At 41.1% G+C, this 144179-nt stretch overlaps 1 protein-coding gene and 1 long non-coding RNA gene across 5 annotated transcripts; both read right to left on the reverse strand.

Annotated features, from left to right (window-relative positions):
• Window positions 1–12386: 12386 nt before the first annotated feature.
• On the reverse strand, window positions 12387–94739 carry LOC132827140 (uncharacterized). 4 transcript variants are annotated; one of them, XR_009645977.1, is made up of 3 exons: window positions 94505–94739; window positions 93881–93978; window positions 12387–12446 (listed from the first exon to the last, which is right to left on the reverse strand). It is a non-coding gene; the product is annotated as an uncharacterized LOC132827140 (long non-coding RNA). The 4 variants fall into 4 exon arrangements; XR_009645978.1 differs by lacking the exon at window positions 12387–12446 and adding an exon at window positions 28760–28902; XR_009645975.1 differs by lacking the exon at window positions 12387–12446 and adding an exon at window positions 59128–59381.
• Window positions 24472–27069, reverse strand: LOC132827139 (frizzled-10-like). Its single transcript, XM_060843663.1, has one exon. The coding sequence runs from the start codon at window positions 26936–26938 to the stop codon at window positions 25301–25303; it is 1638 nt and encodes a 545-aa protein (XP_060699646.1). The 5' UTR covers window positions 26939–27069; the 3' UTR covers window positions 24472–25300.
• Window positions 94740–144179: the final 49440 nt, after the last annotated feature.

Raw genomic sequence — 144179 nt, forward strand, 5'->3', positions numbered from 1 at the left:
AATACCTGAAAACCTGGTGTTTACACTCCACGTGGTTAACCAATACATGCATCAATCTTAGACCTAGCAGCCAACCTGAGAGAGTGTAAAAAGAAAATTATGTCACAGAGATGTCAATATCTTTACAAAAGAAGTGTTTATTCTAGTCTGTCTTTCCTGCCTTTAATTACTTCTTGCACACAACAGCTCAGAAGACCCCGTGCTCAAAGACCTAATCTCTCTTCATGGTATAGATGTATGTGATTACTTTACTGTCCATACCATTTGTTAAATTAAAAGCAAAAAGATACATCAGATACTTGGGAGGCCCCATGATTTTAAGATTAAAATATAATAAACCAGGTTGCTCATTTTGCTTTCAATCTGTTAAATTTTTTTAACTTAATAGAAGTTAATTGTTTTGACTACATTCGGCATTGGAATTTAAAAAACATAATTCATGGGTTGTGGATGTATTTGGCTAGGCCAGCATTTACTACTAATCCATAATTGCCCACAGGGCATTTAAGAGTTGACCCCACTGTTATCAGTCTGGAGCCACGTGTAGGCGGCAGATTTCCTTTCCTTAATGACAATATCAGTGGTTACATCATCATTGTTAGGCTAGCTTTTCATTCCAGAATTTGAACAATTCAGTTCAAACTTCACCTTCTGCCCTGGTGAGATTTGAATCTATGTCTTTGGAATGATGGTCCTGGCAGAAGGTTCTAGATTACGAGTCTTGTGATGTTAACAACATGCCACCATCTTGCTGTAGACAGTCCAGCAATATTTTTTCAAAGATTGACTCACATGCAAGATCATGAATTAGTCTGAACGGAGAGGACTCAACTCTGAGGTGTTTTTCACCATATGACCTGCTAACAGTTAGTGTCAATGCTGGTAAATGAAGTAATGGTGACAGTGAAAGAATGGCCATAGAATCAGACAGCATTTACAACATAGGAATACACAGGAATACACACATAGACAAAGAAGAAACCATGGTATCATTCGACGTGATGGCACTGTTCACATCAATTGACAAAACCCTAGCCAGAGAAACAATAGCCAACCTACTGGACATACATAACAGAACACAGGAGGCCGAACCTATCAACAAGGACGGCATACTTAAACTACTAGACCTGTGCCTCACCACACACTTTACATTCAACAATCAGATATACGAACAAATCAACGGAACACCCATGGGATCACCAATCTCAGGACTCATAGCAGAGGCAGTTATGCAAAGGTTAGAACATACAGCCCTACCACAAATCCAACCCAAACTCTGGATCAGATACGTCGATGACACCTTTGTAATCATCAAAAACACAGAAATAGAAAAAACACACCGAATCATCAACGCCACACTCACAGGAATACGATTCACGAGAGAAGAGGAAAAGGATAGCCAACTCCCATTCCTAGACGTGTTAGTAGAGAGAATACCCAACGAAGAATTCACCACAAGGGTACACAGGAAACCAACACACACAGACCAAGTCCTAAACTATGAAAGCAACCACCCCAACACACACAAACGAAGCTGCATCAGGACACTATTCAAAAGAGCCACAACACACTGCAGTACACCAGAACTGCGAAAAGAGGAAGAGGAACACCTATACAAGGTATTCGCCAAAAACAGATACCCACGCAACTTTATCACCAGATGCCTAAGAGATAGACCACGGAACGAGGACATGCCACAACCAAAAGGACTAGCCACACTACCATACGTCAGGAGCATCTCAGAACTAACAGCCAGACTACTGCGACCCTTAGGACTCTTAACAGCACACAAGCCAACTTCCACACTCAGACAACAACTCACTAGAACAAAGGACCCAATAGCCAGCACGAGCCAAACTAACGTAGTTTACAAAATACCATGCAAGGACTGCACAAAACACTATATAGGACAAACAGGAAGACAGCTAACAATCCGCATCCGTGAACATCAGCTAGCCACAAAACGACACGACCAGCTATCCCTAGTAGCCATACACTCAGACAACCAGGAACATGAATTTGACTGGGAAAACACTACCATCATAGGACAAGCCAGACAGAGAACAGCCAGGGAATTCCTAGAGGCATGGCATTCATCCACAAACTCCATTAACAGACACATAGACCTGGACCCCATATACAAACCACTACAGCTGAAACTGACACCCGGAAACGGCAAGAACATCCATCAACAGACACATCGACCTGGACCCCACATACAAACTACTACAGCTGAATCTGACACCCGGAAGCGGCAAGACCAAACCACTATAAAAACCGGAAGAAACATCAAAGCAGCGCTTCACAGGAGGCTCCAATAGCACTGATGATGTTCCCTAGCCAGGGAACGAAACGTTTGCAGCAAAAACTTCCAGCTTGGCGAACAGAACCACAACAACGGACACCCGAGCTACAAATCTTCAACCAGACTTTAAACATAGAAACAGGCCATTGGCCCTAATAAGCTGATGTTGTGGTTTATGCTCTGCATGAGCCTCCTTGCACCCTACTTCATCTCAGTTTGTAAATGGAATCTTCTTTTCCTTTCTCACAAACGTATTTATCCAACGTGGCGTTAAATGCACCAAGCATCCCATTGGCAATCATACCCTGCCAATGTGTTCCTGTCTTTTGGAGTGAAGGGGAGAAAACCAATGAGGAGAATAGATAAAATGTTTTTCTAGAATTTTCAAAGAACATATGCATTTTTTTTTAAATGGGTGATTGCATGGCTTCAGATAATCAGGCATTTTCCTGATCCTGCTGTCATGGATTAGGAAAAGATTTGCCACAAGCTGGGGATGTCTTTTTGCACAAGGGTCATAATCTATTATACTATTGGCGGAATCCCCATCTGCAAACAAACAGCCCTCAATAACCTCCAGAAAAATTGAAATTCTGCATCAGGACATTTACTGACTAGTAGACATGGTGTCTAACGCTACTTTCCAGCTTTGGATCCATAATCTCATTGGTTATAGCCCTTCAAGTGTTCTTTAAAATATTTTTTGCCTCTACCATCTTTATCAGTCAATAGATTCTGGACTCACTCCAGCTCCTGGGTGAGAAAGATTCTCCTCAAACTCCCTCCAACATCTTCTCTTACCTGGAGATGAAGCCCTCAGCCCAGGGAAATACGACCTTCCTCTCCACTCCATCTTAGTCTATTCTTCAATCAGAATATTTCTCTGTCTCCTCTAGTCCAAAGCATACAACCCCAGCCTGTTCAATCCTTCCTCAACGCCAAAATTGTTCAGTGCAGGCAATATCCCTGTAAGTGGCCTCTGAGTATAATCACATCTTTCCTAGCATGAGGCAGAAACTACACAAAGTATTTTGGCGGTGGCCTAACTCATGTTTTATACAATTGTGGAATAACTTCCCAGCTGCTGCCATTCTATACATTGACCATCAAAGGCAGGTACGCGATATGTCTTCATAATCACCTTATGTATCTATCCAGTCACTTTCCTGGAGCAGGGAAAGCCAGCCCTACTGTGTCAGTGCTTGTAACTAACTTAAAAGGAAAGAAATGAGTCTTGTTAGGGTCCAGGATGGAGAAGGGGATATAATGTACCATCATTGTCAGACACAATGCTACCAACGCTGAAAGCATACAGTACCTTATATACTTGAAATCTTTGCAATTTTATGGTTCGATTATTCATTTCAACTTTTTTACAAATCAGTTTGTGAGAGATTATGTTTGGAAATAAATTAAGAAACAATTCTGTATAAATTAATATATATCTAAATATTTCAGCAATTGTAAAATAAAACTTAAAAATCCATACAATTTTCATTCACAAATAGCAGTAGGCAACAAATAGTGAAAGATAATCCAGAGAAAATGAGAGAAAACATGCATCCTGATGAGTGCTGTGTAAAGTGTGTATACTTCCCGCTTTAGGCCTGGGGCCAGATTTACAGTGAAGTAGCTAAACTGCACTAACATTTATAGTGACCTCCAATTAGTGACCTTCTGTCTTGGCTTAGTGATGTACTTTCAACAGCTCTACCCAAAGCTGCTTATAACCATCACTAAATCATTAATAATTAAGTTGGCTTGCTTAAAAAGAGCAAGGTAAATAGAACAATCTTCTCAGCACTTTCCCAATTGTTCTTGCTAACTTACTTCATGCTGATTATTTGGAAGGGTACAGTGACCATTTTGAACAGGAAGCTATTCCCATCTGCTCCCCATTTTCTCTCCTCCTCAGTGGGAGGCAGTGCTTCAGGTTCTGACATAGTTCTGCTCCCAGTGATAGCTGACACATGCAATCCACTTTTGAGAATAAAATGATAAAGTCTGTGCTAACAGTCTTATTCATCTGTGGAGTGCACCACAGAGAAGCATGATCCCGTTTTAATGTCTCTTTTTTACTAAGAGATGACTGGAGTGGAGATTTTGGCAGATTGTTTCCTTACTCTGACCCCAAAGATGCGTGGCTGCTAATTGTTGCATACACGATGTTAGCTCAACTGTGACTTTGGACTAAACCTGGGGTATTCTTGGGCTGAAAATTTCAATACTAAAGATTTCCTGCTCGTGTGGATACTGATGGCTGATAATGATGTACTTGAGCAAGATAGAAGGCCGAGTAATCTAGGCTATATTCTTTACAGTGTATATTTCTGAGATATGATCTCCTTGACGAAAGGACAAAGTTCTGAAAAGGCGTGAGAGAGTAGATGCTGAGAACCTGTTTCTGCCAGTTAGGGAATCTAAAACACAGGGGTATGGTCCTAGGAAAAGGGACTAATCATTTATGACTGAGGTCAGAAGAAATTACTTCACTCAAATTTCACTCTATGGAATTCGCCAGCTCAGAGGGTTGAGGATGCTCCATCATTGGGTATATTTAAGGCGAGGATAAACAACATTTTTGGTCTTTTAAGGAATGTGGGGAGATGGGGGAGCATTAGGAAGGTGGAGTTGAAGTTTAAGGTCAACCATGATTGTATTAAGTGATAGAGAAAGGTCAATGGGTCTCATATAATTTACTCATGCGCCAATTTCTTCTGTTACATTCTTATGATCGAGCACAGAAGCTGGAAGATGCTTTTACATTACTGAACATACCCATGAGCATGCTAGCTTTCCTGTAATGGTGTTTCGCTCTGTTTATTCCATCCATCAATTTGGCAGCAGGCAGACAGCCTGCATATCAGCATCACAAAGTGTGGTTTTGCAGACCTGGTCAGAGATCAGGACAGGTCCCTTTAACATCCAGGATAACTTCTTCCATGGTTAAATCCAAAACACACTTAAATAGTACTGACAAGAACTGTTTACAATTGGCATCATTAACCTTTTTGGCTGGAAGAAAGGAGTGAAACTTTCCTCTGTAAAAAGTTTCTTTTTTCTCAAAAAAAACTAAGTCATTTAATCTGAGGCTGTCCAAGTGAAGCATGTAAGCATGAAAGCTCACAATAAAGGAACCAACAGAAGCTGGATAAACAAAAAATTAAGTGAAGTCACCAATATTTTACATAATTTATGACAGATTAAAATACTTATTAGCTTAGATCTACTTATTAGAAATTCACCGATGATCCTCAGACAGCACCTTCCGAAAGCATGACCACTCCCATCTAGAAGGAGAAGGGCAGTAGATGTATGGGAACACCACACCTACAACTTCCTCTCCAAGTCACCTACCATACTGACTTGGAAATATACTGCTGTTCCTTCACTGTTGCTGGATCCAAATCCAGGAATTCCCTCCCTAATGACATTGTGGGTCAACTGACAGTACATGGACTTTAAGAAAACAGCTCACCACCACCTTCTCAAGGGCAACTAGGGACAGGCATAAACAGGCCAGCCAGTGACACCCACATCCCATAAAAAAATGAATACAGCTTTAATGTTTGGGATAACTCTAATGTTGTATTCAATGTGTTTCTTTAAATCAGTTTCATTTGAAAATATTTATCTGAATGAAAACTACATATTATCTGGATCACGCTGATGGATCATAGAGTCACAGAGTCATAGAGATGCACAGCACAGAAACAGACCCTTCGGTCCAACCCGTCCATGCCGACCAGATATCCCAACCCAATCTGGTCCCACCTGCCAGCACCTGGCCCATATCCCTCCAAACCTTTCCTATTCATATACCCATCCAAATGCCTCTTAAATCTGCAATTGTACCAGCCTCCACCACTTCCTCTGACAGCTCATTCCATACACGTACCACCCTCTGTGTGGTAAAGTTGCTCCTTACAGCTCTTTTATATCTTTCCCCTCTCACCCTAAACCTATGCCTCTCTAGTTCTGGACTCCACCACCCCAGGGAAAAGACTTTCTCTATTTACCCTATCCATGCCTTTCATAATTTTGTAAACCTCTATAAGGTCACCCCTCAGCCTCTGACGCTCCAGGGAAAACAGCCCCAGCCTGTTCAGCCTCTCTCTATAGCTAAAATCCTCCAACCCTGGCAACATCTTTGTAAATCTTTTCTGAACTCTGTCAATTTGTGGGCAGCACAGTGGCACAGTGGTTAGCACTGCTGCCTCACAGTGCCAGAGACCCGGGTTCAATTCCCAACTCAGGCAACTCACTGCGTGGAGTTTGCACATTCTCCCCGTGTCTGTGTGGGTTTGCTCCGGTTTCCTCCCACAGTCCAAAGATGTGCAGGTCAGGTGAATTGGCCATGCTAAATTGTAAAGAGAACTTCTAACAACAACCCCATGAAAGGGTGAAAAGTAAAGTCAAAACAACTTTAGTAATGACAAAGATAAAGAAGCATGATGTGCCCTGCTCCACAACAAGCCAACCCCTGGGGATTATGTCCCAAACTGCAGATACATCTTGTGCTTTTCTCTTTGAAGAATACACAATGAAAATAGTTTTAAAAAGCCATATTAAACTCTACTGCAATGTGCCAGTAGGATTAAAGTTCCCATGTGTGCTAATGGATTAAGGTGTGTACTAGCCCGAATTTGAGTGTTGGTGTGGTGTGAAGGTCACAGTCAAAGCACTCTCCTCTTGCAGTGCAGGTAACGGGATTCTGTCACTCTGAGTTCTAGAAGTCAGCTAACCTGCAAACTAGACAATAGAAGACAGGACAATAAAAGGACCATTTCTAATCATGAATGTTGAAATTCAGTCATGATCGGAAGGAATTAAAAACAGAACTTCAATCTGCAAAACCAAGGATCTTAAATTGATGATTTAATTACCAGTGTCAATGCTGCTATGCACCTACACTGCCATGATGTTTAACTATCCGCTGTTCACAAACAGCTCAGAGACTGGACTGTACATTCTTTTTAACATTTATCTTTATTGGATTCCATTCTCATTTCTGATCTGCGAGTATGTGTGCTGCATTCCTAATTCTTACGTTTAATAATTAATATACGTATGCTTTGCAACTCACTAAAGTTTGTTTAAATTAGTTCCATTTAAAACACAAGTTAATTTGGGTCTGGGAGAAAGATATCTACAAGTGATCTGCTTTTAAATTAACCTCATTGTGACCAATGAGGGGCCAGTTAAATAAAGAATAAATTTATCTCTTCTCACCTAGGAGTTTAATTATTTGGGGTATGCCATCCGGCTATAACAATGTGGGAAATCTTGCCCAGGGTCTGGGTTTAAAACTAACTTGGGAAGAAGATATGAAAAAGTAAAGAGGATGATGCAAGAGAGCAAAGTACAATAAGAAAAATGATTATCAAAGGTTTGCAGTGAGAAACAGAGCATGTAAACATATAAGTGTACTAGCAGAAAAGGCTAGGGATCACAAAACTGTAAAAAGACAAAACTAAAGGCTCTGTATCTGAATGTGCATAATATTCATAACAAAACAAATGAATTAACAGTGCAAATAGAAATAATTATGTGTGATCCGGCAGTGACTACTGAGACATGGCTACAAGATGACCAAGGGTACATGGCATTTAGGAAGGAAAGAAGTTAGCAAATCTTTTGAGGGGTAGCCTTGTTAATTAAGGATGACATTGGAAAAATAGAGAGCAGCCACCATAGCTCTGGACATGAAGATGTAGAATCAGTTTTGGGTAAAGATGAGAAATAATTAAGGCAAGAAGTGGTATAAAGCAATCATACGGCAGGGGATATACAAGTAGAAATAGCAGGTGCTTGTGAGAGAAGTGCAACGATAATTATGAGTGATTTTCCTGTACACACAAACTGCTCTAGGGCAGGTTAAAATAAACTCAATCATGTACAATAAGATGCACTTAATTCATAACCTCATCTTTAAAGATGTTCTTCAGTAACAGTGATCTTAATGTGAATATCATATTCAGTTTGAGAAAGCGAAAAGTGAAAATAAGGCTGGTTTTCGAAAAAATGAGGACAATTATTAAGGTATGAAGGCAGAACTAGTTCAGCTGAACTGAGAAGTTGGGTTAGGTGAATAATTAAGGGAGATGCAGTGGCAGACCCTTCAGGAGATGTTTAAGAATACTCAGAAAAGGTACATTCCAGTGAGAAGGAACATGTCTAACATAAGGTTGTACCATCCATCCCTAACTAAGGAAATTAAAAATAGCATCAAATTGACAGAAAAAAGCATATAATTCCACAAAGTTGAACTACATATCAGAAGATTGAAAAGAAAGGAAAGAGCAGCAAAGAATTACTAAAATGTTAATAAGGAGGGAGAAATTAAGCAGGATGTAGTGGGGTACTCTCCAGGAAATGAGACAGAGTCAACGTAGTTTAGTGAAATTGAATAATATACTAGAATTCTTTTAGGAAGTAATGAGTGATGTGGATAAAGGGAAAGCAAGGGATGTGCTTTGTAGGGGAGCTGGATTTGAACTAAAAACAGAAAATCTTGTTCAGCATGCCAGGCAGCATCTGTAGAGGAAAGACACAGGGTTATCAGGATGACTTTAACAAAATCCCTCGTTCAGAGACACTTAGTCCTGACCATAGAAGACTGTTCCAGAAAGAGGGAGCACACAGAAAGTCAGCTCCCTGACCTTCCTCAAACTACCCTTTCGCTCACTGTCCACTCGCTTCCAGGATCCCCATCCAACTCACATTGACCATTTTCTGCAGATTGAACAATGACCCTTGGCATGTGCTCAAATCCATTACTGGCAGCAACCACTGACAAACACAAGACAACTAGCTCTGTCCTGGTACTTGGCATGATAACACTGAGGATGTCCTAAAATACCTTATGGACAACGACTTATTTTTTAACATTGTTGCTATGAAAAGCCACTACAAAGATCCCATAAACAGGTGTAATATGAATAAAGATCCTATAAACAGGCATCATATGATATTCAATCATATTAAGATCACAGTTACTGAACAGCACCTTTAGGATGAGGTTATGAATTAATTGTATCTCATTGCACATGATTGTGTTTATTATAACTAAGAAAATCACTCATGATTATCACCTGGTCGAGCGATAGATGTTAGTTAAGAGTACAACTCTTCTTCAAGTATTTCTACAGTTTATGTTCACTAGGTAGGGCAGATGATCTCAGTTTAATATAAAAGATAACATCTCCAGCAGTGTAACACCTCCTCAGCACTGTGTTGAAATGTGAAGCTAAATTGTTAACAATCAATTGATCTTCTAACTCAGAAGTGAGGTATGTTTGAGTCAGGATTGGAATCAAAGAGCTGTGAGAGTTGTACAGCTTTTGAGGGTGTGAAGGAACATTAAGGAGGTGAACAAAGGTTTCTTGGTTGATTAATGAGCAACTATGGAATGTAGGAAAGAAACAAATGATCTGATTGCGGTGAAGATGAAGCCGTGCAGTGTAGTGGGGAAGAATGAGAGTGGGGAAGAGTTAGATCATGGCAGTCCTTTTTGCCAGGTCTTCCAGTTGATGCAGCATAAAGCTATAGGTTGTACCACTTTTCACCAAGTTCTGTCCTCAGCCCATTTTGATGCTTTCTGATCATCTGAAGCCAAATGGAATCTTCTCCTTCTCATGAACTCAGTCCACATACACATTCACAGCAATATCAAAGACTCTTGTGGCCCCTCTTGATCCCAAACTTCTTCCTCCACATCCCTGTTGTCTTGTTCCTATTTGAATCTCAACAAAAAAATCTCCCTTCAACTTTATGGAGCATTCAGCAGCAGTTGATTTCTGAACTCCTCAGCAGTGAGCTATCTCAAGGAAAGTTGGTTTGCACTAACAGGTTGTCAACTACACGCTAATGGGAGAGAAACTTGGAGATTGAGGGTGTGACTGTCTCTCCAATCTCCGTCCCTGGCCCTTTCTGTCACTTGGCCAGTGCCATGCTGGAAGACCAAAGATAGCCCACTTTGAGTTTTAAATGGACTGAAATATAGCATGATGTGCAATTCTGGTCTCCTTCCTATTGGAAGGATGTTGTGAAACTTAAAAGGGTTCAGGAAAGATTTACAAGGATGTTGCCAGGGTTGGAAGATTTGAGCTATTTGGAGAGGTTGAATAGGCTGGGGCTGTTTTCCCTGGAGCATCAGAGGCTGAGGTGTGACCTTACAGAGATTTATAAAATCATGAGGGGCATGGATACGACAAATAGACAAAGTCTCTTCCTTGGGGTGGGCGAGTCCAGAACTAGAAGGGCATAGGTTTAGGGTGAGAGGGGAAAGATATAAAAGAGATCTAAGGGCAATCTTTTTACGCAGAGCGTGGTAAGTGTATGAAGTGAGCTGTCAGAGGAAGTGGTGGAGGTTCATACAATTGCAACATTTAAGAGGTATTTAGATGGGTATATGAATAGGAAGGGTTTGGAGGGATATGGGCCGAGTGCTGGCAGGTGGGACGAGATTGGGTTGGGATATCTGGTCTGCATGGATTAGTTAGACCGAAGGGTCTGTTTCCATGCTGTACATCTCTGTGGCTCTATGTGAGGACTATATCAAGTGCTATTGCATTGGCCTTCGAGTAGTGAAATGAATAGGGGCCTAACTATCTAATATGTCAATTGTTTTCCACTCCTCAGTATATTGCTGCAATCTCCAAGCAATACATTAGTGAGCAGAGCAGGAGTGCCGAAGAATTTAAATCTGGTCCTTGAGACTAGCCTGATTTCAGTCAGGTGACTTTTAATGCCACATTGACACTGATGATCAGAGGTCAGGGTGAGCTTCTCTGTCCCTGTATTGATTTCCTTCTGCCTCCTTCATTCACCCACCATCTGTTGTGCCTAACGCATGCAACATAGGGGGAGGGGAATCACCCAGACACATGCACAGAGAGCATCTTCTGCTGCACTCTTACACAGACAACATCTGACGCACACTGTGGCCTCTATATTCAACTGAAAATCTTGCAGCCGTCATGCTGAGAAACATCTGTGTGAGCTAGGCAACTCCTCCCAAGTCAACGTTGCTCCATGGCCATGCAGAAACTGAGTCCAACAAAGGCAGTATCCAAAACTTGCGTCAGGAAGAGGAAGTTTATATTCTGATCAAACATAACGATAAATCATAACAGTTTTTGTTATTTACATTGTTTGATGCACTTGAAACAAACCTTTTTTTTCCCCATTGAAGGTGATGCATTTATAATGATTCTGGTTGGGGCTGAGTTTGATAGCATTTATACCATGGCCTGCCAATATTTTAAATCCAATTGCATAGCTATGGAGGCAGGATTTCAGTACAGTAATATTGAGTCAGCACACTGCAGCACAAAGCATTTTTAGAGGCTTTCTCTAGAATCAGGCCAGCCCCTTATTTACATTGTTCATGATATGGGTTACGGCTGTGTTTGTGCATTTGACAGGAAGGGTGCTGGATTTTGTTTTTTAGGACAGTCATAAATAGCCAATCAGAAAATATGTTGGCAGCTTGGAATTTTATTGGGTGCAAGCTGAAAATGAGTATTTAATGAACTTCAGTATTGTCTTCTGCTTCAACCGTAGACTTTAACTTAAAACTATAACATGTAACCTGCCAGAAGCCAGATTTGTACCTTGTTAGGGAACAATTAATAGAAGATGTTGATCTCTTTATGGAGACAAATAGGGAAAATAGGATTCACTGCTTCTTCTGACTCTATCTCTTGCACTGGGCTTACACTATTATGCAGCAAATATTCTTGAACCTGACTTGCCTCTTAAAGACTTACAAACAGAAGTTGCTGGAAAAGCTCAACAGGTCTGGCAGCATCTGTGGAGAGAAATCAGAGTTAATATTTCAGGTCCAGTGGCCCTTCCTCAGAACACATTTGTTTTTGTTTCTGATTTATAGCTCCACAGTACATTTAGTTGTCTCCACAGACTGTTGGAAACTTATTTGTCATGAAAGTCAAAACTTCATAAAACTGCATTTGCATATTTGGAGTTAAGTTTTCTTTCAGATAAGTAATGTGGTTTTTTGAGGGGTGGGGAGGGTGTCAATCAAAGTACCTGATGAGAACCATTTGATCCTGGTGTCTGTCTGTTCCAGGAGAGCAATTTAGATCAAACATCGACTTCTTTCTTCATTTGCTTCATTCTAGAGTACAATTACACCCCAAATTTACAAACCAATGACAACAGTCACAAAGATTGAGGTAACAGGAGGCATTTTCAATGCTGCAGGTACAATGAGATCCAACACACAGCAGTAACATTACACAGTGAAGCCCAAGTATCACCACTAACTGAAGGAAGTGATAAAGGTTTAGAGTGAAGTGTGCATGTCACCTTTCACAGCAGGCACAGTGAGGAGCAGAACATGTAACCGCATCTTTTCTGTACAAGATTCTGAATTGTTTTGCCCCGCAAAAGATGAACTTTGACAGACCTGGATTAGATGGAATTTGAAAGTCAGCAAGAATTGGATGGGTATGCTGGAAAAAAAAACGTAATGCTCATTTTGAACAATCAATGATGTATCAGGCTTGCAAAGATCATGAGGGGGAGAGGGGGTTTTGATTAATTTGTCATCTTTGGGCCAAAGTCTTCATTTAAAGACATTTAGAGATCAGGGTTTGTTGATTTAAGAAAGGGAACTGATATAAAATTATGGAATGCACAGCACATCCAACATCAAATCAACTCAATTGGTACAAGCTGTTCTTAACATTGGCATGATCACTTTATTTCTCCTTAAGATGCCTGTCAACTTAAATAACAATTTTCAGGATGAGAATTCAGTCAACTGTACATAAATTTGCCAAGTCTATAGCCCACCATCAATGCTGGAAAAGCTAGTATTTGACCCTTTGAGGAATGCAGCAACAACTTTGCCATGGGCTACGAATAGAAATCGAATTTAGTTTTATTGTCATGTGGACTCAAGAACAGGGATACAGGAGTACAGTGAAAAGTTTACAATGTCACCATTCACAGTGCCATCTTAGCTATAAACTATCTAGATACAAAACCTTAGGCAAAAATTAGCAAAATAGAGAGATAAGAAACACTGCATTGCAATACTAATTCCCCATTTTCCTCTCAGTACTCTATTTATAGATTCTGTCGCAGGGATTTTATGCCTGAATTTCAATGGTCAACTTTTACATATTGCTGCCATCTGCATAAAATCTACCTTCTCAATTCATTAATCTTCAAAACTGTCAAGTGGAAGACATGTAACCAAAAGACCCTGACAACTAAACTGTGGCACACGATTCATGATAACTGCTTAATATTTTTAAAATATTAATCATGATAAAGAAACACATTATTTAGCAGACTGATGCGTCTTTGTTATATAATCAACATTACATAATGGAATCATAGTAAATGACTTCTGGAGTGTTCAGTAAGCTAATAGGAAGTCTGAGTGTCAAATGCTGGAGAGAACTTTTTGGAACACTTTTACTAATTGAAGAATTCCTCTATTTCTTAAATGAAATCCAATCTTCACTTAATATTTGCTAAATATAACTATAAACAATTGACTGAAAGTAACTGCAGGTCATTAAGTAGTTTAGTTTTAGTGTAGTCTCTGGCAGCAAAGATTGTCAATGATGTTGTCCCATGAGGAAATAAAGAATCAATGAGAATAATAAACCATCCATGGTTAAATAAGGAAGTTAGAGACAGTACCACATTGACAGAAGAGGATTATAATGCTGCAAAAAGATGGGAACAATTGAGAAACCAGCAACGTTATGACTGAAAAAAGAAAAACAGAACCAATTTGGAATCTGAGAATAAACCAGCAAGAAATTTTTAAAAAGACAATAAAAGCTTTTAATATTTTACATAAAGGAACAGACTAGCTAAAGTAAATATCTGTCCCTTTAGAGGATGCGTTTTGTGAACTGAACTAGCCATATAAAAACTCTGGCCATAAAGAGCAGGTCGGAGACTAGGAAGCCTGCAGTAGGAAGTTCACCTCATGACTCCTCAAAGCCTGTTCACCATCTAGTCTTGCCTGGATGCTGTCGCTCCAACATTCAAAATATTTGATATACATCCAGAACAAAGCAGCCCTCTTGCTTGGCACAACATCCACAGGCAGTCACATCCTCCATCACCAAGGCACAGTAGCTGTAATGTGTACCACATCAACAAATTGCACCACAACAATTCTCCAATACTTCTTAGATGTACCTTCCAAACCCATGACCACTACCACCTAGAACAACCAGGTGGAGCAGTGAAGATTAACAAATGACTTTATTGAAGGGTTAAAAATTATGAACAAATTTGACAGGTTAAAGAAGGATATTCTATTTCCACTAGTTGGTATGTTAGTAACTAAGGGTCACAATTTCAAGATTGTCAGCCAGAGAGCTACAAGTGAGATGAGGAGAAAAGTCTTTACTCAGCCAGTTGTTAGGATTTGGGATACGCTTCCTGGGAGAGGGGTGGAAGTGGATTTCATGAGGATTTCACAAGAGAGTTGGATATATCTTTGAAAATGATTGAGTTAGAGGGCTTTAGCAATAGGGCTGATCAGTGGGATTAGCTAGGTATCTCTTTCGGGAGCAAATACAGGCATAAAAGGTCGAATGGTCTCCTTCTGTACTGTAATATTGTGTGATACTATGAAGGGCAGCAAATACATGGGAGCAACTTCCTTTCTGAGTACTCACCATCCTAACTTGAAAATATATCACTATTCCTTCAGTGTCACTTGGTTAAAATCCTAGAACTTCCTCCCAAACAGCCTTGTGGGTCTTTCTACACCATACAGACTGCAGCAGTTAAAGAAGGCAGCTCACTTTGTCAAGGGTTATTAAGGATGGGTAATAAATACTGGCCCAGCCAGTGGCATCGGCATCCTAAGAATGAATAAATACAATAACAAAAATAATGATGGAAAACAAGGAATTAGCATATTTTGAAGAGACATTTTATTTCTGTTTTCAAGATAGAAGACCCTAAAAGCATCTCAAGAATAATAGAAAATAAGGAGAAAATGTTAGGGAGGAACTTGAAACAATTACTACCACAAGAGAGAAAAGTACCAGGAAAACTGGAACTAAGGACTGACAAATTCCAGGACACGATGATGTACACCCCAAGGTCTTAAATGTAGTGCTTGTGGAGATAATAGATACATTGCTTCTGGTCTCCCAAAATTCATTGGATTCTGTGTTAGACAGATATTTGACAAGCAAGTCTAGAGTTATAGGAATAAGCAGGAGATTGGAATTGAAGCCATAATCAGATCAGCCACGGTCTGTGTGAGTAAGCGGAGCAGCTCCGAAAGGCTGAAATTCCTGTTCCTATTAGAGTTTTTACGATTTGTAAGAGGGTACTCAGGCTTGGGGTCATCTGAAGTCAAGCAAACAAATACACTTTAAAACAGTCGAGTAAGCAAAGGACAGAAATTTTGAATAGAGAGTGCTAAAAATGATGAAAGCATGATGGGCTGAATGGAATCCATCTGTGGTATAATTCCAATGATTCTACATTTTATGTCAGTGTTTATCCTCTCTTGTAGGTATTGTGACCAGGTTATCTGTACTCATTACAAAAGCAGCATAAGCTTACCAAAACCTGATTTCCAGGACAACAGCAGTGTAATGGATAATTGCAGCCTCATTACATGCTAAATCAGTAAATCAGTAAATCATTGCCAATGACAATGCTTCATGCTTCCCTAAAATTACTGATAACCCAGTAAGTTTACAGTTTTATTAGCTGAGACATGTCAATTGGTGTGAGTTAATGTAAAACTGTTAGTTACAGACATTATAGTTAAATGCTTGCTAGAATTTAAGCCTTGCTAAAAGGAGACTATACATTGAAACTTTTCTTCTTGCACTCATCAGAACTAGGATGTAAGAAGCAAGATTTGAGCAAAAGAGACACCATTTTATACAACGTGAGAAGAGGGTGCTGAGTGATTAGATTAGACTTACAGTGTGGAAACAGGCCCTTCGGCCCAACAAGTCCACACCGACCCGCCGAAGCGAAACCCACCCTTACATTTACCCCTTACCTAACACTAGGGGCAATTTAGCATGGCCAATTCACCTGACCCGCACATCTTTGGACTGTGGGAGGAAACCAGAGCACCCGGAGGAAACCCACGCAGACACGGGGAGAACGTGCAAACTCCACACAGTCAGTCGCCTGAGTCGGGAATTGAACCCGGGTCTCAGGCGCTGTGAGGCAGCAGTGCTAACCACTGTGCCACCGTGCCGCCCACTGCACGAAGAAAAGCCTCAACTTCGAGTCTCCTCTGAGCAACATTACTGTTACTGTCAGTGACCAGAGCTGAGGTGTCTCAGTGACATAGTGATTGGCACTTCCAACTCACAGTACCAGGACCTGGGTTCAATTCCAGCCTCAAGTTACTGTCTCTGTGGAGTTTGTACATTCTCATTTCTGTGTGCATTTCCTCTGATTTTCTCCCACAGTTCAAAGATGTGCAGGTTAGGTGGCTTGGCCATGCTAAGTTGCCCATAGTGTCCAGAGATGTGCAGGTTAGGTGAATTAGACATGGGAAATGCGGGGAGGGGTAGGTCTGGTTGAGATCTTCTTCAGAGAGTTGGTGTGGACTTGTTGAGCTGAATGGCCTGCTCCCATATTGGAGGAATTCTAGGATTTCTAGGGAAAATTAGTTGGAATTCCCTGCTGACTGTTTTTCAGCAATCCTAACTGGAAGTGTGACTGTGTGTGCATGTGGACATGGGATGAAGATAGAATTTGACTTGACTCACAATTTCCCATGAGTGAATTAACCTAACAATGTTCACGATCAGCACTCAGAGGGAAATACTGAAGGATGTAATTGATTCTCAGCAAGAAATCACTATTTTCAGAAACGTGAAAAATTTTTACTTAAATAATATTCTCACCCAAGACTGAGGGGATTTAATGTGAAGTTAACTAGAATGCATATTTACAGAAAACAAAATGATGACTTTTTATAGGCACAGCTATCCAAACATTTCTGTGTTAACAGCAGTTGTTAAGGTCAAGTTTGTGAAGCTCTTATGCCTATCAATGCCAAACAATATACTAAAAAGATGGCAAAGTAGAAAATTGCAATGCTTGTGCTGGAGGCTATTGTGCCTACAGAACATACTTTAATGTTCATAATCATGTAAACAACATTTCGCTATCATAGCACCATAAAGGCATTTTTGTGAAACATTCCTGAAGGAGTGCTGAGGTAAAATAAATAAAGACCAATGTGCGGGCTCACAATAAACTAATATCTGCTGAAAAATCATTCCCTCAGTGAGTGAACCAAGCCTTAAAAACAGCTTTAGAAACAGCTCAGAACTGCACTTGTAATACAGATAAAGTTCATCATACTTCATGCAATCAAGGCTGACTCTGCATTTTGGAATGGAGTGCTTTCCCTCTAAGTACAGGTTCTGATTTAAGGAATGTCATTGAGAACATCTAACTCCACTGTGGGCCAATATATTTTATACACAAGACATGATTTTTAAGAGTAGTTATAGAGTAAGATTTGTCTCTATCAATATCCTTGCACCAGCCTTGAAAACACATTGATGATTCAGATTCATGCAAGTATAATGAGGCCATCTGCATATACAAAGACATGTATCTATTATACACTACTTTAACTGCATGTAAAAATGCTGTCAAATAATCTCCACTAACAGTTAAAACAATTAGTCCTCTCTGTGCCAGTTTAAATAGTGATACAGTCTTGACAGTTGTAACAAGGGACAATGTCTCTTTTAAATATTTACTTTTGTAAAGCAGAAAATTAAATACTTTATGACTAGTCAGGACATTTAAGATAATTGAAAACTGATGGTAACTGAAACTTAATTGATTTGAATTATATTATACTGTTTCAAAGTAAACTCAGTAGGTCAACCGAAATCAGAGAGTGAATTATTCTGACCTTTAGCTCGCTGGTGAATGCTACTCTTAACTTGTTTTTCAATATTCTTTTTCTTTAGTGAATGAACAATAAATCTATAAACATCTAATTTATAAACAGGAGATGGCCATTCCACCCTTTGACACCATTGTACTATTCAATAAGATCATAACTGATCTGACTGTGGCTTCAACTCCACATGACTGCTCCTAAAATCATTGAAGCGGAAGACATATATTGTATGATTATAATCTTCACAATCCCACATTTCGCCATGCTGTACGTAATCATTTTTGGATACAAATTTGAGTATTGCTGAAAAAAAGACACATTTTGTTGAAGTATTTCATCTTACACTTCTTAGGACAATTTGCAAAAACAGCAGAAGAAGAAAACAACATTTATACAGCTAGTGGTTGACTCTGATTAGTAGTTTTGCAAGTGGATTCTGATTATTGACTGGTACATTCTCCAAGGCAAACAATGACTGATAGTTAATTGCCATGATTTTCCATGACAACTCAACCAATCAGATTTGACATGCTAATCAAAAAGCAGATCCTCTGATACAGTATAAATGCTATTTATCGTTTGCTTTGGTATTTATTGTGAATTGTCCTGATGAGTGCAAGATAGAAAGCTTTGACAAAATGTATCTTTAGCAATAGTCAAGTTCTTTTAAATCTGGGCTCTTAAGCATCTTCATGGACACAACTGGTGACCGTACTGTCAGTTGCCTTAGACCTAAGCTTGTAAATTCTGCCCTAAACCCTCCTTTTCTCTTTCCTCTTTCAAAACACTTTTTAAAAAACATATCCCTTTGACTGAAACCTTGATCATTAAACCCAACATTCTCTTTTGTGACTCAGTGCCATATGGAATATTTTTTAACATGCTAAATTTATTATTATAAAATATAATAACCAGCGATATATTTTAATACTTCTGCACTATTGTCAATTCAATTTCCACTCCAGAGTCTTAAATATTTGACCACTCCAATGCAGCACAATTGGCAAGCGCTGCATAAATTCACCAGATTACATGCCAATATTCTGAAAGGGAAAAGGACAGTTGTTCCTGTCACCTTATCTCCATCTTTATCTCTCAACCAACAGCATTAAAACATCATGGAAACCCATTTTATAAAATGCAGACTTAGGGGAAAAAAAACACTGCCAAGACTGTATTTCAGCTTTCCAACAGGGTAACTTATTCCTGTTTTGGTGGTCAACCATTGACCCACTGATCCAAAACTAAAATACCACCAAAACCACACTGGCAATGACTCCGGAAAAGTGGAAATAAGATCAAAATATGAATGAACCTCAAATGTAAACTGGTGGGTATCAGCTATGGGAGCAGAGCCTCTTCACTTTACTTGCCCTGGTCTATCCAACATAGAATACTACTGCTCAACCTCACTGAGGAATTGCTACACACAAATAGTCAATATCCAGCTCCAGGAAGTCGTGAAGATTATTTGTGGGGAAACAGGCCCAACACAGTTTGAGTGGCTTCCTGCAGTAGTCCATCTGAACCTTTGATGTTTGTTGGGCAAATATCTCTCTCAAAGAACATCACTGGCTGACAGCAAACAAAACACTCTCACTGACCTCAAGAAGGAAATCAATGCACCTGTCTAGAACATCACAGCGCAGTACAGACCCTTTGGCCCTTGATGTTGCACCAACCTGTGAAAACAATCTGAAGCCCATCCAACCTACACTATTCCATTCTCGTTCATATGTCTACCAATGACCATTTAAATGCCGTTAAAATTGGCGAGTCTACTACTGTTGCAGGCAGTGCGTTCCACACCCCTACTAGTTTCTGAGTAAAAGAACTGCGTCAGTCATATGTCCTCTGAAACACCGTCACCTCCTTTTGGAACACATTTCGCCCTCTACAAACATCACAATGACACACTTCTTGGACAGCTGCAAACATCACCAGCTGTTAGCTGGTAACTAGCCTGAGTGACAAACTCACCTTCTGCAGAATGTCTGGATAGCCCTCACAATTCAAGGATGTGCCTGGGAAGATGTGGTGAGAGGAACTGCTAAAACTGTGAATATGACTATCCAAATCAGACCTGAAAGATCCATTCCTTATGGCATCACTGCCATTTAACTGTGCCAGCTGAGGCCTTTAAATGGATTGCTAACGTCAACATCAAATTATAACTATTTCTCCTGTCATGTGAACAACAACAACTAAAACAGATTATCTAGTCATTATCTAGTAGTTATGGAACCCTACTATGTGCAAATTTCTGTTGCTTTCCTTACATTTCAACAGTGAGTATTTTTTAAAACAACTTCTCACCTGTAAAACACTTAGGAGCTTTCCAAAGCCATGAGAATTGCTATATACAGTAAATGCTTGTTCTCTCCAGTTTTGTTTCTCCCCATGTTTTCAAGCAGTTTAATGCAAGATGCGTTTTTCCACTGAATAGCGATCATTAGAGTGATGTGATCAGTATTCTTAGCAAATCTTCTGTTTGCTACTTGGTTTGGTCTTGCTGGCTAACACTGACCTGACACTAGCTTCTGCATTAAATACATTTGTTAACCTACCATTCACAGGTTATAAACAGCAATTGCAAACACATTTCATTGCTCAATTCCAGTAACACTAACTATAACCTGATGTAGGTAAAAACACAGCAAAAACTATTTAGTATTACAACAAACTTAAAGAAAGTTGGAAAAGTCTTACATTAACTTTACTGTGTAGCAATCCTGAATCCATTGTATTAAGAATATCATTGCCTATGTTTCAATGTTGGAAAATACATTTGTTTTACATTTCAAAATAAAGCTTCTGGAAAAATATTGAAAGGGCACAAGATTTGTAAGCACCAGTTTGATCAGGACAAATGACTAACCAGAGAAGAGGCAAAAGATTTGTTGTTGCACAATACAAAAGTAAAATAGCATCAATATTTTAAATCTTTGAAAATACTGTAGTGATAAGGTGAGAAATCTATAACCTCATATGGCTTACATTCTACATTATCCCTGTTGGACATGTGGACCTAAAGGAATATTGGGCTTCACTAATAACAAGGACCATCAAAACCAAATTATCTGCTGATACCCACTACTTAGTCTTCACATGATCAATGTCTAATTAGCTGACATAATGTCTACTCAGGGTATCGTACTATTGCATTAGTCACATTCACATGTAGAGTTGGGAGCATTCAAAAACACTACATAAAAGAACACATAGAAACTAAAAACACAATCAAGAATGTTTTTATAGCCTGCAATACTGTTCTGGGCATCCTGGCTATAGTACTGGAGTAACAACTAGAGGTTATAGTGCAATCTGTAAAACTGAATTTGCTCAGTAGAATTATTTCTGTCTATGCAGTAGAAAAGCCTGACAACTAGAGTTCAACTGATTTACAAATGTCCTTCAGGGAAGGAAATCTTTTCTTCTATTTTATACAGCCTGGGTGACTTAGTCTCATTTAATGCAGTTAAATGAGTCTTTTTGAAAGGGCCTAAACAACTGCTATGTACTTAGGACATTCAGGGATGGGCAATAAACATTCACTGTCTACACCTCAGCTCAAACGAAAAAGTTTAATTTGATCTGCTCTGAAGAAACATCAAAACTCTACTTTGCATCCTTGAACAAATTGAAAATTGGATTTTCTTTTCATACTTACTCTATTTTAATGACATTTAATCTTCTATGAAAAAATTTTCAATTTCTCCCCAGAAGTCTCTTGAAGCAGTCACAAATAATATTCTATTTATAAAATTACACTTAACAGTATGACTAGGTTGAAGTGTACATACTGACGCGAACTTGGTTTGTTCAGAGACTCCATTTTTAAAACTTAATTTCATAATCACAGCTGTAACATTTTTTTTAACTTTAAAGGTATCAATAAAATTGAAAGAACAGAAAAAACCCAAGTTCAAGTGGATATACATCCAATTTTTGATCCAAGCTTTGGAACTGCAATTTGCAACTTGCTTTTACAAAAAACATAAAAACCAATTATTTAATAATCAGCCGTGCAAAGATCATCAGAAGTTGTCACAAAACAATGTACCTCACAAGATTAGCAAAAGAAACCTGCAGTTGTCTGCTATTCTTGAAAGGTTATGGTCTCCATCTGAGGGGGAACTGTAGCAACAAACTTTGAAGGGGAAGGGCAAAGATTGTTAATATTTCAATTGCATTAAAGTCATATGCAATGATCTTCTTTATTTGAATTTCTTTCAAATGCTGATCATTTATATACAAGCAAAAGAAATAGCTATTTATTTTGCGTATATAGCTGTCCTTTAAGGTTGAACTTATTTGGAATACGCTTGCAAAAGCTGTAACTTTCTGATGGATTAATTTAATTCTGTTAAAATTGACTCTTGCTTTTCAGTCGCAAGATGTTTAAAGTTAATTTGAATTGAGCAAACAATTCTGGTTTCAAAATTGGGCTCTTGCTGTAAGGTAAAATGGGATGGTAAAATCACCAAACCTCAAACAAGAAACACACTGCTCGTCGAGGTAATGAGGACCTGCTGAAAGTTGTACCAAGAAGATTTTTTCTTCCAGACAGGATCTGGCAGTGCCGGGAGGGAGGCAGCTGGCTTCTGGCTGATCTGGATTTCCAAACAGGTGTTGCTGTGAGCCTTCAGGCCACAAGGCTGTGGAGATCTACTGAACCTGTCAGGTCTGATCAAAGGAAGCAGAAATACTGTCTAATCACAATCACTGGCCTCCAAAAGGGCTGGCTGTTTACAGCACGCAACGTGGAACAGATTTTCGCCTCATTAAAACTCTGTACATAATTTGTTATCATTGAATGATAATTAATAGACTGCACATTCCACTGGGGTTGGAGAAATACAAACACTCCCAGCAATGATGGAAATAATCCACACTCAATACTGCCGCTGAAAAGTGACACTTTCTTTGTGGCCTGGTTGGGATATTGGCCCAATCCTTTTGTTTACGGGTTCTAGTTACCTTGTCAATTCCAAACTTCTTTCTGCAAAACAATCCCTTCCCTAAACTAGAGGGCAAAAAAAGACCCAAAACAAACTCAGACAACAGTCTCTTTCATTCACTCCAACTACCTTGACAAGTTCAATGTATATATTTACATAGGCTGGGAATATAAAGGCAGTCCTTTCAGGAAGTTGGTAGGAATTTGGTGAGAGATAAGGCTGTCATTCGCCCTCACCCTCAGCCTGTTATCTATAACCTCATATAGTCTCCTGTTTCATGGAAAATCTGGCAATGTCACAGTTTCCTCACATTCCATTCCACCTGGGTTTCCATTTTTTGACTATCCTCCATCAAGTGACAAGTCTGAGACTAAAGGAGCAAAGAGTTGCCACTGATTCTTCCTAACATTCTGTAACTCTGGTGTTTTAAACCGTTTTTGAATTATATGACATGTCAGCTCTTTAATTACAAGGACTTCACAGAGGTTTGTGTTTCCTGCAGATTAAATCAAGATGTTTCTTGCTGACCATTCACCGTTCCCTTGTTGCAAATCCAATTAAAATAATGCATGTGAGTTTTGTTACTGTGTCATTGTGTGAGGCACTCAACCAACCAAACACTGCAGTTAAACACAGTAAACCCTCCCAGTGGATATGACAATCTTCAGTCCTCTCAAACTGATTGCATTTTAAAGCGAAAGTTTATTTCTTCACAAAATGTCATTGTTAGGGAATTTCTTTTTAAAAAGGTGATTGTATCTGGTGTTCTATATTTCTAACAATATATAAAGGGTACTTTGTTGAGGCTGTTCTTCACTGTGATAAATGTTTGTTTTTGAAGTGGCAGAATCTCAGTTGCTGCATTACTGTATTTTGCTCTAAGCAACCCGTTAGGAGTGGTCATACAAATCAGCATAGATTAATTAACTTTACAGCTGGGCTGACTATGGCATTTAGGAAAACACTATCCCTTTTTAAATATTTTAAAGTATGCCATTATGTTATAGTCAATATAAAATGGAACATCACAGCAGCTCCAATTACTTACAACTTTAATTAACTAACGTCACGCAAATTCTGTTCACAACAGGTCTGACCTGCCCTTTTCTTTAATATTCTGCCTTCACGTAGCAGCAATAAATCAAGTTTAGCAGGCAGTAGCTTTGCATTTTAACCCCAGGCACTGCCTTTCTAGACAGTCTGCCATGAAACGGATTGCTTTTTAAGAATTGTCACATATTCAGCAGATTTCTTGCCAAACTAAAGAAACATTTTATTTTATAAAATAGGCAAACTTGACAACAATTATATTTTACAAATATATACAAATGTCCCAATGTGCTTCACAAAGCAAGTGAAGAGCTACAAGATCACAGGGGCTCCCTGTCCACACAAACTCTTTGTTTTATCTAGTGCTTGTTGATCTATTCATGGCTAGAATTAGCTTTACAATAAGACGAGTCGATAAGCTTCGTGGGTCTCTTTGAATCGCCCATTTACAAATCAGTTCAACTTGTCTGACACTGGCCTGATTTCCATCAGAAAGCAAAATGTGTCATTAAAGAACTTCTGTCGCCCATACCTCTAAGTTCTTTTGTCAGAAGAAGATTCTTTGTGAGCCTTTTATCTGCAGCTGATTGTTGAAAAGAGAGAGAAAAAGAAACTATTGCACATTGTTAAAACTGCCCATCTTCAGCAGAATATTGCTTATCCACAAGATACTGAATCTTTTGAAGAGACCCTACTTATCCCTGAAGGCTTCATTTTAAAAGGTAAATAGTTGCTGAGCTGGACAAAATATGATGATTGAACTGTTAAGTCAATCCAGAATTACAGCAGAACACATGCTGTGGGAGCACACACATCTCTGATGATTATGAGCTCCAAACGTTTTAGATGTCACAGGTTCCTCCAATAGTTTAACCTTTATTTGAACCTCTGCATCCAGCCCAAGTTAGCAGTGCTGCCAGCAATGGAATCTATTTCTCCTTAACATTGTCACTGTAGGCAAGTTGTGTTCAGATTCCCTGTTTTGGGTCATTCGCCTCCTGGACCAACCCTACACACAAACTAAGAAAGGGAAAGGAGAGGGAAAAACTCATGTTCGGGGCAATACTCATTTCAAACACAAGTTGGTGGGAGTGCGGGTTCATATTTCCCATGTGCTTTCAAAGGAGGTTGAGCTTTTCCATAGGAAACCCCACTACTGCTGGTAATAACGCTGGCAGGTTTCCTGCGGACCCTTCTTCGGAATCTCCTGCTGCAAATGTTCTGCCAAGACTGCAGGGTCTTGGAACTCCAAATCCACATGCCGCTGGTGATCCCCACCACCAAAAGCATGAATATCTTGACCATAAAAATCTCCACCGCCGGGATGGAGCTGCTCATGGTGCAGTCCAGAGGTTTCGAATTGTTGCCCCCTTTGCATTTCTCCCGCGTTGCTAACAGCTTCCAATAGTCCATGTTGAGGCGCTCATAGAAATAACAGGCGATGACACAGGTGGCGGGGACAGTGTACAACACCGAGAAAACACCTATCCTCACCATCAGTTTTTCCAGTTTATCCGTGTTCTCACCACCTGTCTTCATGACCCTCCTGATGTGGAACAGCGCCACGAAGCCAGACAAAATGAACGAGGTGCCAATGATCAGGTAACAAGCCAGCGGGATGAGCACAAAGCCAGTCAATGCGTTGACGTCCATGCTGCCCACATAACAGATGCCGGTCAGCTCATCTCCGGCCACACGCCTCATCACCAGGATGATGATGGTTTTGATGGCGGGGATAGCCCAGGCGGCCAGGTGGAAATAGCTGCTGTTGGCTTCGATGGCCTCATGGCCCCATTTCTTGCCGGCAGCCAGGAACCATGTCAGTGTGAGGATAACCCACCAGAGGGAACTGGCCATGCCAAAATAGTAGAGGACCAGGAAGACGATGGTACAGCCGGTGCTCTCCAAGCCCTCCTGGATGACATAGAGGTGGCCACTGTCCCTGTCACAGGCAATGCTGTCCCCTCCAGCGAACAGGCGGATGATGTAGCCCACAGAGTAGACACAGTAACACATGGACAGGAAGATGATGGGCCTCTCCGGGTACTTGAAGCGCTGGGGGTCGATCAGGAAGGTGAGGACGGTGAAGGCGCTGGAGAAGAAGCAGACCAGCGACCAGACGGCGATCCAGACGAAGGCGAACCTCTTGTCCTGAGCGGCCCAGTAAACGTCCACAGAGGGAGAACAGAGAGGGGCGCACGACGCGCTCTTCTCCACCCGGTGGAACTTGTCGTAGTTCTCGCAGGCCGCCTTGGAGGGACTCTCGTGGGAGAAGGGGAAGAGCTCCTGGGGGCTGCTGCCTCCTCCCCGGAGGTGGGGCCGGTAGACGGGCGGCAGGACGCTGGAGCCGCGGGGGGCGTCCTCGGAGCCGTTCCTGGGCGCCTCCATGCACAGGTAGTTGGGGTCGTTCTTGTTGGGCAGCTGGTTGCAGTTCAGGGAGTCAGGCCAGCGGAAGCTGAACTGCTCCATGATGGGCGAGCACTTGAGGCGGGCTTGCTCGCACATGACCCGGCAGGCGGGGATGGGCATGGAGACCTCCTCGGTGCACATTGGCGCGTACAGGGAGCACAGGAAGAACTTGAGGTGAGTGTGGCAGCCGTACTCGACCAGGGGCGCGAACTCGTGCAGTTTGATGGCCGCTTCGCGCTGGTCCTCATGTCCCATCAGGTTGGGCATGCGGGTCATGTTGTAGCCGATGTCCCGGCACATGGGGATGTCAATAGCCTGGCATCTGCCCTCTCTCTCAGAGCGCTCCGATTCGATCGAACTGATCGCCAGGTTGCCCAGGATCGACCCCCACCAGGTCAGGGTGTACAGGCAACTCACTCTGACCAGCCGTCCCATCTCCAACCTCTTCCCCCCCACCCCTTCACCCCCCACCCACCCCCCTTCCAAAGCAATTAGTACAACCAGCCGCTCCAATCGTCTCTCTGCTTAAACTTTTTCTCCCATTCAAACTTGTCCCAGTGCTTGACTTCAGTGATGAAAACCCTGGACAGTAAGGCGAGGTCTCCGAACAGAAGGTTCCAACGACACAAAACTGGAAAATCCGGTGGGGGGGGGGGGTTCAGGAGGGATGGCTGTTTCGGCGTCCCCCTCCCCAGCAAAAGGCAAAACAGTCCCAACGATCCGCAAGTGTGTCCTCTCGCTTTCACTTCAAAAGGGCTGCTTCCCGTGCGCTGGTGGGACACAGGTAGAAAGGAAGTAAACACACACACTCTCTCTCTCTCTCTCACTTACAGAGGCAGCTCTCTGACTGGCAACTGTGAAGTGAGCTAAGAGGGGGCGGACCGTCTCTGAGACTCGGGCGAAAAAAAAGAGCAGCAAAGAGAGAGAGAGAAAGGACGGGGTGGGGGCGGTGTTGATCATCAAAAGATTGGCCAAACAACAACTCGGGCGCCTGCCATTCATCTGATACTGACTGGATTTCCGCCACTTTGGTTGAGGGAAATGCAGAAGCAGATATTCTTTCACCCACCCCATGACCACTCAGTGATTTTATAGCTTCCTTGCGTGAAAGTGCGTTCCTCTCACCCGGAGATGGGTCGTTCAAACAGACAGCGTGAACTTACAGGCGGTTACAGCGTTCGAGACCAGAGCCTTTGCAAAACGCACAAACTCCTGATGACCTGATATTTAACTTTCAGAAAGTTTGAAATGCCGCAAGCAGCGACCTCGCTCCCCCACCGCAGCTCCATAAATACAAAGGAATAAAACGTCAAGATCCGTTTGCAAACTTAGCAGCTTGGATCTAAATTGATATTTCGCTATTAAAAGTATTCACCAAGGACCCCAGTCCTGGTCAATATCCTAGAATTTCGCTGTTAGGAAAAAAGTTGCTGACTGTAGCCTTTTATTATTGTGTTTCTTTAAAAAGAAGTATGTTTATTCAGGCATTGTTACATTTGCAAAGCTGCATATTTCCCCAGAGTATTTATCTTTCTCTTAACAGCTTCCTATCTAAGCCAGTCAATTCAACTGGAAAACCATCGGCTGCCTACAGCACAGCAGCATCTCAGAGAGAGAGAGAGAGGTGGAAATCAGCCACTGACTAAGATAATTCTGTTGCTAATAAATGAAAAGGCTCTTTGATGCCTGAAGCTGAAAAGATATTTTTTTTGGGTCGGGATTTGAAACCTCTGCCTTTATGCAAATAGTAGGATCCCCGCTGGATCGCTCCGACAGAGACGGACCCCCGGCGACTGGTGTTACGGAGAATTGCAGGAATTTTATGGCTGTCGGTCGCTGGTCTTTTCTTCTTTTGTGTTCTTTGAAGAATGACTTTAGACATTTTATTTACATATTTAACCGTGGATAGAGAAAAAAAGTTGTTTCTTTTTCTAAGGGGGGGATTTTGAATGAACGGGAATCTTATTAAAATCTATGGTGTTTATCATTTTTGTGAAAAAAAATCTTGAATCATAATGAGAAAACGGATGGACTTGCTTCAGCTTTATTTAACATTTTTTTTTGTTTCCGCGCGCGGATAGGTTCCAGGATCGGCCGAGGTGTGTTTGTGAAATGCTCTTTTTTCGAACCTCGATATTTTCCAATGTCACCCCTCTCACCTCGTTAACAAAAGGTTCGGTTGGCGTGGCGGGGGGAAAACAGCCGCCTCCCTGCTCCTCTCAAGCCACAAGTTACAATTGGATTGGATACATGCTGCAGCCAGCCTGTGGAAATGTTACAAAGTTGCAACACATCACACAGAAAGGAGTTGTTGCCGTTTTAGACAAAGGGAATGTAACCAACTAAGAAAAAAAGGAGGAAAGTAGCAGGGTTCTGACACAATGGAAGGACTCTCCCACCCCAACAAAAAAAAATCTGTTTTGAAATATTACGGACGGTTCAACAGGGTGCATCTCTGTGAATTGCAAATAAGAACATTTCTTAATCCCCTTTTCATTCACTGGCTTCGGATCAGTGGCATCTAAGCGGCTCCCCACTGCTCCTGGCCCAGGAGGCTGCATTCAATGCTCCTGCTTCTCACTTCTATTCCCACACTCCTGGGGGGGAGGGGGGGGGGGAGCAGAAAAGAAACCTAGGCACAGCCACACTCTTTTAGGTTAAATTCATTCCACAATTCCTAGAGAAAGTGAGAAACCCAGCACTTTCCTTGTCGCCTGCCAGTCTGTCACAATAAGAAATGAGCAAGTTCTAAAAGCTCCACAACTTTCTTACTGCTTCTGACAATTGCCAGGTAACTTTGCCCCCACAACTTCCCCCGCATCCCCCCCCCCCCCCCCCCACATCTCTAAGCCTTTCAATATCCCCTGCATTCAAATGTCAACTTCTTTGTCTGAAAGCACTGAAGGGTCAACATCTAAGTATTGTAAGTGTGTGTATCAATCTCGCAGTAAATTGCAGGATTACAAAAAGATATACGGAAACAATAACTCAAGAGTATAGGTTGATAAATTCCCAAGGCCTGCAATTTCCTTCATATTTGCAAATACAGGGTGCAAACTAAATTCTCATCCTTGTAAAAATAAATGGGCACAAATGAATTGCAAATGTTTACAGTATGCGCATATTTAGCCCACCTTCGTTAGCCCGCTATTCACCCCCCTGCCCTATCCCACCCTCATATTACATACTCGAGGATCCTCCAAGTGCACTTGTTTGGGGCATTCTTTGATCAGACGTACAGGTGCCGCAGCGCAAAATAAATCGTAATTTCCTGCTGCATTCCAGTGCATTTCTTTAGCATTTAATATAAGTATCCTCTCCTGCATTTTCTGGTTGGATTAATGCAATTTCAACGCACGAGTATCATTAAAACACTTAGCGCCCCCACCCCCCCCCCCCCCCCCGATATTAGGTTATTAAACGTACTGGGACTGCACTGATGGCTGATGAGTTCAAAGCCTCATTTCTCTTAGCATTTTCCTGGGACACCGCTGTTGACAGCGATTTGCACCGATTTTACATCCGGCCTTGGTCTGATGAGGTTCACAGGAAATTTGAGCGCAATTTAGAATCAAGGTGCACTTTTCTCTGCACTTCCTACTGACGCCCAGAAAGGAAATTCCGGTACAACAACAACTTGCACGTCTGTAGGACCACACCATCCCAAGCCGCCATTGGGGGAATGGCCTAGGAAAATGCACGTGAATGTTTTAAAATGACAATGTCGAGCAGACCTATCCGAAAGCTACAAAACTTGAAAGGGTTCAGAAAAGATTTACAAGGATGTTGCCAGGGTTGGGGGATTTGAGCTATTGGGAGAGGCTGAACAGGCTGGGGCTGTTTTCCCTGGAGCGTCGGAGGCTGAGGAGTGACTTTATAGAGGTTTACAAAATTATGAGGGGCATGGATAGGATAAATAGACAAAGTCTTTTCCCTGGGGTTGGGGAGTCTAGAACTAGAGGACATAGGTTTAGGGTGAGAGGGGAAAGATATAAAAGAGACCTAAGGGGCAACTTTTTCAACAGAGGGTGGTACGTGTATGGAATGAGCTGCCAGAGGATGTGGTGGAGGCTAGTACAATTGCAACATTTAAGAGGCATTTGGATGGGTATATGAATAGGAAGGGTTTGGAGGGATATGGGCCGGGTGCTGGCAGGTGGGACTAGATTGAGTTGGGATATCTGGTCGGCATGGACGGGTTGGACCGAAGGGTCTGTTTCCATGCTGTATATCTCTATGACTCTGTGATTCTAAAGCACCTCAGTTCTGAAGAAGGGTCACTGGACTCCCAACGTTAATTCTGCCTTCTCTCCCCAGATGCTGTCAGACCTGCTGAGTTTCTCCAGTTAAAAATCGCACAACTCCAGGTTTTTAAATTTTGTCCACCCCAGTCAGAGTTTCTCCAGCATTTTCTGTTTTTGTTTCCAATTTCCAGCATCCCCAGTTCTTCGTTTTATTAAAAAATAAAAGATACCACTGAATATTGGAGCATGTGCAGTAAACAAATCAAGCTGTAATGTCAACAAACTTATGCAAGTGTGTTCCTTGACAATCTTGAGATAAAGTTTAAAAATGTGTAAAACTAAAAAGGTATGTAGAAGAGAATGCACAATTCACATTTGTGCTATTACCATTTGTTCATCACCAAACCTGTTGAGGGTTAAAATATAATTATGCAGTGACAGGACAGCAATGTATAATTCTGTAAGTACATCATCACATTTCAATAACATGGTGCACAGTAGCTGCTGGGATCTGCACAAAGTTGCTGGCCGGAAGAAAATGGACCCCAAATTAGATAAAATCAGCATACTAAATTCATAAGAGAAGTTCATATTAGTCGTTATTGTTGTCTTATTACAACCCATGGAAATTGTAGCTTCTAGGGATGGTAAGTCTGTTTTCTCATTCAATGAGTTATGGGGGTAGTTTTCCCGTTCAGATGTGATCTAAGTCCCAATTAATTGGAATCATGTTTGTAATCAGTTTCAGATATTTGTTATTATTCTGTTTTAATATGAGCGCTTAGTATAGTATTAACAAACCAATGTGCATGACACTTAATTGGTTACATGTAATGCTTGGAGCCAAGTACTGCACACTGAATTTATATTTACACTATATAAATCCCTCCACAGAAATCAAAGGAATGCAGCTTCAAATCTAATTATTTGGCTGAGGGAGTTTACTAGCCCTTTGCCACTATAATGAGGTCATGCATCTCGCTGTAGGCTGCAATAAATGGGTAACAAATCACAACATTATACTGTTGAAGAGAAACTGTTCAGTAGGATGTGAAGATTTCCATGGCTTTGGAACCCACCCCATTCCTAACTATACGATTGTTTGTCAAACTTTGTGCTGATGTCATTTAAGTCAGTGCAGATTGGAGTTTGAAGATGCCCCTTTCTTGCCTCCTCCACTGATTGAATAAACTTAGTGCTTTTGAGGGAGTGTGCAAAAGTCTATCTTTATGAAATTTTCAGAATAGCTTGTATCTTTTTTTATCTAGGAGGTCTTAGCTCTTACTGGAACACAAACCCACAAAGAATCACTGCTTTTCTGGAATTGAACACTTGTGCAGATTCTTTATATATGAGACTGGATCATGAAGTAATTATTCCCTAAGCTATTCTGATATATAATACATTTGAACCATGCCTCATCCTGTTCTACTCTAATGTCCACACATACAAAATTCTAGCAGGTGGATAGACTAGATAACACCAGTAATGTAAATCCTAAATAACTTGTTCACTTCCGCAGCCCAGGGTCACTGAAACCAATTGCAGCAACTGCAACTGTTGTCCTTCCTAAAATGAACTCATTTACTGTGGGCTGAAGAGTCAAACTGGAGATCTTTTACTCTTTATGGGGATGTCTTTATGCATAGACCATGAGCAGAACTATTTAGAATTATTTATTAATGTTGCCCTCCAAGAGTGAAAGGGTTACAACTAACTGTACATAAACTAAAGGTGACTGTCAGCATTGCTAAGGGATATCATTTTTTCTTAGTATTGTCCTCATTGAATAAGAGTTGTTAATCACAGCTCAGTAGTGTCATGCTATAACATTGAGGCAAGCAGAAGAAACAAGCCCCATAATCACCTCAGCCAGAACAGGAAACAATTCCACAATGTTGGCTTCATTTAACATCATTCATTTAGCAAGCAGAGCTGACAGGAGTATTGGGTGGATTTGGAAAGAGAGATGAAAATATACTTTAAGTGAACTCTTGAGACTGCATGTGATAACATCGGGGTTGAAGCAGTTACTGTGATGAATGGGTTGAGTTGATTTGAAGTCCTTGGAGAAGAATTTAGATGGGTTTGGTGAGTTATGATGAAGATCAAAATCACAGACGAAAAGGAGACAACTGGTGAGAGTGTGAGGACAATAAAAACAGCAAATTGATTTAGCAACAAATTTTCCAGGTGGTTAGGAATTACATAGTGTAAGAAGTGAAAACATTTCATCAAGGTCTTGGGAAACTAGAATGGAAACAGATAATGCTAGGATGTTCATTTTAAAGATTTTGATTCTCTCTTCAATAACAGAACAAAGTGATTTATGCTAAGATTGGGAGCAAATAAAGGTATAGTTTACTGTTTAGACACTGTCAATAGATTCTACAATTAAAAAGAAAACTTAGTTCTTCATAGTCAACTGTGGATCCAGTCAATGATTTGTAGGTTTCACAATTCATACGTGAACAAATGTATTTAAACAGATTTTAGTTAGATCTGTAACTTGTGTCATGAACTCAATTGAACGAAAGTCTCTTCTCACTGCATACTTCTGTGGTAATTAAAGAAATGGTACCTGGTGTAGAGCGGTGGAGAGAGAGAGAGAGAGTTTTGAGTTTGAGGTTGGGGAACAATACTGAGGAATACAGAGTCTATACAATATTTTAATTAAAAAGTATAATGTGTTTTTCCATTTGAGTTATCCTTGGTGGCAAGAGGCTGAGAAGCATCTATTTCAAGAACTTGGGTGTCATAAAGATAAAGCATAGCTAGATGCAGAAAACATTCTGTTGTTCTGTCCTAACCTACTTTAGAAGATAGCCTCTCCTTTATCAGTGTGACATTTTCTCTCATTTTCCACACACATAATTCTTAAGTAAAATTGTGGTTTAGGGATAATTTCTGTTATAAATATATAGGAATTCAATACTCACATTTGTTCAAACTCATTGCATTTGATCAAACTCACTTTTATAATTAAATGAGAGTTTCATTTAAAGCCAGAAAAGAAAGTCTTTTAGCTGATCAAACCGTCCCATTGTGCTAAATCTGACCCAAGTCTGTGTTATAGTTTTGGGTTTCCAAGAATCCTACATTCCACAGCAATAACAACTTTTTATTAATATAAAGTTCACAATAATTCATTGACTCCAAAAGGAAAGAAAATGCAAAAAACTAGTAATGATACAGGAATTAGGAAATCATTTTGCGGCTGTACAGGACATTGGTTAGGCCACTTTTGGAATATTACGTGCAATTCTGGTCTCCTTCCTATCGGAAGGATGTTGTGAAACTCAAAAAGGTTCAGAAAAGATTTACAAGGATGTTGCCAGGGTTGGAGGATTTGAGCTACACAGGGAGGCTGAATAGGCTGGGGCTGTTTTCGCTAGAGTGTCGGAAGTTGAGGGTGACTTTATAAAAATGAGGGGCATGTATAGGATAAACAGACAGTCTTTTCCCTGGGGTGGGGAAGTCCAGAACTAGAGGGCATAGGTTTAGGTTGAGAGGGGAAAGATATAAAAGGGATCTAAGGGACAACTTTTTCACGCAGAGGGTGGTATGTGCATGGAGTAAGCTGCCAGAGGAAGTGGTGGAGACTAGTACAATTGCAACATTTAAAAGGCATCTGGATCGGTAAAGAATAGGAAGGGCTTGGAGGAATATGGGCCAGGTGCTGGCAGGTGGGACTAGATTGGTTTGGGAATATCTGGTCAGTTGGACCGAAGGGTCTGTTTCCATGCTGTACATCTCTATGACTCTATGGTGCATCAGATATGAATACTGCCATTGATTTCTCCCTGTCCACTATATCAGAGCTGGCTGAACTTAATTTGGGCTGCATCTTTCGTTCACTGAAGCAGATAAGATTTATTTTGGTCTGGCTTCCATCACTGCTGTATCTTAACGTATCTAAATTGGACTGTTGGCTTTCTGTCCACAGAATAATGACTTCAGTGAAAATGAAAGTAACATTTCCCCTTCTTTATATTCATATCTAACTTTTCACTGAAGTTAAAGAACAGAAAAAATTTTACAGTTGAATCTTATGTAAGCATAAACTTGTATAATGTCAATTGGACCCTGTTGCTCGGATTAATATAGGCACATTTAATCTTGATCACAGTTTTTTTACTTTCTTTAAATACAGTAGATGTAATTGATTGTATTTTGTATAGGTTATAATGCTTGACAAGGTCTTTTCTTAGTGTTGCTTTTGCTTTGTTCTGTCTTTCAATGTTTTAACTTGCTTTCTTTCATCAATCATGGTATTTTGTAACAAAATACATGTGACAACAAATAAAATTAAATAATAATCCTTATGGTGTAGTTCCTATATTTTAATTGGGGGGAGCATTTTCCCATTAATTATAATACTGTAATTTGTATCTTCTACAAACTCCCACCTTCATTTATAAAATAAATACTCAACCATGTCGGCTGGTAAGAGATGAAGAACTGAATGATTGGTCATTATGATTTAATTAAAAAAATTAAGTCAAAGAAAGTCCATAACTAGAGGGCATAGGTTTAGGTTGAGAGGGGAAAGATATAAAAAGGATCAAAGGGGCAACTTTTTCACGCAGAGGGTGGTACGTGTATGGAATGGGCTGCCAGAGGAAGTGGTGGAGACTAGTACAACTGCAACATTTAAAAGGCATTTGGATGGGTAAAGAGTACAAAGGGCTTGGAGGAATATGGGCCAGGTGCTGGCAGGTGGGACTGGATTGGATTGGGAATATCTGGTCAGTATGGACAAGTTGGACCAAAGGGTCTGTTTCCGTGCTGTACATCTCTATGACTCTATGGTTCAAATATCTAAACAATAAATTGCCAAATTGAATGAATTAGTTTTATTCTACTCTCCCCTAATCTGACCCTTTGAGCAAGTATGATTTTCATGCTGCTGAAATAAATTCAAAGCCATCTAGCACCTGGACTCTCAGTTTTATTAGTCTTACATTGTAAGTAAGGTAAAGCCCACATGGAAGGAGATTACATGAGTGTTTGGGCTCAGTCACAGATGGTCTGCAGGTTTGGAGGGATATGGGCTGGGTGCTGGCAGGTGGGACTAGATTGGGTTGGGATTTCTGGTCAGCATGGACGGGTTGGACCGAAGGTTCTGTTTCCATGCTGTACATCTCTATGACTCTATAATTGTATAAACTCCATATACTTCAGAACATCTCAAATATTTGTTGGCTGATTGACTTGGAGCGAGTTACTTTCTTTATGTGTGTGAAATGAGGAAAAAGAGAATATCTCTTGCAAAATGTTAAAAAAAATTGAAGCAGGAAAAGGAAAGTCCAGTTCTATTGTGAAGGGAGAAGGAAGAGTTTGATCACATTCTATGGAGTTTGGTGATAATCAAGATTAGGATTACTACCGAATATAGTGTATTTATGGTTCTTAGATATGTCATACGTACTGTTGTTTCTTCAGGTTGTCAAGACATCTAAAGATCTTGAGTTGAATCATGTTTCTTGTAAGTACTGAAGGACGCTGTAGATGAGATCATTTTGAATGACATCATTTTGCCTTCCAATACTGAGTATTTTAGGGCACATTTTTAATGAATGCTTTAAGGATTACATAGAAAGTGCAACAGGTAATCGGGTCACTCAGCCAGTCTGTTTTGGTGGTTATCCCTGACATAAGCAGAAGTGGACTGTGGTCAGGGACTGCAGTGGCTCAAGGTGCAAGCCAACCACCAACCTCTCAAGGGCAATTAGCAATGGACAATAAATGCTGGTTCACCCTGTGGCTGTCATATCCCCTGAAAGAATAAATAAATTATGTTTGATCTGTTTCCCTATTCCTTTGTTTCCTAGTTCATTTCAAACATTTCAGCGTAAATTAGATAGATGGCCATAGCCACTGTGTCAATCACTAAATCTGGTATTTGCATTTCACAGCCTCATGATACTCTCCTGCTAAATTGCTTATTACCAAATCTTGTAACAACATCTTCTCAAATCAACATCTGTGTCTTTCTATTTTACACGCGCCTTCTTTATTTTACAAGTAGGACAGCTGATATAGACAATTACTGGTGAGCGAATTTATCTGAAGATGTCATTGCTACAAAGAAAGTGGACTATTCTCAATATATATTCCAGTTCTTTATGTTTTACAGGTTTAATTTTCAAAACTAATAATTATAGCCATGAAGGAGCAAAAAGAAAAACGATCTTAATCTTGCAATAAAATGAATTGCTTTTTTCTTGGCAAAGCAAGTGTTTTTTTAAAATCCTCAGTGATTTGTTTCCCTCAGCTTTGTACTCCCAAAGTTGACTAAGTGGTATGGTAGAAACAGTAATTAAGAAAAACATTTCTCACTTTCCTATCTTCATAACCAATGCATCCTATCGCTCACTGATCCATAATTTAAACATCAACTTTTTTGGCTTTACTGCAACTAAATCTGCTGTGCACTTGCCTCTCTCAACCATTGCTGTCACAAATGATATGAATGGAACTGAGCAAGTAGCAATTACCTTCCCACTTAGCTGAAATCAAATTGTCTCTGAGTGTGCACTATGAAATTGAGGGCACGTCACTGCAAAAACGCAAGTCGAGAAATGAAATTATTGCTATTTATAGCATTTTGAAGTGACTAAATGTTGTAGACCATGACAAACTGTTGTTTCTTGGTTTGTTTGGGAAGAACCAAAGGAGAATGGGTGGCACAGTAACTCAGTGGTTGACACTGCTGCCTCACAGTGCTCAGGACCTCTGTTTGATTCCAGCCTCAGGCGACTGTTTGTGTGGAGACTGCAGGCTGCTCTGTTGGCTTCTTTTGGATGCTCCAATTTTCTCCCATAGTCCAAAGATGTGTAGGTCAGCTTTATTAGCCATGGGAAATGCAGGGTTGTGGGGTAGGAGGTAGGTCTGGGTGGGATGCTGCTTGGACTGTGAGTGTGGACTTGATGGGCAAATGGCTTGCTTCCACACTGTAGGGTTTCTAGATGGTTTGAGATTGAAGAGAAATATTTTCAAAATAATTTATGGAAAAATTAGGCAACATTTTCCCACAGTCTCCTAATGTTGGGATTAAATAGAGGTCTTGAACTAGGGAGTCAGGCTGAGGGAATGACCTTCCAAGAGACCTTATCTGGATTTGCCTCCTCTGAGTTAGCACCCAATTAAGGACGGTATGTGGGTTCCCAATAGAGAGCTGCAAACTCTGGAGCCTTGAGAGAGTAGGTGCAGCTCAAGCAGGTATGAGACTGCAAGAGCATCACAAATGGTTTCATAGGGGTGAAAATTATGACAGTTTTTTCAGGGAGTCAAGTGAAAACATGATGTAGTGCACATGACATACTACACACGAGACCTGTGCTGAGTTATACTGACCACAGGCTGGTTTGAGTTAGCATTACCTTCAGAGTCAAACAGTTACTCAAAAGGAAAGGCCCTCATACAGGGAAACTATGAGTCTGTAGATTCTTGCAATAGAAGTAAAGGCAGTTTTTTTCGGTGGAAGCTTGAACACAGACTCCACATGGACCAGACTCTGGGCAGTGATATTAATCAGCAGATCAGTGGTAACTCTTGCAATCCATCCTAAAATAAACAGCCACAGAAATGGTTTTCTCAACAAGAACCTCAAGTTCTATAATCTGCATGATAATGGAGGAAATGCAGGAAAGTGGGATTCAGCTGGGTGACTTGTTTTTGGCTGATCCCCATGGATCAAATAACTACCTACGATACTCATAAAATGAGATTGCTTTGATGAAACCCCTCTGCCAGGTGGATGGTTTGCATGCCTGATGAACGTGAAGTCTGCAGCACTCTGAAAATTAACCTTCAGGTCATCCAAAGCAATTCTTGCTGAAAGGATGAATGCAGAAATGAAAGATGAAAGCTTCTTCTACAAAACCTTGAATAAGAAGTGTTTGGAGGGATATGACCCAAGCAGAGGCAGGTGGGACGAGGTTCGTTTGGGATCATGACCGGGATTGAATGATTGGACCAAAGTGTCTGTTTCTGTGACTCTATGACTCTACCTTATGTGGGCATCCTTTTCAGGTGAAATTAACTTTATTTTGGAGCAGAGATATGCTTTCTAAGACATTAATGGCCAGTGCACTTTGATAGTTCAGTTGGTGACACTGGTGGATGGCTCAGGAGATGGCATCACAAAGATCTTCAAGAGAAGTTAAGTGAACCATCACCTGTGAATTGATCAAGATCACAACAGTACAGTTAAAATCACACTTTGGAACAGATGGAAGTCCAGTCGCGGTGTATTATTTGGGAAGACATGTCACTATTGATAGACTTACTGATCTATTTACACATACAACATGCTGGGAGAAAAGGTCCCAAACATCTAACAACCAATTCTGGATTCTCTCAATCTAATGATACAAGTTATTTTAATAAACAAATTTGTTTCAATGGTGTGGTTTATTCTATAAATGTCTATTCAGTTTATACTAAATTAAATCCAGCAACAAGATGCACCTGGCTATAATTTAACTCATGGCATAATATCCAGGGTGTCTTCAATATCATGGAACAAATAAAGCTTAAACCATAAGGAATACAAATCTAAAATATCTTTTCTGGGCAATACTTGTTGAACTGTCTTCCTAATAATAGTTACCCAAGACTGAAAGTTATCCCTTTAGTGTGGCATGTTTGCTACAATTCACTGGTGACATAATGTGGGGAATCCAATTCACATTAAAAAAAATGGGTTCAGAATCAGCTTTGGCTCAGTGGAAGACGTCATGCCTCTGAACCAGAAATATACGGAGACAAGCCTCACTAAAAAGCCATGAGCAGATGATCTTGTTCAGCGTTGTCTAGCACTGAGGGAGTGCTGCACTGTTGGAGATGCTGTCTATCTGATTGAGTGTTAAAAGAAGGCTTTATTTGTCCTCTCAAGTAGTCATAATAGATCTGTAATTGATAAAGAGCAGGGGAGGTCTCCCGGTCAAAACCAGAAAGTGATTGTTTACTTCCTTGCTGTGCACAAATGAGCTAATCTTTTACCATCCAACCATGACAATATTTCAAGGATCCTGTGTGTAAGAAAAGAATTATATGCATGCAGGCCCTTTGTTTTACCTATGACAAGTCAGGAGCAATAGGATCTATCTCTTACACTTTCATGATTGCAGTGGTTTCTCCAAAGATTTGCTTGGAGGTAACATGGATTATATTATTCTTCACAGTTACATTATTACTGCAGCCATGAAGGCTGTTGACCTCAATAGCACGGATAGAGCCTCCTTTCGGAAAAAAGCTGCATTTTAATCATCATTTACAAATTATGTAACATCACTTTTGGTAGCCAAAAGATAATGAGATTTTCTTCCACGTTGTGGGTCTGAAAATATAACATAATTATCTTTCATACAAGTGGCAGCAAAAATACCTGGGACTTACTGGTAAGATTTTCAGCACTTTCATCACAGCATGTTCCAAGAGATTGGCAGGATCGGCTCTGCTCCAGTAATCCACTCACAGTGACACAGAGGAGCTAAGGAGCTGCTCACAGAATGTTCTCCTCTTTATTTAAAAAATTGCAAAATAATTTAGCAAATGTTAATCGATTGTTTTTAAAATTTATTTCTCGCATTTTGCAGGATCAGCGTTACATTGTACAAGCAAAGACTAACAACAATTTGCAATGTCGCTGTAATTGAGCTGGACTAGGTATGGACACTTTTTACAAAAATTGAACAAATATATGGACAGAATATTTTTGGAAACTGCAGTTCAACCACTCAATAGGTCTGCATTGCATCCACCCCAGCAACACACTTGCCACTGCACAGTCTGTCAATCATCATTATTCATGTGCTTGCTTTTGCTTTTGAGTTGGCAAACTCCTGAGTTTTCTAACTTCTGAAGTTGAAGTAAACCAGAACATTCATATGCTTTGAAACATTCAAAGGAACTGTTTACCTTAGAGGCATGAAGCAAGTTCCAAACTGTCTTGAGTGTAATTTGGCTTAGATAATGAAGAGAAACTAGTTTTGTGAAATTAAATTAGTAACAGCAGTAATGTCACTATTACATGTAAAAGAGAGAAAATAAAACAGATTTTCTTCGTTTTTCCTTGAGAGACGCCACTGAACTGACAAATAGAATCTCATAAAGGGAAACATTCAGAAATAGAACTACAAGATTTTATTTTCAAAAGTTTTATGTCTGAACTGTGTGTTGCTATTTCTGCCCAGTATCAGGAAGACATGGTATAAACAAAATCTGGATTATGAAATTTTACTTGGCACAAAATGCAGCATGAAGAAGCACAAGTCTTTGATGTTTCAAAAGCTCAGTCACACAATTCTCTGATTATTTCTTTCAGTGGTCCTACACAATTTCCAGGAAGTGAGACATTAGTGCCAGCAGGCACACAAGAAGATAAAGTTTGCTAGTAATAGAAAACAATGACATAAGTGCAAGCCTCCTTTGATTAATACTTTTTCTTAATGCCTATTTTGAGTTGAGGTTGTTAGGAGTATATGGTTAATGCATTTCTCAGTTCAGAAGCTCACATTTCTTATATCATACGACATTCTGTAAAGGAAACCTGCAGACTGATCCAACTGTAGTCTGTGGATTTGCTCCTGCCTCTGACCAAATTTCACCCATTGAAGCAGCCCTTCATTGTCAAAAGAAAGCTCATCCTTTTCACTGTGAGCATCTGAGTCAGAAGGCTGCTGATGGAAGTGCAGCCCCAGAGCCTTAGCCTCATTTAAAGACAACAGCACTGCAGATCTGTACTGAGGGAGTGCTGATTTCTTTAAATGAGGCCCTCTCAGGTGGATGTTAAAGATACCACAGTTCAATTTGGAAAACAAGTCAACATTTATCCTCAACAAACAATACTACATACATTTATGCGACCATTCTTACCTGTGAGACTTTACTGTGGGCAAGTTGGCTGGCAGGTTTCCTTTTTACATGCCTGCAAGTGTGGCTGATGGATTCCAATGCAGTTAAAGATAACACCATCCATTTTTGACTAAATACATGATATATGGCCCAGGTACAGCAAGTTTCTAACCATTCTATGTGAGTGTTTATGTTTCACTTGAGTCTCCTCCCATCTTTTCTCATCCAAGCTTTCCATCATAATCTTCTATTCTCTTCTACTTTTTTTAGATTAGATTAGTTTCCCTACAGTGTGGAAACAGGCCCTTCAGCCCAACAAGTCCACACCGACCCTCCGAAGAGTAACCTACCCAGACCCATTTCCCTCTGACTAATGCACCTAACCTATGGGCAATTTAGCATGGCCAATTCACCTGCACATCTTTGGACTGTGGGAGGAAACCGGAGCACCCGGAGGAAACCCACACAGACACGGGGAGAATGTGCAAACTCCACACAGACATTAGCCCGAGGCTAGAATCGAACCTGGGACCCTGGTGCTGTGAGGTAGCAGTGCTAACCACTGAACCCTCGATGCATCTATACTAATCACTTCAACCATTCTCTGTGGTATTGAGTTCCCTAATTGCACCACTCTTTGAGTCAAGAAGCTTCTTCTTTGAAAAATAAAATGCAAAAACTGCACATTTGTGCCAGTGTACCATATGCCTCTCTTATTAAAACAATCCAAATTTCTAAAATGACGTTAAAAAAATTTACACACCTTCCATCAAAGCAGGAGGTCAATCATTCATTCTGACTGTGGTTGATGGCTCCATGTTCAAGAGCTGACCACAGATGGATTGATAGTGGCAGGAAGTCTTCCTTCCTCAGCCTGACCCTGACAGCAGCTTGAGTAGATTAAGTTACCAAGGGTGGTAAGGAAAGGAAAAGTATATAACACTTTAACTCGAATAAAGATAGCAGGTTTTTATGGAAGGGGAATGGAAGAACAAAAAACATGAATAAGATATTTTCATCTTAAGTAAACACTGAAAAGTAATCAAGAAATCAAGTGATCAAGTGGGCGGCACGGTGGCACAGTGGTTAGCACTGCTGCCTCACAGCGCCAGAGACCCGGGTTCAATTCCCAACACAGGCGACTGACTGTGTGAAGTTTGCACGTTCTCCCCGTGTCTGCGTGGGTTTCCTCTGGGTGCTCCGATTTCCTCCCACAGTCCAAAGATGTGCGGGTCAGGTGAATTGGCCATGCTAAATTGCCCGTAGTGTTAGGTAAGGGATAAATGTAGGGGTATGGATGGGTTGCGCTTCGGCGGGTCGGTGTGGACTTGTTGGGCCGAAGGGCCAATTTCCACACTGTAAGTAATCTAATCTTAAAACAGAATTTTATAACGTACAATCCAAAAGCTTGACAGTTTTGGATGAAAAGAACAAAATTACGTACCCCTTCAGCAAGTTTTCTGAAGTGGTCATTACACTGGAATTAGGAACTAATGTTTTGACAAAACTGTGGACTGTGTTTGTTGGAGATCTGAAATGACAACAGAAAGTGCTGATGAAATTCAGCAGCTCTGGCAGTATCTGTGTGAAGAAAGAAAGTTAACATTTTGAGTCTTATGATCCTTCACAGAACTATTTTTTGAGATCTTCAGCATTTTTATTCTAGCATAGAATGCGAGTATTGTTGACAACATCTGCATTTATTGCCCATCCTAGTTGCCCTTGAGAATGTAGTGGTAAGCTGCCTTCTTGAGGGGAAAATTCCATATAGTGTAGACATCCTCACAAAAGAGGGTCCAGAAGTTTGATTCAGTGACAATGAAGAAGGAGTGATATATTTCCAAGTCAGAATGGTATTTGACATGTCACATCATTGTCTAAATATTGAAGTTAGTTGTAACAAAACTTAAATTTGCTGCTTTTTCTTCTTTTAAAATCAGATTCAGATCTGTAATGTTTTATGATTCATCTCTTAATGTAGTCAAGCTCTCACTATGAGTTCTTTTTGAGACAAACAAATTTTGGCATTAAAAAGGATTCTGTATTACAGTATTATGCCATTGCAATTTACTACTTTATTGGAAAACTGTATTACAACTGATCTATTCCCAACATTGTAACATTGCTTCATCACAGTTCAAATCCTAGCATGGATTAAAAGCCCATGCATGTACAGTGAGTAACGTCAATGTTAACCTGGGCCCTTTAATCTGCAGCAGTTTAACCAACATCCGAGGAGCAGGAAAATCGACGTTTTGGGCAAAAGCCCTTCTATTCCTGATGAAGGGCTTTTGCCTGAAACGTCGATTTTCCTGCTCCTCGGATGCTGCCTGAACTGCTGTGCTTTTCCAGCACCACTCTAATCTAGAATCTGGTTTCCAGCATCTGCAGTCTTTGTTTTTACATAGCAGTTTAACCAATCCTGAAGCTTTTAAAAAATTAGAGGTGAAGTCATATAGGGTTCTGAGTGATATGGCTATGGTGAGATGTGTGGCAGAATCAAGTGACAAATGTGGAAGGCTCAATCTCATATCAGCAGCAAGTGCATCATGTTTTACGCTATTTAAAAAAAGGACTTGAGAGGTAACTTTTTCACGCAGAGGTGGAACAAGCTGCTAGAGGAAGTGGTAGAAGCTGGTACAATTACAACATTTAAAAGACATTAGGATAGGTATATAAATACGAAGGGTTTAGAGGGATATTGGCCAAGTGCTGGCAAATGGGGCTCGAGCAGATTGAGATATCTGGTCAGCATGGACGAATTGGACCGAAGGATCTGTTTCTGTGCTATATGACTCCATGACTCTGACTTTACAAACAGCATGGCGAGATTTTTGCTTGGCAGCATAAGATGCCAATCGACTGGAATTAACACTTATTAACCATCTTGTTAACTGCACAACTCACCTCATTAATATTCAGCTTCCAGTTTTAGTAAACTTGCCAAACAAGCTCGACATCAGGAAAACTCAAGAAGGAAACCAGGCCAAGTACCTGATGGATTCGGTTTGTATCTTGCTCCAAACAACCTCCGCGTTGGCAACTGGGCGCCAACGTCTCAGACAAGCTGCGTAGGCACACAGCTGCACCTACCCTGAGTCTACAGACATTGGCATCCTCTGAGAACACTCTTGGCACGTCTCCAATCCACTTACAGGGTGCTTCTGCATTTCAGTGGTACACTTTGGGCTGCACCAGTAACAATCATTGTGATACTGGACCAGGATGTATCTTTGTGCTCTTTGTTTGCTCACTCCCTTTGACTCCATTTGGATGCATCCAGACCTTCCACTTCCTTATTGTGTCCTTTTTCACGCTGCCCCTCAGCCAGAGATACCAAGCTCATATTACCACTATCTAGCCATGCCAATTATTGCAAATCAAAAGCTAGGTATTATAGCTGTCAGAAGGCCTCAGTCAATTCAAAGGGAATAGCCTTCACTCGGGGGATTCGGGCACAGAAAGTCAAAGGTAGCCTACTATACCAGTCCAGGCTCTGATTTGGGCAGTCAGAGTCAGGGTCCCCTCATCATAAGAGGATAGGAGCCAAATGACAGGCAACATAGTATTGCAGGCTCCCTACTGGGACCTGTTTCACTCATGGAATGGATTATGGAAAACAAAAGTAGGATGCACGTATATTACTGTTGCAACAGGCGGGGATACATGCTAAACGACTGAGTAGGTAACACAGATGGCATGCAAGCAAGGGTTGGTGTGAGCAAGACTGAGTGAGAGTAGATGTTGCAGGTAATAGTGAGACTGGTAGAGTGTATGCCTTGGTAGGATGTGGGTGGACTGAGTGTTAGATATCAGGGAGAAGATGGTGGCACTTTCACTGGTGGAGTGGCAAAGAACTTTGGGCTTCTTCCTTAACCATAAAAAGCACAGGATAGAACTCTGAAGAAGGATTACTGGACCTGAAACAGGAGCTCTACTTTCTCTTCATAGATGCTGCCAGACCTGCTGAATGTTTCCAGCAATTTCTGTACTTGTGCTGACTTTCTTCCTACTGCACTCGGTATTCCTCCAGACAGAGGAACTGCTTCAACCTGGGTGGCAACCTCAGACCAGACTGGCATGGTCTGGTGTCTTGTCAAACATTGCTGGTGCTGGAGGAAGATGAAGATGGCACCATTCTGACCAACAGGACTTCCAGATCCCTGCCTGCCAAGCGGGGTCCCAATTTTCACCTGTTTGCCATATGCCAGGAAAATGTAAGGAACTATGAAGGGCAACTGCAGGCTGACAGTTCTTGGGTGTGTGTATAAACAAGCTTTTGAAGATGATAAGGAGGTGTCCGAGAGATGCTTGTAAATTCCAGGATACTCCTTGAGGGGAAAGTTGTTCCAGGCACAATGTATTATGATGGGGTAGGAAATCAAACACGAGAGATGCCATAGGAATTTGATAAGCTCTGGCGAAAACCTCTTCAAACACTCAATGCAACTTGGACTTAGCCGAAGAAACCATAAGGATTCAGCCCTAGGATCTTTAGTTATATAATGAGCATCTCATCTCAATGCTGATTTGCCTATATGGCTCTGTCTTAATAGGATAGTCTGATCTTAAATTATTTATATTAGGAATTCAATGCAGAAAAAAAAACGAAGCAAAACCCAGATTGTAAAAATGTAGGAGATATTTTGTTTTACATATTTTTCAGTTTGCTTATTCCAGTGCAGCCGTAGCTCCAGATTCTAATAACATAGCAGCCAATAGAATAAAAGTAAAAATCCTGACAGTTTTGAAAAATGATTTTAATAGTCACATTGTATCCTAGTATTAAATTCAAAATATAATTTGCTGATCACCTGGTTTTAAAAGTAAGTCCATTAATCATTTCATTTATAGCACTCTGTCCTATGAAAATACATAATTTCTTCTTTGTCTAGTTCTCTTTATATTTTCAGTTACACTGAAGTATTGTTAGTGACTGAATCTTTAAGAAAATCCCTGAACACAAGTAATGAAAGACTAGTTCACAAGAATGTATACTCTCTGAAAACAGGCAGAAAGAAAAATATGTCATAGCACATAATGAAAGCAACAGCAGCAACTAACATCCAATTCAAGTTAAAGGACAAGGAAAATGTTATAATAACACCAGGGTGAGTATTGCAATTCTGACCCACTAAGGCTAACTGAGCCATTTGGCATAAAAGCACTATTTTCCCACAAGGATCAGGTGGCAAGGTGGCTCAGTGGTTAGCAGTGCTAGGGACCCGGGTTCAATTCCTGCCTCGGGCAACTATCTGTATGGAGTTTGCACATTCTCCCTGTGTCTGCGTGGGTTTCCTTTGGGTGCACCGGTTTCCTCCCACAGTCCAAAGGTGTGTAGGTCAGGTGGATTGGCCATGCTAAACTGCCCATAATGTTAGGTGGATTAGTCAAGGGTAAATATAAGGGGGTGGGTTTCTCTTCAGAGGGTTGGTGTGGACTTGTTGGGTCGAAGGGCCTGTTTCCACACTGTAGGGAATTTAATCTAATCTGTGAACCTGCAGATGTCTCATCCAAAAGCAGTTAAGTCAGATTAAATGAAAGTTTCAATATTGAGGTTAAATGATCTTGTTGGGCACTGGTTACATTAAGAGTTACAGAAGCAAGGTTGGTGGCTGGAGTAGAGATACAGACCATCCAGTATTTTATTGAATTGTGGACAAGGTCTGAGAGGTTGAGTGAACTACTCATGTTCCCATGTTCTGTTAAAGCATCATCATTCATATGGTTTTTGAGGACTGCTGTTTTTTTCTTCATGTTTTGATTCCCGAATATAACAAACAATATGTCTCTACTTTGTACAAAATTGTTTCAATTATTGTTTAAGTAGTTCTTCAAAGTCTGTACAGCTCACTGCAACAACAATGCAACTTCTTCACAAAGGAACAGGGCAAAACAAGCTCATAGTTTGTGTTCCCCAAGGTTGTATAATAATTCTTTGCTTTTTGTCATGGGTTCCTTAAGCTCATAGAAATTTGTCCGTTCAAGCTCGCAAAGTCAAAGACAAATTACAAGAGCACAGGCTGAGTAGCCAAAACTGCAGGCAGAAACTGTGATGGCACAGTCACAAATCATTGAAAATGAAATGAAGGGCTAGCTGACAATCATCTCAATGTGGTTGGATTTTGAAAGAGAAGAAGCAGTGTGTTAGTTGCCCAAAGCCTTGACAGGTTATAAAAGCTGGAGGGGTGAGTTAATTAAGAACTTAAAATGAGTAATGTTTTTAATAGGGGAAATGTAATAAAACTGTTATCGTTGGAAGTGGAATCCAAAGTGAGAATACATCATCAGCCTTAGAGCTAGGCCATTTCAGGGTGAAATCAAGAACTTTTCCATACAAACCCAGGACTCGATCCCTCAAAAGACAATGCAGGCCAGATCCATAGAAATGCCTAAGGATGGTTTTTGTTGGGTAAAGACATCAACGGAAATGGGTAATGATGAGTCAATGGAACAGCCCAGTATGCTTTAACAGAATGATGCACCAGGTTTAAATGGTTTTTCATGTTCTTATGTTCCTACTTAAGACTAAACACCAGGTGAATACATTTTTGTTGTCGAGGCAAAGATACTAGAGAATTACCTAAAACTTAGAGCATGTGACTTAAAGGTAAGAAACGTTATTACATGATCTGACTCTATATAACCAGGCCATCTAGCTATTGATTAACTCAGCACCGAGAAGCATGAGTATCTGAAGTTATAGTTGTTTAATTGTTTGCTTCCTCTTCAGGTCAAGGACAAATATGGATGTGTTCAAAAAGGAAGTATGAAATGACCTTCTTGGGAAATTTGTTTGTCCACAACATAACAAGTGCTCTCAACCCAGTTGTTAGAAAGATCAGACACAAAATCGCACTTTTTAATCCTGGGTCTAAAAATGACCAAACAAAGGAGGTTCTTACTGCACCACTACCACATTTTTATTCCGTTTTTCTCCTCACATCCAAATTTGAAGGTAATTTTGCTGTGATTAGCCTATATCCACTGGGAAACCAAACTCACATGGCTTTATTTACAGGTTTTAAAGAAAATCTGAGGAAAACACACCCAATGATGGAATGTCATAGGCAGAAAAATAAACCATTTCGTACACTGAATCTGTGTCTCCATATGCAAATACAGTGAACAGGCTAAGCAAGTTTAACATTCTAAAATTAATTTACTAAATTAACTCATTTCCCAGCTGGGTTACAGTGTTAGGAGAGAAAGTCCAACATGTACGCCCAAGCAAGTATGTTCACATGGAAATGGTCTGTCATCCACCTGCAATGCATTTTCTTGATGATAGCAATTTTTTGTTATCAGAAAAAATCAGGATTGAACTAAGGTAAGGAGAACCTACAGACAGATGAGAAAAGAAGAAATTAATGATCATTTGACAAAGTCAAATGCAAATTACTTTCTGTTCCGTGTTGCTTGGAAGATGAAGTTGTGATAAAATGCCGCAAATGCGCCGTGAGCAGTTCAATATTAACATAACTTATCAATAGATCTTCTGTTTCAAATAATTCGTATAATTCACTGGACAAACTGGAGATAATTTTTCCAGCAAGCACACAACAATTATTAAGAAAGTAACACACATCTGCTGCCTGTTTTCATCTGCCCTAGGACACACATCCCATACCTGATCAATAACCTCTTCTGTACTGTACAAACCATGTTTAATCCTCAAACTGTGAATCCAGCCAGAGTGACAATGTGAGTGGCACCCTTCAATGTCTATGACAAAGTAGTGGGTAAAGGAAACCTAACTAACCACCTAACAAACGCTTAACATTCACCATCTTGACTCATATATGACCAATAATGACACTGCTGAAGTAATCGAGGACCAACAAACAGTGTCTGTGGAGCCATTGAAAATACATTACAGTGGTATTTCATCTAATTGTGAAAATTAATAAGCAGAACTGCCAGTTAGAAAACAAGATTTAGTTCCAATATTGAATCCTTATTATCAACGACTACTGCTAAATCAAGCTAATGAATGAGGAACAAAGCAGATTCTAACAGGAGAGATTTGGTCATTAATTCCTAGGACCGGACTTGTAGATGCTTGTATTCTAGGATAAAGCTGACTTAAAAGCTTAATTTTTTTTCTGACTTGTTCTCTTGGTGCACGTAGAAAACTGATTTGGAAAATGAGTGCAGGCTCTAATTAATCTTTACGATGTTCCTCAACTATTAATAAAGCTCAGGTAATTGGCCTTTTCCTTCTTTCAGAAGTAGCGTTGAAAACTGATTTTAAAAATTACGAATAAGCAACTAGCCACTGATTGTGGTGCCACATAGTTTCCGCAACATGTCTGATACATCCATCCCTAGCCTCAGGGCAACGAGTTCTGTCTGTGGTATCTATACATGCACCAAGGATGAGATTATCTCACCGTGTGCCAATCAGGATTTAACATGAGACACTGAAGGAGTTTGGTATGTTTTCATTATATAACTATAAGTCCAAAATATTGAATAAAAAGTGTACAATTTAAATACAATTATTCACAACTTATGATTGAGATTGCATTGATTTGGGTGGGGTGAGCTTTGATTCCACCAAACTTAACCATTTTTGACTTGGCTCACTTTTTGCTGGGGAGTTGGTGGGTTGGGGATGGTAATGGGGAGAGGTAACAAAGCAGAGAATACCATGTCTGCTGCTGTAGGCACTTGCTTGCAGCTTTGGAAAGAGCTGCAGAAATGGAAGGGACTGCAGCAGTATAAAGAGGTGCAGCAGGTTATTCGGAGACAATTCGTTCCTTTATAGCCACATCCATGTCATGAACACATATTTACATATTTATTGAGAACACAAATGCCTGTTCACAGTCATATTTTGCATATGGGTGTCAGTCTTAATTCAAGGGTAGCATGTTACTCTCAAAATCGCAAGTGTTGTGATTCAAATGTCACTACAAAGATTTGTGCCTGTTTGATATGGAAAAAACTGAAGTCCCATCTTTTATGCAGGATGTAAAAGATCATATAGCAGTGTTTGAAGAAGAGAATGGAAGTTGTACTGATTAATATTTATCCATCCGCCAACTTCATGGTGGGTCAGTAGTCAGCACTGCTGCCTCACAGGACCAGGGACCCATGTTCGATTCCCACCTCGGGTGACTGTCCATGTGGCGTTTGTACATTCTTTCCGTGTCTGCATGAGTTTCCTAATGGTGCTCCAGTTTCCTTCTACAATCCAAAACTGTGCACATTAGGTAAATTGCCTCCAAACAAAGTAATTGGTAATTACTTTGTTTTGTAATTGGTCATTGGTAATGGCTTTCCACTTGGATCACCGTCGATAATTCTTTATTAAATTACAGATTCTCCGTGACTCAGTCTTCTGCCTCAGTTTGATTTTCACATCCATTCAATATTCAAATATATGTAATTGTTTTCTAATGAATTCATTCAAACTTCATTCACTTTCTATGTATTACATTTTCAATGTTTGAAAAATGAATAATGCAAATAATGTACAGCATAATGTCAAAGCCATGACAATTTGAGCTCTTTTAATACTTCCTTGTTGGACTCCAGCAACCTTGACTATTTTAATTCTTCACAGCTACATTGTCTTCATGCTCCTCAGAAGTCTATCCAACAGATGGCAGTTTTACTTGTGATGGTTACACTCTACTGATCTCCTTGGATGCCAGGTGAATTGTGTTGAAAACATATCAGCCAAGGTCGAGTGGAGGAGCAGACTCAGTAGGATGAATGATCTAATTCTGCTCCAATACCTTATGGTGCCTTTGCATTATCTTCTCCAGTTTTAAACAGAATTGCTGTATTTTCTGCATTACTAAAGCTCCCTCCCTTAGGGTAGATTGAATACTGAACACAGTGTCTGCTCTCTCAAGCCCCTAGCTCTCTATAATACCCACCAGCATTCTAAAAGGATACTGAAACTAGAACTGGAGAGGCCCAGTGGACAGTGTTGTTTAATCAGGACTGATTTCAAGAAAACATTTATTAATACATCTCTAATATTCATTCCCTTTCTCTTTGTCCTAAGTTTCCTATTTTTCTTATTAATACTGCTCTGGTAGTTGTTTTAATGTTTAATATTTTTATGTTTCTATGTTTTCTTTCGAAAGATGCCATTCTTCTACTTTTTCTTCTTGCATGTCATGGTTTGGAGATCAAATCATCTTTCACAAATTTCCACTGACAACAAAATGATGGGACCTAATCTTCCTCATTTCTTCCTTCTTTCCTCCAATCTTCAATCTTTTAATGTACACATTTGACATCACTTAATCTCTGTCACTGGATCCACCACATCCTTACAAAATAGATTCCCCCTTTCCATTTCAAATTTCCAGAACAACAACTCATCTGTCATTGATACAGTGTTTAATTCTGTGAATGAGAGATATCCTTGGTTTCACTTACATGACTGCCCATTTCCCACCCGTTTTGCTCTTCTACTTGACATTTGTGAAAAACTTTACTTTGTCTATCCTGCTGAGTAATTTGACTCAAGAAGACTCCTTCTGAGACATTGCTTTACAAAGTTGAAAAGACTCACCTTATCCTCATTGCTGTTCCTTCACAATGAGGACTAATGTCATGGCTTTCCTTGACGTCACATGTAGGGCTTTGACGAAAGGTATGATCACTATATTATAGTGATCAGAGTCCTACAATCCACCAGGTACTGTGAACCTTTGACATTTTGTGGCTTTGGCAGTGAATTCCATTGGTCTTTTACATTCACCCTGTTTTTATAAAATGAAGAATAATATTACTGCAATTACAAACTTATTGAAAGAATTGAAAATGTTTACTGTAGCGAATTTTGTCCTTTTTACTACCCGTTTGTTGTTTTTCAATATCCTCGCCTGCTCCAATCTCTCACTGAAACTTCAATAAAAATTCAGCTGAAACCTCAGAGAAATCACATAAATGGATTAAAAAGAACCATGTTGATATTCAGCAGTGATCAACAACAGGTTTGTGACTTGATGGCCAAACTGTCAAAATAATTACATACAAAACGAATTTGACCGCACTTAAAAACTTGCTTGAATTTTATTATTGTGAAGGTGACATCATAAGGTTACAGATGGTTCAAATGAGTTGGCAAAAATCTGGCAGACAGAGTATAATGTAGGGAAATGTGAATTGTCCACTTCAGCAGGAAGAATGAAAATTAGATTATTACTTAAGTGAAGAACAATAGCAGAATTCTGAGGTTCAAATAGTCTCACGTGTCTAATACATGAGTCACTAAAGGTCAGTATACAGGCACAGTATGTAATCAGGAAGGCTAATGGGATCCCTGCCTCTATTACAAGAGGAAATGACCGTAAAATTTCAGGATAAAGTCAAATAAATAACTGCGGATTCTGGAGATCTAAAACAATAACATAAATAGCTGATGAAGCTCAGCAGACCTGGCAGTATCTGTGGGAAGAAAGCAAAGGTAACGTTTCAGGTCCGATGACTGTTTGGATGAAGAATCATTGGCCTTGAAACATTAATTTGGCATTCTTGCCACAGATGCTGCCAGACCTGCTGAGTTCCTCCAGCAATTTTCTGTTATGGTTTTTAAAAGTTAGGATGTTATGCTTCAGTCATACAGGACATGGGTGAAATCGTATATAGAATCCCTACAGTGTGGAAGCAGGTCATTGGGCCCACACCAATCCCCTGGAAAGTATCTCACTCAGACCCAGCCCATCCCTGCAACCCTGAATTCCTCATGGCTAATCCACCTAGCCTGCACATCTCTGGACACTATGGGCAATTTAGCATGGCCAACCCACTTAACCTGCACATCTTTGGACTGTGGGAGGAAACCCCAGAGCACCCAAAGGAAACCCATGCAGAATCAGGGATGGAATCAAACCAGCTCCCTGGTGCAGTGAGCTAGCAGTGCTAATCACGGAGCTACCGTACTGCCCTTGCATCTTGAATACTGTGTACAGTTTTACTCTCCTAATTTAAGGAAAGATGTAAGCGGAGTTGGTTCAGAGGATGTTTACTCAATTGATACCTGGAATAAATGGGTCGTCTTTTGAGTGAAGATTGGAAAGACTGAGCTTGATCTAATGACAGTTCAGAAGACGATTTAATGAAGTCTTTAATGGTTTTGTCAAGATGGGGGTAGAAGGATGTTTACTCTTGTGGTTAAATTCAGAGCTGTGGGACCCTGTTTTAAAATTAAGGATTTCACCTTTAGAACAGAGATCTTTTCTCTCAGGGGATTATGCAACTTTGGAACTCTGAATTGGAAGGAGATGAAAGCAGAATCACTGAATATTTTTAAAGTGGAGGTAAATAGATTATTATTAGGTAAAGGAATCAAAGTTATTGGGATAGCTGGCAATGCAGAATTTGTACAACAAACAGATTAACCTTGATCTTATTGAATGGTGAAGCAACTGGAAGAGTGGAATGTCTCCTTCTCTCCTAACTCATGTATGTTATGATACAATGCTCATGAACCTTAAACCAGTGACAAATTTGACTTAAAAGACTGTCCCAGGGCTACAGAAATCAAATTTAACAGGCTTGATGCTGGGAACTGGATTCTGAATGCTGAGTCTCAGGCATTTGAATGATAGAAATGAAGATTAATAAAAACACGATAAATAATACTTGACATTAAACCTACTCCTTGAGCTGTTATATAGAAGCATCTTCAATTTACGGCTGTCACTTTGAAAGCCAGGTGTAAATTCTCTGCCTGAAAGCAAACAGACAATAACCCTGAGTGTCCTTCACCAGCACCTAACATAACAAACACTGTTGTTAAACTTAATCCCAAACAAATGCTTTTAACTGGAGGCAGTGTGAAACAATACAAGAATGCATGTCACTGGCCAGGGTGATGGTGTCCTTTTAAGTGCAAAACAGAGAATTCAGGGTGAAATCTAACACCAGTCTTACTTACACAGAGGTGAAATATTTTTGTCACCAGTCACTGTGTGCGACAGTGGAGTCAGCTCCCTGCTGTAAACTGATACTTTAGCATTTGCAAAGCAAGCCAACCTTTCCTTGGGGCATGTTCACTGTGAAGTAAAAACAACAAATGTTGTAGCTGAGCCGGTTAACCAGTCTTTTGTAATTAAATCACATAAAGTAAATATGGTCCCAGTCCACTGGACACAATCCAAGGAAACACTTGTGGTCTGCAGAATTATTGCGATACACGTGGAAATATCCAACTGCAAGCTGGTCCGAGTGAAAGGACGTGGGAGTGACTTGGTTATAGAGACCAAATCAGAATCAATTGAAAGTCACTTTTCTGGTGGTGGTCTAACTGTGGGTGACATTCCTCTTTTTCATGGAACAGGCAGAGAAAGCCCATTTCTTTCCGTAACTAATGAATTACTAACATAATCGTAGACTTAGAAACTGCACATCATTAATTACTGAGCCAAATAGGCACTCTCCTGGTCTTTGTTACAAAAAGATTTCATCGCCTTGAGATAAATGGGTGGGAGAATTGGTGTGTGGTATGAAACTGAGGAATTTTAGAAGCTAACTGTGGTAGTGGATGCATTAGGAGAGTGAAAATCAAACAGGAATATGCTTAAAGAGGCTGCCTTTGAGAAAGAAGACAGTGATTATGAACCTGTTTATTTTACATTCAAACGGGCAAGAATAAGGAAATAAAATTCAAGTGTTAGGAATGGAGGTGACCTGATTCAGTTCACTCTAAGTTACTAATTCAGTTTCAGCAGTATGCCTCAAAAACTACAATGATACATTCAGCTGGTGGCAAAAATACAAGTTGTAAAATTTTTAATTCATTGGGTAAAAGTGAGAATATCACAATTAAAAAATAAAGAGCAGAAAGTTCAGAATGTGCAATCACATACCCTGTTTACTTTGCTAAACTCATGCCAGAAAGAACCCATAAACCATGGCAACCAAGCACAAAAGCTTGGGAGTTACATTGTGCCCTTGAATTCTTTGCTGGAATGAAAAACTGTTCCTTTAAGGATTGATTTCACAAGTTTGGAGATACTGTGGTACAAAGCCCACAGGAATGCAAAGCTAGTTTTACTGTTCCAGAAACCCACGTGCATTGGCAAACAGAGGTGTGATTTAAACACATCACCTTTCTCATATCCACTAAGGAGAGCATTGCAAAACAGGTGGAGAAACATACTGTAGGACACATGCAGTCTGCATTAAAACATAATTCATTCCACCATGCTGCAGTAAAACCAGGGACAAACTATCACCATATAATTTTGGGAGTATGATTTATGCCTCACTACCATCGTATATAACGTTGGCATCTACACAACAGTGTGGAAAAACAGTGTGCATTGCCCTGACTTTTCCAATGTGGTTAATTACCACAGTATCTACTGATTCCAAAACCTCAGTAAAGGAATGGAAGGAATTGATAACAGTGCTGTCAAAGGCAATTACTCACAACAACCTGCTCCCTTCTGCACACTGTCTGTCCTTGGAGAGATTCTGCAGGCTCCATCTGGCTCCCATTTATCCTATGGCTCCCACTCCACTGCAACCTGTTTCCATCATTTGCATCCTCTTTCTATGTAAGATGATAATTATGCAGCAAATGCTTTGGATATGACAGAGCTGCACTATTGCTGACGGCCGAAGAGAGTCAAGCCTTGTGAGGCAGATTCTGCCACAAATGTCACACAAGACGTGGGAATCATGTTGTTCTGGATAGTTTGGTCCAAATATCAAAGTGCAGTTGAACTCCAGAGGAGAAGTGCAAATGCCTATACACTACATTAAGGCAGCTCATGACCAAGTGTGACATCAAAGAGCCCTCGGAGAAATGATATCAATGGGAACCATGGTTGGGGGGGGGTGGGGGGGGGGGGTGGTCACATGACCTAACACAAATGCATCTGGCTTTTGGAGGCTAATTACATGGCTGTAGAAGCTCCCCAGGGCAATCTCCTGTCCTCAGTGATCTTAGCTGCTTCTGTGACCTTTTCGCCATCGTAAAATGATTTGTTGATCATTGCACATTGCATTCCTCAAGGTAATGGACCAAACTTTAACCCCATATAAATGGATGGCTTTTGAATGAGTTAAAACTTTGCCTAATGAAGCAGTTCATGCCCATTGAGCAAGACGTGAATAACATGCAGCCTTGTCTTGCTGAATGGCAAGTAACATTTGTGCCACAAAAGTGCCAGGCAATGACCATCTCCACCAAGAGAGTCATCTCCCATTTAATAGAACTGCCATTGTCATGTTCTCCACTATCAACTTCTTGGAAGTCACAATTAGACAGGAATTAAGCTGACCCACCAGGAAGACAAATACTGCACTGTGCCTATAACACTTAAGTCAGAGGCTGGGTACTTTGTCACAAGTAACTCACTTCCTGACTCCTCAGGACCTTTCCACCATTCAAGAGGGCAATGGTATACTTTCCAGTTTCTTGGATGGTACAACTACAGCAATGGTCAAGGAGCTCAATGCCATCCAGACCTAAGTTGTTCACTTTAACATACAGCACCTATTAGCCTGGCCATCTGATCCATCTAGCACTGTCCTACTGTGACTGCATGTGCATTATTTATAAAAAGCAGCATGCAATAGACAGAGCTAAGCAATCCCACAACCAATGGATCAGATCTAGGCTCTGCAGTTCTGCTAAATTTAGTTGTGAATGGTGGGAACAATTAGATAACATATTGGAGGAGGATGCTTCACAATAATCCTTATCCTTGATGATGGGGAGCCCAGCAATAACTAGCCTACTCTGGGGATTCCTGCCATCACCGATGTCAATTTTTGATTTGGTCCATATGATATTAAACATTAACTGCTTATAACTGGCAACGTAGAAAATTGTCCAGATAGATCCTGTCCACAGCAGGACAAATCCAACCCCACTAGTTATCCCCTCATCAGTCTCCCCTTAATCATCAAAAGATTGATGGAAAATGACATTGACAGTGCTATCAAGGGGCACTTACTCAACTTGTTCACTGACTCTCAGTTTGGGTTCCATGTGCCCCACTGAGTTCCTAACCTTATTACAGCTTTAGTTCAAACAAAAGAACCTAGGTCAAGAGGGAAAGTGAGGATAACTGCCCTTTCATTGAAGCACATTTTAGCTGAATATGGCATCAAGAAGCTCTAGCAGTCAATTGGAATCAGCAGGTGAATTCTCCAGTGGTTGGAGTCATACTTAACGGATGGAAAAGAGACTGTGATTATTATAGGGCAATCATCAAATCATCTGTGCAAGATTTCCTCACAGCAGTGTCCTAGGGCCAACCATGTTCAGTTGCTTCATCAATGACCTTCCCTCCATCCCTGAATCTTCCACCATCATGACCATTGACCAGACACTGATCTGGACCAGCGTATAGATACTGTGGTTACAAATGCAGGTCAGAAGCTGGAGATTCTGTGGCAAATAGCTCACCTCCTGACTCCTCAAAGCCTGCCTACCATCTACAAGACACAAATCAAGCGTGTGATGGAGCACTCTCCACTTGTCTGAATGAATGCAGTTTCAACAACACTCAAAAACCTTGATACTATCCAGGACAAAGTAACCCATTTGATAGGCACAACATTTAAAACCTTTAAAATTAAATCCTTCCAACATTGATACAGCAGCAACAGTGTAAATTATTTACAAGAGTTGCTGCAAAAACTCATCAAGTCTTCTTAGATCAATTCCAAATCTGTGACCTCTACCACCCAGAAGGAGAAGGGCATGAGATGCAGCTTCACCTCATAATCCTTACTTTTCTCTGCCACAGGTATGCATGACAATAGTCAGCAAATATGTAAAGAAAGCAGATTACCTTCTTCAAATGTACTGGATCCGAAACATTAACTCTGCATTCTCTCCACAGAGTCAAACAGGGGGTGCTGGAAAAGTACAGCAGGTCAGGCGGCATCCAAGGAGCAGGAGAGTAGACGTTTCTGGCACAAACTTTTCATTCCTGATGAAATGTTAATTCTCCTGCTCCTCGGATGCTGCCTGACCTGCTGTATATTTCCAGCACCACCCTTCCCGACTCTGACTTTCTGGCATCTGCAGTCTTCACCCTCTCCATCGATGCTGCCAGACCTGTGAGTTTCTCCAGCAATTTTGGTTTTTGCTTCAGATTTCCAGCATCCATCAGATTTCCTTTGTTTTATTCAAAGGATGGACCCTTGCAAGCAATGTGACATACATATGGTGGCAGTGTGCATTACTATGGATGCCAGCATACACAATAGCCAGCCTGCCTTCTCATGGTGACCTTGGCACAAAGGCACTGCCAACAATCACTCTACCAGCCCCCCCCCCCCATTACCCCCAGTTTTGCCACCCTTTCCTTGTGTGAATGTGGGACCCAGTCAGGATGCCAGAATGTACAGTGCTTGTGAAGGCTGCTTTGTGCCAGTGGGGTACCTTCCACAATGCAGTTGTCTCCTTTGCAGTGTTGCCATCTCGTGATCTCTCAGGTATGCACAATCACGCAAAGATGTTCTTTGACTCTCCGAGTTCAAGAGATTGCTTTGGATTGTGATGACTCATACTGTTGAAGTGTTGATAATGTAATGATAGAGACCAGCCAGAGCTGGTCCATCGACTGGGACTTCAGTTGGCCAAACAATGGAAGATGTTAGTCCACTTCTCACTCCTCCCACGTTAGGTGAGTCATTTTTACCTGGAATGAAGAATGGTGAAATTCAGCCAGAATCTCACTTTGCCCCGTCTTTGCCATGTACCAGTTTTGGCATTGCCCAGCGAGACAGTGAGCTTTGCTGTACTTGGACACATTGATGGCACTTGGTGAAATAACAATGCAGGTGAGCGTAAACATTATTTAAAACTGTATCTTTCTCAGGATAAGGTAGCAAACGTTTACCCTTGGAGGTTCTGAGAAAGTGCAAACCACGTGATCCACACCTGATGATGGCTGCCAGGGCTCTGAAGCATTGAGTTTGTTGATTGGGTAGAACTGAAGTAAGAAGACAAAGTTAATGCCGGTGAATTAAGTATTCAATAAAATGCAAATGTTGCAAATAGGCTACTTGCCACTAGTTAGGGCAGAATTAAATCACTGAAGATTTTCTTGATGGTGAGAATCTGATGGTTTGGCTTCTTGCCTGCTTCAGTTCACCACTTGTTATTCACCTCAGTGTGGCTGGGATTGAAAACTCCTGCCCATTGTTAGAAGTATTTTGGGAGGTGCTGAGGATGCGAGTGATGCCATGGGAATGCAAGCTTCCTTTTCCTTTACTTTCCCACTATCCTGGTCCCCATAAGAAATGCAACATAGGTCTGTTGTGTAATATTCATTATTGATTTATTTCATAAAAGCATTAAGAGATATTCTTATTCAAAATGCTTTTGGCTGGCTTTGTATACTGAACAAGTGAGAAAATAAATTCATTGGTAAACCTTTTAAATAATTCTTCTTATAATTAGTCTTTTTCTCTCATTTTCAGTCCCAGCTTTTTTGTGCTCCTTTCTGGTGATCAGAACTTTTTGTCCACACATTATTCACTCCAAAGATTGGAAAATCATCAACCTTCTCTTCCCTTTCATCAGCAGTTTAGACAAAAGAATACAATTTCACAATATCTCCTCTCAAAGTTCTCTAAGGCACATGTTTAGGAGAACAAAACAGCCTTGAAGAATTATAGGATTTGGAAATCACTAACTATCCAGTCTGTCACACATGGAGTAAAATGCTTTCAGGCTCTGACACAGAGGATCTAGAATCCTGTGTGGGAAATAATAAAAGATGGGGCTTCTGCTTGATAGGAAGATAAGGGCTGGCTGACAGAGATAAAGGCATCAGAACAAAGCTCAGCAAATCAAAAACTGATTGTAGGAAGTAACTGAAGGAAACTCAGTCCCTGCCTTAGAGAAGAAGCTGGGGAAAAAAAAAGGCAACTTTGCAATCAGATGCAACAAGGGTGACATAGATAATTGCTATTGACGATGATGGTGGGGTGGGTGAGGATTTAAAGATGCTTTCTTGTAATATTTTGGTTGTTTTACATATAGAGCAGAAAGTTTTTTGAAAAAGGTTATGAGGGTATAATGAAAATAATGAGAAAGCTTTCTGGTTTCTGAACTTGCTATTACCTTCCAATGGATTCTCACCCAATATAAAACTCATTGTTTAAAATTCATCCAGCTTGACTTCTGTCAGTCCCATAGCATTGAGACAGCCCAAGCTGAAGTGGTGCATGACATCCTCTGTGATTGCAGCCAATTAGTTCTCCCTCTTTGACCTTCAAGGGCGGCATGGAGACTCAGTAGTTAGCACTGCTGCCTTACACCAGGGTCCCATGATTCGATTCTAGCCTCGGGCGACTGTCTGTGTGGAGTTTGCACATTATCTGCGTGAGTTTCCTCTGGGTGCTCCGGTTTCCTCCCATAGTCCAAAGATGTGCAGGTCAGGTGAATTGGCCATGCTAAATTGCCCATAGTGTTAAGTGTATCAGTCAGAGGGAAATGGGCAGGTTACTCTTTGGAGGGTTGGTGTGGGCTTGTTGGGCTGAAGGACGTGTTTCCACACTGTAAGGAATTCAATCTAATTTACATTTTATTGTGGCCTTATGTAGTTCTATTCACACCAAAACTACACATCTTTTGCAAGATCCTCTTCCTTAGCCTCTTACCTTTTTATTACATCAATTGGTCATATAACTAAAGCTCATTGATCATTTGATTGATCCAGACATGGACTGAAGAGCTGAACTCCAGAGGTGAGGGAAGAGTGACTGTCCTTGACATCAAGGCTGCATCTGACTGAATACCCCTGTACCCATCATCTATTGCATCCGCTGCACCCGATGTGGCCTCCTCTATATTGAGGAGACGGGCCGCTTACTTGCAGAACGCTTCAGAGAACACCTCTGGGACGCACGGACCAACCAACCCAACCACCCCGTGGCTCAACACTTTAACTCTCCCTCCCACTCCACCGAGGACATGCAGGTCCTTGGACTCCTCCACCGGCAGAACATAACAACACGACGGCTGGAGGAGGAGCGCCTCATCTTCCGCCTGGGAACCCTCCAACCACAAGGAATGAACTCAGATTTCTCCAGTTTCCTCATTTCCCCTCCCCCCACCTTGTCTCAGTCGGTTCCCTCAACTCAGCACCGCCCTCCTAACCTGCAATCTTCTTCCTGACCTCTCCGTCCCCACCCCACTCCGGCCTATCACCCTCACCTTGACCTCCTTCCACCTATCACATCTCCATCGCCCCTCCCCCAAGTCCCTCCTCCCTACCTTTTATCTTAGCCTGCCTGGCACACTCTCCTCATTCCTGATGAAGGGCTTATGCCCGAAACGTCGAATTTCCTGTTCCTCGGATGCTGCCTAACCTGCTGTGCTTTAACCAGCAACACATTTTCAGCTGTGATCTCCAGCATCTGCAGACGTCATTTTTTACCCGAAGATTTTTACTCAAAGAATCTGAGCAAAGCTCGAGTCAATGAGAATTAAGGGGAAAACTCTTTGCTGTATGGTGACATACCGAGAAAAAAGGAAGATATTTGTGGCTGTTGGAGGTCAATATCTCAGCTCCAGGATTTCACTTTAGGGTACACGACAGGGTAGTCTGTCCATCTATCATAAGGGTGAAAGTGGTGATGTACTCTGGTGATTGCACAACGTTCAGTATCATCCATGAGTACTCAGGCACTGAAACAGTCCAAATCCGTATGCATCAAAACATGGACTACATCCAGGCCTGAGCTGATAAGTGGTAAGTAACACTCACGCAACACATAAATCAGACAATGACTATCTCCAACTGAGAGAATCTAACCATCTCCCCTTGACTTTCAATGGCATTCAACAGCAGCAGCTTGTCTACAAGATACCCTGCAGCCACACACCAAGACCTCTATCACCAAGAAGGACAAGGGCAGCAGATGCATGGAAACAGCACCAGCTGCATCTCCTCCAAACCTCATTGCCTTTCCTTCAGTGTTGTTGGGCCAAAATCCCAGCATTCCCTTTCTAACTACACTGTGGGTGTACTTAGACTCTGTTGACATTGTTCAAGAAAACAGCTCACTAATATCTTCCCAATGATAATTAAAGTGGTGTAATAACTGCTGTCATGGCCAGCAATTCCCCATCCTGTTGCAAATAAGTAAGTAATACTGTTTTCCACCATCCCTATTTCAGTATCGTTGCTGAAACCCTTGTACATGCCTTTACCAGCTTCAGACTGAATTCCCAAAAGTTTGTCTTAATGGCTTTCCAACTCTCTGCACCCCATAAACTACATACATGTGTGGAAGTATGTGACCACATATATATTATACATGCACATGGATATGTTTGAAAGGTATTGTACATTTACACTTTAAGGGCACCAGATAAAATCAAATGTTTTTTGGGGTGTGAGAACATTTGGTTATAGAGTCACAGAGATGTGCATCACAGAAACAGACTCTTCAATCCAACTTGTTCATGTCGACCAGTTTTCCCAATCCAATCTTGTCCCATTTGCCAGCACTTGGCATATATCCCTCTGCACCCTTCCTATTCATACATCCATCCAGGTGCCTTTTAAATGTTGCTGTTGTACCAGCCTCTACCACTTCCTCCTGCAGCACATTCCATACATGTACCATCCGCTGCATGAAAAAGTTATCCCTTAGGTCTCTTTTATACCTTTCCCTTCTCACCCTAAACCTATGCCCTCTAGTTCTGGATTCTCTCACCCCAGGGAAAAGACTCTGTCTATTTATCCTATCCATGCCCCTCATGATTTTATAAGTCTCTATAAGGTCATCCCTCAACCTCCGATGCTCCGGGAAAACAGCCCCAGCCTGTTCAGCCTCTCCCTATTGCTCAAATCCTCCAACTCTGGCAACATCCTTGTAAATCTTTTCTGAACCCTTTGAAGTTTCACAACATTCTTCTGATAGGAAGGAGACTAGAATTGCATGCAAAATTCCAAAAATGGCCTAACCAATGTTCTGTATAGTCGCAACATGACCTCCCAACTCCTGTATTCAATACTCTGACCACCTTTTTCAGCAGCACTCCCTAGGACCTTCTCGTTGAGTATATAAGTCCTGCTAAGATTTGCTTTAACAGGTTCTGAAGAACAGCATCAACAGAACAGAGTTAGGTCATAAGGAACCTGAACCAGAACATCTAACTATCCTCCTGCTACTTAAATGCTGACAATCTTGCTCTGTTAAGACCAGAAGTCATGCATTATGCCCATAGTTGTTTAGACATGGACCCTTTATGTCCATTTACTGCTGTATGGCTCTCACAGAATCAACAACTTCCACATTTATCGTTTTTTGAGCCTGCAGGAGAATTTACCTGGTCAGTTCTTTATTTGACATGCTCCAGAAGGTATGTGGCATTTCATCAGTTAAGAAACTTGTCGTTCAGTTGAAAATGACCCCAATAACAATGGGACAGAGTCTGCATTAATACCCTGGCCTGGATATTCTGACTGTGATTGCTACTCCACTCACTTTTTTTTTAATGTTAGCACTGAGCTCCACATTTCTAGCTAGAAATTTTAATTCCAGCCCCATCAGAAATGCGGAGTGTAGCTGAAATGAACACAATTTTCTCTAGTTCAGGGATATTGGGGGAAGTCATACCACACCCTATTTTGCAGGACTGTGCTGAGCCTGTGATTTAACCAGCCAGCAGTACTGCCAGACTCTGACAGCTGCTGTCAAAGGGGAAATATGCACGGTAAGTATGGGGTTAGGTTTGTTCAGGAGTTAAGAGTACCATAAAAGTGTTGGGTTGATACAGGAGAGTAGAGTTTAGTGATGCTGGGGCTGTTGGGCAGTGGCTGTGTATTTTGGGGCTAGTGGGAGGGTTTCAAAAAATGTTAGGACACGCAGAGAGGAGTGTTGGGCATGTATCAAGGGCAACACGTGGTCAAAGTGCCTACTCTAATCGTATTGGGTTGGGGTCTTCATTATCCAACATTTCCTGGCAACCATTAACTTTATAGAATGTTCCAACTTTAGTGGATTCTTTAGGAAGGGTTTCAGATAATGGGTCTCCTATCAGAGTCTTCAGTTCCCCAGGTAATTTGCAGAGAGTCTGTTATCACCAGGTTTCCGCAGGAGCCTGACTTGCAACTCCAGCCTGTGCTGCTCCAACAAATTCCTGGCTTCTGGAATTGTTCCTTTCTGACCGGGGTAATGCAGAAAAGTGTTTATACTTTTCAGAGTAAAGCACAATCGGCTGGAATCTGCTGCAACATGATACTGTCCCATGAGGTAGATATTTGACCCTTTTGAATGATAGGATCTATCCCAATTGAAGAAATCCTGTCCTAAACACATGCAGGTCAGAAGCACAAAACAAACACCTGGCATAACAAGTTCCCAAAAATCTCTTGGAAGTACTAAATGGCTGCCCTTATTACCAAACCATTCCTCTGAAGTCTATTTGCCCAGTATGCAATAAAACTAAATTATTGTAAGGGACTGACTATAATCGGAGGCATTAGCATTATTCCAATGCCTGGAGTTTCTCTTTTAAAATGAGTGAATACTCCAGATATACATCCATCTGATAGGTGTCCATTACTGGAGCCTTGTTATTTATTGGTAAATGATCTATTCAGAAATTCCTCCCTAGATTCTTGCCATTGTCAACGTATGAGTTTGAATCCTAAGATAGATCAAGTAGCAATCTGGAGGTCTGCGTCTTGCCCGCTCTGCTTTTATGTTTATAGGCTTTGTTTGTTCATGTGAACCATGTAATGGCCATGCAATGTTAAATTAATTTATAGGAGGAACAGCTTTTTCAATATTTGATAGTTTGATAGCTTGCATTCCCGCATTTTGTGCAGCCAGTATGTAAGGACTGAAACAAGTAGCATCCTTAAAAAAGGAAAACCCCTGCATTGCTTACACTAAAAGATTTACAAGGATGTTGCCAGAGTTGGAGGTTTTGAATTATAGGGAGAGACTGACTAATTTGGGGCTGTTTTCCCTGGAGTGTCAGAGGCTGAGGGGTAACCATATAGAAGTTTATTAAATCATGAGGGGCATGGATAGGATGAATAAACAAGGTCTTTTCCCTGGGGTGGGAGAGCCCAGAACTAGAAAGCATACTAGAGGCTGGTACAATTACAACATTTAAAAGTCATCTGGATGTGTACATGAATAGGAAGGGTTTAGAGGGATATAGGCCAAGTGCTGGCAAATGAGACTAGATTAATTTAGGATATCTGGTCAGCATGGACGAGTGGACCAAAGAGTCTGTTTCCGCGCTGTACATCTCTAAGACATTATGACTACTGATAGCTCAGTCAGGAAAACTATGAATAGAGAGCATAGGAATTCCCATGTTGAACTTCTGGTTTGTGCTGAGCTAGCTGATCTCAAATAAATTGACAGTAGAGATGTTACAATTAGCAATAGTGATCTCTTTCTATTCCCTGGGTAGTTTTAAGAACAAGAAGGAATGCAACTGAGAGCATCAGATGAGATAAGAATTGCAAAAATTGCCTGATGGCACCTACACTGTAGACTCACTGTTAAAATATGTTTGTGTTGCTACAGTGTGAAAGGATGTCGGGAGTTGTGCCCACTACAGAGCTATAAGAGGAGAGGAGCTGTGACAAATAACTAAAAAGACAGATCAATAATGTATATTAAGCTCCACATTTCAGTGCTTTTAAATTCTTTTGGTTTGACAATAAATGCTGATGTGCCATCGGATGTTCACTACATTCAGGCACTATATCTGTACAACATATTATTGCTGTTGACTTGAAAGCTTAGATAGTATAGAACTGCAATTTCATCATTAGGAGCTACTCATTAAACCTGAATGGGTTCAAAATCACTTCATCAAAGGCCTTCTCTCTACCTGTTTTTCTCCCCCTCCCCCATTTCATTTGCTCAAAATCAATTCTATTTTTAACTTTTTGCTGTTCAGATGAAAGGTCACGGACCTGAAACGTGAACTCTTCTCTCTTCACATTTGATGATTATTTCCAACATTTTCTGTTTTTATTTCAGAGTATCTTCATTGGTGTGAATTACTTCAGTTTCCTCAAACTATCACAGCATTGAATTCTCTCCCAAGCCATTCCCTGATGGAACTCCACACACATTACAAAATGTACAAATTTTCTTTTTAAAGAAAATGCCAGAAATGAAGGACCGATGTTTGAAAATGTGTTTGTTATATTTTGTGATGGCTTGACATTGGTGGGAGAAATGGAGGTATAGTGGTAATGGAGTTGTTGGTGATTCGTCGCCGATGATTAGCCACTGCCAGTTCGCCACCAGTGTTTCTCCACTGGGGTCGTTTGACCTCCGGAGACTATTCACCACCGGAAATATATATATGTACCGATTGTTTTCCCTCCCACCTGTTCTTTCATACTTCTCAGCCCCCTTTATTTATACAACTACACACTACATATTGATAAAAAAAAGGTAAAATAAATATCATTTTATTGGTTTATATATAAAAATAAGTTACAAACTTTAACCAGAAAAAGGAAACATATTTTAAAAATCTTTATAATGGGAGTAAAATCTCACATTAATATTAAACAATGAAACATTAGTTCATTTGATAGTTATGCGCTATTCCTCGGAGATATTCCAAACAATCTCTTTCACCGTATTCAAGAACAATTTTTTAAATTCTATCATTTGCATCTCGATTTTTTTTTAGTTTTATTTTTATCACGGTGGCCTCACAGTGCCAGGGGCCTTGGTTTGATCTTAGACAACTGTCTGCATGGAGTTTGCGTGATTTGCCTGTGTCTGCGTGGGTTTCCTCCGGGTGCTCCAGTATCCTCCACAGAAACATTTCTGGTTTCAGTCAGCTTTCTCACCTATCGACCAGGTAGAAAATTAGGGTTTTTGTTCATCAAATCGAATAAAATGTGATTGATTGGCTCATGACTCAGTATGCTAAGGTTTTAAATTCAAAGCTATAAAATGAGGCTACGTATCAATCTTTCCCAACTTTGTTAATCAGACTATCCAACGTTTAAAAGTAAATATCCAACGATGAGATTGATCGTTATGGAGTTTACTGGTCATCTAAAATGGTGGCAACTATTTTTCTAGTACACTTGATGAATAGTATCATTAACACATCAGGTACACCTCTAAATGGGTGAGTTCCAGTTAAAGAATAATCTCTTTGATGCTCTGCATTCTGTGAATATTAAACCTGAATATGTTTCACCTTCATTTTGCATGCACAACTTAATGCTTAGTGCCTGGGTTTGTTAAAGCATGGTCTTTCCTACACTATATGATGTGAATTGCAAGAAGCTGTAGTGAGGTTTAATCAGCTTTGTGGCCATTGGTACCACAGCACACTTTTAGCAGGAACAATAAATACGTTGACTTACCTTAAAAATGGCTAACTAATACATCAGAGAATTTTACTGTTGAGTAATGTGGTCAGAACTACTGATTAAAGGCACAGGCTTACCATTTACACTTCAACTCTTTGAAATGTCATTTAGACATCACTGGTGTCTTAGGGCCAATCATCATTGGCTGCTTCATCAATCATCTATCTTCCATCATATAGTCAGAAATGAGACGTTCCCTAATGATTGAGCAGTGTTTAGCCATATAGAGTCATAGAGATGTACAGCAGACAATTCAGTCCAACCTGTCCACGCTGACCAGATATCCCAGCCCAATCTAGTCCCACCTGCCATCGCCCGGCCCATATCCCTCCAAACCCTTCCCATTCATATACCCATCCAAATGCCTCTTAAATGTTGCAATTGTTCCACCTCCACCACTTCTTTTGGCAGCTCATTCCAGACACGTACCACTCTCTGCATGAAAAAGGTTGCCCCTTAGGTCTCTTTTATATCTTCCCCTCTCACCCTAACCCCATGCCCTCTTGTTCTGGACTCTCCAACCCCAGGGAAAAGACTTTGTCTATTTATCCTATCCATGCCCCTCATAATTTTGTAATCCTCAGCCTCCGACGCTCCAGGCAAAACAGCCCCAGCCTGTTCAGCCTCTCCCAATAGCTCAAATCCTCCAACCTTGGCAAACATCCTTGTAAATCTTTTCTGAACTCTTTCCGGTTTCACAACATCTTTCTGATAGGAAGGAGACCAGAATTACACGCAATAATCCAACAGTGGCCTAACTAATGTCCTGTACAGCCGCAACATGACCTCCCAACTCCTGTAGTCAATGCTCTGACCAATAAAGGAAAGCATACCAAGTGCCTTCTTCACTATCCTATCTACCTGCGACTCCACTTTCAAGGAGCTATGAACCTGCACTCCAAGGTCTCTTTGTTCAGCAACACTCCCTCGGACCTTACCATTAAGTGTATAAGTCCTGCAAAGATTTGCTTTCCCAAAATGCAGGACCTCGCATTTATCTAAATTAAACTCCATCTGCCACTTCTCAGACCATTGGCCCGTCTAGTCCAGATCCTGTTGTAGTCTGAGGTAACCCTCTTTGCTGTCCATTACACCTCCAATATTGGTGTCATCTGCAAACTTACTAAGTGTACCTCTTATGCTTGCATCCAAATCATTCATGTAAATTACAAAAAGTAGAGGACCCAGCACCGATCCTTGTGGCACTCCACTGGTCACAGGCCTCCAGTCTGAAAAACAACACTCCACCACCACCCTCTGTCTTCTACCTTTGAGCCAGTTCTGTATCCAAATGGCTAGTTCTTCCTGTATTCCATGAGATCTAACTTTGCTAATCAGTCTCCCATGGGGAACCTTGTCGATCGCCTTACTAAAGTCCATATAGATCACATCTACTGCTCTGCCCTCATCAATCTTCTTTGTTACTTCTTCAAAAAACTCAATCAAGTTTGTGAGATGTGATTTCCCATGCACAAAGCCATGTTCACTATCCCTAATCAGTCCTTGCCTTTCCAAATACATGTACGTCCTGTCCCTCAGCATTCCCTCCAACAACTTGCCCACCACTGAGGTCAGGCGCACCGGCCTATAGTTCTCTGGCTTGTCTTTACCACCCTTCTTAAACAGTGGCACCATGTTTACCAACCTCCAGTCTTCCGGCACCCTCACCTGTGACTATCGTTGATGCAAATATCTCAGCAAAAGGCCCAGCAATCACTTCTCTAGCTTCCCACAGAGTTCTGGGGTACACCTGATCAGGTCCTTGGGATTTATCCACCTTTAACTGTTTCAAGACATCCAGCACTTCCTCCTCTGTAATCTGGTCATTTTGCAAGATGTCACCATCTATTTCCCCACAGTCTATATCTGCCATATCCTTTTCCACAGTAAATATTGATGCAAAATGTTCATTTAGTATCTCCCCCATTTTCTGTGGCTCCACACAAAGGCAGCTTTGCTGATCTTTGAGGGGCCCTATTCTCTCTCTAGTTACCGTTTTGTTCTTAATATATTTGCAAAAACTCTTTGGATTCTCCTTAATTCCATTTGCCAACACTATCTCATGTCCCCTTTTTGCTCTTCTGATTTCCCTCTTAAGTATACTCTTACTTCCTTTATACTCTTCTAAGGATTCACTCGATCTATCCTGTCTATACCTGACGTATGCTTCCTTATTTTTCTTAACCAAACCCTCAATTTCTTTAGTCATCCAGCATTCCTTATACTTACCAGACTTCCCTTTCACCCTGACAGGAATATACTTTCTCTGGATTCTTGTTACCTCATTTCTGAAGGCTTCCCATTTTCCAGCTGTCCCTTTACCTGCAAACATCTGCCTTTTGAAAGTTCTTGCTAATACCGTCAAAATTGGCCTTTCTCCAATTTAGAACTTCAACTTTTAGATTTGGTATATCCTTTTCCATCACGATTCTAAAACGAATAGAATTATCGTCGCTGGCCCCAAAGTGCTCCCCACTGACACCTCGGTCACCTGCCCTGCCTTATTTCCCAAGAGGAGGTCTAGTTTTGCATCTTCTCTAGTAGGTACATCCATATACTGAATCAGAAAATTGTCTTGTACACACTTAAGAAATTCCTCTCCATCTAAACCTTTAACACTATGGCAGTCCCAGTCGATGTTTGGAAAGTTAAAATCCCCTACCATAACCACCCTATTATTCTTTCAGATAGCTGAGATCTCCTTACAAGTTTGTTTCTCAATTTCCCTCTGACTATTGGGGGTTCTATAATACAATCGCAATAAGGTGATCATCCCTTTCCTATTTCTCAGTTCCAGCCAAATAACTTCCCTGGATGTATTTCCTGGAACATCCTCCCTCATTACAACTGTAATGCTATCCCTTATCAAAAATGCCACTCCCCCTCCTCTCTTGCCTCCCTTTCTATCCTTCCTGTAGCATTTGTATCCTGGAACATTAAGCTGCCAGTCCTGCCCATCCCTGAGCCATATTTCTGTAATTGCTATGATATCCCAGTCCCATGTTGCTAACCATGCCCTGAGTTCATCTGCCTTCCCTGTTAGGCCCCTTGCATTGAAATAAATGCAGTTCAATTTATTAGTCCTACTTTGTCCCTGCCTGCCCTGGCTGTTTCATTCACTTCTGTTCTCAACTGTACCAGTCTCAGATTGATGTCTTTCCTCACTATCTCCCTGGTCCCACCCCCACCCCTCCCTCCCACCTTACTAGTTTAAATCCTCCCAAGCAGTTCTAGCAAATCTCCCTGCCAGTATATTAGTCCCCTTCCAATTTAGGTGCAATCCGTCCTTCTTGTGCAGGTCACTTCTACCTCAAAAGAAATTCCAATGATCCAAAAATGTGAATGCTTCTCCCATACACCAGCTCCTCAGCCATGCATTCATCTGCTCTATCCTCCTATTCATGCCCTCACTAGCTCATAGCACTGGGAGTAATCCAGATATTACTACCCTTGAGGACCTCCTTTTTAAATTTCTGTCTAACTCTCTGTAATCTCTCTTCAGAATCTCAAGCTTTTCCCTTCTTATATCGTTGGTTTCAATGTGGACAATGACCTCCTGCTGTCCCCTCTTCCCTATGAGAACATTCTGCACCCTCTCTGAGACATCTTTGATCCTAGCTTTTTCTGCTTTTTCTCTGCCGGCCACAGAAACATCTGTCTGTACCTCTGACTACAGAATCCCCCAACATAATTGATCTCTTGGAAGCCGACGTACCCCTCGTTGCATTAGAGTCAGTCTCAATACCAGAAACATGGCTGTTCGTGCTACGTTCCCCTGAGAATCCATCACCCCCTACATTTTCCAAAACTGCATACCTGTTTGAAATGGGTATATCCACAAAAGATTCCTGCCCTAGATGCCGACCTCTCTTACCCTTCCTGGAGTTAGCTCATCTATGTGACTGTATCTGAGAACTTGCCCCCTTCCTAAAACTGCCATCCATCACATGCTGTTGCAAATTCCTCATTGCTTCTATCTGTGTGTTCAATAATTCTTCAGATGCTGTAGCAGTCCATGTCCATATGCAGCAAAATCTGGACAATATCCAGTCTTGGGCGTATTATTGGCAAGTAACAAATGTGCCACACAAATGCTAGCTGATGACCATCTCCAAAAGAGAGAATCTAACCAATGCCCTTTGACATTCAATGGCATTTTCACTGTTAATATCTTAACTATCAATAGCCTGCAGGCTACTATAGACCAGAACCTGAAATGAACCTGCCGCATAGACACTTCAAGGAGAAAGTGAAGTCTGCAGATGCTGGAGATCAGAGCTGAAAATGTGTTGCTCTGAAAAGGTGAGGGTGATACTCCGGTCTATCACCCTCACCTTGACCTCCTTCCACCTATCACATCTCCATTGCCCCTCCCCCAAGTCCCTCCTCCCTACCTCTTGTCTTAACCTGCTTGGCACACTCTCCTCATTCCTGAAGACGGACTTATGCCCAAAACATCGAATCTCCTGCTCCTTGGATGCCGCCTGACCTGCTGCGCTTTTCCAGCAACACATTTTCAGCATAGACACTTCAGTCAGAAACAAGGCATTCTGTGGTGAATAACTCACCTCTGGACTCCCCTAGGTCTGTTCACCCTCTACAAGGCACAGGTCAGGAATGTGATGGATTTTCACCATTTACCAGGAGGAGTGCATCTCAAAAACATTGACACCATTCAGGACAAATCAGCCAGTGTTATCAACCACAGTAAGCTTTCACTCCATCTGCCACTGATGTACAGTTGCTGCCTTGAGTACCATCTACACTGCACTGCAACACCACATTCAGGCTCCTGAGATAGCATCTTCCATACTTGTGTCATCTACTAGAGGACAAAGACAGCAGATAAATGGGAACACCATGACCTGCAAGTTCCAACAAGCCACTCACCATCCTGCCTTGGAAATGTATCGCCATTCCTTCAGCATCATTGGATCAAAATCTTGGAAATCCCTTCCTAACAGCACTGAGGGTGTCCCACCAGGACAATTTAGGGATAGGCAATAAGTGCTGGCCTAGCCAGCAATGCTGACATCTGAGAATGAATTAAAAGATGCATCTTTGGTGCATGATATCTGTAGAAGTCACATCAATGTATTTTCATAGGTTAGACTATTTTCTGTTAAAACAAGATCATCTAAACTCTATTATAAGTCATCTTGATTTGCAAGAAGACACTTCTGTAAGCTATTTGAGCACAGGATGTGATTTCATGGGTGTTGAAGTGAAGAATTTCAGACTCAGCTTGCTGGTTCACCTTCTGTTTTTAAATTACTATAGAAGAGGCTGAATGAAAGGCACAATGTACAAGGTATTTCCTGCTGACTGACGTGCTCAGCAGTTTGTGTTGTCAACTGCCTGTCTGTACATTTATTGGCTGAGATCTAATTTCCCGGAATACCTGAGGAGATTGTTGTTACTCTTGTTCTTCTACCAAGGATCCAAATAGTTCAGTATTCCAAATACTCAAAAACTGGAAATACTGGAGAAAGCGAGGACTGCAGATGCTGGAGATCAGTGTTGAGAGTGTGTTGCTGGAAAAGCACAGCAGGCCAGGCAGCATCCGAGGAACAGGAGATTCCTGATGAAGGGCTGATGCCCAAAACATCAATTCTCCTGCTGCTCAGATGCTGCCTGACTGGTTATGCTTTTCCAGCACCACACTCTGGACTGGAACTGCTGGAGAAACTCAGCACATCTGGCAACACCTTCAGATCTCAGCAACCACAGTTCTTTGTTTGACTTCAGTATTTCATTCTCAGAAATTGCTTTCAATTAAAGAATGTAAAAGTACTTACTCCATATGATTGCGCAAATGCAGATCTTCCTTTCTCATTTACATAATATATACAGATGTATACATTCTATGATTATGTTCAAATTGTTTCGTGCAAAAATCAAAGAGTTATTTATTGCTTTATTTCTGGTTTACATCTTCCACCTTGCACCCCAATACCTGAAGCTATTCTGCGTGCAATTCTGGTCTCCTTCCTATTGGAAGGGGGTTGTGAAACTTGAAAGGGTTCAGAAAAGATTTACAAGGATGTTGCCAGGTTGGAGGATTTGAGCTATAGGAAGAGGCTGAACAGGCTGGGGCTGTTTTCCCTGGAGCATGGAAAGCTGAGGAGTGACCTTATTGAGATTTATAAAATCATGAGGGGCATGGATAGAATAAACAGACAAAGTCTTTTCCCTGGGGTGGGGGAGTCCAGAACTAGAGGGCATAGGTTTAGGGTAAGAGGGGAAAGATATAAAAGGGACCTAAGGGGCAACCTTTTCACACAGAGGGTGGTACGTGTATGGAATGTGCTGCCACAGGAAGTGTTGGAGGCTAATACAACTGCAACATTTAAAAGACATCTTGGTGAGTATATAAATAGGAAGGGGTGAGAGGGATAATGGCCAAGTGCTGGCAAAAGGGACTGGATTAGGTTGGGATATCTGGTTGGCATGGACGAGTTGGACTGAAGGGTCTGTTTTTGAGCTGAACATCTCTAAGACAGTATGACTCTATTGTGGGAATCAAATCATAAATTCCTGTTTTTCATTAGAAAAATCACCGCTTACCAGCAACCACATTTGCAAAGAAATGTTTATTTTGTGATGGGTTCAGGGATCGTGACAAGAATGGAACAATGTTTGAATGAAATCATTGAAATTGTAAATAAGAAAGTAGTTTGTTCTTGTGAATCCACCAGAATCATGACTTAATGTCAGCGTGTTAAGCACTGACAGAACCAGAATGGTGTTCAGGCACACTCAATGGAAGAGACCTTGGGTAACCTAATTGGAAAAAGAGCTCACCACTGCTGGAAATTATGGCATTTTCTTATCAGCAACGTCAACAAAAATAACGCTTATTTCTCAAGTTTATTCTTGTACAAAGAGTTGTAAGATATTTGAAACAGTATATTTTTGTTGCTATTTTCTTCCGCTGTCATAGCTGAGTTTGAAATTCAATCCCGTTAAAATGGACACAGACTGTACGTATCCTTAGTTCCAGTCAATCTTCCCAAGTGTGCTTGAGAAACTTGAGTCTGCTGTGCTGAAGTGCGAGGTACATGGGCCTCGTTACCCGAGCTTCTCCGTTTTGCTCACAGCTGGGGGAGGTGATGACAGCCGACTGTGTGAAGTGGTTGTGGGTGTGTGGCAGTGAAGGTTCATACAGCTGGCCCGGGTGTGACAGATGTGAGGGAGGCCTGCTTTCAGTGAGCATGCTGCAGGCCACTTTGATCCAGACTGGAAGGGAAGCAGGAGGATATCTAAGGAGGAGATTATTGTTACTCTTGTCCTTATGCCAGGGATCTCGATAGTTCAGCCTTCTAAATACTCAAAAACTAGAATTGCTAGAGAAACTCAGCATTCCTGGCAACACCTTCAGAACACAGCATCTACAGTTCTTTGTTTGATTTCAGTATTTCATTCTCAGAAATTGCTTTCAATTAAAGAATGTAAAAGTACTTAGTTCATATGATTAAGTAAATGAAGATCTTCCTTACTCATTTATATAATATATTCAAAATTGTTTATTGTTAAAATCAAGGAGTTGCTTATTGCTTTATTTCTGGTTTATATCTTCCAGCTCGCATCTTGATTTTCAATCCAAATTATCCAGGCTACTTGACTCCACTGTCAGCTTCTGAACAAAGTCTCAGAAGCTATTAAGAGATTAATTTTAGGTACAACAGAACTATAATAAATAGTTTTGAAATGTCAACATCTGGAAATAAAAGTGTTCGATCAAATATGACAAGATGAAGAAGAAATGTTGTATCTACCCAGGTCTCACTTAATTGGTGTCTGTAACTTTAGAATCAATCAGAATTGTTTTGTCTCCACAGTAATAAGCCCATACATGTTATTAATATCTAAACCTCCTTCCTTGGGCCTACAGCCTTGGAAAGGTGGCTTGGAGTCTATCTGACATTATAATCTTCAGTTTGTATCAGTCTTCCCTTGCAGTATGTCAAATGCTTTCTAACAGAAAAGTGTACATTTTTTTAAACAGGGATTTGATCGTTTTGCATTGGGTGACCAGGAGGATAATGTAAACGCTCCCTGTATCACACCAGCTAGTGGCTTTTAGTTTTCTGTCTGGAAAGGAATTGGAGGGATAGAAATACATTTCTGAAACAGTTAATTTTAAATGATTTGCAATTCCTTAAGAGTGAAAAAAATTGCCGAAACCATTTTTTAAAACATTCGATAAGAAGCAATCTTCTGAATTATTGCAAGATTCTCTATGTTAACATTCTTAAATTAATTCCAATGACTGCTTCTCAAACCAAAATGCTTTCTGCAGTGCTGGTTTCAGTTGCCACAAATGTCTGGATATAAAAGCCATGACAGTGGCCAGCAGCAGGGATACTGATGCATGATTCTCTTCATATGTGCCTGACAATTGAAATGACTACAGTGTGCAGCTATGTACTGCACTATTGAGTGGCTACATCCTAAGAAGGGGAGGTCAAAACTGTGAGAAGCTAGCACAAGTTATTAGACTGAGCTGCTTAAAGGCCCTCTGTTCCTTTTTGAATGGAATGCCGTTGTGACTGGAGCAATTCCTGGTGTCAGAAAGGGAGTCTGATGAGGAGACATCTGGGAAGGCATGTTGCATCTTCCTGATGTTGCACTCGAGACTGTGGCACAGGACAAGGAGAAGAGGTAAGTTGCCACTTATCAACAGGAAACAAGAAGGCCCTCTAGCTACCGCTTGTTAAGGCAGTGGGATCAGATGGCTATGGTCGTTCATGCCAGGAGTCTATCCCCAAAGGCCTGAATGTGGTATCTCAAAGGGCTCAAATACCCTCCACAAATGGTCAGCATCAGTGAAGACATCTTCAAATGCCATATCCTTCCAAGCACATCACATTTTAATGCACCACACTTTGATCACTCGCCAACCAACAATCTCCATTAATCATAACTTCATCTCTCTCTTAGAGATATAGCACCTCTGTAAACCATACACTCACCTCCGACAGCCAGACATACTGCTAACTATTCAACCATGACAGCCACATCATCCAAACACATTGCATGACAATCATTGACATACTCCCCTCTTTGATTCAGGAAAAGGTGCTTCATAACAGTAAGCAGTAATATCTGACCAGCAGTGGGCATGTATAGCTGTATAGACTTACTTTGATTGCAGTTGCCAATATTGCTGGGCCCATAGCTGAGTCTGTACCCAATGATTTAGCTGAAATGGGACCTTGATCATGTGGGTCAATGGACGGAAGAATAGCAAATGGAGTTTAATTTAGGTAAGTGTGAGGTGCTGCATTTTGGAAAGGCAAATCAGGGCAGGACTTAAACAATTAATGTCCTGGGAACGTTGCTGAACAAAGAGACCTTGGAGTGCAGGTTCATAGTTCCTTGAAAGTGGAGTCTCAGGTAGACAGAATAGTGAAGAAAACATTTGGTACCTTTGCCTTTATTAGTCAGTATATTGAATATAGGAGTTGAAAGGTCATGTTGAGGCTATACAGGACATTGGTCCAACTACTTTAGGAATACTGTGTTCTGTTCTGGTTTTTCTGCTATTTGAAGGATGTTGTGAAACATGAAAGGGTTCAGAAGAGATTTACAAGGATTTTGCCAGGATTGGAGGGTTTAAGCCAAAGAGAGAGGCTGAATAAGATATTTTCCCTGGAGCATTGGAGACTGAGGGGTGACCTTATAGAAGTTTATAAAATCATGAGGGGCACAGATAGGGTGAATAACTAAGGTCTTTTCACCAGGGTAGGGGAGTCCAAAACTCGAGGGCATAGATTTAAGTTGAGAGGAAAAAGATACAAAAGAGACCTAAGGGGCAATGTTTCCATGCAGAGGGTGGTGCATACAAGGAATGAGCTGTCAAAGGAAGTGATGGAGGCTGGTACAATGAAAATATTTAAAAGGTATGGAGCAAGTGCTGGCAAATGAGACTAGATTAATTTAGGATATCTGGTCAGCATGGACAAGTTAGACTGAAGGATCTGTTTCCATTCTGTACATCTCTATGAGGAGAAAGCGAGGACTGCAGATGCTGGCACCAGAGCTGAAAAATGTGGTGCTGGAAAAACACAGCAGGCCAGGCAGCATCCGAGGAGCAGGAAAATCGACGTTTTGGGCATAAGCTCTTCTTCGGGAAGATATCTAAGATATCTCATGTCTAATCCTCCTTCTCACACTTTGATCCCCCTCCTCGTATAATGTCTTCTGAACTGAAGAAGCAAATTGTGCATCTTACATCTACCTCTTACTTTCTCCATCCAGTCTCTAACCACAACTCGACCCTTGGGACCTTTTCTTTCAGAAGAAGGAAGCATAAGTCAAGTATAGACAGGATAGCTAGAGTGAATGCTTAGAAGAGGATAAAGGCAGTAGGAGTATACTTAAGAGAAAAATCAGGAGGGCAAAAAGGGGACATGAGATAGCTTTGGCAAACAGAATTAAGAAGAATCCAAAGAGTTTTTGCAAGTACGTTAAGGACAAAAGGGTAACTTGGGAGAGAATAGGGCCCCTCAAAGATCAGCAAGGAGGTCTTTGTGTTGAGCCACAGGAAATGGGGGCAGATACTAAACGAGTATTTTGCATCAGTATTTACTGTGGAAAAGGACATGGAAGAGATAGAATGTAGGGAAATAGATGGTGACATCTTGAAAAATGTACATATTACAGAGGAGGAAGTGCTGGATGTCTTGAAACACATAAAGGTGGATAACTCCCCAGGACATGATCAGGTGTACCCTTGTACTCTGTGGAAAGCTAAAGAAGTGATTGCTGGGCTTCTTACTGAGATATTTGCATCATCGATAGTCACAGATGAGGTGCCAGAAGACAGGAGATTGGCAAACGTGGTGCCACTGTTTAAGAAGGGTGGTAAAGACAAGCCAGGGAACTATAAATCAGTGAGCCTGACGTCGATGGTGGGCAAGTTGTTGGAGGGAATCCTGAGGGACAGGATGTATATGTATTTGGAAAGGCAAGGACTGATTAAGGATAGCTAACATGGCTTTATGCGTGGGAAATCATGTCTCACAAACTTGATTGAGTTTTTTGAAGAAGTAACAAAGAAGATTGATGAGGGCAGAGCAGTAGACATGATCTGCATGGACTTCAGTAAGGCGTTTGACAAGGTTCCCCATGGGAGACTGATTAGCAAGGTTAGTTCTCATGGAACACAGGGAGAAGAAGGTGGTGGGGGAGGGTTGTTTTTCAGATTGGAAGCCTGTGACCAGTGGAGTACCACAAGGATCGGTGCTGGGTCCTCTACTTTTCATCATTTATATGAATGATATTGATTTGAGCATAAGAGGTATAATTAGTAAGTTTGCTGATGACACCAAAATTGGAGGTGTAGTGGACAGTGAAGAAGGTTACCTCTGGTTACAATAGGATCTTGATCATATGGGCCAATGAGCTAAGAAGTGGCATAATTTAGATAAATGTGAGGTGCTGCATTTTGGGAAAGCAAATCTTAGCAGGACTTATACACTTAAAGGTAAGATCATAGAGAGTGTTGCTGAACAAAGAGACCTTGGAGTGCAGATTCATAGATCCTTAGAAATGGAGTCGCAAGTAGATAGGATAGTGAAGAAGGCACTTGGTATACTTTCCTTTATTGGTCAGACCATTGAATACAGGAGTTGGGAGGTCATGTTGCGGGTCTACAGGACATTGGTTAGGCCACTGATGGAATATTGTGTGCAATTCTGGTCTCCTTCCTATCAGAAAGATGTTGTGAAACTTGAAAGGGTTCAGAAAAGATTTACAAGGATTTTTCCAGGGTTGGAGGATTTGAGTTATAGGGAGAGGTTGAATAGGCTGGGACTGTTTTCTCTGGAGTGTCGGAGGCTGAGGGGTGACCTCATGCAGGTTTATAAAATCATGAGGGGCATGGATAGGATAAATAGACAAAGTCTTTTCCCTGGGGTGGGGGAGTCCAGAACTAGATGGGATAGGTTTAGGATGAGAGGGGAAAGATATAAAAGAGACCTAAGGGACAACATTTTCACACAGAGGGTGGTACGTGTATGGAATGAGCTGCCAGAGGATGTGGTGGAGGCTGATACAATTGCAACAGTTAAGACGCATTTGGATGGATATATGAATAGGAAGGGTTTGGAGGGATATGGGCCAGGTACTGGCAGGTGGGACTCGATTGGATTGGAATATCTGGTTGGCATGGACGGGTTGGATCGAAGGGTCATTTTCTGTGCTGTACATCTTTATGACTCTGTGAGATACCCAAAACCTGCAATACCAGGCATTTATGGAAAGCAAGAGATGAAGAGTAGGAATACAGTGATGAAAAAGAAACAATGTAACTCACTCTCAGACTGGCAGCATGAAGTTCAGATACTGACATTGTGCATAATTTAACAGATTTCTTTAAGCCAAGATCCGTACATTGTGGTCAGATTGGGGCAGGCAAGAGACAACAGGAGCACAAATGCAGCTCATCGAATGTCACGATGAATCATGCAGCAGAGGACTCAGATAAGCATTTTAATGGTGCAGTCTGCAGAAGAAGACTAATGGTTGCGTGGAGTGAAATGCTCAGTGCATTGACAAGTCAGCCAGAAAGCCTATAAATAATGACATAGTGTATGGGAGAGTCCACCAGCAACTTGACATATGGCAGAGCATATCCTATCCTTCTGGTATGGAAGTGGAGGCCAATTGCATTAATCCTCTTGTGGACTTAACTCTGATGCTGATGAGTTAGCTTCCATTGTCATGCAAACAGGGTCACCTCATGTCTGGACCTTGCTGTAATGACCACGTTGATGATAATGTAGTGTGAGCATTTAATGGTGTTCCTTTACTTAACACATATTAAACTTTCAGTGTAGACTCTATTTAATAATGTTTCAGTGAAGCAGCAGTTTGAACCAGATTACCCCAGCAAGGACTGAACATGGAGCTTTTTAAGCAGAAACTAGCTAAAATAATATTTTTATTCATACTTGGAATTCAAAGGACTCTCCAAGAAGCATAGAGTAAGTATATTGCTACAGGGGATTTCTGAAAATTGCCCCTATATTACCAATCATGTTATTTGATATCATGAGCTGTAAAGGCATACAATTTGCAGTCAGTTTGACATCATTCAACGTGAGTCTGCAGCACTCATGCAGCACAGACAATGGCTGGGAACACAGATAAAAATACCATCCACATAGATTCAGCAAATTGATCTTATGAGCAAAATATTAGAATAAAAATGATTACTGTGTGACCCATTTGCAATGCTCCCTGGCAAACATCTTGGCCAAACAATGCCTCAATTTTAAGTTTTCCAATTTGGCTTTAAAATCCTTGCAGGGCTGTGCCCTCACTTTCTCAGGAGCTCCTTGTTGCCCTTTAACCCTCCCAGGAATCTGTGTTCCTCCAACACTTGTGCCCAGTTTTAATTATTAAACACTAAAGGCTAAATGTTGGTCAGATACACAACAGAAAATCCAACACACAAATTACCTGTTCCTCAGCCTCATAATTGCCATATTCCCACAATTATCCTTTGATTAGCACATAATAATCATTTGTTCCCTAGTTCCATTTGTCTCAACCATCTTTGCCTATCTTCAGTTGTCCTGAGCCCCATACCCAAGTCTCTCCATAAACCTTCTTGCTTCTTATCATTTAAGATGTTCACTAAAGCCTTTCTCTTTGACCAAGCTTTTGGGTATTTGTCCTAATACTTATCCTGATGTCATATTTTATTGGATAATGCTCCTTGGGATATTTGACTACTTTAAATGTGATATATAAATATGGTTTGCTTTGTAAACTAATCCTGTTTTGTTTAGTTTACGATATAACCCACTCATTACATGTCTTGGTAAACTGTTTGCTGAATTCAATGCATGTTAGAATTATTTCAATTAAATTCATCTTTTTAATGCACTGATCCATTTGCACTTCAACTGATGATAAGGTCACTCACTGCAACCATTTGAAATATTACCAAATTGATCAGTGCATCCAGAATGTCAGCTGCACTCACATGGCCATCAATGGAATTTTTGCTTCACATCATTTAAGATTGTTAAGAAGTCATTATTGATGGTACCAGACATCTTCACCCCCTCAATATTGAGAACACTAATTTTGTAACTTGACGTAATATCATATTAAGGATATTACACTGTTTTGAAAAATTCTTTTCATATGATGAGCATTTAAAATTTATAGAGAATGAAAGAATTCTCCAACTCAATAATAATCTAGAATTTGCACTGTTTACTTCATTAAAAAATGAAAACAAGTTGGGCGAGACACATAGCAGCTGACAACTAGTAAGCCAACTCTTGGCATTACTTGCATAGGAAGCTGAACAATCTGAAATACTCATCATATTGGATTGATCCCGATTTGCGTTGTGTTCTCCTGATATCAGGAAAGGTGGGTCTTAAAGCCAGACCTTCTGGCTCGGCATTAAGCACGATATCACTGATCACAACCCAAATTAGTGCACACCATGTTTCTCTCTGCTGCCTGGAGATCGAGCACCTGCTTAAGTGAATCATATACAGACAAGCAGCTCTGAGGTCTAAGCCAATGCTCTTATTTAAAAAAAAGAGTACCAAGTGGTGTTTCTTGGCAACCCTCTGCAAAACAAGGTTTGATTATCAGGGACTCTGTGAGATGCCGTACCATCCATAGATGCAGAGTTGGAGTATCTCCAACATTCTGAGCAATATCAAATTCAGCTTTGAAGAATGTTTGCTGCCATCTTTTCTTCCTTTCTTCTTTTGCAAAGTGCACTAACCAAATGTTAAGGTGTGATTCCATAGAGCACTTGTCATTTGAGTCACTGTGGGGCAGCATGGTGATTCAATGGTTAGCACTGCTGCCTCACAGTGCCAGGAACCCAGGTTTGATCACACTCATGGGCAATGGTCTGTGTGGAGGTTGCATATTCACCCCGTGTCTGTGTGGGCTTCCTCCCACAGTCCAAAGATGTGCAGGTTGGGTGGATTGACCGTGGGAAATGGAGAGATAGAGGGATGCAGGGTATGGTGGTGGGATGGTCTTTCGAGGAGTGGTGTAGACTCAATGGGCCAAATGGCCTGCTTCCACACTGTAGGGTTTCTATGAGTCTAACTTCCCCTTTCCCCAAGACTTTATTATTTACATATAAATCAAGTCATGCTCTTAGCAACCACTGTCTTCACTTAGCATTTATAACAGTGAATATCCAACAGGAGACATTAGAAGGTGCTAGCAGAGAGATCATGGCAGATGCTCTCCTTTGTAACTCAAGGACAGATAATTATGATAGCTCTTCACTGATTTGGCTGAGATTAGTAATCCAGCATAGACCAGTACTCAAAGCTGAGGCTCCCCTGGCCTGTGACTGGGGTAGTTGCTTCTAATCCTACAAAGTGATTGGGAGACCCCAGTAAATTCAATTCTATTTTCATTCACATCATTTACCTCTCTTACAAAAGCTCCAGTATTTCAAAGGGGATTCAAAGGGTGTTGCTATTAGTTCCAAACTGGTCCATTACTTTTATTCCTGCCCTGCCTTGCCCTGCTGCTCCAATCAGGAGATCACTATGCATCATCCTCATCTCTCCGCTCTAGCTTGTCTGCAACCACTCTGTGAAGTCCATCATCCAACTCGGCCCTCTTTTGGTCCACTTTGCTTTATTTATTCACTATTACTGTATTATTGATTTTGTAAATAAAAAGGTTTGCCCATAATATTTGTTCCAGTTAGAAGCCAGACTTGATCCATTTTAGTGCACCAATGACTATGCATTCTGCTGCTGCGCTACTTATTAATATGGTTACCATACAATCAATGGTGCTTCCCAGCTTCGTTGACAGTTTGGACATTGGTGCAGCTAATCTGTTTTCTTATTTACTGCTGCTTTTCTGTGCAACACAGTGCTACACGAGACCTTCTGTGGCCAATTACTAACCTTAAGACTCCTGTTGAACAACAACTCAGGCTGGAGCCCTGCTAACAGGTCCATCAATTATTCATTGCAACACAAAAATTTGCATGCTGCTTAATTAGGAGCTGTAAAAAGTATTTCATAAACAGATTTATTCCATGAATCCCTGGAGTCAAAGAGTTGGTAATGTGCTGTAAACTATAGATAAAAATCTGATCCTCACTACCTTGGACATTTTAACGATGGCTTATCTGACAGTGCGTCCCAATTTATTCCTGCTATAAAGCTCCCCTGCAAGGTACAGTGTGATGTCCACATTGAGAAGAGAATGTTCTGTCGAGTAGATAAATCTTGTAATGATCACATATCACTGAACCAACAATGAAAGCTGTCATGGGTGGATGAGGCAAGACATGTAAATTCCTACTTAATTAGTGCATTGGCCAAAACTAAATTCCAACCCTTAACAACCTGAAAGAATCTTTAATGTACTCAAATAACAGCAACAACAAACTCTTGATTCAGTGATTTCTACCCTTAACTCACAGTGTTCATAAGAGTCCGCTTCCTCTTCCCTTTTTTAAAAAATAAGACGCATTTTCCGATCATATTTTATCTAATTTTAAGCTAATTGTTTAGTTTATCACAGCATGCTTTGGGCCATGAGATTCTTTTTCGAAAGATCTCAGTAAGATCAACGCATAGAGCTATCCTCCAGCGAAATGTCCAAATAGAGAATCAGTCCGAACGGAGACCTGCCCACTTGCTGGTTCCATTTTCTGGGGGAGGCACTGTCACAGGACTGGCAATCCAGCACCTCAGGCTAATGTTCTAGGGACATGGGAAACTCAACCATGGTAGCTGCTGAAATTTGAATTTAATAAAAACTGGAATTAAAAGGAAGTCTAATAGTGACCCTGTAATCATTGTCATTTGTGATAAAAGTAAAACACTGAATGTGCTGGAAATCTGAAATAGAAACAGAAAGTACTGGAGCAACTTTTGAATGGACTTGTTAAATGTCAACGTTGATCTGTCTCTGCACCTTCTCAGCCACTGTAACACTGTATTCTGCACACTGTTCTGTTAGCCTGATGCACTTGTATAATTTGCCTGTGAAGTACACAGGACAACACTATTCACTGTACTTTGGCATATGTAACAGTAATAAATTAAATTAAATCAAATCAACTCAAACCTCTGCAAGTCTAGCAGCATCAATGGAGAGAGGAGCTGGATTAACGTTTCAAGTCCAGTATAACTGGACATTTTATAAGATGATTAGGGGTTTAGATAGGGTAGATACTAAGAACCTTTTACCGCTAATGGAGTCAGGTGTTACTAGGGGACATAGCTTTAAATTAAGGGGTGGTAGGTATAGGACAGATGTTAGGGGTAGATTCTTCACACAGCGGGTTGTGAGTTCATGGAATGCCCTGCCCGTATCAGTGGTGAACTCTCCTTCTTTATGTTCATTTAAGCGGGCATTGGATAGGCATTTGGAAGTTATTGGGCTAGTATAGGTTAGGTAGGACTCGGTCGGCGCAACATCGAGGGCCGAAGGGCCTGTACTGCGCTGTATCCTTCTATGTTCTATGTTCTATAACTCTTCATCTGAAGAACACCGTTGAGTTTCTCCAGCACATTTTGTTTTTACATCATAAACCCATCAGATTCAGTCATGTTTTAAGATGTTTGAGCATGGTTCTAATGCTCTAGGGAGGATATCTGCCATGTCAGCTCTACATGTGATTTACTCAGTTGGTTACTCAGCAGCAGTCAGTGAAATGCTCGGAAAAGCCTGAAATAAATCCATGCAATGCCCATGTTGGGACCTCCTACTGGTTTCAAGATACATCAGCAACTTAAGTTGGGTCATTCACTACTTACTAGAAAATTTAGGCCAAAATGCCTTATGTTGTCAAATGGCATCAAAAATGCCTTAAGAGGTACTAAGACACTAAATAAATACAAGTTTTTGTTGCTGAATTCTCTGATTTTTCTAACCACAGTAGGTATGCAGAGTTGCAAATTCTCCATAATTATCATTGCATACACTGCTCTGAAAATATAAGTATTTTGAGAATGAGTATGTTTAACACACACCATAAACCTAATGAAGTTTAATGCACTGTGACTTTGTGAGCAGCAGCCTTTACACTTGACAGTATTCACTGCTCTCGGGCAGACACAAATCTAGACACCACAGCTCTGTAAGCTGTTTAAACATACTAAATTCTGTGAGGAGGTCAGCTGTGTCCAAGTTTAAACTGAGGAACTTTGTGAACATACAGTCTAGTATGGGAATCATTCTGGTCAGAAAGTAATAGGTCTAATTCCAGAGCAGTAGTGGGTTTCACCTTGGGAGCAGTTGTGTTGCTACAACCTACAGCAGTGAACAACGAAAAGAATTCAAAAATAATGATCAGCTTGAGGTTACATCTTCTGTTTGCTAAAAATTGGTGAACCATTGCATGCTGAAAGATATGTATTTGTAAATGTTCTATCGTGGCTTCCCATGTCTGTAGGTACATTTTTTTTTACAATTCGCAAGCTAATATATTAGCACTTGCCCTTGTCTCAACCTTAACCAATAATAAATAATCACTAGTTTTCCAATGACAGATAAATTGGATTTTTGCAAACAATTTAGACAGTTCAATGAGCCTGATCTTTTCCATGATTAACAGTGTGAAGCAGGATTTCACCACTTTTTGTTTCATCACACACTTTGGTAGATTCTGATTTCTTGATCACTTCCTGTAAATGCTCTGTCAGAGGAGTGTTCATGGAATTTGATGGTACTCCTTGTATATGGTCAGGTTGAACCCATTCACGGCTCTTCATAACTGCATGTGCCTTTGTTCCAGTGCACTTTGCCTCTATCAATGGCCTTTTCTAATACATACCTTGCAAGAATTGCATCATACTTACATCATTCAGAAGCTCCTTGTTGCATTAAGTCTTTGGTTTGTGCAGCTAATCTTTCTAGAAAGCTTCCAGGAGTAGATGAGAATACTGAGTCAAAAATTCTGTTCGCTAGCTCCCTGTCTGAATAAATCCTTTAATGAGTTTTTTCTCTGCATCTTCTTGTAAAGTAATCTATGGATTCTGTTCGCTTCTCTCTGAATGACAAGAATTCTGGTTAATGATTATGGAAGTTTAGTCTAACTCTGAACTCGTGTTCCAACATGGGCTATAATGTTTGAGGAACTTTTAGCTCTTTGGCTGTTAGCTCTGAGGTGTTAACTTGGTGTAAATCTCCATTTCCAATTGCTAAGCAAATCTGATTTACTTAATTTCCTTCATCAGACAAACCCAAATCTGGAAACTGTAGCTTTGGAAGCTGTTTAAACATATTAAATTCTGTTAGGAGGCTTGTTGTGTCCCAATTTAAACTCTGGAACTTTGTGAGCATTTGACAATATACCTTCAATCATCACTCAGTTTCTATTAATCTAGCACAAATCCTGATCTCTTGCCTTTCTTAATAGAGTTTTTCCTGCTTTCTAGCTAGCTGTGTTTTCAACACTCTCTGACATTGTAATGAACAAAGCCATTGATTCATGCACTTCAGCACAACTTAAGATTGTTGACCACGTGCTTCACCTGTAGTTTAATTCACTTGATGATGGTTCAAGCACAATAGACCTCGTCAGCCCAATATTTTCCATTGCTGCTCAAATGATCATTCACTCACTTGGGATTGATTAATTCTGTGGGTTAGTTTATTTAGAACAATAAAACATATAGGAATACAAGCTAGGAAGCAGATTTGACAGCAAAACATTTTCTGGCCGTATCATAACATTGCATGCACACAACACATGGAGTCATACAGTCATAAAACATGGATACAGACCCTTTGGTCCAACTAATCCATGCTGACTAGACATCTCAATCTGACCTAGGCCCATCTATCAGCATTTGGCCCATATCCCTCTAAATCCTTCCTATTCATATACCCTTCCCCCTAAATGTAGCAGTCGTACCAGCCTCCACCACTTCCTCTGGCAGCTCATTCTATACACGCACCATCCTCTATGTGAAAATGTTACCCTTTTTGTATCTTTCTCCGCTCACCTTAAACCTATGCCCTCTAGTTTTGGAGTTCCCCACCCTGGGAAAAAGGGCTTGGCTATTCATCCTATCTGTACCTGTCATGATTTTATAAACCTCTATAAGGTCAGCCCTCAGCCTCCGACGCTCCAAGGAAAAATGCTCTAGCCTATTCAGCCTCTCCTCTAACTCAAACCTTGCAGTCCCAGCAACATTCTCGTAAATCTTTTCTGCACAAGTTTAACAACATCTTTTCTATAGAAGGGTGTACAGCTGCAACATGACCTTCCAACTCCTATACGCAATGTGCTGACCAATGGAGGTAAGAGTGCCAAATGCTTCTTTCACCACCAAATGCTTTTTTCTACCTGTGACTCCATTTTCAAGGAACTATGTACCTTTACCTTTAGGTCTCCTTATTTGGCGAAGCACCCCAGGGCCCTATCATTAATCGTGTAAGTCCTGCCCAGTTTACCTTACCAAAATACAAAACCTTATGTCTATTTAAATTAAATTCCATCTGCCACTCCATGACCCATTGGCCCATCTGATCAAGGATTTTATTGTACTCTCACATAATCTTCTTCACTATCCACTACACAACCTATTTTGGTGTCATCTGCAAATTTACTAACTATACCTCCTATGTTCACATCCAAATCATTTATATAAATGATAAAAAGCAGTGGATCCAGCACCTATCCTTGTAATACACCACTATTCACACACCTCCAGTCTGAAAAGCAAAGCTCCACCACCACACTCTGTCTCTAAATTCAAGCCAACATTGTATTCAGTCGGCTAGCTCCCCTTGGATCCTATGTGAACTATCCTTACTAATTAGTCTACCATGGGAGCTTTGTCAAATGCTTTGCTGAAGTCCAAATAGATAACATCTAACATTCTACCCTCATAAATCCTCTTTATCACCCTTTCAAAAAACTCAATCAACTTATTGAGATACATTTCCTACACACACAGGCCTGTTGACTATCCCTAATGAGTCCTTGCCTTTCCATATGCATGTTAATCCTGTCCCTCAGAATTGCTTTCAACAACTTATCCACCACTAAGTCTCATCAGTCTATAGTTCCCTAGCTTTTCCTTAAAGCCTTTCTTAAATAATGGCACCACATTAGCGAACCTCCAGTTTTCCGATACCTCATCTGTGGCTGTTGATAATACAAATATTCAAGCAAGGGGCCCAGCAATCTCTTCCCTAGCTTCCCACAAACTTTTCAGAAACACTTTGGAAAATGTAGGGGGTGATGGATTCTCAGGGGAACGTAGCACGAACAGCCAAGTTTCTGGTGTTGAGACTGGCTCTAATGCAACAAGGAATACATTGGCTTCCAAGAGATCAATTGTGTTAGGGGTTCTCTAGTCCAAGGTACAGACAGACGTTTCTGTGGCCAGCAGAGAAAAAGAAGAATGGTGTGTTGATTCCCTGGTGCTAGGATCAAGGATGTCTCAGAGAGGGTGCAGAATGTTCTCACGGGGAAGAGGGGCCAGCAGGAGGTCATTGTCCACATTGGAACCAATGATATAGGAAGGGAAAATGTTGAGACTCTGAAGGGAGATTACAGAGAGATAGGCAGAAATTTAAAAAGGAGGTCCTCAAGCGTAGTAATATCTGGAATACTCCCAGTACTATGAGCTAGTGAGGGCAGGAATAGGAGGATAGAGCAGATGAATGCATGGTTGAGGAGCTGGTGTATGGGAGAAGGATTCACATTTTTGGATCGTTGGAATCTCTTTTAAAGTAGAAGTGACCTGTACAAGAAGGACGGATTGCACCTAAATTGCAAGTGGACTAATATACTGGCAGGGAGATTTGCTAGAACTGCTTGGGAGGATTTAAACTATTAAGTGGTGGGGGTGGGGGGTTGGTGGTGGGACCCAGGGAGATAGTGAGAAAAGATATCGATCTGAGACTGGTACGGCTGAGAACAGAAGTGAGTCAAACAGTCAGGGCAGGCAGGGACAAGGTAGGACTAATACATTGAACTGCATTTATTTCAATGCAAGGGGCCCAACAGGGAAGGCAGATGAACTCAGGGCATGGTTAGCAACGTGGGACTGGGCTATCATAGCAATTACAGAAACATGGCTCAGGGATGGGCAGGACTGGCAGCTTAATGTTCCAGGATACAAATGCTACAGGAAGGATAGAAAGGCAGGCAAGAGAGGAGGGGGAGTGGCATTTTTGATAAGGGATAGCATTACAGCTGTGCTGAGGGAGGATATTCCTGGAAATACATCCAGAGAAGTTATTTGGGTGGAACTGAGAAATAAGAAAGAGATGATCACCTTATTGGGATTGTATTATAGACCCCCCAATAGTCGGAGGCAAATTGAGAATCAAACTTGTAAGGAGATCTCAGCTATCTGTAAGAATAATAGGATAGTTATGGTCGGGGATTTTAACTTTCCAAACATTGACTGGGACTGCCATAGTGTTAAAGGTTTAGATGGAGAGGAATTTCTTAAGTGTGTACAAGACAATTTTCTGATTCAGTGTATGGATGTACCTACTACAGAAGGTGCAAAACTTGACCTACTCTTGGGAAATAAGGCAGGGCAGGTGATGGAGGTGTCAATGGGGGAGCACTTTCGGGACAGCGACGAAAATTCTATTCGTTTTAAAATAGTGGTGGAAGAGAATAGACCAGATCTAAAAGTTGAAGTTCTAAATTGGAGAAAGGCCAATTTTGATGGTATTAGGCAAGAACTTTCGAAAGCTGACTGGGGGCAGAAGTTCGCAGGTAAAGGGACGGCTGAAAATGGGAAGCCTTCAGAAATTAGATAACAAGAATCCAGAGAAAGTATATTCCTGTCAGGGTGAAAGAGAACCTGGAGAAAGTGAGGACTGCAGATGCTGGAGATCAGAGTTGAAAAATGTGTTGCTGGAAAAGTGTAGCATGGCAGGCAACATCCAAGGGGCAGGAGAATCGACGTTTCGGGCATAAGCCCTTCTTCTTATGCCCGAAACGACGATTCTCCTCAGGGTGAAAGGGAAGGCTGGTAGGTATAGGGAATGTTGGATGACTAAAGAAATTGTGGGTTTGGTTAAGAAAAAGAAGGAAGCATATTTCAGGTATAGACAGGATAGATCAAGTGAATCCTTAGAAAAGTGTAAAGGAAGTAGGAGTATACTTAAGAGGGAAATCAGGAGGGCAAAAAGGGGACATGAGATGGCATTGGCAAATACAATTAAGGAGAATCCAAAAGGTTTTTACAAATATATTAAGGACAAAAGGGTAACTAGGGAGAGAATAGGGCCCCTCAAAGATCAACAAGGAGGTCTTTGTGTGGAGCCACAGAAAATGGGGGAGATACTAAATGAATATTTTGCATCAGTATTTACTGTGGAAAAGGATATGGAAGATATAGACTGTAGGGAAATAAATGGTGACATCTTGCAAAATGTCCAGATTATAGAGGAGAAAGTGCTGGATTCCTTGAAATGGTTAAAGGTGGATAAATCCCCAGGACCTGATCAGGTGTACCCGAGAACTCTGTGGGAAGCTAGAGAAGTGCTTGCTTGGCCTCTTGCTGAGATATTTATATCATCAATAGTCACAGGTGAGGTGCCGGAAGACTGGAGGTTGGCAAACATGGTGCCACTGTTTAAGAAGGACGGTAAAGACAAGCCAGAGAACTATAGACCGGTGAGCCTCAACTCGGTGGTGGGCAAGTTGTTGGAAGGAATCCTTAGGGGCAGGATGTACATGCATTTGGAAAGGCAAGGACTGATTCGGGATAGTCAACATGTCTTTGTGCGTGGGAAATCATGTCTCACAAACTTGATTGAGTTTTTTGAAGAAGTAACAAAGAATATTGATGAGGGCAGAGCGGTAGATGTGATCTATATGGACTTCAGTAAGGCGTTTGACAAGGTTCCCACGGGAGACTGATTAGCAAGTTTAGATCTCATGGAGTAAAGGGAGAACTTGCCATTTGGATACAGAACTGGCTCAAAGGTAGAAGACAGAGGGTGGTGGTGGAGGGTTGTTTTTCAGACTGGAGGCCTGTGACCAGTGGAGTGCCACAAGGATCGGTGCTGGGCCCTCTACTTTTTGTCATTTACATAAATGGTTTGAATGCGAGCATAAGAGGTACAGTTAGTAAGTTTGCAGATGACACCAAAATTGGAGGTGTAGTGGACAGCGAAGAGTGTTACCTCAGGTTACAACAGGATTTGGACCAGATGGGCCAATGGGCTGAGAGTGGCAGATGGAGTTTAATTCAGATAAATGCGAGGTGCTGCTTTTTGGGAAAGCAAATCTTAGCATGACTTTACACTTAATGGTAATGTCCTAGGGAGCGTTGCTGAACAAAGGGACCTTGGAGTGCAGATTCATAGTTTCTTGAAATTGGAGTCGCAGGTAGATAGGATAGTGAAGAAGGCATTTGGTATGCATTCCTTTATTGGTCAGAGTATTGTGTACAGGAGTTGGGAGGTCATGTTGCGGCTGTACAGGACATTGGTTAGGCCACTGTTGGAATATTGCGTGCAATTCTGGTCTCCTTCCTATCAGAAAGATGTTGTGAAACTTGAAAGAATTCAGAAAAAATTTACAAGGATGGAGGATACAGGGAGAGGCTGAACAGACTGGGGCTGTTTTCCCTGGAGCGTCAGAGGCTGAGGGGTGACCTTATAGAGGTTTAGAAAATTATGAGGGGCATGGATAGGATAAATAGACAAAGTCTTTTCCCTGGTGTCGGTGAGTCCAGAACTAGAGGGCATAGGTTTAGGGTGAGAGGGGAAAGATATAAAAGATATAAAAGGGGCAACTTTTTCAAGCAAGAGGGTGGTACGTGTATGGAATGAGCTGCCAGAGGAAGTGGTGGAAGCTGGAACAATTGCAACATTTAAGACGCATTTGGATGGGTATATGAATAGGAAGGGTTTGGAGGGATATGGGCTAGATGCTGGCAGGTGGGACTAGTTTGGGTTGGGATATCTGGTCGGCATGGACAGGTTGGACTGTTGTACATCTCTATGACTCTATGACCTGATCTGGTCCCAGGGATTATCTACCTTTGTGCACATTAAACCCTCCAGCACCTCCTCGTTTGTAATATAAACTCTTTTGAAGACATCACTATTTATTTCCCCACATTCCCTAGCTTCCACAACCTTCTCCACAGTAAATACTGATGCAAAGTATTTGTTTGGTATCTCTTACCCATCTCCTGGATTCCATACATAGATGGCCACTTTGAATTTTAAGGTGCCCTGTTCCCCCCCTAGTTATTCTTTCTCTGTTAATGTCTTTGGGTTCTCCTTAACTCTATTTGTCAAAGATATCATATATACCCTTTTTGCCCTGATAATTTCCCTCTTAATTATATGTCTATTGCTGTTACATTCCTACAGGGACTCACTTGATCCCTGCTGTCTTTACCTGACTTATGCCTCCTTCTTCTTGACTGGAGCCTCAATGATTTTAGTCATCCAGCCTTGTCCTTCATACTAACAGAAACACACTGTCTCTGAACTCTCATTATCTCACTTTCAAAGGCCTCCCACTTACCAACTATCCCTTTACTTGTGAATAACCTCTCCCAATCAACTTTTGAAAATTCCTGTCTAATAACGTCAAAGTTGGCCTTATTCCAATTTAGAACTTTAACTTTTTGATGAGTTCATGCCTTATTACCCAACAGAAGGTCAAATACTGCTTCTTCTCCAATAGGTACATGCACATAGTGAATAAGAAAGTTTTCTTGTAAACACTTAACAAATTCCTTCCCATCCAAGCCCTTAACACGGTGATAGTCCCAGATTATGTTTGAAGTTTATCCTTAAAGTTTACTACTGTAAAGACAAGGTAGACTTACAAGAGTTGGCATTCACTGTGCAGGCTCATGCTCAAAGAATAATAAATTGGGACGAGGTGCTGCAGTGTTGGAACACTCTTGATCAAAATCAGGACCGCCTGCAGAGTAGAACATTGACAAAAATACCCGTAATATTGATTTTATTTAAATTTAAAAGAGTGTCGTAAATCTTCCAATGGAGCAAATTCTTTGCAGTGAAAATTCGCAACCAATCTTACTTAGTACAGGTGAATCACTTTTTTCCATAAGCTTCTTAATTCGCAAAATACTATCAGTGAATACCATAAACAATGGAAGACTTTGAAGAAATGTTTTAGTTACTATTTAAAACGCTGGGAGCCAAAAAAGGTTATTGAATATCTGCCCACCTTTTCTAAGGAAGCACAATGACTATGTTATAGAAAATATAGAAGCCATAATTAATGAGAATAATACAGCTTATCACACCGCAAACATCAGCTGCAGGGTCAGAAAGACAGAAAGCAGAAAGGACAAATGTTAAGACAGCAGCCAGCTTTGTGCTGAGTGCAATAGCAGAAGGCAAAGCTAAGGGTGGGTGTTTATCTGCTGAAGATTGTCAAGAAAAATGTTGTACTGTTAATATAATAGGTGTGGCAGCCTTACCTGTAGGCAGTTCTACTCAGCTCTCTGTCACAGTTTTAGTACATAGGACTAAAGATCCTTTGGATAACATTCTTCGGAAAGTGTCTTCTGATACGTTTTAAACTCATTAAACTGCTGTATTAGCTTTAGTCTAATTTCACAGTTCGCTTTGCATCCAGTTACAACAGAAAGTCAGCATTTGAGGTCACTTGTTGTTATTAGCTGCTAGATGTTTAAGCTGAAAACATTAGTGTTCTTAGAATTGGCAGATCCAAAATAAAAGCCCATATGGTGAAAAACCAGAAATTCGTAAATTAAAAACAGAATGTATTGCAAATGCAGAGATCATTCGGCATTTGCAAAAAAAAACTGAACTCATCAGTATTCTGGGTGTGTCCGTTCATCAGAGCTAAGGGCCTGTGTTATTTCGCTAATAGTATCATGGTTACATCTGATCAACAGCTCCAACACAAAATAAGGGCAGGCAGTTACCAAAATGTACCAGTTTGATCCAGTCCACCACATCTTTTTGAGACCATATCTGTTGACAATGCTTCAGCAGCAGTGCCAATCAAGAATGCAATAAATCGGGGCAATTTGCAGCAACCTCTCAGGTGGCCCTTGGTTAAGCATCATTAATCCCACTCCCACTCCCCCTCCTTACTACTAGGCAGAGTTAGATGACAAACGTTCCAAAATCTTGAAGTACTAATGTAAATAGGTTTGAATTAAATTTGCCCATTTCACAGTTGCATGATTTCTTCTAATAAAAGTACACTGTAAATCATCCTTCAGATATTTGTTAGGCTATTCCATAACTTTTATTTGCCAGGCTTGCAGCATATGAATCTTAAACGAAACAAGGCTACCATACATCTGAAAAAATAATTTTAAAGCAAAAATTTAAAAATTACATTGAATTCGTACTTCACACATCTTCAGGTGGTACTATAGTACTTTTGAAATATAGCTACTGTTGAAATGTCATGGGTTGAGGAATAGTTAACAAAGATAACAACAGAATCGATGGGGTAGAATGGGGGAAACATTTGTGGTCTTATTGAATGCTGGGAGTTTTGGTTGACTCCTGTTCCTAATATGGTCCCTTATGAAACAAATCAGTCAGTTTGCACCACGGCAAACATGGATGGGATAAGTGAGCAGATTATCTATGTTTGTGATGTTGGTTAAGGGATAAATGTAATCTGAAAACCATCTTATTATCATAGAGTCATACAGCTGTTCAGCTCTGGTCCAACTTACCTGTGTTGTCCAGATAACCTGAATTAAATTAATCCCATGTGCCAGAGTTTGGTCAATGTCCCTCTAAACCCTTCCTATTCATATACCCATCCAGATGCTTTATAAATGCTGTAATTGTACCACCACCTCCTCTGGCAGCTCTTTTGAGACACACACTACCCTCTGCATGACAAAGTTGCACCTTAGGTGCCTTTTATATCTTTTCCTCTCAACTTGAACCTATGCCCTTAGTGTTAAACTCCCCTACACTGGGAAACTATTCACACTATCCATGTCCTTCATAGAAACATAAAAAATAGACGCAGGAGTAAACCATTAGGCCCTTTGATCCTGTACCACCATTCATATGATCATGGCTGGTCATGCAATCTCAGTATCCCATTCCCGTCCTCTCCCCATAGCCCTTGATCCTTGTAGCCACAAGGATTATGTCCAGCTCCCTCTTGAATACATCCAATGAACTGGCCCCAATTACTTCCTGTGGGAGAGAATTCCACAGATCCACAACTCTCTGAGTGAAGACATTCTTCCTCATCTCAGTCCTGGATGGCTTATCCCTATTTGTTAGATGGTGACTCCTAGTTCGGGACTTCCCAGCATTGGGAACATTCTTCCTGCAACTAGCCTGTCCGGTCCAATCATACATTTCCTTGAGATCCCCCTGATTTTTATAAATTCCAGTGAATACAAGCCCAGTCGATCCAGTCTTTCCTCATATGTCAGTCCTGCCATCTCCAGAATCAGTCTAGTGAACCTTTGTTGGTCTCCCTCAATAACAAGAATGTTCTCCCTCAGACTAGGAGACCAAAACTGAACACAATGCTCAAGGTGCGGCCTCACTAAGGCCCTGTATAACAGCAGCAAGACATCCTTACTCCAGTACTCAAATCCTCTCACTATGAAGGCCAGCATGGCATTGGCTTTCCTCACTGCCTGCTGCACATGTGTGCAAACCTTCAGCAACTATTCCACCATGACACTCAGGTCTCATTGTCCCTCACCTTTTCCCAAACTGCCACCATTCAGATAATAATCTGCCTTCCTGTTTTTTGTGACCAAAGTGGATAACCTCACATTTATCCACACTATATTACATTTGTCAAGCATTTTCCCACTCAGCCAGTCTGTCCAAGTTACCTTGCAGCCTCTTTGCATCCTCCTCACAGCACACACTACCACCCAGCTTAGTGTCATTCGCAAATTCGGAGATAATGCCTTCAATTCCTTCATCCAAATCATTAATGTATATTGTGAACAGCTGAGGTCTGTTCACTGATCCTTGTGACACCCCACTCATCACCAGAGGAAGTAGTGGAGGCTGGTATAATTGCAACATTTAAAAGGCATCTGGATGGGTATATGAATAGGAAGGATTTGGAGGGATATAGGCCAAGTGCTGGTAGGTGGGACTAGATTGGGTTGGGATATCTGGTCGACATGGACAAGTAGGATTGAAGGGTCTGTTTCCATGCTGTACGTCTCTATGACTCTATGACCCGATTATTCCAACTCTCTGCTTTTTGTCTGCTAACCAGTTCTCTGTCTACAGCAATACATTACCTATGATACCATAAGCTTTAATTTTCCTTACTAACCTCTTGTGTGGAACCTTGTCAAAAGCCTTTGAAAAATAGATACACAGCATCTACTGATTCACCATTGTCTACTCTACTGGTCACAGCCTCAAAAAGTTCCGGAAGATTTGTCAAGCATGATTTCCCTTTAGTGAATCCATGCTGACTGGGGCTTTTTCTGTCCCTGCTTTTCAAATGCTCAATTATTACATCATCCCTAATGATTGTGTTCAGCATTTTCCCCATTCCTGATGTCATGCTAACTGGCCTATAATTCCCCATTTTCTCTCTCTCTCTCCTTTTTTAAAGACTGGAGTTACATTAGCTACCCTCCAGTCCATTGGAACTCTTCCAGAGTCTACAGAATGCCGGAAAATGATCACCAATGCACTGTTACATTCAGGACCACTTCCTTAAGTACTCTGGATTGCAGAGCATCAAGCCCTGGGGATGTATGGGGTTTTAATCCCATCAATCTCCCGAATACCATTTCCTGGCTAATAAGGATTTCCTTCCGTTACTCCTTCATGCTTAACCCTCTGACCCCTCACATTTCCTTAAGGTTGTTTGTATTGTCCTTTGTGAAGATAGATCCAAAGTATTTGTTCAACTGGTTTGCCATCTCTTTGTTGTCCATTATGAATCCACTTGATTCTACGAGGAAGAAACCTACATTTGTCTTCACCAGGCTTTTTCCCTTCACCTTTCTGTAGAAGCTTTTGCAGTCAGTTTTTATGTTTTCCTCAAGCTTACTTTCATATTCTGTTTTCCCTTTCCAAATTCAATCCTTATTCTTCATCTGCTGAATTTTAAATTTCTCCCAGTCCTTGGATTTACTGCTCCTTTTGGCCAATTTACATGCTCCTCTGTGGCTTTAGCACTGGTCCTGATTTCCCTTGTTAGCCGTGGTTGAGCCACCTTCCCTGTTCTACACCAGACAGCAACGCGCAATTGTTGAAGATCACTCATGTGGTCTTTAAATGTCTACCATTGTCAATCCACCATCAACCTCTTAAGTATCTTTGGCCAGCTTATCCTTGTCAATGCATGCCTCATACCATCAAGGTTAGCTTTCCTTAAGTTCAGGACCCTAGTTTCAGATTTAATTGCGTCACTCTCCATTTTAATGAAGAATTCTACCATAATATGATCACTCTTCCCCAAAGGATCTCACACCACAATGTTGCTGATTCATTCTGTCTGATTGCACAATACCCAGTCTAGGTTGGCTTGCTCTCTAGTTGTTTCCTCACCATATTGGTTGAGGAAACCATCCCTTGTACATTCCAGGAAATCCTCCTCCATCGCATTGCTACCACTTGGTTAGTCCAATCAATACATAGATTGAAGTCACCATAATAACTGCTGATGATTTTATAACTTCATGATTTTATAAACATCCTATAATATCACCACTCAGCCTCTGGTGCTCCGAGGAAAACAGCCCCAGCCTATTCACCCTCTCCATATAACTCAAACCCTCTACCCTGGCAAAATCTTTTAATAACACCATTACAATTTTCATTTTTGAGGGCAGACAAGCATTAGTTTAATATCTAAGGATTGACGTCTCTGATAGTGCAGCATTACTCTCTCTTTGAAGTGTCACCCTAATTGTATCCTCAAGTCTTCACATTGTTTCATAATCCCAAATTACTTATGGACATGTGAACTTTTAAGTTAGATTGACGTTTTGGTCAAAATCTAAATTGAAAGGACATTCAAGTCAAAGATGGTTGGGAATGTAAATTTTGTGAGTGTAACTCAGTGACTGTCTGGAAAATACTTAGTCCCAAAATAACCAGGAAATGATACACCTGGAGTGTGCCAAGGAATTTCAAACAGAGATACTTCATAGGAAGTTGATGCAATGCAAAAACTGAATTGTAATCTTCTGCGGTTGCAGAAATAATGGGGGATGATGACCACCTCAGCAGAAACCATCTCTTATGAGTTACACCTGAGATTCGAGCACAATGAGAGGTAAAAGAAAGTTCTGGGTTGACAATATGTTTGTGTTTTCCCTTTTCAGGACTACAAAACAGAACCAGTAAATGAACCAAACTGCAATCTGGATCTCTGTGCAAGCCTGGTGTTCTAATTATACGGGCAGGTATGTGCTCCATACAGATCACAACAGAGGAACACCCACTAGGCAACCCTTTGTATGCAGGTAAAACATTGCTTGCTCTTGTTGATTGCTAGGAGCATGTTGCAAAGTCTGGAAACCACTATTGACATGGAAGCAGGATAGCTCCCTTTGACTTCCTCAAAAAACTAAGAATCGCCAGAAAAATTGCTTTACTGGTGAAATCAATACCACTGGATTCATTCAAGTTACCAGTTATAACATTTCATCCTTTATTCCCCTTGAACAAACCAAAGTCTGATTTATATGTCTGTAGTTTTTAATAATTAAGTGTTTTGTCACTTCGCATTTCTGATGTGTGCCTATGTGTTGTGTTTTATTATTATTACTCACATTTTAGTAACTGACAAGCTCACTCTTTTCTTAACCCAAGAGACTCTGGTTAAGTTAGCTCCAAATAACATGCAAAGACATTGGAAATGGAAAATGTATCCATGAGGGAAGGAATCCTTTGTAGTAATTTAACCTTGTTGTAACTAACTGAGGTGAGAGGAGGGGATTAAGTAAAGAAAGGGATCTAGTTCCTTCTTCCTCATCCAGGAGCATAATGGTTTGGGGGTGTCCCTCTGGAATCATATAAATTGGGTACACTCTCCCAGGGACTATTGGTGTCAAATGGGATTTGAACCATGATCCACTGACTCAGAAGTGAAAGAGATAACCCTGAGCAACCTTAATTTAAGTTAGTACTGCTACAGTGCAGGTAGCCCCATTGGAAGCATCACTTTGTTAAAAAAAAGTGAAGCAGGTGACAAAATGAACTTGTGCATTGGTGTTTGAATAAGGATTGCCACAGATGTTATCAATAAATTTAAACCTCTGATCACTCTCTTATATGAGAAGACTTACTTCAGCTCACCATTAGTGGCACATCAAGGTAAAAAAAAAGGTGTTCTCAATAGCTGAGAGAAACTCACTTTGGGTTTGCAGAGAATTTCTGGAGAATAGTACAGGATAAGGAATAGATTGTTAGACTGAACTGTTTGTCTCCATTACTACAAATGTTTAAAACCTCAATCACTGTGAAAATGAGTTACAGATCAGGGTATCTGCTGTTTACCTGCAGTAAAGTTTGATTGAATTTGCAATATCTAACTGCAAGTTCTAGTATTAATTTATTGCCTTGTAGTTTTTCAATGATTTGTGACCCCATCTTCTCTGTAGGTCTAGCACTATATTCTGTATTCTATTATCCTGACGTATTTATGTAAAGTTTGATTTGTCAAGATTGCACACGAAACAATACTTATCACTGTATGTTGATGCATGTGACAATAATAAATCAAATCAAATCAACTGTTCCATGAGCAAGTGGTTATGACTGATCAGGAGATTCTTAGCAACCTCCAGTCAGAGAGATCTGATACAAGGATTAATGGCTTTGCCTATCAAAAATAAAATGCAAACAAAATTCTTTGAAGAAAGAAGAGCACCAAATAAAATTTGGTTCTGCGTAACAGATAAGTTCTTTTAACTGATGTAAAACAACCATTTAGAACTGAAGCATCTGCTCAGCTAGAAATGAATATTTCATGCTACATTTCCAGATATGGACACTGGAAAGCAATCTCCCATTAGACACCCAGTTTGGTGTAACATGATTGTGTTAAGCAGAGAACCATCATGGCTACCTACTTCTCTTCGAATCTCGATTCAAATAGCAATCTCAAATGATGAATTGTTACCAGAGAAGTGTGACTGTTTATATGCAGAAAAGAAAGACATGCATTTATATTGCTTCTTTCACAATCTCATGACATCTCAAAGTACTTCACAGCCAATGGAGTATTTTATTTCATTAATGTGTACTCACTGGTGAATTGTAGGAATTGTAGCAGTCAATTAGTGCATTTCAAGATGCCACAGCAAACTTCAAAAACATTGAACTGAATGAAGTGTGAGGAAGCTTAAAGATGAGCTTCATACTGAGTTATCTTAAACGTCAGAGCAAAAATCTTCAGACACCAACTTTACAAATGGGGAACTGATGGACAGTTTATTTTGTTGAGAATCTACTCCTTATTGTCATTAAATTGTTGAAGGAATCCCAATTTTGTGAGATGCTGGTAAATTTTCACTAATATCCTCTGTTGTTTCTGTCACTAAGGTTAGTGATCCACCAATTTCCGTACATTTCTCATCATTTGTAATAACTGGATAATGTCGACATTATGGTTGTATTTAGAACAAAAGAGTTCCATTTAGGTAGAACTGTATTCCTATCGCTTGACAGAACATGTTTACAAAAGAGTTATGAACAGACCAGGACACTAGGCCTCTGATCCCAAAGTTAATATTTTAATGTAGAGCATAGAACATAGAACATAGAACAATACAACGCAGAATAGGCCCTTCGGCCCTAGATGTTGCGCTGACCTGTGAACTATTCTCAGCTCGTCCCCCTACACTATCCCAAAATCATCCATGTGCTTATCTATGGATTGTTTAAATCTCCCTAATGTGATTGAGTTGACTACATTAGCAGGTAGGGCATTCCACACCCTTACCACTCTCTGTGTAAAGAACCTGCCTCTGATATCTGCCTTAAATCTATCACCCCTCAATTTGTACTTATGCTATCTCGTACACACTGACGTCATCATCTTAGGAAAAAGACTTTCACTGTCTAGGTATGTTGGGAAGATTTTTGCTCTCTGAGAATTTCACATCTGAGCATGACATAAGGCATTGTATTTTATGCTGCATATAAAACAGATGGAAACTACCCACCTTGAGAAATCTCCCTCAGTTCCTGTCAGGAGGCAAGCCAGGCAATGAGTGCAAACCTGGGAGCTTAAACATTGTTGTGAGTGATTTGGATCAAAGTAATCTGACTGAGCCCTGAGACCAGGACTAGATGATGGAGTGATTCAAACGGCATTAGTGCCTTACATTTGCTGGAATATAAGGAACATGAGTCAGTACCGAGAGAAGTGATTTGATGTAAAAAGGCGTTAGTGAGAGTCATGAACAATGTACTGCAATACAATCAGGTTTGTTCAAACCTCTCCGACGCATTCATGCAGCGTTATACCTGGACCTTTGCCCTTGTGTTTGGGTTATCCTGAGTGCCAATGAAGCACATTGAACATTAAAGTTCAACATTAAAGACTGGAAATATTTTTACTCATATAAATAAAACGTTGTTACAAATGTGCTGATGTATAGTGCAGATACTGTGGTACTTCAAACGTTGTTTATATTTGCAAATGAACAGTTTGAGTCTGACCGAACTATTAGTGGTTGAAACAAGTTGACCTGGATTTCCATTTGTGGGCGGGTGTCTTCATTTGTATCAGTGTTTCCGTCAATAAATCGTCAAGTGTAGGTCCTTACCATTGCCAAAGAGATGGGGCTCTTTTTAATCAGCATCTCAAAAAAATCAGACTGCAATTGGCTTTTTCTTAGCAATGCTTCAGATCTTGCACATGGGGCAAAACAGCAAGAGAACAAAGTGACTGAGATAAAAGAGAGCAGCAAGTCAAAAAAAAATTTCCTACTTACCTGTTCTGCATTAAGTCTGTTTGAGAAATGTGGAGAACATTTTTGCTTAGCTTTCTGTCTTTGAAATTTAATATTCCTCATTTCAATCTCTGGCGTATTTTCAGTAAAACGCCTATCATTACATGCAGGTAACCAATGTTGAAGGAAATGTCAAAGTTAACTCCCTTGTTTAGTGCAACCTCTCACATTCTCATTCTGCTCATTCTCATTTAATTGTCGATACTGATTTGGAAACACCCAACAAAGATATTGATTTTCTTCACATAAAAGGTCCATTGAATTGCTGGGAGCCTGTTTTACGTCATCTATTGTAACCGAGAATCAGTATTACAAGGCACAGCTAAAATGTGTATTAGACATGCAAATAGAGGCCACGCTTTGATTACTAGCTGGTTGTCCCTATCATTATTGTTGGATGGCAGGTGGATCATGTATAGCGATGCACTCAACGTCAGAATTCCATACTGTATAAGTATTGTCCATCTATTGATCGGTCATGTTCATTCTGTGTGTTTCTTTTTAAAAAGGTATTTATGTAACATGTGGGGATCATGCCAATCGCGATAAGCACTCTGCAGCTTATTAGCTTTAAGGTTCAAACTAACCCTAAAGCATAAATGCTAAGTACAGGCAAAGCAGGTTCCAAAGCAAATTAACGTGGTACTTTGGTTGGAATGAATACTGATTTAATCTTCTAATTCGCCTTTATGTTGGCATTCATGTTTTTACAAGTTTCCTGTGAGTGGGAAGCAGCCGGAATCTTTTTCCTTTTGTATGATGCAGGGCTCCCTGTTTACAGACACAGTCAGCACAGGAGGCCTCTCAGGCATGGAACACTCAAGACATCTCAGTATTTAAATTAGGCAGCATGAATACAATCTGATGTGAAATAAGTCAGAAACAATATAAGGGTTTTTTTTGCTGGTATTGTTGCACCATAGTTTGGAAGTTCTATAAAACAGCCCAAGGTTTGATATTAATTCATTCAACTAAAGAAGAGTTGGAGGTTTAAAAAAGAAACAGCTTCAGTAAGCAGAAAGTGACAATGAAAGACAATTCTTGGAACCCCTGTTGTATTACAGCACTTCACAGTATTCTCAGAAGTTATTTATTTTCTTTATAGGTGGGCAATTCACCTTCATGTGATGGAATTGAAAACTCATATCAAAATAACCATGGAGCAGTGCTCACTCCGGGTACATGGAAATCAGACCAGACATCAAAGAAGCTGCCTACAGACAATGCCCCTTAAAGAGACATGTCAGAAGCATACCTCTCTTCTAATTCCTTGTGATGGGTTTTGCAAAGTCTCAGTCAAGTTACTAAAACAAGACATGTGACCGTAGAGAAGTAGAACCTGTCTCCTTCATTGTCATTGTTGTGCGTCAAATATCTACAGAGGACAGCATACACAATAAATGGTATGCAGAGACCTACAGCCTGCTGAGCAAGTTGGTTATTGACTGTAAACAGAGAAAATAAGAAATAGTTCTGGGAAAAACGGTGGCATTCTAAGTATAAAGACAACCTTATTAATACAAGAATTCCTCCCTTAATTGATTTCTATTCTTAAAATGCAGGCTCACTCCATGTGAGAAACTGAACAGCTTCTACTAATTGATTTGGTCTTTATGGAATCCTTTTTCATAAAGAGCCTAGCGTAGATTTTGATGTCAGTGGTGAAGTACCAACTCTTGTTGTTCACCTTGTGGATAGTTTCCCATTGGCCTTTTGCAGAGACTTCCAATCATCCAGAATCCACTTGAATTTGACATCCATTAAAGTGGGACTGTGGCTTTTGTGAGCAGGGTGAACAGAAGGGAACCTGTTCAACCAGTCAGATTGAAGGATCCCCGCAGAGTTCTGCAAGGCCAAACCCAAATGCTCAAAAATGAGGAGGTCGCAGTCATCTCCAAGAATAAGTTGCAAGTATCTGGGACAAAAGCTTGACCTTTCTATCTTGGGTCATAACAGAGGCAGGATTATGGGTGGTTGACCCCTCCTTGCAAGAAATGGATTCATCATTTTACCATCACAATGAGGTCATGCGTCTTCATTTTAACAGTCATTTTATATTTAACCCTAAGTAACCATTACTCCTGGATGTTGGAATACTCTGTAGCTTAAATGATGCAAGATATGCTCAGTCTACGAGGTGAATGTCTTTACAGCACTGTTTGGGTGCTAGGTAGACTAGAAATGCTTCCTCCATGCCCTACAAGCTAATCAGCAAAGTACTGTCCCGCCAATACGATATATCTGCTTTAATCTGTCTAACTGTGGACCTTTCCTGTCTTGCTCCATACAGTATCTTTCCCTCTACAGGATGGACACTCCGAATCATGAGATCCATACTCCTGTGATTGAGCCCCACTCCCTGACTACTGTGAGAATGCTCCAGTGATTGAGGACTTTGCTTCATTAACCATATCTCTGATCCATCCATTGTTCATGTAGGCTTCACTCTGCCAAGTAAGTCTTCCATTGAAAGGACTCCAATCTGTTAATCCTGCTGCCCCTGAACAGGAATCCCTCTTTTAAAGAACCCCAGAATTAAATTCTCTAGGACATTCAAAAAAGATATTCTCCAATGATTTCCTGACCTTAAAACAATTCCACTTCCTTTGTCAAAGACCTCACTGCCAGAATGATATCTAGGCCACAGAACCAATAAGTAAACAAGGCAAAATATAAGCTACATTTAAACCATTGTGCAGAAAGTATAATAAAGAATAGGTCACACACATGGGATTAAAAAAGAGTGAAAATATAAAGACACAAACACTTTCTAAAAAATCTGCAACATTCATTTTCTTCTCAGAAGGAGACTGCAGACTTGTAAAGCTACATTTTCAGGGCCAGAGATGTTGCTCATTTATCTAAATAACTGTTACCCTATTGCTACTGAATCTACCAGCTTTATCTTTTCAAATCAACCTGTAAAGTGAGAAAAGTGGGCACTTAGCCCAGGTTGAACCCATAATATTAGTTTTGCGCAGTTTCCACTGACAAAGACAGTAACAACCCATCCATTGGAGGAGTTGGACATCACTAACATTTGCTTTTAAATCTCTCCATTTAACTATGTGGGTATCAGTGTTACTTTCAATTCCACAGAGTAATAATGGCATTAATACAGCAAACTAATGCGCTGCCTTGCTTTTTTATGGGGTTGTAGTATCCTTTTTTAATGATCCTGTTAATTTAAGCTCTGTCTCCAAAGAGCAACAGTTAACAATTATCTTATTTGTTTAGAAGAAGAGGTTATCAGATAGTATTATGATACTGCACACAGTATAACGTGAGAGAACATGTTATTACTCTAGAAATTCATAGTGGGGCACTTTGTTGTGATTTTCTGTGACTATGAATACAAGCAAGTAATGGTATTGTGAAAAGTAATATATTTTATGCTCATTGACAGAATGGAAACGTGCCTTTCCCTAAGATGAATTAAATACCTTTCTAAATTTGTCTCACCTTTATAATATCCACTCCATGCCAATCTCATTTGGGGAACTGTTATGCTTGCCCACATCTCCATCAGTTGAATTCCCATGAACAATACTTGGTGAGTTAGGAAAAAAATGCAATCTCAATTTTTCTTCATCTGATCTGTGTGATTCAACACTGGTTCAGTTATTAATCAAAAGGCTATATTCCATCTTGCTTCATACTCTATCGCCATCAAGAACACGTTTCAACTGAATCTTACAAAATTAACCAAATGAAGGACAAATGAAATTTTAGCCAATTGTGCAAAAAATTGTCAATGCAAAATGTTTGAAAGCTGATTCTGCATCCTGGGAACATGGGTTGCAAAGGAAGGCCAATTGAACTCTGGTGGTGGAATTGTAGTGTCCTTACTTCTAGGGGTCTGGGTCCCATGTGTTTCAGAGTGTGTAATAATATTCCTGAACAGGTTGATAAGAAAATTGCTTGTAAAGGTTAGTTTCTCCACCAACTAGGCCTGTCCCTGATCACAGTAGGAATCTCTCCAGTTTAGTAATCAAGGTTCCAGCCAAATTGATGGCCAGAACTTTGCATATCAGGCTGTTCAGCGAATAAATATTGTCAGCCAATTTACCTTAACTGTATATTTCGATGATGGATCAGGAAATGGTAGAGATGCAATCTGAAGAGTTTGTGACCACATTTAGTGGCAATAACATCACGGAAACCAAATTGGCCTCTTCACTCATGATGACATCAAACTCTAATTCTTCTCCACTTCTCTTGACTGGCTCAGTAATTCATATTTCTTGCCTCCAGTCATTGATTTCCCTATGTCACTATGATTCCCCACAGTCAACACCTTCAGATCCAGCTGAAGTGACTCTGTCCTATTACAAATGATACCCTCTCCCTTGCTGGCCATTGTCTGCTTCCACTTGAGACAATGTGCAAACCTTGCCTTTTTAAGCTTAGTTTCAGGTTGTTTTTCCTCTCTATCAGAAAGGTCACCTATTTTCAGCCTTATAATATTACTGGACTTAGTCTTCAGTCTTTTTGTCAGCAGAAATTCACATACATCGACAAAGTCCATTGCAGCACCTTTCAAACCTGTGACCTCTGCCACCTTCAAGCATAAAGGATCTGAAAGCATGCAAACACCATCACATATGAGCCACAAAGAACCACATCACAGTTCCTTTACTGGCACTAGTTCAAAGCCAGGAAATTGTTCTCATATTGTGGATGCACTTACACCCGAAAGGCGGTGGCAGTTCAAGAAGACATCTCATCAACACCTTCCCTTATGTGTAAGTTGGGATGAGCAATAATTGTTGGCCTGGCCAGAAATGGCTATGTCTCTAAACAAACCAATTATAAAAAAAGCAAAATCACTTCCAGACTCAACCAATGAATATTCTCTTTGCTATGCATCTATTCTCTGTCCAACATAACAAGTAATTTCTCTGAAACTCTATCATATTCTGCACTGAATCTGATTCTTCTCAGCTACCTCAATCCTCATTAACCTGCACTGGCTTGCTGTTCACCAAAACCTTAAATACCAGCCAATAAACCCATCTCCAGATTCACTCTGCCCCTGCCCCAGAACTCCTACCATGCTATACACCTTGAACACTTCAGTGTTCTGAATCTGATATTTTGCGAAAATCCCTCATTTCATCAATCCAATTGGGTACAGCTCCTTGGTCTACCTTTCCAGATATTACCTTCCTGAGCCTCCCTGGGTAGAAAGGAATGAAAGGAGCACAACTCCTGAAGTTGGGGCTGAAAGGGAGCACCTTTCTGTTCATGTACCAGGAGCCAAAGTGCGCGCAACCTCAATGGAAATTGTCAGTGCATATCGCAGCTCATGTCTAAGTCTGTGTAAGAAACATCCACTTGACTTAATTTCTGATTGGGGAAAGCTACAAATGGCCTACCTCATCGTGTTTCTCGGCAGCGGGTGGAGGCACAGGTGTTAAGCTTGAAAACACAACCTTTGTCAGCAAGGCCATTCAGCAGCATGACTCATAGTCTCCAGTCTCCTCTAAACCCTCCAGCAACTTTCCCAGCAACTAGGCTCCCACCACTTGGAACTTCATCTTCTCAAACCCCTATCATCAGCTATTCCCCCATCATTCCACTCTGCAATTCATGAAGATGCAAAGACTGGCCTCCACTGAACAGTGCCTCTGTCTAGGTTATTCTCCAGGCTGTCTGGAAATGTCAGGAATTTCTCTTTTTCTCAGGAGCAATAGAAGTCCTTGACAGAGGTGGCCTGGGAAGACAATGCAGTGGTGCTCACCAGCAGCATTACCTGAGGAAAGTTAGTGGACAAAATTGGAAATGAGTTTAAACTAAATGTTTGAGATTCTCTACACCAGAGGCCAGATTATTTAAAGAGGAGGTAGAAAGATATTTGCAATGTTGGGGAGTTAATGCTGACTTGGCACGAAACAGGAGCCAAGGCCTGGGGCAGATTGGCCACGATCTTGCTGAATGTTGGAACAGGCTTGAGGGGGCTGAATGGCCTTCTCCTGCTCCTAGTTCTTATGTTCTTGAAGAGAATCTGCATGACGTCTCGATGTAACCCCAGTTTTTCAGAATGTAAAACAGGTTAAAATAAGCAAACACTGTTGGAACAAACTAACAAGAACTAATATGATTCTAGTAAAACTGCCCTGTCCATTTTCAACAGCACCAGGTCTCCAAGGTGTGGGTGGTGAAATGAAGGTTCAGTGAAAACGGTGCAGAATCAGTTAACAAACTTCACGCCCCATTTCCCTTTCCCAATGACTGCAGTGTGAAAATGAATTGGCCACTCACTTGCTTTACCCTCTCTTCAAGGAGCAACTTCACCTTCATTGTGTGAAAGGCTGAGACATTGGCCCTGGTTACAGCTGACTACAGCCACACCCTGTGCTGTAAAACAAAAACACATCTACACAGAGATGGAAGCAGAACAATGTTTGACGCAGGATGTGAGTGCACTGCTTCAAACAGTCATGCTTGCGTTATGAACAGGAATCGGACTTACTCTTTGATAAACAGAAACCATTGCTAGGTGTGACTACTAAATGTTGCATGTCCCATTTTGTGCTTCAGTATACAGTGTACTCATTGTTTAGTGACCAATGTTATATTACCAAAGATAACACTTGAACTAACCACAAAATACAATCTCATATTTCATGCCTACAGGCTCCTTATAATTGTCTGGCTAATATGCAAGTCTTTCAGCTAGATTAGCATTCAAATCATTCAGATCTGGAGTCAAAACCAGCATCAAGTCTAGTGGAAGCTGTGCGCTCACCACGGACTTTTTATCTCTTTCAAGTTTACTTCTCAGATTACTGCAGGCACAGTAGGATTGCATCTGCTAATATAGTCACAAAGCAGTAGTGCTGTCTCTACCCGTTAAGGACAAGTCATTGAATTATCAATCAATTACATTGTGCTTAGACGTAGCAAAATTTATATAATTCCCACTTGTGAAGCTTCTGAAGACAAAGCACAGTGCTTCTAAGCAAAGTATTTTCCAGTGAAATCATCCCTAATTGCACTCTCTAGATTTTAAAATAAAGCAGTTGATAGTCAAATCTTTTCAACTTTTAAATTATGTAAATTGTCCATATTTGTAGCACTTGTTCATTGTGTAATGTGGTAATAGGCTGCTGATTTCAGAACTGGTATTAGACAGATACTCATTGTCTTGTGGAACATGAGTCACTTCATTCATTCAAATATATTAAAATCATTTATTCAGACAACAGAACTTCCTGCTGTTCAACTGCAAATCACTTCTCAATCCACTTGTGATACTGACACCAGAGCAACTGATCCTGATGGATGAACATCTTTGTCCAGCAATGTTGAATGTACAGTATTTCTGTGTGTGCTGACTCGCCTTTTGTTGACTTTAGAAGCCACAATTGGATATCACCCCATCATCCTAACTACAAGTAAAAAATTGACATAGGTAACACAGGTAGAACATGGAGTGATTTTAAGTTAGTAATGTTAGTGGTACTTCAAGTCTATCTGGCACTGTCCCTTGTATAACTTGGCCCTCTCAAAAATATTTATTATTTTATTTCCATATCTAAATGGTACATATTGAAGAGTCACCACTTCCATGCATTCAATTTACTTAATCAATTAAACAAATCATTTGTATTCCATTTTTTACTATTGTAATATACAATCATATGTGAAAGCCCTAATACATGTGAATACACTTTGTTTCTAAACATTTTGTTCCGGGATTAATTGTGTTAAATTTATGTTCAGAAGGTTGAATCACAGTAACCTCGTCTTCCCCCTGTGGGACAGCAATGGAATTGCAACTTTGTAGCCTTTCCAACATTTCACACCGTCACTGAGTGAAGAATGTAAGCTGAGACACATATGGTCTCCAGGCAGAGGTCCCAGAGAGAGAAAAAATAAAAAAAAGTTGAAGCCCACAGAATATCCTACTGCTCGGTTACAGCTTTGAACAATCATTTTAGTCAGAAATTCCAAGCTACCCTGGGAACATCAGCAATTCCTTGAAAAAATGTCATTTGGTGCAGGGAAAATTTCATCATAACTCATGTCCTAAGACATATTAACTGTTTAAGGTGTGATATGGTAACTAATCTAACTTAAAAACATTTGTAATCTCCACAGATATCAGTGTGAGATGCACAGTATTTAATCACAGAATCCCTCCAGATGGAAGCAGGCCATTTGGCCTATCAAGTCCAGACCAACTTGCTGACAAGCAACCTACCCAGACCTGTCATCAACCCTATCCTTGTAACCTGCACTTTCCATGGCCAATTCACCTAGCCTGCACGTCCTTGGATATTATGGGCAATTTAGCATGGCTATCTTTGGATTGCAGGAGGAAAGCCGGACAAATCCAGTTAAAAATCACACAATACCAGGTTATTGTCCAACAGGTTTATTTGGAAGCACTAGCTTTCAGAGCACTCCTTCTCTATCAGGTGGTTGTCTGAAAGCTAGCACTCCGATAGCTAATGCTTCCAAATAAACCTGTTGGATTACAACTTGGTGTTGTGTGATTTTTAACTTTGTACACCCCAGTCATGGGGAGAAAGTGCAAAATCCACACAGTCAGTCACATGAGGTTGGAATTGATCGTGGGTCTCTAGCCCTATGAGGCAATGGTGCTAAACACTGATCAATCGTGTGACTCTAAACAGTACTTAACGTTAATCAATTGTCATTAACTGGGGTGTCAATGTTTGGTTGCCAATGTAATAAATCACCTCATCAAATTAAAACATTTGACAATGGAGCCTTTTGGTTTTATTTCATCTTACAATTATCACATCCAGAAGAAGAAGACATTTTCCATTTTGGGAAGCCAGTGTCATCATTAAAGGTTCCTGGATTAGGCATTCCACTTGCAGTCTGCCTCAGCCCCAATCTCAAACCTTAAGTTCTGACAGTCTCTCACAGAAACTATCTTCTAGCCACTCTATGCAACTAAATGATTATAGTACCTTTATGCTATGGATCTTTGAAAATCTAAGAATGTCCAAATCCACTTTTCTTAAACACAGCAAATATGAGATGTTCATCTGATCTGTCTTAGCTGGCTGCCTGAATTAAAACAAACTCACTCCACTAACTCGCCTTCTTTCTTAGTAAAATTATGTCTGGGTTCTTAAATTCTCTCCTTGGTATAAACATGTATTGGAAGGTTTAAGTACAAGCCCCATGATGTCTACCTGTACAGAGTAATACCTGTGCCCTGTGCACACTATTAATACTTACATTTTCCTATCCGTCAGAAGGAGAACTGTTAGTGCTGGAACGTAGAGATATTTAAGGTTTTATGTCAAATCAGCATTATGTTTTTAACAAGCAAGAAATGCCCTACGTTATATACAGAATGCAGTTTCCTCAACTCCAGCTTTGAAGGATCACTTGCTGGCCAACCACATAAACCTGAAATTTTCCATTTTCACACCTGTCACCTTCATGGTATCCATAAGTTCGGTTACTAACTAATGCTCAGGTAATTTGAGACTGTACTTTCCTCATGGGCATGTGTTGAGCAGACTGGGTTAAGATAGTCCTGAGTGTTGGAGACAAGCAGAGAGAAGCTTGCAATGCACTAATTTGAACTGGGTTCAAATACAAGTTCATTCGGCAAAAGGACAAGTGCTGATCAACTCTCTGTCTCCCTACTCCTTTCATTGTGCACTACAGGGATTTCTTTTTTTTTGTTCAATACGTGGCTGCACTTGCACAAATCTGGAGGTGATCAGACAAGCTGAAGAATACCTCCAGAACAGGCAAAAATGGAACTGCCATCAATTTTGGAATCTTTGGTATCAGATCAATACGAGATTCCATATCTAGATTTAGATTTTCTGTAGCATTCTTAATCACCATTGCAAAAGTGTAATGATTCCAACTGGAGGCAAAACAGATTCCAGAGTTAAACCTGGCTTGATGGACCATATGTTTAAATTTTTCAGTTGGTGATTAGGAACATGGAATATATTCAAATGAGGGTGCCAATGTTCTTTAGCTTAAGATCACAAATTTATGACACAAAATAAAAAAAACAAAGTTTTATACATGACAGTTTCAAAAGATCTTAAATCAAACATATGTTTCCCACCAATAGCTTTTCACAGATATTAAATCTCAGAGAAATATCACTCTTATCGCAACTCTTTAATTTCTGACTTAACTGGCTCTTTCCAGTTCTTATTCTTGGATTGCTGAGACCGTTTTATAACTTCTTTCAATTTCTCTTAGCTTCTTTTCACTCTGACAACTTGAAAATTACTCTTTGTTCCTCTGAACTCAAGTCAAAACAAAGCTGGTGACCCCTGGCCTACTTTCTCTGTACACCATAAAACTGAGGAAACAAAGTTATGAATTAACTTTATAGGTTCCTGCTATGCACTTAACTGAATCACATCCTTTCTTGGAAATTGAGCTTAAACCATTGTTCTGGACGACTTTCTGATCTCTCAAAAAACAAAGGTATTTACAGAACTAACACAAAATCCACCTGCCTCCATTTTAAAATCCACATTCACATATGATTATAGTATATGCATTTATCACAGCCTCCCTCCCCCGAGGAAGAAACAGATAGGTTTCCAAAAGAAATATTTTCATTTTCTATAAAAATATCTTCTATTCACTATTCCAATTTTATATTGATATGAGTAATATATTTGTAGTAAACCGACAATTATTCTCATGACAACTGCATTCTATACAGTCCATTTTGATTATGGTATTCATTTTCATTTATATTGGTATTCACCGTAATAGTATCTTTGACAGTAACATTTAGATTGTTTAAATTGCATGGTTATAGCATTAAACTCAAATGAAATAAACTTAGATTTTAGTCATGGAGTCATTCTAAAACAAGCAAAATGTTTGCGGTCCATAAATATAATGGTCTCTTTTGAGTTGTCAGTACGTAAGCATCAAATTTCTGTAGGGCACAGACCAAGCTCAGTGTCTCTTTTTCTCCCATTTAATACTTACATTGACAAGCAGTCAATTTTGCATAAATATAACTGACTGACCATGTAATCTCCAGCTTCCTATTGTTGAACAGCGCTCACACTGTCAACAGCCAGTTTGAATGGCTTCTCATTATTTAGAGCTACTGAAACCAGTGTGGTTGTCAGTGCAGCTTTCACATAGTGAAAACGCATGTTAATATCCATTCATCCATTTAAATCTCTTGTCTTTCTTTGAGAAGGAGTCACTATAATACTGAAATTTGGAATAAACTTTCTTCAGCATTTACCCATGCTAATTTATTGTAGAAATTTATGCTATGTCTTAAATATGGGAACATCCAAGATATCCATTATTTTCATTTCTCTTAGAGCTAATTGGCCTTTCCCCACAGTGTGGCCTCAATAAGTCATTTTTGCTTGGACAAATTTACTTATAGCTAGATTTTACAAATTATACCTGTTCAAATTGTTTGTGTAAGATTGTGGGTGGGGGTTTTGAAGGTGAGTGTGGGAGAATTTTACATCAAGAATGATGCAGAGGGTGGTAGTGTACGGAATGAGCTGCCAGAGGAAGTGATGGAGGCTGGTACAGTAGCAACATTTAAAAGGCATCTGGATGGGAATAGAGGTTCTGGATTAGTGGTGCTGGAAGAGCACAGCAGTTCAGGCAGCATCCGAGGAGCAGTAAAATCGACGTTATATGAATGTGAAGGATTTAGAGGGATATGGGCTCAGTGCTGGCAAATGTGACTAGATTATGTTGGAATACCTGGTCGGCATAGACGAGTTGGACCAAAGGGTCTGTTTCTGTGCTGTACATCTCTATGACTATATGTGGCAGAGCTAGAGGGAGTGTGAGGTAGCAGATAGAAGAGTGTAACACTTCCCCTATAATGTGGAGATGTCGATGACCTTCTTACAACATTGTTGGCTGTTTCTCCACAGTGTGGAGATGGGTTTATCACAGGTGACAGCCTCACACCAGGCTGCCAGGATCTGCCACTACTGGACCTCCAGAAAGAGGGCACCCCTTGCTCTGTACCACTCCTCCACCAGGAAACTAGCTCCCTGTTGGAGAATTATAATGCCACCTTTCATTTGTATATTGCCTGAGTGAATGTCCGTCACTGACTAGGGCAGCTTCAAAATGCCATCCCTTCTTCCCAATTCATCCGCTTCTGCTGCAACTGTTCCCAGGATGACCAATTCTACCTCAGAAAGTCCCAGAAGGCCACCTTCTTCCATGATCGCAACTTCCCTTCCCACTTGGTTGATGATACCCTCCAGTGTATTTCCTCCACTTCATGCACTACCATCCTTGAACCACCTCCCCTCCCAAAGCAACAAGGACAGAACTCCCCCTAGTGCTCACCTTCCACCCTACCAACCTCCACATACATCGCAACATCCTCTGCCACTTCCACCACCTCCAATGGACTCCACTTTCAAAGAAATATTTCCCTCCCTACCCATGTCAGCATTTCAGAGAGACCATTCCATTGCAACTCCCTCATCAGGTCCACACCCCCCCACCAGCCCACACCCTACTCCTGGCACGTTTCCCTGCCATCACAGGAAGTGCAAAACCTGTGCCCACACCCCTCCCCTCACCTCCGTCCAAGGCCCCAAGAGATCCTTCCACATCTATCAGAAATTTACCTGTACCTCTACCAATGTCACCTACTGCAGCTGTTGCACCTGATGTGGTCTCCTCTGCATCGGGAAGACAGGACGCCTACTTGCAAATCATTTCAGAGAACATCTCTGGGATACCCACACCCACCAACCCCACTGCCCCTTGGCTGAACACTTCAATACCCCCTCCCACTCCATCAAGGACATACAGGTCCTGGGCCTCCTCCACCGCCAAACCATTACCACCCGACATCTGGAGGAGGAATGCCTCATAATCCGCCTTAGGACCCTACAAACACATGGCATAAATGTGGATTTCAACAGCTTCCTCACTTCCCCTCCCCCAACATTATCTCAGTCCCAAGTCTCCAACTCAGCACCAGCCTCCGGGCCCGTCCATCACTGCCTCCTCTGACCTATCACCTTCTCCCTCACCTGTTGCTTTCTCAGTTATCTCCCCCCGCCCCCACCACCACCTCCAACACCCCCCTCCCATTTATCTCTCAGCCCCAGCCCACAAGCCTCATTCCTGATGAAAAGCTTATGCTCCTTGGATGCTGTCTGACCTGCTGCGCTTTTCCAGCAACACACTCTCGCCTCTGATCTCTAGCACCTGCAGCCTTCACTTTCTCCCAGGTGCATAGCAGCCTTTTAAAGATGGCACAAGGGATACAAGTGTTTTGGTGAACATCATGTAAGTGCTGGGAATGGTTCATGGGAAGATAGGGTCGGATGAGTGGGGTGCCACAGGGATGGAGTAGCACGGTAGCTTCGGTAAAATACAGGAAGATGTTTTGCTGGCTCTTGTAGTAAAAATCCCTCCAAAAAAATAGGATGCAATTTGCATTTTGTCAAAAATTCTAAAGATTCATCCCAATGTTTTTCACATCAGTGTCACTTGTACTTAGATGCTAACATGTAATATATTGCATCTTATTTAAGGCAAGAGCCTTTTCCTGTTAGATTAGATGGTTTCCCCTTAACCACACCAGCCTATCATGTAGACCCCCGTCCTAAGAGAGGATGGTGGCAACAAACTCTCCTCATGGCGAATAATACAGCAGACAGACCCACACAACACAGTAGGAAATGGTGAGGGGTCCTCATACACTGACCAACCAGGTACACACTGGATGAAATGAGACCACCTCAATGATTTAAGCTTCCCAGGTGTTTCCAAACTTTGTGGATCTGCTGAATGGGATTGACACAAATGTGAGGTAGTACATTTTGGAAAAGCAAATCAGGGCAGGACTTATACACTTAATGGAAGATCCTGGAGAATGTTGCTGAACAAAGAAACCATGGAGTGCAGGTTTACAACTCCTTGAAAGTGGAGTCACAGATCGATGGGATAGTGAAGAAGGCATTTGGTACAGTGGCTAGTGCATTGAATTGGGAGGTTATGTTGCAGCTGTGCCGAACATTGGTTAGTACATTTTTGGAATATTGCATTAAATTTTCGTCTCCCTGCTATAGGAAAGATGTTGTTAAACAGGAAAGGGTTCAGAAAAAAATTACAAGGATGTTGCCAGGAGTGTCTGAGCTATACAGAGACCTGAGTAGGTTGCAGCTATTTTCCCTGGAGTCTTGGAGGCTGAGGCATAGGTTTATGGTGAGAGGGGAAGAATTAAAAGGGACCTAAGGGCAACTTTTTCACACAGAGGGTGGTATGTGTATGGAATGAACTGCCAGAGGAAGTGGTGGAGCCTGGTATAATTACAACATTTAAGAGGCATCTTGATGGGTATATGAATAGGAAGGGTTTTGAGGGATATGGGCCAAATGTTGGCAAATAGGACAAGATTAATTTAGGATATCAGGTTACATGGATGGGTTGGACCGAAGGGTCTGTTTCCATGCTTTACATTCCTATGACTCTATGACACTGTAAACTTAAATGTCCTTGGTTCAGGATAAAACCTCTGTGAACATATGAACAATGTGTGTATTGAGTCCTGGTCACAGCACAATTACAAGACCAAAGCAGGTCATTTAGCTCATTGTGTCTGTGGCAGGAAGATGTAGCCAGTGGAATATTTGACTCAGTTGTGCTTTGCATAGATGCCAGCCAAAAAGGATGGCAATACTGGAGTACAGCAAACCCCTCTCTTCTTGAGGACCAGGATATATTTACATGACAAACGTCATGGAATGTGAGTTTAGCTGATTGTATGGATTGGAAATAGAGTGTGAAAACCCAGACTGGCTCAGAAATGAAGCAGAGGAAGACTTTCCTTGAGGGAATCTCACTTTGCCCTGTTTCAGTGTCCAACTAAAGTAAATCCACCATAATATCAGGTGCAAAGTGTTTTTGCGAGAATCAGATAGTTGTTCAGATTTAGAGAGATGGAAAACTTTTGTTTTCAAACTGAATAACACAGATAATTCCCCTCTTTCATAAATCACTCAGACTTTGTGGGCGGCACGGTGGCACAGTGGTTAGCACTGCTGCCTCACAGCGCCTGAGACCTGGGTTCAATTCCCGCCTCAGGCGACTGACTGTGTGGAGTTTGCACGTTCTCCCCGTGTCTGCGTGGGTTTCCTCCGGGTGCTCCGGTTTCCTCCCACAGTCCAAAGATGTGCGGGTCAGGTGAATTGGCCATGCTAAATTGCCCGTAGTGTTAAGTAAGGGATAAATGTAGGGGTATGGGTGGGTTGCGCTTCGGCGGGTCGGTGTGGACTTGTTGGGCCGAAGGGCCTGTTTCCACACTGTAAGTCTAATCTAAAGTCTAATCTAATCTAATCTAATCATTTGCTCAATTTTGTTGTCTCTCCCACAATTAATGAAGGCACTGCTCTCAGACAATCACTAAGGGGCACTGACAACCAGTCAGCGGAGACACCAACCTTCCAACTTTCTCTTCTACCTTTTTAAAACTTGTTCATGAGTGTGATCATTGCTGGCTAGGTCAACATTTACTCCAACAGGCATTTCACTGTGCAGTACAGGGAGCCCTCGCTGTATGAGGGTCTCACCTATGACAGCTCGATCTTAAAGGGGTTCAATTTTAGAGATTGGACATTTCCTGCACTTATGAATGGCTTTTTAAAAATATTGTCCTGTACCATGTTCCCACTCGCAAACAAATTAGTTTGCAAACAGACTCAAGAATGGAACCTGTTAACACCCTGGGGACTGCCTGTATGGCACTACAAGTCAAAATGAAACATCTTTCATTTACGCTCCTAGACACAAAAGCAAACTTTTGACTCAAAAAATTTCAAGAACTAGGGCCCAATACAATGTTGCTGATCACCTTCAACGTGTTTCCTTAAATTTGGATGTAGATAAAAATAAACTTGCAGTAAAACACATTTTCAGCAGACCAGAATAATATTGCGAATTAGACTAAATATCAAAATCCTTGATGTTAAACTGGAAGGTTAAATTAAACATGAAGCTTAAGATAATTAATGCATGAGGAAAATTCATATCTTTGAGCTGTGAATCCCAGTTGGTGTTGTCTTTGCCCAAGTATTAATATGGGAACAGAAAAAATGCTTCCAACACTGACATTTTCAAAAGTCTGTCTTATAATGCCACCTCATGGCAAGACTATCCAAGTTCTGACATGAGGCTGTGCATAAAGCAAGCTGACCTGGAATTAAAGCTACCCAGTGCGTTACAATCTCCGTACTACATTTCATCACCCTGTATATTGTTGCAGAATTTGGAAAAGTAGTAAATGCCGTGAGTTGTGCAGGACACCGAATACCAGGGACAGAAATTTTCTCAGAGATGCTCCTGTTACAGCAGCACTGCTTTACCAGAAGTTCTGGGTGCAATCTGGCAAAGTTCTGAAGCTAGAGCAGGATCAAGATCAGCTTTGGGGAATTCCAGGCTTAGTTTAGAAATAGTATCTAGTGCAGTGGAATAAAGGGAAAGGGTACCATTAGACTGTTTGTCTTGCAGAAAAAAAAAGACAACCAACTCCCATTCCTAGACGTGATGGTACAGAGAACACCGAACGGAGAATTTACCACAAGGGTATACAGGAAAGCCACACACACAGATCAAGTCCTGAACTATGAAAGCAACCACCTCAACACACACAAAAGAAGTTGCATCAAGATACTATTCAAAAGGGCCACAACACACTGACAGCACACCAGAACTGCAAAAAGAGGAAGAAGAACACCTATACAATGTATTCGCCAAAAACGGATACCCGTGCAATTTCATCAACAGATGCCTAAGGGAAAGACAATGGAACAAGGACATGCCGCAACCCAAAGGACTAGCCACACTACCATACATCAGGAGCATTTCCGAACTGACAGCCAGACTTCTTTTGTGTGTGTTGAGGTGGTTGCTTTCGTAATTCAGGACTTGATCTGTGTGTATGGCTTTCCTGTATACCTTTGTGGTAAATTCTCCGTTCGGTGTTCTCTGTACCATCACGTCTAGGAATGGGAGTTGGTTGTCTTTTTTTTCCTGCAAGACAAACAGTCTAATGCGACCACTAGGACTCATAACAGCACACAAACCAACAGCCACTCTCAGACAACAACTCACCAGAACGAAGGACCTGATACCCAGCATGAGCAAAACCAATGTAGTGTACAAAATCCCATGCAAGGACTGCACAAAACACTACATAGGACAAACAGGAAGACAGCTAACAACCCGCATCCATGAATACCAACCAGCCACGAAACGACACAATCAGGTATCCTTAGTAGTCACATACGCAGATGACAAGCAACATGAATTCGACTGGGACAACGCTACTATTATAGGACAAGCCAAACAGAGAACAGCAAGGGAATTCCCAGAGGCATGACACTCATCCACAGATTCAATCAATAAGCACATCGACCTGGACCCAATATACCGGCCATTGCAACGGACAGCTGGAACTGACAACCGGAAGCGGCAGATTCAAACCACTACAAATGGCGGAGGAAAGATCACAGAAGCACTTCACAGGAGGCTCCCAAGCACTGAGGATGTCACCTAGACAGGGGACGAAACGTCTGCAACACAAATTCCCAGCTCAGCAAATAGAACCATAACAATGAGCACCCGAGCTACAAATCTTCTCACAAACTTTGAACCCAGCAGCCAGCTGGCTGAATGGTCTCATGTGCTGGACCTATTCTATGATTCTCCAGCAAAATATCATCTTTAACTTTACCTGATAAAATGGATTCAGATGCAGTGTCGGAAGGACCAATTTTGTTCCGACAATTGAAGAATAGTAAAATGTTGCGATCCAGCTGCTCCACTATCCAACTTCCTCCCAAATTACTGCTGCGTTTGTGGAGACAAACTGTAGCTCCAGGTGAACATTCATACAGAGTGGCAGCATAGTTACAACCAAAGAAAGTGTCCCTGATCTGGAGTTAACTATCTGTTAGGGATGGGACCACACAATTTGGTCCATTGGCCTTGTTTTGTGATCCATTGTGATCAATAGCTACTGTGAGAAGTGACAAGACCATAAGAGATAGGAACAGGAGTAGGCCATTTAGTACCTTGAGCCTGCTCTGTCTTTCGATAGGTTCATGGCTGATTGGACATTCCTCATGTACACTTTCCTGCATTTCCCCATAACCCTTGATTCCCTTACTGATCAATAACCTCTCTTAGCTTAAAGAGTTTCAAAGATTCTCAACTCTCAGAAAAAAGAAGCACCTCTTCATCTCAGTCTTAAATTGAGATTATACCTTCTCACCCTGGACTATCCCATGAGAGGAAACATCCTCTCAGCATTTACCCTGCCTAGCCCCTTAAGACTTCTGTATGTTATGCTGAGATCACCTCTGATTCTTCTAAACTCCATTGAATAAAGTCCCAACCTGATTAGTCTTTGGTTGTAAGACAACCCGTCCATACCAAGGATCATCCTAATGAACATTCCCTGAACTGCCTCCAATTAAATAATATATTTTCTTAAATACGGGATTTAAAACTGCTCACAGTACTCCAAATGTGGTCTCACCAGCGCCTTGTACAGTTGGGTGTAAAACTTTGCAGTAAAACTTTCCTACTCTTATACTCCAATCCTCTTGAAATAAGGGCCAACATTCCATTGGCCTTCATGATTATCTGCTGTACTGTGCTAGCTTTCTGAGTATCATGCACAAGTGCCCCCAAGTCTCCTTTAAGTCCCTAACAGTAAATAATGCTTTTTTTTGTTCTCCTTTCCAAAATTAACAACTTCATTTTTTCCCACATTTGCCAAAGTTTTGCCTACTTACTCAAACTAACACTATCTCTCTGTAAATTGTTTGTATCCCTCTCGTAAACTGATATTCCACCTTCTATTTTAATCATCTGCAAATTTGATTACAGTCCATGCTTCCTTCCTGTAAATAAATAATATACATTGCGGCCCCAGCACTAATCCCTGTGGAATCCCAACAGTTACAGGTTGCTACCCTGACAAGGAACCCTTATCCCAACTCACTGTTCCCTGCCCATTAGCCAATTGTCTCTTCATGCCAACATACTACTGCCAAAACTGTGTGCGATCTGACCTCATGAATGTATATCAGTTGAAGCTGGGAGCAATTTTATGTAATTTGCTGATAAAATTTGGAAAGTGGTATTCAGCTGAAAAATCGCAGAGCACGTGATGCTGATAGAACCATATCCAACTTGAGCTACTACCTTCAGGACGGCTAAGATAAGAATTTATTGAGTTCTGGGCAAAAGCCATATTGGAGCAGAAATGTTAACTGCGCTTCTCTCTCCATGGATTCCATCGAAGCTGCCAAGTTGCTCCCACACTTTCTGTTTTTAATTCAGAATCTAAAGCACCCACTGTATTTATTTCAGACTAGTTATGTAAGCACGCTACTTGTTTAAAAAAAAAGATAGCAAAGCTGGAAAAGTTAATTATAAAGGGATAGTCCCTTAGTTATGTTGTGTGAATGTTTCTTAGTGTTTGCAGTGGAAGATGATGCTGGGCTCTACTTATATGTGCAGTTTGGGTTTATCTTTTGTTACCTGTGAGAGTTATTGGGATTTCCTTGTTTTTCAACATAAAACCGCAGCAATTTTGACAAGACATGCTTTCAGCGTCCACAGTATATTGCTTCTATAAGAATTTATTTGCTTCAGCAGTAAAGGCATCAGCATTTCTTGCAATTCAATAAAGAAAACTGTTCTTCAATTGAGAAGAAGTGTTAACACAGAGCCATGTAATCCAAAGATAATGAAATCATTCCATATTGGCCAAAGATAGGAATAAGATGGAATATGACAACACAAATGTGCAGACACTGTAAGGGCTGAGTAATCATGGTCTGGTGGTAACAGCTCCATTTCCGAATGAGGAAGGTTATATGGTCAAGCCCTATACTGACTTCTGGGACTGCTGGGGGGAATGTAGTTGTTTAGATGAAATATTAGCGCTGAAAATGTGTTGCTGAAAATGTGTTCCTGATGAAGGGCTTATGTCCGAAACGTCAAAATACCTGTTCCTTGGATGCTGCCTGACCTGCTGCGCTTTTCCAGCAACATATTTTCAGCTCTGATCTCCAGCATCTGCAGACCTCACTTTCTCCTCGTAGATGAAATATTAACAGAGTCCCCATCTCCTTGTTCCGGTGGATGCAGGAGGTGTTATGAGACTATTCAAAGAAAAACAGAGGAAGTGTTCCCACTAATATTTACACTTCAAACAATATGTGAACCAATCATCCATTGTTTGACAGTTTGCATGTGTTACGACACGGGGTAAACCCTTCTGCTAATTTGAACTAGACCCACAGAAAAGCTCATCTTGCCTCAGAGAACACTAGACCACAACTATTTACAACTCCTTTCACTGAAATCTATCTTTTACCTCCCACTCAACAATACTGGTCCAATAAAAAAAGCACCGATTAAGATTTATATATAAAAAAAATCACCTTTCAAAACCAGCCAGCTGGGTCGGTTTTCCTCTGTAGATTTTCCTCTGGGTTTTCCTGGGCTGCCTTTTCTTCAGCCTTCTGCTGCATGAATTTCTTCTGGGCAGGTACCTTTCAGAGAGCTATCCTGCTAGCAGTATGTTGGTGCGTGGCTGCTCTTTCACCGTCTCTGATAAAGGTACCTGCGAATAACCAAGCAGTAAATCCAACTTTGTGATGTAACTGGCTTGTGCAACTTTCTCGATACAGTCCTCCAATCTCTGTATTGGGTATGAATCCGATTTCACAATAGTGTTGACGTTCTGATAATCCACATAAAATCGTTGAATCCCGTCCTGTTTGGGAACTAAGACGATCGGCAAACTCCACTCTTTCTGGTTTGGTTTGATGATATCCTCATTGAGCATGGCCTCCACCTCTTTCTGGACCTGCCTGGTTTGAAATAATTAAGCTGATAGCAAAGTTGTTTTATTGAAACAGCATTCCCTCTGTCTACTTCATGTACAATCGCATCAGTCCTCTCCATCTAATTCTTAGATACGTCCTTATTCTGCAGGATCAAATCTTTCAACTGCATTCCTTGCTCCTAAGATATATAGTTTACTAACCTATCCCACTCCTCAAGAACTTCTTCATTTTTTAATATATTTTGAGGCACGTCAAAATCCACATGACTTGGGTTTGATTTCTCACTCTGCAGGGCAGTAACTAACACCTGTTTCTCAAATTCTTTCACTCTCATATAATATGTTTTCAACATGTTCACATGACATACCTGATACTGTTTATTTCTATTTGGCATCTTTACCAGATAGTTCACCTGACTCAACTTTTTCTCAATTTGATAGGGACCACTAACCCTGGCTTTGAAGGGATCTCCTATCACTTGTAACAGTACTAACATGTCATCCCTGTGGAAAATATCCAACTCTCAGAGTTTTTATCTGCCATCTGCTTCATTCTATGCTGTGCCTTCTTTAAGTGTTGTTTAGCCAACTCACCTACTCGATTTAATCTCTCCCTCACCTCCGATACATAATCAAACTGTAAGATCTCAGACTTTGATCCTGTCAATTTCTCTTAATTTCAAAGGGCCTCTCACTTCATGCCCGAATATTAACTCAAAGGGAGTGAACTGAGTAGATTCATTGTGAGCATCTCTAATGGCAAACAATATGATGGGGATACCTTTATCCCAATCATTCAGGTAATCCTGACAGTATGTTCTTAACATGGTCTTCAAGGTCTGATGCGACCTTTCTAAAGCTCCCTGGGATTCAGGATGATACACAGTGGATTTAAAGTGCTATATACCTAAGCTATCCATAACCTTCTTAAACAGCCCAGCAGTAAAATTGGACCCTTGGTCTGACTGAATATCTCTGGGTATTGTAGGCAAAAGTGAGGACTGCAGATGCTGGAAACCAGAGTTTAGATCAGAGTGGTGTTGGAAAAGCACAGCAGTTCAGGCAGCATCTGAGGAGAAGGACAATCGACATTTTGGGCAAAAGCTCTTCATCTGGAATAGAGGCGGGAAGCCTCCAGGGTAGAGGGATAATGGAGGGGAGGGGGCTGGGGAGAAGGTAGCAAAGAGTACCATAGGAGAATGGGGGTTGGGGATGGAGGTGATAGGTCAGAGAGGAGGGTGGAGCGGATAGGTGGGAAGGGAGATTGTCAGGTAGGACAGGTCATGAGGATAGTACTGAGCTGGAAGGTTGGAACTGGGGTAAGGTGGGGGGGGGAGGGGACATGAAGAAACTGGTGAAGTCCACATTGATGCCCTGGGTTGAAGTGTTCCAAGGCAGAAGATGAGGCATTCTTCCTCCAGGGACCGGGTGGTGAGGGAACGGCGGTGAAGGAGTCCCAGGACCAACATGTCCTCGGCAGAGTGGGAGAGGGGATTGAAATGTTGGGCCACAGGGCAGTGGGGTTGATTGATGCGGATGTCCTGGAGATGTTCCCTAAAGCGCTTTGCTAGGAGGCGTTCAGTCTCCCCAATGTAGAGGAGACCGCATCGGGAGCAACGGATACAATAAATGACATTGCTAGATGTGCAGGTAAAACTTTGATAGATGTGGAAGATTCCTTTGGGGCCTTGGATGGAGGTGAGGGAGGAGGTGTGGGCGCAGGTTTTGCAATTCCTGCGGTGGCAAGGGAAGGTGCCAGGGTGGGTTGTTGGGGGTGTGGACCTGACCAGGTAGTCATGGAGGGAACGGTCTTTGCGGAAGGCGGAAAGGGGTGGAGAGGGAAATATATCCCTGGTGGTGGGGTCCGTTTGGAGGTGGCGGAAATGTCGGTGGATGATTTGGTTTATGTGAAGGTTTGTAGGGTGGAAGGTGAGCACCAGGGGTGTTCTCTCCTTGTTACGGTTGGAGGGTGGGGATTGAGGGCAGAGGGGCGGGATGTGGACGAGATGCATTGGAGGGCATCTTCAAACATGTGAGAAGGGAAATTATGATCTTTAAAGGAGGAGGCCATCTGGTGTGTTCTGTGGTGGAACTTGTCATCCTGGGAGCAGATACGGCGGAGGCGGAGGAATTGGGAATATGGGATGGCATTTTTGCAGGAGATAGGATGGGAAGAGGTGTAATCCAGCTAGCTGTGGGAATCGGTGGGTTTGTAAAAAATGTCACTGTCAAGCTGGTCATCATTAATGGAGATGGAGAGGTCCAGGAAGGGGACGGAGGTGTCAGAGATGGTCCAGGTGAATTTAAGGTCAGGGTGGAATGTGTTGGTGAAGTTGATGAAGTTGCCAGAAACTTAGAACAATGTAAAGATTATCCAGCGTTGGTTCAATGCACGATTCTATTTCCTTATATGAGAAATATTGAGTAATATTAAAGCGAGAGAAAAGTGAGAAATTGACAAATTGCCATCGACATTCTCAAACTTTGGACACAAATTCTAGAGCATAAATTTGCATCTATGTAAATATAATTCTGAAATGTATTAGCAACCTAGGATATAATCTACAGAGAACACAAGGACATAATACATGTCATATCAATTATTGAACCTTAATGGTGGCTTCACTTTGATCTTTTTGACAATCCATTTAACCCTTCATTCCTGCATACACATACCTTCATTTTAGATGCTGTAAATCAAAATCTTCTTGGAATGCAATGACAAGGTTACAAATAAACTCTTAAATACAGCTGAAATGCTGTTTAACCCATTGGGTCATTGAGAATGGGCATCACCCAATGCTGCACTGAATCATTCAGGCTGAGTATAGAGCTTCAGATTAGAAAGCCATTGGATACTGATTCACACACAGAAAGGAACCATTCCTGATGAAGGGCTCTTCCCTAAAACATTGATTCCCCTGCTCCTTGACTACTGCCTGAGCTGCTGTGCGTTTACTGCACCTCACTCACAACTCGGATCTCCAGCATCTGCAGTCCTCACTTTCACCAACTCTTATTTAACGCCTAAGGTAATGGTTCTCAACTCAGAAGATTGCATTATGCTCACCCAAGCTGATTCATGTCAGAAGGAAAAATAGAACGCTCTAGATCTTAAGGCATACATACCCATCATCGAGACTTTCGCATAGTTATTGCAACAATATTAACCTTGCGTACATAATCTTAAGTCATGATCACAATAAGGTATAAGTTAAGTTTAAGACAAGGGCTACTTTTCGTTAAACTATCTCATGACTTTCCTCCACTAAATTAGATCAAGTAGAGCTGGTAGACAAAGTCAGAAAATAATCTCGCGAATATCCAACTTTCGACTGATGCGTGGCAAGTAACATTCACATCACACAATCACAGGTAACAGTCACACCACACAATCACAGGAAACATTCGCACCACACAATCGCAGGTAACATTCACAATACACAATCACAGGTAACATTCACACCACACAATCACAAGTAACATTCACACTACACAATCACAGGTAACTTTCACACCACACAATCACAGGAAACATTCGCACCACACAATCGCAGGTAACATTCACACCACACAATCACAGGTAACTTTCACACCACACAATCACAGGAAACATTCGCACCACACAATCGCAGGTAAGATTCACACCACACAATCACAGGAAACATTCACATCACACAATCACAGGTAACATTCACATCACACAATCACAGGAAATATTCACATCACACAATCACAGGTAACATTCACATCACACAATCACAGGTAACATTCACACTACACAATAACACGTAACATTCACACCACACAATCACAAGTAACATTCACACTACACAATAACACGTAACATTCACACCACACAATCACAAGTAACATTCACACCACACAATCACAGGTAACATTCACATCACACAATCACAAGTAACATTCACAACACACAATCACAGGTAACATTCACAATACACAATCGCAGGTAACATTCACACCACACAATCACAGGAAACATTCACAACACACAATCGCAGGTAACATTCACACCACACAATCTCAGGTAACATTCACACCACACAATCACAAGTAACATTCACACTACACAATCACAGGTAACTTTCACACCACACAATCACAGGAAACATTCGCACCACACAATCGCAGGTAAGATTCACACCACACAATCACAGGAAACATTCACATCACACAATCACAGGTAACATTCACATCACACAATCACAGGAAATATTCACATCACACAATCACAGGTAACATTCACATCACACAATCACAGGTAACATTCACACTACACAATAACACGTAACATTCACACCACACAATCACAAGTAACATTCACATCACACAATCACAGGTAACATTCACACCACACAATCACAGGTAACATTCACACCACACAATAACACGTAACATTCACACCACACAATCACAAGTAACATTCACACTACACAATCACAGGAAACATTCACACCACACAATCATAGGTAACATTCACAACACACAATCACACCTAACATCCACACCACACAATCACAGGAAACATTCACACCACACAATCACAAGTTACATTCACACCACATAATCACAGGTAACATTCACACCACACACTAGCCATTCATTTTTAATTGATATCGGTTTTTAAATTTGAAGGCTGCCACTAGAGATAGAGGAGAACCTCACAGTAACTGTTCAGGAAACTCTGCTTCCAAAGAAATAAAATGCTACAAGAAGATAGCTTTGTTTTTCATCAAGATGTAGTGGTTAATGACTACAGGAAAATATTAAAATATTCTTCGTCTTACTTCATTTTGATGATCTATGATGTGGATCAGGAAATGAGATATTGTACGGCTCAATATCATAGCCTGGAGTATTATTATGCACAGTTCTATAAAATGTTCAGATTAAATGACAATTCAAAACAGTTTTTCACGTACTGTTGCAATTAAACTGAAAGGCCTAAAAACTAATGAAAAAAACCTGATGAATGACAGTTGCTGTATGCTGAAATGCTGTAGGTGACTGTGAGTTATTGCCAAAATCAAGAGGAGATAACAATGGTATTTTTCATTGGTGTATGTGAATCAGGGAGGGATTGGTCTTTTAAGTAATTAAGAGCACTGACAAGATCAGAGAGAAAAACTCACCAACTGTTCCTTCCCCCATTTCACTGCTGACCCAAGAAAAATGATTCTCAAACGTAGCCGGTATGAAGGTCTCTGCAGTTAGGACATAGGCTCTACACAACACAACAAGGATTTTAAAATACGACATGTTTTGTGAAACATGGTACTGTGCTGAAAATAAACATTTTCAAAAAGCACACTAAAAGACTTGATCTGTTCTATCTCCTACATCCTACCGTGGAGGGTGAGTATGGTGCAGCTAGTGGATCATGGTTCTCAATGTCATCCTCAGTGACTCTTGCAGGACGGGAACAAGTGATACTGCTGATTTCTCACAATTTGCCGCCCTCTGCTGCCTCAGAGAGGTTAGGAAGTGCTGCTGTAGAAGGAGATGGAACTTAATACACTTCTGGAGAGAACCAGGAGATGGGGCACTTGGCTTTGCCAAAGTAGTGGGATTCCCTTTGCTGCAGCAAGCTACTAACTGCACATGTAGCTATGTATATCCATTTCAAAATGTACCAGGACCAGAAATATTCAGTTCCCTCCACGCGCAGTTAGCGTGTGACCTTGCTCAGAGGATCAAGTTCATGAATGCTCACTGTCCTGGTATGATCCATGATCCTTTCATCTCATGCCAATCAGCTTAACCCAAACTATTCAGCTTGGTATCAAGGACCACCCTCTTTACATGCGTGGTCTGATCTGTGTGTGCAGATTGACCATGGTGGCCATCTTTAATGTGGCAACAGACGCATCATAAATTACACTGCAAATGTGGTCCAGAGCACAAACTCTGGGGACAATGCCACTCCCACTGGGAATGTGATTGACCAAACTATCCTGATTCTCAATGAACAGCTCAACTGCCTGGATTGCAAGGGGCAGCCCATTGTTACTCCATGATCCCCCACAACCTGACTGTCTGGGGGATGTAGTCCTCTCTGCCAAACATCCAGCATGGAGCATGGCAGGAGGGGCAGAGGAGGAGATGCTGTGGACCCTGTTGAGCGGCACGGTGGCACAGTGGTTAGCACTGCTGCCTCACAGCGCCAGAGACCCGGGTTCAATTCCCGCCTCAGGCGACTGACTGTGTGGAGTTTGCACGTTCTCCCCGTGTCTGCATGGGTTTCCTCCGGGTGCTCTGGTTTCCTCCCACAGTCCAAAGATGTGTGGGTCAGGTGAATTGGCCATGCTAAATTGCCCGTAGTGTTAGATAAGGGGTAAATGTATGGGTGGGTTGCGCTTCACCCGGTCGGTGCAGACTTGTTGGGCCGAAGGGCCTGTTTCCACACTGTAAGTAATCTAATCTGTCACTTTGAAAAGTGATATTCAAAGGTACCACTCTGTGTCCAATTTCTATAAAAATATAATCCTTACAAGCAGCGCAGCTCTGTGTTTCTCCACATTTTCAGTCCTTTGTTATTGACCATCAACACATCCTCTTGTTTAAAATTCTGAAATAAAGACCCAGAACAATTTATTAACAGCTTTACCTAATAACACTTCTGATAATACATATATGGCTGAACTATCCTTGCCTTTGCCTACCTGAGGGTCCTTACTTGGTGCTACGAGTATCTGCAGCAGGGCTCTGGAGGACAGCATTAACTATCAATGGGGAAGATTTCTGATAGGTTCACGGGATCATCTTGACCAGCCTTGGGCCTTGAGGACTGGACTTCGGACTGCACCGGCTGAGAATATGCAGTTGCCGTACAGGCTGGCTGGCTAACAGGTAACAACAAGGGCTCTAGAAGGGACGATCTTTAAACTCCAGACTCCTTGCTAGTGGCCAATAGATTTGTGCCAAATCTGCCACCCTTCTCTTGTAAGTCACCCCCATTGAACTCTTCATCTGAGCCCGCTGCAACTGAGCCCAACTGCAAACTCCAGGGAGTTGGCACACAGTGAACCATTCCTCCAGTCTGACTGAAACTTAGTCTTCCCTGGTGAGTCACTGTATTCTGATCCTGCCATGACCATTAAATCAAATGACTGTGTTTTTTTTAAACATTTGCGTTCTCCAGCTGTCATGAGGCTGCAATGGCTGCTCAGGTGGCATTATGTCTGAAGGCATAAACACGGAAGGAGGATTGAAAAAGAGTTGCATGTTTGCACTATCTACCCTTGCAAGGTAGCAAGGCAAGGATAAGGTTGTGTTTAAGAGCAGGCATTAAGGCAGGAAAATATCATGACCCTGATGTTCCCAGTTGCAATGACCTCTGGTACTAATAAAGCTATAAGGCACAACACTGTCGACTCCCAGGGGCTCAGGGGGTGAAGACACACTTTTCCTCTATCAGTTCTCTGCTCAATGTTATGCATGGCCTTGTCAGACAAGAGAGACAGAAAAGCGTTAATGGGTATATTGCAAGGTGCATGTGCGATACACTTATCATAACTGAATTCCAATTACTAGTGTTATAATCCCATTTGATGGCATCACTGGGCTGCACAGCCTTACAGCACCAGGAGCATGGGTTTGATTCCACCTTTGGGCGACTGTCTGTGTGGAGTTTGCACATTCTCCCTGTGTCTGATTGGGTTTCCTCCCACAGTCCAAAAACATGTAGGTTAGGTGGATTGGCCATGCTAAATTGCCCATTGCGTGCAGGGATGTGCAGTTTAGGTGGATTAGCCATGGGAAATGCAGGGTTTCAGGGATAAGGTAGGGGCGTGTGTTTGGGAGAGATGCTCTTCAGAGGTTGGAGTGGACTCAATGGACCGAATGCCTGCTTCTACACTGTAGGGATTCCCTGTTTCCATGATATTGGACAAGTCAGATGCCAGAATTAAAGCTGTCTTGATACATCATATGTTGTTTTCTTAAAATAAATAAAAACAGCAGTTTTTTTTAGGTCAGGCTTCACGTTTGGTTTTATCAACAGAAAAAAGTTAGTTATTCAAAATAAAATAAAATAAGACAAACTAAGCTATCCACATACATCAGAATTTAAAAGATTTCAAGCACCTGGCTAAACAAAATCCCATCTACATCCTGACATCATTCCTTTTCCATCAAAATCCAGAGAAATTTTCCCTTGCTATCAAATCTCTAGCCAAATTAACTGCTTCTTTTCAGCTCCTGTCCTATGGGTTGTGAAGTCTTTTTCTTGGCTGCATACATCTGAGATCGTAGACTTTGCTAGCTTTGAATAAACAGTGCAGATTTTTAACCAGGTATTCCTGGTGTGGACGTTTTCCACAATGTAAAACTTTACACTAGTTGTCTTATTTGCTTAACTGCTCTAAACAAACAAGGCAAAGCTATTGTTACATCAAACTTTACTCAGATCTTTTTTGAATTAAATTGAAAAGATTTTAGATAATTTTTTAAAAAATAACTTGCTCATCTTAGCTTCCTTAGTCCAACAGCTTAACTTTGTTTTTTGTCCTGTGGTGAACCCCACATTATTAACAAACTTCTATTAACACTCCATAATGCCTTCAATCTTTTCTCTGACACTTATTGATTTAAACTCATGATTTCAAAAAGACTGGCCTAGTTAATTATTAGATTGCTGCACACAATTAGAACAAGCCCATATTCCACTAGTTTATTATATAGAGTAGCTTTCATCGCATTAGAGATGTTGATGTATGAGTGATGGGGAGGGTTTGGATACATTGAATAGCATGAGGCGCTATTGATTGATGGGTAAGAAGTGACATTTGAAGATACGTTCACTGACCTTGACCACCCAAGTGAGGTCATTGAACTTCTTCCGGTCCTGCTGCCAAGTCCTTGGGACCGGATTTCTTCAAGTGGCTTCAGTGGCTATCTGCTTGTCTTGCTTTTTGTAGAGTCTGTCTCCTAGGACCCCTGGGAGAAACTACAAATTTTGCTCCCTGCATTATTGTAACCAGGCATGGAGTAATCACACAATGCTGATTGCAGTGCTTGAAAACTGATGCAATCTAATATTTAGTCCATGCTTGCCTAACCGCCTCCATTTCTCATGGAAACAGGAAGTGTTGGCAATACTCAGGAGGAGGGCAGCATCTCTGAAGCTGTCAGAAAATATTAGGAACCTCTCAGGCTTTAAGCAAATACAGAGACAGAGAAAAGTGGGAGAGGTGAAGGAAAGGACAAAGAGAAGGAGTGTAGTAAAATGGAAGGCATGATCTTTTAAACTTTGTGTTAAAATGAAGTAATCAAATCTAGCTTCATGCGAACGAGTATACAGAAGTTCTAAACTACTAATGCATCTGATGAAAGAGAATTGAGCATATCCTTTGACACTTGCTGTTTTATATCTTGAACATCGGAGAATTGACGAGTGGTAAAATTGCTTCTTTTAGGTGATATTAATACTGAAGGTTGGTAAGTTTGCAGTACCTTGTTTATTTTACTGTATCAGTTCCGTTAGAATTTAAGAATACACCAACACATTGTTAATCAGTTCCTGTTCACTGCTGAACACTTCCAACAAATTCATCACGAGAACATTTACATGGGTATGGAGAAAGAGTAGGGGGATGGGAATAGTTGAGTTGCTGTTCCAGAGAACAGTCTCAGAGACTAAATGGCCTTCTCCTGTTCTGTAACCTTCCTATAATTCTGTGATAATGATATAATACACTGATACATTCATAGGCAACATCACAGAACAGTTTATAATTCCCTTACACTGCGTGACTAATCTGAAACGAGGCACTTGATGAGCTGAGGCATGAAACATTTTGTGTGTGAGGAGAACAGTGTTTAAGGGGTATACATTCTCCAGGTTGGATCAGCAATTTGTGTCTATATTGCCAAGTAAACATCTTCCAAACATAATTTTCAAAAGTCTCACGTTGATAATGATTCTTCTATCATCCCTCCTGACAAAGTTATAACAGATCATCATTCTGTCTGTTGTGCTGTAACACTCTAGTGATGGAGAGGTCAATTTACTGAATGTTAATGGGATCCAAGGGATACATCAAACATTAATAATCTGCTCACTACTTTCAGTTACAAAAGGCTTTGTGATAATTTATACCTTCATTTATAAATACTCACAGCAAGCAGCATAACAAGAATGTCCCTCATATTTTTTCCCTAACTGATGAAAGGAATGTTGGTTTATGAAGCCGCATGATTGAGTTTATGATGATTGCAAAAACTAGATGACAGTCAAACCAAACCATTTGGTCTTTGGCTAAATATTACACTGAGAATTATGAGTGAGAAATCAAACTGAGGACTGAATTCTAGTCTGATATCTAGTTTTGTGTGATTTCAAATATCTTCTAGTTAAATGTTGGAAAGATTGAAGTCATTTGTCCTCTTCAAAAACTATGAGTGGCGCTCCGAAAGCTGGTGTGCTTCCAATTAAACTTGTTGGACTATAACCTGGTGTTGTGTGATTTTTAACTTCAAAAACTATATTCACCTCCCTGGTCACCATCTCAGACTAAATCAGACAGCTCACAACCTTTAAAACTTCCAACCCTTGTACTCTCTAACATAAAGATAGCTCATAATATTGCTCCTCTCAAATACCACTGAAACGCTTATGTATGCTTTTGTTACCTTAAGTCTTAACTATTCTAATGCGGACTGGCCTGGCCTCCTGTTGTATGTGTATGTTGCATTGAAGAGAGTTTACATCTAAGAACTCCATGGGCTCTGTGTATAGAATGCCTGACAGTTCGTCTGCTGTGTGTCTGCAAACTGCACACAGAAATCAGCGAACTTATAGTAATGTCTGCTTCATATGTTGCAATGCGACATACTGTGTTAAATAAACTAATACCTGACAAGCGACTTGACTGTTAAAACCATTATCATTAACATGACACCTCCCAGATTAACCAGTACATAAACTTGACTTCATTCAAAACTTTCTGCATGTATCTCAAACTATTGTCTCTGAGCTCATTGATTTATCATGGTGTAGAAATTCCTTGATTTTAAGTTTCTGATGCTCAACTGCAATTTATTTCACTGCCTTACTCTCCCTCTACCTGTGACCTTGTCCAGCCCTTCCTCTGATTTTGGTTTCCTGATCATTCCAAAATTCCTTTATACTATAATTGGCGGTTCTGCCATGGCTTAGACTCTGAGATTCTCTCCTTAACACTCTCCATTCAAGTGAAAGAGATAGAAAATAACTAAGTGGAGAATTGTACACTGAGCAGAATGGGCAAGTTAGATGTATAAGTACAAATACTCGAATACCTGCAAAGATTTCGAGAATAAGCAACCAGCTCAGATCATACAAAGTCATCAGTGCTACATTGGGAATAAACAGGTCAGTTCAGTCCAATGTACAACACACCAGGCATGCATTGAAGAGTGAAGAAGAAATCACCAGTGACAATGATTGTGTGGGGATGCTGAGTGACACCATTTTGTTAAACAAATGCAACATGGAACTACGTGTACCACTCCAGATGGGAATACAATCACCAGGTTGTATTGAGTTCAGTTGTATTTGAGTAGGTTAATTCACCAAAGTTCTTTGAATTTGAATGGTTAACTTTGTAAACTCTGCTTTATCTATCTTTATCGAATTGACAAGTACATATGCACAACCATATCTGGGATAAATCTTGATCTTTGGAAAAAGGGGGCATGTTTTGTTATGGCTCATGGTCAGATTGTCAGTATACCTTTAAGAGAAATGTTCATGATATCATTATTGTATGATAGTGTGTGACCTCAAGTAATATCAACATGAGGCAGAACACAACAAACCCTGGAACTCCGTTTGGAGAAGGGATCCTGAACTGGAGCTTGGCCGCTCCAATGTTTCTTTTCTTTTATCATTCTCTTTTTTTTCCTCTTTCTACTTAACTCTTATCCTCAGAAGGCCACTGATGGTAATGAGTTGAGCCAATGTGGACCCAAGTTGAAGCCCAGTGTGGACTCGACTACAGAATCTGCTTTTACTTTTTTCTTTCGTTTTCTCTTTTTTTAATCTTTAACCTTACTTACCTTCAGTGGGGAGGACACCCCAGCCTCAGCAGCGGCTGCATTGCCGAGATTGTCTCAGTGTGGTCTCATGGCGGCGACATCATCGTAGAGGCAAGATGTGGTGATATGGTGATATGGTGATGGGACCTGTGCTGGTGGTGCTCACAGTGTTGGGTGGAACAGTCCAGATGGAGGCCTGTGGCTAAGCACTCAGGAAGGATCGCAATGCTAAACCTTTAACTGTATTTTTTATTTTTTACTTTATACCTAAGATTTTGTACCTAGATACATCTGTACCAAAGATGGCTCTGGACTATGACAACTTTGTACACTTTTCACTGTTCTCCTGTATCCCTGTACTTTGAGTGTATGTGACAATAAAACCTAATTGACTCGTTGAGGACACATATAAAAATCTACCTCTTTCATCAAACATTGTCTTAATAGCTGCTTCTCAATCCTGATTTTTGTCTGATTATTCTGTCATGAAGCACTTTAAAATCTGTTACTATGTTAAAGCTGCTATACCATTGCAAGTGGTTATTGTTCTCCCACGTTTTGATGCATTCCATGCACTGGAATGACTCTGCTAAATCATAACTGCTAATTACTCCGTTAACCCTAAATCTCATTCCCTGCCTTAATTTCTTTTAAAAGGCTGCATAGAATTTACCTTTTTTAACTTTACCTTTTGTCATTTTCTCAATCTCTGACTGGAGTCCCTATGGTTTAACTAATGTCATTAGACGTTTGATTGTTTAAAGGAATGATTGAAGTGCAAGTTATGATTATATTGAATTCTAATAACACCTGCCAGATCTCCCTTGTGGATGATACTGGAGGAATAAAAGCAGATGAAAATAAGTTTGAATTTCTAAGGAATCTGACTGCAGGATACTCAAAACTACAATTGCAATGATGTATTTGTATTAGAGCTCCATCTCTTTATCACATGCAGTATTGGGAGTGCGAGATTAAACACTGAAATTAACACTTACCTGTTTGATCGATTTAGCTATGATTATTCCTATGCAACAAAAAATGCCAGTGTTTTACTGCAATTACTGACTCAACAAATATGTCAATTGAGAAGGTCAGTGGGATTAATGAAAGATAACAGGTGTATGAATAGAGTATTTTTTTAAGCATATATGGAACGGCCGTGTATGTGGAGCACAGTTAATGTTCTGTTCTACAATAAATCACGATGAGATTCAGAAATCACTGAATAATGCATGCAAACCCATCCATCTGTGGGCATGATCAATATATTACTTGTCAATCACAGGGTTAAATCTAGATTTTTTTTCCACCTTTGCAAAAGCTTGAAGATTGCTGAGATGTACCATCGTAAGATCATCTTCATTAATGAGCTCACAGAGAATCCATGACACCCAGCTACTTTATAAATGAACAGGAAGAAGTACAGGAACCATTATTATTCGAGTCACCGGACTCTGCAGGTCTGTGTGAGGTTTTCGGCGATGGGACCATTTTTACTCAGTGTCATTGTTGCCGGAGAAGAGGGTGTTACCCTCATTTGAATAAGTATTAAGTCTGCTGAGATTTCCAGTGCAAATGTATGCAGTAGAGGTGAACATTTAAAGCACAATAAATCAAGTTGCTTTGTGTGATGCAGCAAGTGTGTAATCGGTGAATTACTTGAGGCCAGTGTGTGTGGCAGTAGACCGTGTGTGGTAGACTGCATTTTCAGCCTCACTGGATGATAAAGGTTTCAGAGATGTTTCTGTACAGGAGTACAGAAGCCAAACATCAAGTCTTTGCCTTGGTTTGCAAAGCACATGAAGTTCACTGGACTTGCATATCCCATCACTGTGTCTCTCCAGTCAAAGTAAACAGCAGTCAGGAGTGAGTGCTTCAGAAGCTGGGTGCATCTTTTGGGTTTGTCAAATGATCTAGTGTTATTGGAAAAAATGCATGGGATCAAAAAGAATACAAATACACAGTTGAATCATATCCACTAAATTATCTCTTGGGCCAACCTGTATTGTACACCTCTGGACTGAAGTACAATAGTCCTAGCTTCTCCTCAATAGCAGCAACTGATAGGGATGACAAGGATCTTCCCAGGTCTATGTAGATAGAGACACTGTGAACAAGTGCCCAGTTGAAACCTGGTCAATCACTCACTCTGGCTGAACTAGGAAAAGGATTTGAAACCTTTTCCTAAGTCTTATCAATCCAGCAATACCTTGAACAGAAAACTGTACAAGAGACATATTTCTTCTTCCCAACTATTAATTCACAAAGCACAATCAAACTCCAGTGAACAGTAACTCTATTAACATACATAGAAGCAAAGTATATCCTAATACAAACCTTTTCATAATGATCTTAAATTTCTGCTTTCCACTTATCAACATACTACCTGAATGGAATTAATCTCAGTCCACTTTAAAAAGAAAAGTTTTGTGTACCTTTATTAGATTGATAATTTATAAAATCTTCATGCCTATATATAAATCCATGCAACCTACTTTTGTTAACAGACTGCTCTACCATCTTTTCCCAATATTATTCCTGTCTTGTCACTTAAACTAGAAACTGCCTATGTAAACTTGTCGCACCGTTCCCACTTACCACTGGTGGCGCTGCAGTGCTTGTTTTGTCTCACCCAGCTCCACACTGTGAGAGAAACTCCCATCTCTGTTCCAAATCAGCACTGTTTTGCTCTTTAGTCATATGCAGTATCGATGAAAGTATTAAATAAAATTAAGGACATAATTTATTACTTTAAAATGGGGTAATAAATTAAATTTGCATGCCTTAGTTAAATTACATTCCCAGCCCAATCTCTAATCCCTTGCTACGTGAGGATTATACTCATATATTTAGGTGATGAATTTCCATGCAATAGGTGAATGGAACTTGGAAAATGAGTTAGACTGCACTGTTCTGACACTGTATAATAGCTGGTTGCAGAGAGACAATAACAGATGCCTGCAGTGGGGGACTTGTTTGAACCAATGGGAAACACAAAGGAAACAGAGAAAATATATTTATTAAGGGGACAGTAATAAAATCAATGTGACAAGTATATGTTTCCCAGCAGTAGCACCTTACATTGGTGTGCTAATAGAGCTGATTGTAAAGAACTGGCTGAAGTATGTGTATTGCCCACATTAAGGTTACCAGGTGATAAAGTTAGAATAGCGTTCTACAAGAAACTGCTCTTTCAAGATGCTCTATTGACTTTCCAAATGGGTGCTATATTTCAAGGCAAAGAAAAAGATCTATATGATTGCTTTTCTCTGAACAACCCACCAGAGAGCAGTACCGCAGTTTGAAAGGGACAACTGGAGGCAAATTCTTATTTTCTTCTCACTGTTGCTCTCTTGGTTGCACCTAAACAAGCATACTGGCCAGGTAAAACACCATGTCACAGATAAGGGCCGTACTGTTAGACAGTGCAAACATCTTCTGTTGTAATTCAAACAGATTGCGCAAACTTGAAGCTTTTTCCTCTCGAGAAACACACTTCACAATCAGGTTTATCGTCCTCATCTTCCTACCACCGTCTTTCTCATGTTCATTTCCACTCACCAGCACTTTTACAAGGGGAAATAGATCACAGGAAGAAAGAAAGAAATTGTAGTTCATTTTTCATCTCCTTTCTATGACACTACACAGCAGTGGGCAGCCTCATTTATCAAACTGTTCAGTCCAACAGGGAAGGTTGGTGTAATTCCTTCAGGATTACAGGTACGATGGATTTCCCTTGCTTCCCACAGAGTTTAGGTGGAGGGAGGGGGGAGAGGAGGCGGATTATCTTTGTGCCCAGTCGACAGCTAAAATATAGATAATTATGTTTTAAAGCAGAGGAGGAGCGTAACTGCATGGGATAAGGAAGTTTGCAGCAGCCTGCCAAAACCTCACATGCCAACATTGGATTCATATATAACCAGGTACATCTGAGCTGAAGCCTGTTTCATATGTAGCACTTACAGCAAATAGCAAATTATATCCTCATGGCGTGAATGGTTCAGGAATATGACAGAGGATGAATCATTGTGCAACACTGGGTTTTTAATCTGAATACATTCCAGGTTGATTTTAGATTACATTGGTTCTGAAGTGCAGTAAATTCTTTAGCAATGAAATGCTGACCATTCGATTCACTTTCAGCCTGAGTTCATTTGACCCAAGTCATTGATGCAATGGTTTGCAATTCACCTTTGCTAGAAATTCAGATCTGAGCTGACAGTCACATCATTTCGCCTCTTCTTGTCATGTGTCACTGCGTCTGAATTAAGCCAAATGTCGTAACGGATTTTCACACCTTGCTTTCAAGTGATGTAAGAAATGAGATGATTGTCATCATCCTGAACTAACATTTTCTTTAAATTGGGAATAAAAGTGAACTCAGCCAAAGCCTTCATCCATAATGGCACACGTAGTGTTCAAGGTTTCTGCAACTAATCAGCACATCCATCAAACTGGTTAAAGACAGAGCTGGCAAATCAAGGATTAAATAATGGGAAAAAAAAAGACTTGAACTAATCAAATCAAGAGAGGGGCCAGCAGACCAACTAAAGATTGATAGAATATTCAGTGTTAGGCCTTGTACACCTTGCCTGGATCATTTGTATAATCCAAACACCAAAGCAGGAATATATAAGGCCCAATTAGTAAGGCTGCCCTAGTACAGGCTGCAATCTCTCAGCAAGTCACTTCTCAAAACTCTACTTCTGTCCAAAATTTGGTTCACAGAGCTAGGATCTCACTCTGTGGCTTCACTGTAACTTGCAGCAGGAACACAGCTGTTTGGGGAAAGACAGCAAGGCAATCAGCAATACAGAGGGTCGGGTGGAGACATTCAACAAAAAGGAAGACATCCATCATGAAGCTGACTGGGCAAACTAGTGAATATGTAAAGTATTGTCCAGTGCAGCATGAAGTCAGACAGACCATGCCTTATGCAGATTGATTTGTACTGACTGAGCAGAATTCAGTCAGTGTAGTTCTCTATGATCAGGAAAGGTTGATCAACCAGGTTGATCTGCTCCTGATCATTAAGCCAGTAAGGCAATGGGAAAATGCATAAAGTCCATATGTGGCTTATGTTGAAATGAGAGCTGTGGTTCTCTTTGCAGTCAAATAACCCAACAAGGTTCATTGTTTATCATATGTGCGAAACAAGCATTTTGGGTGAAGTAACAGTCTGAATGAATTAGTCCCTACTAAAACTCAATACCTTCAGGAGGTGGCAAAGAAAGGAAGGAGAGGTCCTTCCTTCTGACAATCACTTACTGTCCACAATCTATACAAACTAGACTGAGAGTGAAATCATAGTGAGATGATGCTTATTGGTATATGATAAGAGGCAGGTCCTATTTCCCATTTCTGAAGGAAATGTTATATATTACTGTTGAAATTCCTCTCTGTGTGGATATTTTCCTGTTCTGGGATATCGGTTAACTGAACATCTCTTGCTTTATTAAATGAAGGGACTGAAGAACTGATTGCATGTTAATGTAATTAAATATTAACTCAGTGTGAAAACTGAAAAGCAGTATAATAAATTAATGACACACCCATGATGTACTGGGTAACCACAGGGGATTTCACTATAAGTCCAGATTAATTTTTCAATAAATAAATATTTTATATTATTATGTAATAACTACAACAAAAGCAACTGAAACTGATGGCCATGCAACATGCTGGGATCAGTGCGATGCTGATTTATGTTGTCATGATTATGTTCCCTTCTCGTCCTTTTTAATGATCCCATGGGAGACTGGTTAGCAAGGTTAGATCTCACGGGATATAGGTAGAACTAGCGATTTGGATACAGAACTGGCTCAAAGGTAGAAGTCAGAGGCTGGTGTTGGAGGGTTGTTTTTCAGACTGGAGACCTGTAACCAGTGGAGTGCCCCAAGGATCGGTGCTGGGTCCTCTACTTTTCATCATTTATATAAATGATTTGGATGTGAGTATAAGAGGTATAGTTAGTAAGTTTTCAGATGACACCAAAGTTGGAGGTGTAGTGGACAGCGAAGAAGGTTACCTCAGATTACAACAGGATCTTGAACAGATGGACCAATGGGCTGAGAAGTGGCAGATGGAATTTAATTCACATAAATGTGAAGTGCTGCATTTTGGGAAAGCAAATCTTAGCAGGACTTAATGGTAAGGTCCAAGGGAGTATTGCTGAACATAGAGTCCTTGGAGTGCAGGTTTATAGCTCCTTGAAAGTGAAGTTGCAGGATAGTGAAGAAGGTGTTTGGTCAGCGTACTGAGTACAGGAGCTGGGAGGTCATGTTGCAGCTGTACGGGACATTGGTTAGGCCACTGTTGGAATATTGTGTGCAATTCTGGTCTCCTTCCTATCGGAAAGAAGTTGTGAAACTTGAAAGGGTTCCGAAAAGATTTACAAGGATGTTGCCATGATTGGAGGATTTGAGCTATAGGGAGAGGCTGAACAGGCTGGGGCTGTTTTCCCTGGACCGTCGGAGGCTGAGGGGTGACCTTATAGAGGTTTACTAAATTATGAGGGGCATGGATATGATAAATAGGCAAAGTCTTTTCCCTGGGGTCGGGGAGTCCAGAACTAGAGGGCATAGGTTTAGGGTGAGAGGGGAAAGATATAAAAGAGACCTAAGGGGCAACCTTTTCACGCAGAGGATGGTACGTATATGGAATGAGCTGCCAGAGGATGTGGTGGAGGCTGGTACAATTGCAACATTTAAAAGGCATTTGGATGGGTACATGAATAGGAAGGGTTTGGTGGGATATGGGCCAGGTGCTGGCAGGTGGGACTAGATTGGGTTGGGATATCTGGTCGGCATGGACGGGTTGGACCAAAGGCTCTGTTTCCATGCTGTACGTCTCTATAACTCTACATGACTGACATATATGACTGACACCCGCATGGGCCCCAGCTATGCCTGTCTCTTCATAGGATATGTGGAACAGTCCGTCTTCCGCAACTACACTGGCACCACCCCCCACCTTTTCCTCCGCTACATCGATGATTGTATCGGCGCTGCCTCGTGCTCCCACGAGGAGGTTGAACGGTTCATCAACTTTACTAATATCTTCCATCCCGACCTCAAACTCACCTGGACTGTCTCAGACTCCTCCCTCCCCTTCCTAGACCTTTCCATTTCTATCTCGGGCGACCGACTCAACACAGACATCTACTATAAACCGACTGACTCCCACAGCTACCTGGACTACACCTCCTCCCACCCTACCCCCTGTAAAAACTCTATCCCATATTCCCAATTCCTTCGTCTCCGCCGCATCTGCTCCCAGGAGGACCAGTTCCAACACCGCACAGCCCAGATGGCCTCCTTCTTCAAGGACCGCAGATTCCCCCCAGACGTGATCGACGATGCCCTCCACCGCATCTCCTCCACTTCCCGCTCCTCCGCCCTTGAGCCCCGCTCCTCCAACTGCCACCAAGACAGAACCCCACTGGTTCTCACCTACCACCCCACCAACCTCCGTATACAACGTATCATCCGCCGTCATTTCCGCCACCTCCAAACGGACCCCACCACCAGGGATATATTTCCCTCCCCTCCCCTATCAGCGTTCCGCAAAGACCACTCCCTTTGTGACTCCCTCGTCAGGTCCACACCCCCCACCAACCCAACCTCCACTCCCGGCACCTTCCCCTGCAACCGCAGGAAATGTAAAACTTGTGCCCACACCTCCTCCCTCACTTCCCTCCAAGGCCCCAAGGGATCCTTTCATATCCGCCACAAGTTCATCTGTACTTCCACACACATCATCTATTGCATCCGCTGCACCCGATGTGGCCTCCTCTATATTGGGGAGACGGGCCGCTTACTTGCGGAACGCTTCAGAGAACACCTCTGGGACGCCCGGACCAACCAACCCAACCACCCCGTGGCTCAACACTTTAACGCTCCCTCCCACTCCACCGAGGACATGCAGGTCCTTGGACTCCTCCACCGGCAGCACATAACAACACGACGGTTGGAGGAAGAGTGCCTCATCTTCCGCCTGGGAACCCTCCAACCACAAGGAATGAACTCAGATTTCTCCAGTTTCCTCATTTCCCCTCCCCCCACCTTGTCTCAGTCGGTTCCCTCAACTCAGCACCGCCCTCCTAACCTACAATCTTCTTCCTGACCTCTCCGCCCCCACCCCACTCCGGCCTATCACCCTCACCTTGACCTCCTTCCACCTATCACATCTCCATCGCCCCTCCCCCAAGTTCCTCCTCCCTACCTTTTATCTTAGCCTGCTTGGCACACTCTCCTCATTCCTGATGAAGGGCTTATGCCCGAAACG

Source organism: Hemiscyllium ocellatum, chromosome 24 (assembly GCF_020745735.1).
Source record: "Hemiscyllium ocellatum isolate sHemOce1 chromosome 24, sHemOce1.pat.X.cur, whole genome shotgun sequence".
Classification (NCBI taxonomy): Eukaryota; Metazoa; Chordata; class Chondrichthyes; order Orectolobiformes; family Hemiscylliidae; genus Hemiscyllium; species Hemiscyllium ocellatum.

What these genes read in the sequence shown, in the direction of transcription:
- LOC132827139 (XM_060843663.1), bottom strand. Translation starts at nt 26,938, where the DNA reads ATGTGCCGGGACATCGGCTACAACATGACCCGCATGCCCAACCTGATG.